The sequence below is a fragment of the Dromaius novaehollandiae genome, chromosome 3 (genome assembly GCF_036370855.1).
Source record: "Dromaius novaehollandiae isolate bDroNov1 chromosome 3, bDroNov1.hap1, whole genome shotgun sequence".
Lineage (NCBI taxonomy): Eukaryota > Metazoa > Chordata > Aves > Casuariiformes > Dromaiidae > Dromaius > Dromaius novaehollandiae.
This window is the reverse complement of record NC_088100.1, coordinates 82025846-82130308: the sequence shown is the minus strand read 5'-3', so window position 1 is coordinate 82130308 and position 104463 is coordinate 82025846. Positions and strand designations below refer to the sequence as shown.

At 42.0% G+C, this 104463-nt stretch overlaps 3 protein-coding genes across 10 annotated transcripts; 1 reads left to right on the top strand and 2 right to left on the bottom strand.

The window, feature by feature from the left end:
• Positions 1–565: 565 nt before the first annotated feature.
• On the bottom strand, positions 566–31003 carry CAPN9 (calpain 9). 2 transcript variants are annotated; one of them, XM_026117348.2, is made up of 20 exons: positions 30656–31003; positions 23864–23933; positions 23289–23407; positions 22512–22645; positions 21770–21938; positions 20113–20196; positions 19588–19673; positions 17667–17744; positions 13336–13496; positions 12432–12589; positions 11655–11713; positions 10842–10878; positions 9212–9292; positions 8644–8701; positions 7991–8055; positions 5764–5832; positions 4311–4389; positions 3248–3364; positions 1818–1876; positions 566–1031 (listed from the first exon to the last, which is right to left on the bottom strand). In XM_026117348.2, exons 1-20 carry the CDS (start codon positions 30866–30868, stop codon positions 1005–1007), a joined length of 1923 nt encoding a protein of 640 aa, XP_025973133.1. In that variant the 5' UTR covers positions 30869–31003; the 3' UTR covers positions 566–1004. The 2 variants fall into 2 exon arrangements, with proteins under 2 accessions (XP_025973133.1, XP_025973132.2); XM_026117347.2 differs by having other exon boundaries at positions 11655–11863; positions 30656–30994.
• A 10926-nt stretch (positions 31004–41929) lies between these two features.
• On the top strand, positions 41930–55375 carry AGT (angiotensinogen). 3 transcript variants are annotated; one of them, XM_026117231.2, is made up of 6 exons: positions 41931–42017; positions 44783–44946; positions 46811–47630; positions 51707–51971; positions 52675–52819; positions 53674–55375. In XM_026117231.2, the coding sequence occupies exons 3-6, from the start codon at positions 46835–46837 to the stop codon at positions 53863–53865; spliced, it is 1398 nt and encodes a 465-aa protein (XP_025973016.1). In that variant the 5' UTR covers positions 41931–42017; positions 44783–44946; positions 46811–46834; the 3' UTR covers positions 53866–55375. The 3 variants fall into 3 exon arrangements, with proteins under 3 accessions (XP_025973017.1, XP_025973016.1, XP_064365339.1); XM_026117232.2 differs by lacking the exon at positions 44783–44946 and having other exon boundaries at positions 41930–42017; XM_064509269.1 differs by lacking the exon at positions 41931–42017 and having other exon boundaries at positions 44143–44946.
• Positions 55376–59467: 4092 nt separating this feature from the next.
• Positions 59468–94669, bottom strand: COG2 (component of oligomeric golgi complex 2). Of its 5 annotated transcripts, none has more exons than XM_026117228.2 (18): positions 94464–94669; positions 91686–91847; positions 90830–90895; positions 89711–89791; positions 89025–89128; positions 87569–87677; positions 85574–85753; positions 81275–81399; positions 79856–79982; positions 74952–75091; positions 73001–73062; positions 71535–71686; positions 69639–69839; positions 68817–68889; positions 67784–67926; positions 65169–65308; positions 61528–61708; positions 59468–59902 (listed from the first exon to the last, which is right to left on the bottom strand). In XM_026117228.2, the coding sequence occupies exons 1-18, from the start codon at positions 94533–94535 to the stop codon at positions 59801–59803; spliced, it is 2220 nt and encodes a 739-aa protein (XP_025973013.2). In that variant the 5' UTR covers positions 94536–94669; the 3' UTR covers positions 59468–59800. The 5 variants fall into 5 exon arrangements, with proteins under 5 accessions (XP_025973013.2, XP_025973014.2, XP_064365337.1 ...); XM_026117229.2 differs by having other exon boundaries at positions 91686–91809; XM_064509267.1 differs by lacking the exon at positions 69639–69839.
• Between the last annotated feature and the right edge of the window lie 9794 nt (positions 94670–104463).

Here is a 104463-nt window from a genome sequence, read left to right as displayed (position 1 = left end):
GACATCCCATGAATAATACTGTGTAACTGGCAGATGGAAAATAGCAATAGCTGCATAGATCATGGTCTTCTGATCACTTACCAGGGGTTACATTTAATTCATCTGAAATGACATAAATTGCTGCTCTTCTGGAGGCATGGTTAGCAGGGGACACAAACTCTGGCTGCTTGTGGGGAGACGGCCCCACATAAGAGTTCACCAGCTCAGGGCGCCACATGTTTCTTTGAAGATGAAGGCAAGCTGTGTGCAACTGTCTGCAGCATTTGGCTTGTGCAACATGCTTTGGCCAGGTTCACACTAGAGGAAGGACTGAGGGGAGGTGAGAAGCAACAATTTTTCTCTAAATTAAGTCTGCAAAGACTTTTAGACCTTAACTTAAACATTCTTCTGAGGAAGCCTGGACCAGGGACCTCTGTTACAAATATTCAAAAATAAATTTTCATCTATACGTTCCTTAGTCTTCCTTAGTTCACAGTCTACCAGGCTGCAATTCATCTGGCTATGACAAGAGAAGTGTTATGCAGCTGTGCAGCACATCTGGAAATAAATTCTAAATTGAACAAAATTTTATGCAACATTATATTTTAAAAAGCACCTTACAGTAATCTGTAGCCAAGCAGCAATAAAGAATTTTAATCACTGTACTCTGTGCTGTACTGAGATTAAATGCAATCCCATTTCATAAAAGCCTGTGGTCGCTCAAGGACATCAATTTCAGTCTGCTTGAAATGCATGTCTGCCCCAACCAAATGCCCCTCACATTACAAATCCAGTATCGGACTTTATCAAAAAAAAAAAAAAAAAAGACAAAAGCAACCCCCCCCCCTCTGATTTTTGAACTCATGAACACAACAGGGCTGGAGACCTGAATGGGTGGGCAGCATGCATATTCCTCTTTACAAAAGCTCCTGGTAAAGTTGGCATGACAAAGGGACCACAGCTATTTGGACAGAAGTCTCAGCAGAAGTGTTGCAAGAAACTCCTGGCGTCCCAGTCAGACTTCTTCAGATATTCATTGCCAGGTTGATGAACTAGTATCAGAAGAGAGATCAAACTTAGAATAAATAATTTCAGCCACCTCCAACCAAATGAAAGAGAGGAGTTCACAAGCACTGCCTTGTTCCAAGCTGATCCACACAGGGAAGGGGAACTCTGAGTGTAACCTTTTATGTCATGTCAGGATGAGGAGCAGAAGGCAGAGACCTCTCCTAGCATGCACGTGGGGCTCGTTCAGCATTTAATTCTGTGCTTTGGGAGGAGACAGAGCTCTGCTAGCACCAGATGACAACAGTGGCAGTGATGGCATTTGCATCCCTGCAGTCCATATGGGCTCCCACATTTGTTGTGCCGGGGAATTCATTGTGCCTTGCCCCAGGGAACTTTCAGCTAGAGCATAAAGTGAGAGACAGCCCACATGCCACAAGGCGCCAAAGAGAGCACAAGAAAATAATAAGCCAGTGCTGAGCAGTGATTTGGGGAGAGCAAAAGACGTCCAGTCCCAGTCTGCTGCTTCCTTGTTCCCCTGTTGTGAGCTGGTACCCTGGGGAAGTAAAGAGCAGGGAGTCCAGAAAGGGGGGATGGGAATCTGTGACTATGCAATAGGGCTGGAGAGGAAGGAAACAGCATGGAGGAGATGTAATCAGAATGTGCACTGTAAAATCACAGCTCTGCTCAAATCTATGGCAAACTCCCCCTGCACTTTTATGGACATGGATTTCACCTGAAGTGTCAGGCAAAAATATCCCAGTTCCTATGAGAGGACAAAGCTCTAGACAAGCCCCTTAATTTTGTTGGTGTTTATGAAGCCATGCTCATACCTCACTTATGTTCAGGTTAATGAACTCCTTGTTTTTCACACTCAGTGCCTGGAATACTCCTGGAATGAAAAACAGGACGTCAGAGCTATAAATACACCTCATTCATATTCATGCATGAGCTTCCCATCCCACAGTGACAGGTGGCCATGCCAAAGAAAGGAAAGCCCTGGTGCAAGGACTGATCACTTCTGACTGATTGGTGGTGGTAGCTGCTCTGAGAAATGAAGTCCTTACAAGAGGAAATATCTCATTGACTTAGGTCTTTGTGTGAGTCTCACTTCAGAACTTGACTGGTAGTGGGTGTCCTGGCTGTGCTAAACATGCAGATCTGGATGATACCCTGAAAAGAAGCCAAGCAATTTGCATTTCTTTATATATCTAATTTAACTTCCATCTCTCAGTAATTTAATAATTCTACTCCAATGCAAATTGAACCAGGGAGTAAAGAGAACAAAACTAAAAGATATTGCTCAGGAAAGTTACTTTTGATCCTCACAGAGTGAGCCGAGTTTGATTTGAGTTTGGAGCCACACTGAAGATCACTTCACAGTTCATCCAGCCATTTTACCTATCTCTACTACTCCTACTCTAGAAAGAGAGAGACCCTGCATGTGAATGAACTGAGGCGTAGGGTGCCTTGATGTAGAGTAAATCATATCTTCAGCAGGACAAGTTATGTAAAAGGTGCAGGAGATCCCTGCACAAGTGCATGACTCATATCTTTTTGCACGGGGCACAAGCAATATTTGAACCTTGGACTTCAGTGATCCCAAACTAAGCTCTCACCACTTGCATGAAAGGAAGAGCTCCCTTGGCTGAGTGCCACGATGGGCTGTTGCCCTCGTGGGTGGAGTCCCGGGAAGCAGCGTGCCCCTCTCCTGAGTCGCACACGCTGTGGGAGGGCCTGGGCATGGAGCCTGGGAGGACGTGCTTGGCCAGCACCATGGGAGCAAAGGGGCAGCAGGAGCCTGGGGGTGGGAAGAAGAAACAGGAGCAGGAATTCCAGCGAGTGCCACCCACAGAGTGCTGTGGGTGGAGTGCTCAGGGAATTGGAGACTAGGCCGGTGAGACACACAGCCCATCCACTTTTTTGCAAGTGAGATTTGGCCACAAGCTGGTTGAGAGCTGCTAGTTGGATAGGTTAGCCATGAGAAAAGATATAACATGGGCTTGGCAAGCATTCTTCACATGCCTGCATGTGTTTGTGAAGCAGGCTCTATTCACAAGGGGAAATTTTCCATTTAGCAGAAGGACATTTTTTACTTCATGAGAGAAAAACTATCCTAAAAGCAAATCCTAAACACTGTTCCTTTTTGTTTGCTGTTCAATGTACACACTTGATCTCAAATATTATGCAATATGCTCCACAACAACCAAAAATGGAGAATTTTTTCGAATGGGAAGAAGTTCCAGAGGAAGAAGATACTCACGACTTGCATTCTCTAGGCGAATTAAGCAGTTCAGAAAATCATCAAATTCAATCTGGAACTGTTCATCAGAGTATCGGAGAACAATCAGCTGCAGCAGGTAGTTGTTGAGCTGGTATCCTTCCCAAACACACACACACAAAGGAAAAGTGAGCAACCTCGTAGGCCAGAAAGAAATCTGCAAATCTCTACTAGCTAATCTTGAAAACCAGTTGATGGGAGGATACTCTACAGCATGCATTCGTCCAGAAAGTGATCTGACTGCAAAGTCAATTAAACTGGCAATGAATATGGAACTCCAAACAAGAAATTTTGCAGTCACTGCAATTTTTTGATGTATGAGGGACCATTCTGCCTCCTTGAAATTTATAAAGATTTCTGCAAAACTAGGTGCTTAAATAAAAATAGTTTGTGATGCAATGCAAACCCACTGACTTCTTTGTCTTCGACAAATAGCTCATTCATGGCTCCTCTGACCCTAGAGTGGAGATGGGCTCTGAAGTGGTTTGTTCTAGGATCTAACCCTGCACGTGTGCAGCTCTGTTAAGTTTAACAGAGCTCAACAAAAATGTGGAGACTGCTCTGACTGACTGCCCTGGGAGGCTTGTGCTCTCTGGGGCAAAATAAGGGAACATCCTGTTGTAAATATTTTCACAGCAGACCCAAAGCAGCCAACCCCATTCTCCTTTTGCTGCAGTTTGCTCTTCACATAATCAGATGAAAGGGCCAGTGTCAACCCACACAGACAGGCTCCCCAAAGTACTTCCTAAAAACATCCAATTTCCTGAATGAGGCAGCCCAAGGACCAGATATCGGGATCATCCCTTCTCCTTGAAGGTGCCCTAGTCAAAGCCCACTGTCTCTGATGCTCTCCACCGGGGCCATGAGCTCGCTTGGGGCCATGGCCCAGCTCCAGACCTACAGTTTTCCACTCCAGGTGCCTTTCTGGGGTTTAGTCCTCCTCCCTGCCCAGAGGCACACAGCCAGCATAATTTCTTGCAGCTCTCTTCACCTACAGTGGATCTGCCTGACAGGCTTCCCAAATAAAATGTAGTGCTTAACTTACCTGCAGCTTTTAGAGCGCTGCGAAGCTCGTATGAGGACATGGAGCCAGATTTATCAAAGTCAAACCGAAGAAAGATATTCTGTTACGAAAGGAGCACATGGAAATTTCAGTATTTCCATATGAAAGGGAGCACCGATATGGCACACAAAGGAATGGTGTTTATCTTTAAATACATAGCACAAGCATTTAAGAAAGCTGACAAGACTCTGGTCGAGATCCAGTCTGATTTTGTAACTGAGGAGCAAATCTGGGCCCCAGTTCTCTTTGTCATTTGAATAGGCTGTTGTGAAACTCAAATAAGTACTGCCAAACCCAAGAGTTCAATAACAGTTGCTCTTCATAAAAAATTCCATGATTTTTTTAAAAGTAATTTTATCTGGGAAGGATGTATTTTTATTCATCTTCTAAATTCTCCCTGTTGAGGCATTCTCCTCACTTTTTTCCCAAGTTTATAGCTCTGAAGGCTATAAACAAATTGCTTAATGTGAAGCTGATATTGTCATTACTCCTTTGCATCTAGTTATAAAAAATCTAAACATTCATGGTACAACCAAGAGAACTGGTAGAACTGGTTTGAATTTTGACCTAAATATTAAGTAATTATTAAGCTGCAGTTAAATTCCATCTTTTTAATGGGTCAACAAACATGAACCTTCCCTGGACTATGAGTTAATTAGAGTTGTTGTCATATTCAGCTTAAAAATTTCTGTCAGATACACCTGCAAATCTTCCTGTAGGAAACAAGGATTTCTCAAGCCTCCTTGTTAAAAAACAACACATCTTTTGATAAGGGGGACATGAAATTAGTACCTGGAAAAGTATTTGTGATTTCTGATGAGCTAGACCAGAAGCAGAGAACTGCGTATTTCAAATGCTTGCGTGAAGCATGAATTCAGAATAACTATTAATCACCATAAGGAAACAATTATGATGTCCTTTTTTGAATATTAGGTCTGTGGCCTGATCCTGCAAGCTTGCATATTTTTACTGCCATATACAGTGGCAGGGAAATGTGTTCAAATTTGAACCAACACTTTCCCAGACTTCAGTGTTGTTGACTTTTGAGAGATCAATAGTGGAAATGCAGAGACTTATGAAATGAGTGTTTCCTACTAGCCATGAATCATCGCTTTCTTCTTCTTTAAAACAGCAGTAATGGAAAAGCCTTAAATTTAGTTTTGATTGGCTTCCATATTAGTGCCTATTGCATTCTTTATCCCAAAGAAAAATCTCTGTTATTTCCAGCAAACCATTGTAGTTCAGCATGACACAAAGCTAAGAATGTCTTTGACTATCCAAAAGAAGCCCCCCTACTTTTTGCACACTTGTTTTTAATTAAAATTTGTGGTTTGTAAACACTTCTGTCTCTATTTTTGTCTGCACATACATATTCAACTATGCAAGAAATAGCTAATAAAATGGAGAAGCAAATACAATGAATAATGTCACCTACAATCCATTTCTTCATTTTTTCCCAGAAAACTTTGAACTCATTAAATTCCAGTTTCCCATTGCCACTGGACTAGTAATCTGCATTAAGGAAAAGGACGTGTTACATGGAGGTCCGAATTCTGAACATATTCACCAGTGCTGTTTCTTTAAAGAGATAACATCTTGCCTCAAAAGCCTGTGGTGCTGCTGAAACCAATACTGGGATTTCTCATGCGGCGCAGCTCAAACGGTTACAGCGATGGCTGCTGCTGTGATACTTGTGAGACAGGATGCGGTACAATAACACAGCTGAGCAATGCAGGCTCCACTGGAGTAAGAAAGACAGATTGTTCTGAGGCAAGAACAGCTTTGAATGTAAATGGGCTATAAATGATTCAGAGAATTAAATTACCTGATTGATTAAAAAAATTGCTACTGTACTCAAAGGAATTAGTCAACCAATGTGCTATTCAGAATTGTTAGCTAGAGACCAGGCTCTACCATAGTGGCTCAGTCAAAAACTAATGAGACATACAGAGTGAGGTTGGTAAAATCTGGTCCTTATGATCTGAGAAAAAATGCCAATACAGCAATTGTGAGGAGTCTAGATCTGCCTGGACTTCCCTCTGCCTAAAGTGTGAAGATCTTAATATTTATTTTACTGAGTTACTGATGTCCCCCAAGCAGAGCTCACTTGCAGGATGGGGCACTTGCTCAGAAATGCTACATAACTAATGGGCCCAACTTGACCATTTTTCACTTTTCATCTTACTTTTCAGGACAAAGCCCTTGCTCAGAGCGGTACTAGCTCAGCAAGCATTCACACAGGCCAAAATGCTCCAGGTGGCGCCTAGCTAATGCCTGCCAGTATTTAAGCACCTACATTGGTGACACTACTGAGGGCCCCCGCAGATCCCAAGGACATTATCAGTCCTGCAAAACAGTCTGTTTAACCGGACAGGTTTGAAAACGTTGGCCAGAGAGCAGCATCAAAGTGCCTCTGCAACGTTTTTCTTTCTGCGTCATGTAAAACCTCGGCCCTCCTTCCTGCACAGTTTGATCACAGCCAGGGAATTTTGCGGTATATAGCACTGGGGAGACTCTGCCAGTTTTGCCCCGGGGTTGCATTCATGTCATTTTGCTCCTCTGCTGTGTTCAGCATGGGATGGTTGTGTCTGCGTTCCCCGTGCTTCCAAAGCAGATAAGAAATGTCTCCCGTATTTATTGAAAACTACACAGAGATTTGCTTGGAAGCACTGCAAACCATGGAAACTGTTTTTATCCTATAGAGTGAACCTAAGACTGCTGCCATGCGTCTGGGTCAAGTGCAGATCCTGGCTCTGTGCCAGCGCCGTGTAGGGATGAGATGTCAGCACGGACCAGTTCCCTCCTGACGCTTGATTCCTAGGGGAGGAAATTTAGGACTAGTCCCCTGTTTCTCATTATGTATATATGGTAACTGCCTTGCTCTACCTAAGGAGAAGCCATGCTGAGAGAATTCAATAGAAATCAGACCATGGCAAAGGAAAAATCTCATGGGGAAGTACCAGGGCTGTGATTCATCTCACCTAAAGTCTGAGCAGTCATTTAGCATTCCTCAAGGTCAGACACTTCCAGAACAGGCGCAATTACACCATCCTTTTCACTATCTACAGAGGGAGCCTAGAAAGCTAGCTTAGATGTAGACACCTACACCACAAATGTCTAACTTTGGGCAGACATATCTCACCCACATGTCTACTTCCTGGAGCTCCAGTATTTAGCTGGAAGACTAGATTTTCCAGCTTTTAGTCTGGTTGTCAAAATAGCCACAACTTTGATATCAGTAATTTTCAACATTCTTCTGATCCTTCATTTTCTGACCCATAATTTTTTTCCAGTGAGGTGCAGACCTCTGCCTGGTGAATTTAACCCTCCAGACAACAGACTTTTCTGAATTATCTCCTACAGACTCTTCTCAAGTATAGCTTGAAAATGCTGCACGAGATGAAAATAGTGCAACTTTTACAACTGCTCAGCATTAAAGCATCTCTTTCTGAAATCTGTGGCAGAAGATTGTCTGTGCTTAAGACTCCTAACCTTAAATTTCTAAAAAAAACCCAACAGGATACAACTTTGCCATAATTTTTGTCTTGTGGACAGTGTTCCTCCATGACATTACCACATCTCTATTACCTATGACAGATAATGCTATGGACAATTGTATTCAGTATACATTTACCCTTATAAGCACTTATTTGAAAGGATACATCCATAAGAGAAATGATGTTTCGGCATGAAATGAGACTTAAATTCTTGAATTTGATGTTCTTTGCTGAAAAAGGACAATAATAAGAAAGAAGTCATTGGGCAAATATGCTTTCTCTAAACTCATAGTACAAAACAGGGTTTCCTAAACAGAGATAGTGCCTAGCAGGTTTAGCTGGCTCTGAGACCTCATTGTTGGAGAACCTGTACCCTGGAAGAGGAAGACAGCTCATGCTACAGAGAAATTCCAGACAGGGGAGATATTTACTGAAGACATGAAAGGAAAAACAGCTTTTGTTTTGTAAATCAGGAGAGGAGGTTCAGAGAGACCTTCCAGTCATATAAAGGGCCCATGGCAGAGTCAGAAATCATGTCCATGTGTTACGTCCCAGCCCAGTGTCTGTCTCTCCAGACCAGAGCAACAGGGCAATGGAGAACTGGCCTCACTGAAGTGACATGGATCATGTTGGAGGTAGCGCAAACTAGTGGGTAGATCAAGACCCAGATCTGTTCCTGGTTCTGCCCTTGGCTGGCTGCAGGATACTAAGCAAAGCTGGTAACAGAACCTTTATTTTCCCATTTGTAAGTGAATTTAATTCTAGCTTTTAAAAGTTCCTTACAGCCCTTAGCTGCATGCCACTGAACAAGCGCTTACTTTTTTTTAATATGGCGTTCAGAATGTATTCAAGTTCTTCTGCAGTTATCTCCATATCCTAAAGTAAAAAAAATAGCACCACTGGTTACTTGAGTGTTTCTGGAATCAGACACACCAAAAACCTCAGGAACCACAAACATCATGCATCTGTACTTCGTTGCAATTCAGGAAAAGAGAATCACACAAAACCCCCAGGGCAATCTAAAAACCAAAAAGGTGGTAAAATAGAAGAGTGCTGCGCTGAGTAAGGGTGTCTGAAAGTGCTCTCAAGCAAGAACCATTGATTCTAAGAAAAAGAGACTGCGGGAGCACACTGAGCGAGGTAGGCTCCCTCAGAGTTTGACTTGGGTCAGCCTTTTTGCTAACCAGGGACTGCACCCCTTTCTGTCTAGACATATGGCATGGTGACATCTGGTGCCTAAACAATACACTGCAACTAAGCATACTGCCCAAAGAAACATGGCATTTTCACTCTGCCTGCCCCTGGGAGGGAGCACAAGTCTGTCCCCGCTTTTCACATGTTTCTATGACCCACAAGTCCTGAGGATATTCTGGGTTTTGCACTCACCTTTCCTGAAATCTGTTCAAACAACACCCGGAACTGCTTCTCTTCTTCTGTTTCTCGTGGGCTTGGGGTTGGATTTGGAGGCTATAAGATCAACCACAGGAAGACATTACCAGAATCACAAAAGATAACATTTCTCCTACACACATCCTCTCCTAATGTGGAGGGAGCATACTACCTCTTGAAATAAGAGTACACGCTCCTGAACTTTGCCGTACCTTGAGTGCAGATCTGAAGCTTCCCAACTATCTAAGCTGCCGTAGGGGAATCTCACCCTCACTCCTTTGCCTGAGCGATTATGCAGTGTGCCATTGCTTTAGCTGTCTCGAAACCGGAGCACGCACACCCTGAAAAACGCCTCCTCTCCTCTCATGCCCCCTGCACCACACTGTTCCAGGTCCTTCCAGCCACTGGAGGACAATCCCAGCTCTCCTGAGCTCTTTCCAGCTGCAACACCGAGGACCTCTTGCCCCTCTTGGTGGCCAGCAGCCAGCGGTGGCAGCAAGTCTGCACATTAGCCCTGGTTCAGTCAGCTGGGGCCGGGGCAGAGAGTGTGTGGGCCATCAGCAGCTGCCAGATGAGATCCTCAGCACTGTCACAGAGGTGTAAAGGCAAAGCATCAGCCAGCAGCCAGCGGTGGCAGCAAGTCTGCACATTAGCCCTGGTTCAGTCAGCTGGGGCCGGGGGAGAGAGTGTGTGGGCCATCAGCAGCTGCCAGATGAGATCCTCAGCACTGTCACAGAGGTGTAAAGGCAAAGCATCAGCCTGCATTGATGAGGAGAGAGATGCAATAGCATAGGGCTATTGCTTTAGCTAGGGTGGCCATGCAAACACTGCTTGCCCGCTTACGTTTATTTTTTGGTATATGTATGCTCCCCAATTCCTACTGCTCATATTTGGATGCAGCACCTTAGCGATACTGGGGTAGATGAATAGATGTACTTCGCTACTGAACATGGCCCTGAGGTCCTAGAAGCAGAGATGTGTATTTGCTAGCTGGTCCTTGGAGGAGAGTTTTAATAAAGAGGACATGTGAGATCTTGGCTTAGCTTATTTCCGTGGAAAATCACACCACAACCAATGGATTATTTGCAAGGATACAGTTAGACAGAAGCTGACTCACAGTCAGCTGTAGTTAGTGCTCAGCAGGCAGATCAGACCATTCAGAAGGGAAAATAATTGAATCATTTCGCTAGGTGCATGCATGCATCAAGCTTTCCCTCCCAAGCACTCTGTGGGTATGGGTAAGTTGGTCTGCTAAATAAATGTAGGTCTGTGGAAATTCTCTGCTTTTTATTTTCTTCATGGTAACCAGAATTTTAAAATATGCTAGTGGCCATATGCCTCACTAGTGCTAACAGATGTACCTTCAGCTGACCTGTGGCTGTTACCAGCTTTTGCCGCTGTCTGATTCTAACTGCATTGAAGCAGATGCAAAAGTATCTTATCGTTATGATTTTGATTGTTACAGTTCCTTTGCCATATTCCGCAGAACCGAATGTTTCAGTCACATACACAAAGCCAGCAATTGTGTAAGGTTCCTCTGAAATGGATGTGTTTTAGCCAAACACAGTGAAAGCAGTGTGTGCTGGCTTCTGCTGAGCTATCCTCTTGCTTAACTCTGTAGACTTACCTCAGGGAGATCAATGGCAACATTTTCATCTAGATCCCTGGAGAAAAGAAAACCTTATTCAGTATTTGAAGATGTTCAATATCTGCTCAGGGTGGAAAAGGGTGGGCTTACACATTACATTTTCTGGAGGTAAAAGATAATACTGCATTTTTTTCTAAACAGGTTAAGTTTAGGTAAAATTCACCCTTATGCAGCTAGTCAGATTTTTTTTGCATTATTTAAATCCTGGTATAAGCTCTTGAAACAGACTTTAAGCAGGACTCAGGAAGGGCACAGCTGCTGTGCATACTATATGCTAAATATTACATCTCATTCTTTATTCATTTTTTTTTTCCAATTTTTTCTCAATAGCCTGTTTTTTATATTAAATCGTCATTTGGACAAATTTTGAGAGGAAACAAAAGGAAACACCGCTGCATTTGCAGCTCACTGAACAATATCAGGCAGCTAGCAATTCATCCTTGTTAAGCTCCCAGTGGATTCACCATGGCAAGCCTTATTCCCCCTCCTCCTAAGCTCCACTCCAAAAAAAAAAAAAAAAGAAAGAAAAAGATTGGATTCAGCAAAAATAGGCAAATTGCATGTGCAGACAGATTTTTTCCAACCGCTTTGAAGGGAGCAGGGCAGGCAAGTCTTGACCCAGCTTGACCTAACACAGGAGGGCACGCTGCAGGCCAAAAGCATTTTTCACACGTTTCTCCCTAAGAGTAAACAAGCAAATAGAAATCCCGGAGAGACAACATACACACCAGGATCTTCCCACACCAGGGCTCTGGGTGAGCGCTGGAGGCCCGGGGCTCAGGGCTAACTTACTGGGTGATGGCCTTCTTCTCCGAGAAAATCCTCAGGCAGAAGTCAGCTTCCTGGTGCGGCTCGAAGGTGGTAGGAACAAGAACATAATCTCCAGGTGGCAGCTTGAAACGGTCAGATACTTCCCTCAAATTAATGTAGGTTTTGCTCCTTGCCTTGGAGGGGTGGTACCTGAAGAAGTCTTTGCTCAGGTGTCCCTCTCCGCTGGGGCTCTGGGGGGAATCGAAGGGAGCGTCGCGGCAGGCCACGGTGCTGGCGGGGGCCCATGGCCGCCTTCCCTGCCACTTCCCTGCCACCAAGCCAAGCTCTGTGCAGCACAAGCCCATCCCTAGGACCCTCGCCCACACGCTGGCAGCCACCTAGCTCTCACTGCCAGGCAAGGGCGTGGTGGTCCTCTCCCCTCACAGGGCTGCTCTGGATGGAGAAAGGGCCTCCAGGGGTTTGTCATCCCCGCTGAGTGCGGGGATGGACACCCCGTCTGTGAGGGGCCCAGGGAGGCTCATAAGAAGCAATTTCCTTTCAAAGAGCCAGACAGGGGTGGGCAGAGTAAGGGGCTCGGGGAGTTAGTCCTGAGAAACTATGCCCCCGTAGGGACAAATCCTTCTCTGACAAGCATCCATCCTAACCAAGTGACAATTCTCCCTGGGCCTGGATACAACGGAGAAGATTATTTTAAGAGCAAGGGCCCTAAAAATGCATTATGACTGGCTGGGATACGAATCCAGAGGGAAATGCTAATACCGATAGTGTGGCTACTGCACCATGAAAGCAAGGCAATACCTCATAAATAGAGTAGCCGATGGTTAGCATTTCAGCACCGAGCTTTTTGAGTTTACGGCGATCCTTTTGCATCAGAGCTGCTATGAATGTGCAGTCATCTTGCCCATCATCTTTCTCTGTCAAATGCAGCTTGATTTGTGGATTCGTCCAGAAAGTCTCTGCCAATGTAAAGAACACCAGATAGTTTTTGCCTCAGAATAATAACAATACCACCACCACCACCACCACCACCACCACCACCACTACTACTACTACTACTACTACTACTACTAGAAAAAAGAGGAAGACAAAAAGAACAATAGAGCTGAAGCTGAGGTTTCGTTCAAATTTATTTTTTCCATTAGCTGTCATGCTTTTTTCCACTCAGCACTGCAGAAAATAAGTCAAATCCCAAAGTCCTTCATGGAGCTAGGTATAGAAGAGATTTTCAGCTTGATATTTTATTAAGTTACCATGGTTTAAATAAGGTTGTCAGATGGGATTTTTTAAAAGTATATAGCTATAGTGATCCCACAGTGCCGGTGCCAGTCTGGAGTAACACAGTCCAGATCCATGATGCTACTTCAGAGCCACATAAGCATGCTGGCTGAGCTTGATTTTTGTCTCATTTTACACTGACTGCTGTAGTTTAAGTGACTTATTTGGAGTTATTCCTGCTCACGCAAATATAAGTGAGAGACAAACTGGTTTCAATAAACTCAAGGGCAAAGAAAGCAGTTCTTTGGCCCTAACATCTCAAGTAGGACTGTATAAACATTTGTCCCTTTGGCTGATTCCTACCAGGTGAGATTCAGCTGCTCTGTCCTTCGCCCATGCTTCTGGCTAAGGGGTAATGGAAGAGCAGGCTGCGGGTGGGTAAGGACTTCTGTGTCTGCTTTCCATTTTCAAAGCAATATCTATTTACCTAGAAAATTTCTGCATCCTCCAGCAGTGGATCCCCGGACCCAGCTCCCCTGGTGGATGGTCACCTCCCACTTGTGGGGAGTGTTGTCTTCCAGGGCATCCGGAGTGAGGTTGCAGATCTCAACTTTATCAAAATGCACTTTGAAGTCTTCAAATTTCATCCTGAGTGAAAGACAAGGGAAGGGACTGGCACTCCTTCACTTCAGCAAAGGCTCCCCAGCAGAAGTTACTTAGTCCCCAGGATCCCAGGGCCAGATCACTAGCACACGTAGATCTGAACAGCTGGAGTAAAGCCTGCTGTGGGAAGAGATGCTTCACCAACATCATCCTCCAGGCTCACAGATCCCAGCCTTAATGGCTGCATCTATATTGCCTGAGAGCAGACCAGAAAATGGCAGGCATCTGTGCAGGACCCACATCTGCCTGTAAATCAACTGTATGCTCAGAGCTGGACACATGACAACACTTTAAGGGACACATGGCGATGGATTAGCCAGGTCCTAATACAACTGGTCTGTCCGCACTGCAGGTAAAGTCAAATTTGGGCCTTTGCTAGGGTGCCTAGGCTGAAGCTGCTTACCCTGCTCTCCCTTGTGAGTACTTGGGACCTTGTCCTAGCAAAAACATGCATCAAACAGAGGGACAGCGGGTATGCCCAGACTTGAGTAGAGGCTCCAACTCGCCCTTGAAAGGTAAGATAGACACTTCTGTGTGCTACTGTGTCATATAGATTGCAGTATATGTATTTCATACCCAAGGTGGATACATGTACATGACCATGGCAAGGAGGAAGCAAATGCCCAAATGCAGCTGTTCTTGAGTTACTATGCTGGGCCAGTTGAACCTAGCCTGCAAGTTGATTGGTGTGCTGAGAAGCAGATAAGCCATGCGATCTTAGCTGGCAAGTAAAAGGGCAAAGAGACACCAACAGGCCAGCTGGCTGAGGGGCCTGGTATTCAGGAGGGGACTGCTGGAGGCAGGCACCCAGCTGGGCTGAGGAGTGCAGCCCTGGGGCAAAGAGAACAGAACAGGGGAGCTGTCTAAGAGAAAATAGCTTGCCTGGTGGGCACTGCAAGGACAGGAAGGCCCTATTCACTAAGACGAAGGGAGGCCAGACATCCAGGCTCCCTCTATAAGCCATTAGGTCTTTGAGAGGGCAATTTAGCATCCAGATGTGTCTTCTGCTCTGAATTGCTATCTAGAAGAGCCTCTGACTTTGTCCCCTGACTCTAGAAATAATGTAGAGATACTGATCTCCTCCCTAACATGAGCTTCTGCAACTGCCCCTGTGCCCCAGTGGCTGATGCATACCAACAGACTGGAGTAGTGGGACATCATGTATATATGGGGCAGTGGCAGACAGGAGCCAGCTCGCCCTCAGCGTAGCTCACCAAGCACAGCAAGTTCCATCTTCTGCTGTATATAGAACAGACGTCTGCTGTGGCTTTAATTTACATGTGCTAAGGGCCATTTTACAACTTGTTTTTAGTGTGGGAAGAAATGGCAGAATTTGGTTTCCTTGCCTCAGTCCTCTTTCTTGTTAGCTATTCCCATGTAGCAAGCTCTGCATGACACAGGCACTGCTAATTCTCACTTTGATGCTCAGTGCACTAGAGCAGGGGTAGCCTAACAAAATCTGTCTCTAACTGGCTCGATTTCCCAGCCACAGGAGGCAATTTGGGGCTCTTTGGCAACATGCTGCCAAGCAGATGAAGCAATTGCACTTCGTGGATCAGATTTGGCTCCTACTCACTGCTGATGGAGGTGTAAAACACCTGTTCTGACTTCCCTAGGGCTGCTCTAGATTTGCAGTGGTATAGGCAAGAGAAGACTCTGCTTTTGGCAGGGAAGGGACTTCAGTGAGTGAGAAACTTATTTCTTAGTCAACAGCAGGATGCCTCCTTCCCATCTGGAAGAAGCACAGTCTTGTCTGCCCTTGACAAGACTGACCTTAATTACTGCTAATATACAACCCAAATATCTTTGATGTAGTTAAGGAGGTCAGAGGCAGGACATGAGCATGTTACCATAAAGATTTTGTTCAGTCCTCAAAAACACAAAGAAAAAAAGGGACAAAAGTTCTTATCAGATCGTGTTTCACACCTTGGCTGCTTTATCCCTTGTGCTCTTCCATAGCTGTGCTGCCTTTTCTCATCAACTGAAGCCATACTGATGATAGGACACTTGTTTCACTTTAAATATCCCATAGCTTTTGATCAAATTTTCCTCTCTAAACTACCCTTCTTCCTAGCCATCCTGTTCTGCCCAGGATGAAGCCAAACACAATACACGAGAATAAACAGGAGTATTTCTTCTTCCTTTTCTTCTTTGTTATCTAAGGAAATGAGCCTGTATAGGAGAAACAACCATTGCTTAGCATACATTCAACAGAAGGAAAAAGCTGGAACCATAAACCTATAGAGCATTTGCAGGGTTGTTAACTGCACATAAGATAGTGCGTGATAGGTTTCCTGGGCTCCCTTTCAGCTTCCAGATACATTAAAAAATGACTTGCAAAGAGAATATTTGTTGAGATCTCTGACTGCAAAACTTATTTTCAGGTCTACTTCAGTAGGAACTAGTTATGGCCAACATGGAAGAAAGCCCTCTTGTACCTGATGTTCCTGTAAAGCCCAAAGCTAATGTCTGCCATGGAGAACATGTTCTGAACTCTTGAGGAGCTAATTACTTGTCTGATGCTCACTATTTTTAGCAGCAAGCTTCAAAACACCTCACAAAGATGACCCCAGTTTTTCAGGGAGGCAAGCCAAGCCACCACCAAGAGTGGTTAATGGACCAGCTGATGGTCCCTGCTGCAGAAGCAGGAGTATAGCTCATTCTTCATCCCCTCAGCTAAACTGCATCAATAAGCACCACAGTAGGAGCAAACAGAAAGCAGGAGAGAAGCGACTGGGTTGCTCTTTCCTCAACTGACCATTTTAATGTCTTTAGGGATACACAGCACTCATTATTCATACAAAACCTGATGGGGAAACTATCAAGGTGTAGCTTAGAAGAGGCAAAGGGGCAAACGCTCCTTAGAGAAATAAACACAAATCAAAAGGCATCAGGAGAAATAAGTCTGATGTATTGGGTGGAGGGTTTCACTGGTATCAAACTTGCCAGACTGGTTTTGAAAGCATTTCATATCTTCTGTATATTGTTCTTGTCTACTTAACCCCTTTGGGGAAAATGTCAGTCCGAATGGCTTTTGTTTCTCCTCTGAATGTTTGAGAACTGACAGATGCTATATGAAGGCCAATATTTGCCTGAGTGTGCTCAATCTCATTCATTTTTGTTGATGTTTTAAGGACTTATTTAACTATTGGCCTAGTTCTATTGGACAGATGACTCTGGATGAATTTCGTTGTTCATGTGATGCACACCTGTATCTCCACTATATGGTCATGCTTTAAGGATATCAATAGCAAAATAATTCAAAATATCCTATGTAGAAATACTTACAGTGGTAGATCTGTCACTAGACCTACTTCCTTCTGGAACTGTGAAAGTTTGGGATAATTTTTTTATGTGACCTAACGTGCTGCATCATCTCTCTCAGATCGCTTTTTAGGAAAGTATATCAGGACTAAAGGTGAACTTTGCTTTAACTTGCATTATAGCTCTGGAACAGCCCCACTAAACACTCTCTAAATTTACCTCTGTAAAAGAAATGAGTATTTGGCCCTAGAAAATGTGACCAGACACACTGTCTGTATTGCACAGCATGGTTGATATAAAGGGGGATTATGTGCAAGTCACCCATCTGCTGTCTGAGACCATGAATATGGCATGAAGAACACTCTGCACTTCTAGAGCAATTTCCACCATGTTGTTTTTTCATTTCATTTCATCTTTTCTGAAATCATTTCATACATATCCTGGTTTTCTCTTGCTTTCTGTAAGAAGTAGTGTTGCTTCTAAGCACTCCCTTCCCTACCAGCATATGACTAATATCAACCCTTTCAGCCCACTTTAGAGCAGAGTTGAAGGCATTTCATAGGCAATGTAGTACAGTACAATACTCCTTCCTGAGCTCTGGGGCCTGCCTGTGTTCATGATAAAGATTTAAAGGATGTTACACCCATGGGAGATGTGCAGTATTTGAAATACAGTAATGCCATTACCTAAGCTGACTTTTTAAACACTTTCTGTTGTTAAATAAGCAGGTACACAGATAAGATGCACAGAAAACCAAGGGATTTCTCTCTGCCCTCTCTTTGGATGAAACTGAGCATTTCCTCACTCACAGATTTCATCCCGATCTCCCCTTTGGCCCCTTATGGCTCAATTTCTGACTAGAGTCACACACTTTAAAATGCTGTGGCTTACCAGAACTCTCCGTCATCCAGTGCTGTCTGCGATAAGCGTTTCTGCTCAGATGGGCTGACTGAGCGCCACTCCGGAGAACTGCAGGAAAACAAAACCGAGCTTTGCTAAGGTATATGGCATTAATTTTCCTTGTCTGGCTGGCCACATCAGCAGCCTGTCCACCTTTTGGATGTGTTTGGTTTGAGCAGCAGACACAGACACAGGTGACTTTAGGAGGCTCTCAGGACCCTGCTCTCACTTCACTCGGTGGCAGAAACCCTATGGACGCAGCTGGAAGCAGGACTGGGCCACCAGTCCGGACGCTGTTCTAGGACCGCCCCAGCTGTGATGTTCCCTGCACTCAGAGCTGGGACTGCTGTCATGTGTAATAGCTGAAATACTGCTATCAGTAAACCTCAGGGTTTTGGTAAGTCTTGCTCCACCTTAAATCTGCTTTCCATCTGTAGCACCATCTCTGCTTTGAAGTTTGTCATTAATTTAGGGCCAGGAGTCTCTTCAAAATGAAGTCAATGGGGACCAGACAGGCTCCTTGCCCTGTAGCAGAGAGATCTGCTGGATAATGTGGCTTCCTGGTAGAGCCTTTCCCTCCTTTTCATTCATCCCTACAGCGCCAGCTGTAGCCGGGCTGACAACAAACAAAAACTCTGTGACGGCTTTTTGGAAAAATGGGAAATGCCACTACTGCATTTCCAAACTGATATGAAAAAACACGGAGTACCTGGCACCTTATATGAGATTTTTAATTCCAGCAACCATCACAAAATGTTAATACAGATTCCTGTATTTACCTGGAAGCCGACCTGCCTTGACAGAGCTTTGTGCTGGCACCTTGAGCCTCCCACATACAGAGTCAGAGCACTGCTTTGCAGATACAGCACTTTGGATAAACAGCCCAGTTTGCTGGATGACTGTCCTGATCTTAACCTCTCCATTTTCGGAGATAATCACTAATTATATATGCCAATTATCCTCATTTTTATTTTTTTAACATAACAAAGTATCAGAGCTGACGCAGAAATATTTATTTCTGAATCATGCTAAGGAAAGGGCCATTCAGAGGAGCACTATGGATGATCAGATGTCTCAGCAGTTTTAAAGAGGCAGTAAGGTTACAGCTGCTCTCTTCTGCATCTGTGTAAATCAAGAAAAACTCAGAAGAAGCAATGAAACAAAAAGAGGCTATGTATATATGGGAAAATATATGGGAAAAGTGTATATTTGAGGGGAAAATGCAGTATTGCTTTTAACCAAATACAAGTTTTGTTTTTTTGGGTTTTTTTGTATTGTTTGCATTTCATTTAGCTATGGTGGTTAGATTAGGCTTAGACTGGTTTTCAGACCAATCCGATTTTATTTTTGCATCTTTCCACAACTTTGGAGGGTGCCATGTAGAAATATGGGCTCATGTAATGGTCATCTACAACCTGCAAGGACTAAGTGATATATCTAGAAATCCAGAGCAGAGTAAATGCAAATAGAGGCTCATAAGCTACTCAGAAGGGCTAATACAGCATCAGCTTCCAGATTACCTGCAGTAGGATGATATAGGGATGTTGTGTTACAGGTACTATGGTGAAAGACTTGCAAAAGATAAACCAAAAAACTCTCCAAATGTATATTTCCCCAGTGAGGAGTGTCTTTAAAATATTTTTTCCCATTTATATTAATGCTTGATTTTTGCTAATTCTACATTTGAGGGGGTTAACCACGTTGACAGTGTCTCTATACCTGAGCTGCTTTGAAAATATTGAGGGTGACACGTTAGGATGGCAGTAACACTGTTAAGTATGTGCAAGCTCTTCATTTAATTTTCTGGAAAATAGCTGTGGCTGCAGGAAACTAGATGCAGGCCAGCAGCTTGGTTTTGCCTTTGCGATATGAGCTCACTGCCAGGCAAGTGTGTATGGTAGAAAGCACGCACTTGTCACTCCAGGGGCCGTTCCACTCCACCTGGCCCCAGGGATTCCTTATTCTCATGAGCTGCACTTTCCGGCCCCGATAGCTCACCTGGGGAAAGAGGAAATGAGGAAATAGTGAGTGTCACTAGTTAGGGAGCAAGTCTTCTCCAGTGTACACAGGCTGCGTAACGGCTGGGGAAAAGGCATGCTGCTATATAGAGGAGATGTGAGAGCGAAGGCAATTTGGAGCAGGACGACTCCTCCCAGGACAGAGAACCGCTCAGCAGAAGCTATGCTGGTGCCTTCTGCACAAGGGGAAGCAGAAAACATGCTCCATCACACTTGCTCCAGCTCCCAGCTCTGTCCGCAGGCTGGAGAAGCCGCTGTGCGTGCAGTCCCTTGGGGAGCTGAGGCCTGCGCTGTGGCCTGCTGAGACATGGTTCCCCGGGATGTCACCTTCCATCCCCTGAGGTCAGGGGGACACCCCCCTGTCTTTGCCCAGGCCTCTCCTTGCTGCATGCCAGTGACATGGGACAGTGGCGACGTACCTCATCAATGCCAGTCACGGAGTAAGCATGGCCCTTTATAAGCCCAAAGGGGGTTTTGGCTTCTGACTCGGCAGCACTGCTGGTCTGAAATATGAAAGAAAAATGTGAATATGTCTCCTCGGAAGGAGATTGCAAGTCATACTGCTTGGTCCCTCCCAAGTCCTAGGCAGCAGGCCAGTAGCTAACCAGTACTGTGAATGGAGAAACAGTCTTTCTGCTTGTTGCAGACATTGATGGTGCAATGGTGTCCTTCGACAAAAGGGAATTCCCTAGAGCTGGGTGGACTTTTTTGGAGCATCTTTTAGTCTTGGAGGAAATAAGGCTTTAGTTTATGCAAAACCTATGTGAATTTGACCTATAATGTGGAGGATCTGGGCTCAAATCCCATCTCTGCCTCTGAGGTTTTGCATCAATATCATCCACCTTTCTAGGATATCACTCTAAACTCTCATTCAAATGCAGCTTGTGTCAGGTAGGAGATGGGAAAAGGTGCTCTCAGATTGAGGTCAGAAGTTGATATGGTCTCATTTCATGCAAAGAGGCACTTGAGGGAGCAGTGATTGAACTGAAGTGTCCCATCAGCTAGCTGAGTATCACACTCCCTCTCTAGCTTGATGAATATTTAAATACCAAGCCAGAAAGCTCCATCAGGAGAGAAAGGGAAACTCAGTTCAGAAAACACTGAACCCCAGGGCTGAAAATACAGTCTTGAGCAAAGAGAGAGCTTGTTGAAAAGCTTTGCTCACAACAGGGCAGACAGCAGACCTGAGACAACAGGTCTCCCTCAGCTGAGGCAAATGTTGGAATGATTTGGCTACTGGACAGAGCAAATGAAAGCCTCCCTCTTTCTCCCCCAGTCTACACACTTCCTTTGCCTTTCCTACAAGTGCCCCAAAGGCATATGAAACATGTGCTCAATGCTTCCTTTGACCCGAAACTTTTTTCTCCGGTTGCTCATTCTGGTGAAGAAATCTGGCACATTTTTGTTTCCGAACATTTTTCCGAGCATTTTCCTCTGAGCACAGCAAACAAGGAAGCCATACGGGGAACAGCAATAGGACTTTCTCCCTCGGTGTTCAGCAGCTGATGACATCTTTCACAGAAAGTCAAGGGCACACGAGTGGCTCCTCTTACCCCGGGGTCAGACACACTGGTGGAGCAGCAGAAAGACACCTACATGGCTGCTGCTCACCGGGAACCTCTTCCATGGGAAAATGGGAGATACCAGTCTCTGGAGGGATAAAACTGATGCACCCTAAGCCCCGGTCCCTGTTTCCAAATGAGCACACTGATTCTGAAGAGTGTGTTGAGTCACCCAAGTCCCTATAGTTGTTGTTACAGAATTTAGGCCAGAAGAAGATCAATTTTGTTGTCTCTGGAGCCAGTAAATGCTCACAAGGCTATGGCCAACTTTAATGCTGACCTAGAGTAAGTAAGCCAGGAAATGAAGTTCACTCTTCCCAGGTGCTCACACTAATGTTATTATTGACTTAAAGAGTGTGGCCATCACATGCTGAAATGTGATTGTTTTATTTTCTTTTGAACAACTGTCATTAATACTTGTCATTAATTTAACCAGACTATAAAAAAATTTTTTTCTTTTACACAGAAACCACAAACCAGACTGAGAGTAAACCAGCTCCCATTTCTTACTTACATCAATAGAGCAGCCCACCATCGAGCATCTTTTCAGAGCTTTCTCTAGGATTTCATAGAAATTGTCAGGAGCCCTTTTAACCTCATACATTTCTCCTACTCCCCCAGTGAAATCTTCCATGGCTTCTATTGTACTGCCTCCTTTCAGGGCCTCGTAGCTGCCATTCAACCTGGAAAACATGTGCTCACCGTGAGACCTGCTTTTGAACTTTTCGAAGATAACTGTGCTTGAGTACTTTCTCACATGGATGTAAAATCACAGCAATGTCACTGAAGTCAACAAAAGTACTCCAGAATATACCCAGGATATATATGGGAAGTATTGGGATCATTCTGCTTTCTGTGTTAATTCCATTTTTAATTCATTCATTCCTCCATATCCCTAAAGCCTGGGGGGGTTCTTTCATTAATGACATTTATCAGGTTGGCAAAGATGGGACATCATTACTGTATCACTGGCTTGCTACCTGCCAAATCAGTTAAAAATAGAGTTAGCCAGAACCATCATTTGAGGTCTCAGTGGAGACACAAAGGCCAAGTTTCAGGCTTTGATCCAACTCCTATTACAGTCAACTAGTTGTGCCTAGTGATGTGCTGAAGTTGGACCAGCTCATAGGAGACAGACATAGCACCTTTAGATCAGGGTGGCAGCAAACACACATACACACACACAAAAGCACTGGATAGAAGCTGTTAACTTGAACTGTGAATAACGTACGTATGGTGTGGTACACCAAACTTACTTGGCATAGGCTTTCTCTAGTAAAGCACTCCAAAATTCATTGCGTTCAGCTGAGTGCAGGAAAACCAAGCGGCTTTTGAAGGTGGGTAATCGATCGTCAATCACAACATCCAGCCACTCATTGTGCTGCCAAAACTATTTAGAAAGGATGGAGCATGAGTTGGTTGACAGCATGTCATTTCCTGAAGCTAGCACACTGATATCTGAGTGCTTTTAATTATCGGTTCATTACAATCAGAGGCGTGCTTAGAAGGCATATGTCAGTCATCAGTTCCCCTTACACTGTGTGAGGCTGTTCTGAAGGAAGTGCAATCCGTAAAAGTCTTTTACTTTTAAGTAAAAGACTCAGATTACAAGTGTACAGATGTATTGTAGTTCCTGATTTAGATAACATCACTCATGTGGTTGGTGACAAGTGGTCACCTTATGATTCAAGCCATCTTTATGACACACATGCATATTACAGACCCCAGTCCAACTCCTGATTTATCTTTAAGGCCTGGCATCATAAATGGGGTTGAGGGGCCCCCCAAAAATGTGAAATGATTTCTAAAGTCATATTTTTCTTTACAAAGCAGACATGGCAATGTGTGTGCCTGTGGAAGGCTAAGGTAGTCTTCTAGGCTGCCGCTCAAAATGCAAACAATGAAGTTTAGTGATCCTGCCTTTTTCAGTGTCTCCTCTGGAATAACTAATAATCCCACCACAAAATGGACCATGACATGTAATGACCGAGTGCCCAGAAGTGTGTTCGTGCTGTCTTAGATGTTCATCTTACCTGGAAGTGAAATATTCCAGCGTAATCTGGCCCAAAATTTTGATCTGGTGGCACCACCCTTGCTAATGTTTTTTCATTCAGTGTAAGAGAAGCGATGGCTGCTAACAGCCAGCAGTCACCTGTGAATTGAGAAGAAGGAAGAAACTTCATTTTCTTCCCTTCAAGTGGAAAAAGAAGGTGGTTGAAGGGCCAGGAGATTTGTTATCCCAGTCAGCTGCCACCCTTGTTGAAATCCAAGCCTGTGCTCTTCAAATGCGTTATCCCTGCCCTGCACAGCCAGGACAGACTGACTGCAGTTTGGAGGTCCTGGTGGACATAGGGCTCCCTTGGTCTCACAGCACCCACATGTGAGGATCCTTCATCAACCTCAACTCCCAATGGCCTGATATGATCTCTGGCACAGGTGGGATGTGTCACCCACAGGGAAGCTATGGTTAAGGTGAGCTCGAGGGTACCTCTTGCTTCACTGCTACTACGAGCCCAAAAGAGACAACATCCCCTCCTCGCTTGTGAGAATATTCCTGCTGCTCAGCACCAGGGTAGGCACCAATGCCTCCGTCCGGGGATTCACTCACCGAGATCCCCTTGGCAGATGTCAGTTCTTGTGGCTCCTCCAACGATAAACTTGGGATCTTTGACAATGTCCTGGGAGAGCAGGAGAGAGAGATGGAGATGAGTTAAAACATGCCAGGGAACACATCACAGTCATTCTGAGCCCAGATGCGCAGCACTGTGTGTGCCACATGAAATACACTATCCTACAGCAGTGTAGCCACCATGAAAATGAGGTGGGCAATCCTTGCTAATTAATTATAGTGTAGGGCAATTAAAGAATCAGCTAACCTCATTTTTTTTTTTCTGAATTAGCTGGCTGCTAATGAAAGGCTGACATCCCTTATTCTCCTCCAGGCAATTGTTACAATATCCTAGCACATCCTGGTCTGGAATCTTGAAATTAGGATGTAACCCTGGCTAATTGGTTTTTGTTTTTCTCCACAGCCTGGAAAAGCTAAAACTGGCAATTTTCCTTTAAATACAGTCTTAAGGCTTTTTTATTCACCTGTGTATAATACATAGAACATACAGTGGCTGACAACCATGAGACTATTTCCTCCTCAAGCAAGCAAACAAAAAAGGTGGACTCCAGCCTTGTTTGTTTTACAGGGTTTTTAGTAGCTGGTTTTTAGTAGGCGGTGATGCTGCCCACCCTTGTGTGCTCAGAGATCAGAGGGACTGAGGTATATGATCATGGTGGCATTAAAACTATTTTGCAAGCATTCATTTGATTGCTTTAATTCAATTACAAGTACCACAGCTGGATAGGAAAATTACATTGGTAAACCACTAAATGTGGTTCTCTTCTCCCCTTTCCTATGGACTATAAATTGAATTGAATAGATTGAACTCAATAGAAAAAAGAGGAGAAGGTCATCCAGTATGTTGCTAGAGGAGTATGCCTTTATTTAATCAGTCAGCCCTGATACCCTATGGCAGATGCTACTGCACAAAGCTATTTTATGTAAACAGCAGAAACTTCTTAGGGGTGCATTTCCTGTGCTGATTCCTGAAGAATCTGCTACTGGCCACTGCTGTGACACTGTCCCAGATAAACCAGTACTGCTGTTCTTTAATCATGTTTTATCGCTGGGGACTTTGCTCCCCTCGTGATCTACCAATGCTCTTCAGGTGCTTCAAGTCTTGTGCTGGCTAGCAAAGCCCGGCCGTGCCCCACAGCAAATGAAGCAGCCTGAAATTTTGGTGTTTCAGGACATAAACTGCTTTGCCAAGGTTTTGCAGATGGCGATGGGCTAGTATTGGCAGCAAGGTGGGCAGTGTCTCTACTATACAAGCAGGGTGGCTGTTTGGAGATGCCATGCTTGAGGATTCAGCAAAGCTACAAAATCTGTACTACACACTATTTGCAACAGGTCCCCATGACTGTTTAAAAATCTTTAAACAAAAAGATTTTTTGGATGACCAGAGCTGCTTTAGAGCAGCAGCAGCATACAAGGATCATGCTCTGCCTGACTCTGGGAGGGATAAAGCACAAGGATTTTCTGGTGAGCCAGGAGAAGAAATGTCAGCTCTGCTTCTTGCTTTCCTTGTGTCTGTTCAGGACATTTTATAGTAGCCATGCACTTTCTGTGAAGTAGCCATACACCGGAAGAGATGACCAGCATTATAGCAAACCATGCCAAGCCAGTCACTCCCTGTTGACACAAGCACACTTGCCACACCTGATCCTGTTCACGAGTGAGCTTATCCCAGGGAGGTCACTCCTGTGTTGGGTAGGTTGGGCCAAATGGGGCAGTGTTCCTCCAAAAAGCTGAAAGTCTTCAGGAGAGCTGAGCAATTAAAGACCATCTTGTGGACTGGGCAGGCAGAAGGGGAGAGGGAAACATTTGCAGACCGCTGCTGAAGGTGTCTGAAGCGCCATTCCCTGTTTGACTCACAGAGGAGGCTTATGTTAATTTAAGCTCTCTGCTTTGGATGTCCCTCACTCAGTGCCCACAATGCTGCTCAAAAGGGAGCTCAGGCTGTCCTGAATGCTCTCCAAATTGTGCATTTGAGAGATTCAATAGATGACCTGGTATTCTAGAGGAAAATCTGCAGATCCTTGTCAACATTGTTGTTTAGGGGCTCTCCTATAAAACCCGGATCATGGCAGATCTAAATTTCTATTGCATCCTTGCTAGGGTGGTGTGACAAGAATGGAAACGACCTACGCAATATCACTTTGCACAGGAGTTTACCCAGGTAGGACATAGCTGGCAAATGTCTCTCTATTAACCCAACTCTAGAGTGCGTTCCATTGAGAAAAGGGACAAATTAGGTATCTCCTGTCATGAATCTCACCAACAGACAGCAGTTGCAAGGAACTCACTACCTGTTGCCCCCGCTACACACACACACATATCTTTCTCCATATCTATGTAGGTAGGGGTGTGTTTGTGTAAGGGGAAAGGAGCAGGAAAGGAAGTGGTGGTGAGGTTGTGCCCTGGCTGCGTTGCCCCAGGCGTGCCAGGGAGGAGGTACTGCAGTGCCCCGTGCCCCCATTATGCCCAGCAAAGGGAAACCACAGAGCACCTCCTCATTGCCCGGCCCGCCTGCTTGTTAAATACACTCAGTCATGTGTAGACTGCACATGAACAATAAAAACACAGCTCACTGCTCTCAGACATAAATCTAACAGCAGCTGATAAAGTAGCCGAGCTTTAATAACATGCCTTTTTTTAGCTCCTGGGGAACATAATTCTCATGGCAAGCACTGTATATAGCAGTTCCCAAGAAACTCCAAGGAAAGCTGACTAAGCCCACCAACCGTAAAATTTTTTGAAGCCAGTTCAGTAATATTCACTCAGGCTTTCTGTGCACCCTAAGGGCAGCCCAATTCGAGCATTTGCTAGCCCTCCCAATCTGGCACTATGGGACCAGTGCTCCCTCGTGCAAGTTATGTTCCCTTTTAAAAAAATGTAGCTCCATCAGACCAAACAGCTCTGTGTGTTAGCAAGGAACGAGACGAAAAGTCTTTCCACTAACACGGACTTGACCGTAGCTCACCCAGCACTGTGAGGGCTTGCTAGCTGGCTGCCAGCTTCACTGCTGCCCTGCAGCTGTCTCCTGGGGAGCTACATCCCCTGCAATTAGCTGCTTTGGCTACGCCAGCCCTGCGCGTGGCTGCTCTCCAAACCCGACCTGCTGCCCGTGCCGCCCATGCGTGTGCGCGCGCTGGCGTGCCCGCGTGTGCCCTGCCGAAGCTGAGGCCCCGGTGCCTGCAGGGTTGACGACTTAGCTGTGCTCGCCCTTCAGGCAGGGCTCACTGAGCCCGGGCCAGTCTTAGCCCTGCTCGCTGTTTCGGCAGAGCCCTCGCCCCCGGCCTGCCGTGCCGCACGAGCACTAACGCCCGCTGCTTTCGGCATTAGATACCCAAATGCCTTTATGGGTGGTTGAGCTTGTTTCTCTTTTTGCACATGGCAGAGTAATGTTCCTGACTGCCCATTAAATCAGCCTAAACCCAAAAGACAGCCTGGCCTCTGGGAAACATGGTAGCCCCTCCAGGGTGGATGAAGAAGGTCATGTTGCTGCTTTAAACATTTGCTGTATCAGATGGGAGCCTTTGGTTTCTTCCCTGCGCAGTGGCACGCTAAAAGCACCCTTCCTGCTGCCGAGAGCAGCCAGCTGCGAGCTGCAAGCGCGGGCAGGCAGCAGCAGTTCACAGCGGTGGCTCTCGCTCGCAGGGATGGAGGATTCAAGCACCAGAGAATGCCGAAATCATTCGTGGCTTTGCCTTCAGATGCTGCATCTGGAGCCTGATTTTGCATACAAATTAAAGCCTTAGCTCTGTTTTCCTCACTGAGAGAAAACAGAAACACAGGAGCGCCAGGACTTCTTCTGGGGATACGGCTTCAAGTCAACACAGCTCATTCCCCCTCCCTCTTGTTCCTCCAGAGATCTGGGAAACAGCTTATTACACAGCTCTACAACTGACATATGAAAAAAGTACTTTCAATCTCTTGTGTCTAAAGCAAACAATAATAAAATTTCAATAGAAAGGAATTCAAAGGATTTTGAATGGACCTGTTCAATGTTCTCTGATAAGCAAAAGAAGACCACGCTCTATGATTTTTTAATGTATGTTGCAAAAGTAATCTTAAAGAGATTTTCAGACTGGTGGTATAATAATGTGCATCAGTGTTTTCAGCATGTTAAAGGACAAAACCCAGAACTAAATCTTTCATTCGCATACAGGCTACAGTAATTCAGGGATTTGCCTTGCACAAGGAAATTGCCTAGAAGCAGGAAGGTGTAATTCTCATATTAGAGAGACGAAAGGAGGTGACCTATACCTCTCCTACTACTACACTGAGGCTATGTTTGTTTTGACTCATAGGAAAATATATTGCATCCCCTGGGTCTCTGACACACATTAGTAGAGGCGGTATGTGGACTTCTAAGAAAGGCTGAGGGGGAGGCTGTTCAAGTGGCCTTATTTAACTGGCCTTATGGTTTGAGTGGTCTTATGTTTGTGACTAGATTTCCCTACCTGGCTCTAGCATACAGATCCTATCAAACCAATTGCCAGGGGCTGCTTGGATCAGGAGAAATTCCTTCTCAGTTACTTCTTTACACCATGGATTCATTTGGCATTAGTCTTACATTTGTCTTTCTTTTTGCTTGTTTGTTTTTCTTTCTTTTCCATTTTTCATTGTTTTCATTTCATTCTTTTTCATTTTTCATTCTTCAACTGATATGTCTCTGACTTTCTTAGGCACTGTAACAAGGAAAGGAAAGGGAAGGGAAAGGGAAAGGGAAGGGGCAAAAATTTTATTTTAAGATATAGATTTAAGGGTTTCATTTATAATTAAAAGGGACAGTAAAACAAAATTACTAAATATCTTCCTGAATCTTAGAGCACGTAAGATTTATGCAGAGGGCTAGATATTCACCAGGTGCCAATCAGTGTAGCTCACTGATTGCAGTAGGAGATTTAGAGATTAGTGTTAGCTGAGCATCTTGTTCACGCTGTACACATGCAGATATACACATTTTAAACTAATGAGAAAGCCCTCTCTACCCTCATTATGAAGGTTAAATTCTTAGTGGGTGTTAATCTGTGGAGAAACATTATTTGGCCCTGTAATTACCCATATTAATTGTGCTATTCTTCATCCAAGCTACTGTAAAATACTGGTAGGAGAGGTGGCAAAAAATCAGTCACTGTGAAAAGCAGTTTGAACAAATGTGCACATACACAAAGGGAGGGCGCCTGTGATCACACTCGCAGTCTACCATGGTGTTGCCAGTTGAGCCACAGTACCCAGCCTGGCACATGCTCCAGGCCTATATCTGACTTGCAAAGTAAAACTCATCTATTCAAAAAGCTGTTACAGAGACTCTATTTTACTGCAGATCCTTATGGATATTAGGGATGAAGCTGATTTAACTTAAATGCTGAGGAGCCAGAGGAGAGTGTAACTCAAACCTTGTCCTTATACATCCTCCCAGGCTCCCCTGAGCTATATTTCTTGTTGTGCTGCTCACGAAAGTTCACCTTTTTGCATGGTAGAAATGGGAGCCTAAAGGCACATCCCATTTCAGGTAATTTGTTCATCCTGGAAATATTCCCAGCTCAGCTTACAAAGGTCCCAAAGGAGGAAGCAACAAGTACAACAGACAAACCGCTGCCCCGGGTACCACAGGCAGCAACACGGGAGCTCTCAGCTGCTAGTGGTCACATCTCAGAGCTAAGTTTAATGCTTGTGAATCCCTGGCTGGAAAAAATAACAAACTAGCACCTAACGTCTGGCTGAAGCAAAGCAATTCTCCCCAATCTAGCGGCGCAGGCTCTCGTACTTTGGATGCACCACCATGCTGCAGAATGGCTGCGCCTCCTCGCTTTGCCAAAAGCATCCCAGCCTGGGAGGCACAAGCAGCAGTGGCAGCACTGGCGGAGGGAGCCCATCGCTGCAGAGGGGAAGGGGAGAGGGGAAAGAGATGGAAAGCTGGGGCAGAGACCACAGGACTGGGCTTGCTGCCGCGGGCGCGTGCAGTGTGGGGGCGTCTCCTGTTTTCTCACCTGAAATCTGTCCAGCAGTAATAGCTTCAGCTCTGCTCTGCAGTGGCACTATGTTAATGATCAGACACTAAGGCCTAGTGTTGCAGGTTAAGCCAAATTTTACAGCCATTTTTAAGCCGATTTTTGTTCTTTTTCCTCTCCTTGTCGCTATTGGTAAAGGAGAGTTTTCTATTAAAGGAGAAGCTTTCAGACCATGAAGAAAAAGACAATAAATGTCTTAATCATTAACAAGAAAATGAAACGTAGCAGCAAATTTTTTGTGGCTCTTAGATACAGAGTTAAATGGAGAGAAGGAACCTAGAGTGATGTTGGTTTTGTGATCTAAGAGCATATGGCTAGTGAAACTTCAGGCTATCATGGTGCTGTTAATGATTGTTATGCAAGATGCATTAAAAGATACTCATCAAGCCCTTGGCTACCGCTGAATGGCTCGGTAACCACGGCATGTATTCATAATCTGTCAGTGCATTTCATGATGTAGGCAAGCAAGGAAGTATGAGAGTTTCATACTTTAAATATTTTGAAATTTTTTTACGTTTAGTTACAAATTTCCCACATTAATGGCACTTGGTTTTTAAATGTGTGTAACATCCTGATAATGCATTTTACCCTAAATTCCATGCATGTCCCCTTATTTCCATCTTAACTTTGCTTTTGTTTGGCAATAATGTCCGAGAGAGACCCAATTAGTTGTTGGTACATGTATACCCATGTACACACATAAAGTGTGCCTATATAATAGGAAAAGAAGAAGATCTACATCCGATACTTTGAAAAGCGGCGTACTCACCCCGGGCCTCTTCCAGACAAAGGAGATGGGTGGCTTTTCACTGAAGAAGAGCGATGCATCAGTGGCAGGGAAGTCGGGGTCCTCGAAGAGCACCCTGCGGCGCCGGCACTCCTGCCGCAGCTCCTCGTAGGCCTGCCCCGAGCTGTGGGTGGCCCGTGCGTCCCGCGGCAGCGCCGGCCGCTGTGGCTTCGCCTCTCGGTACAGGTAGGGCATGGCTCGGCTCGCCTGCAGAGAGAAAGAAATGGGCAATATCCCTCCTCCGTTGCACCTGCCTGAGTGGCAGCGCCAGCCCTCCCCAGCCACTCCGGATCACGGGAGAGGAAAAAAAAAACACCCTGAAAGCAAACAGGGAAGCAAAGCAGCCCGGCCCCCTGCGCCGGCCGCTCGGCGGGCGCCTCGCTGCGCTGCACGCCCCGCGGGCCAGGGCCGGGAGCGGCCGGGTGGCACCCTGTCCTCCCCCGGGCAAAGGTGCTGCGCCCGCAGCTGTCGGACATGTGGGAGCACTGCCCGGCTGGGAGTCACCGCTGGGAAACCCGAGCTGCACCACACCTTGGGCAAAAAGCGACAGCCTCTGCATGTTTGCCCTTTTTCCCACGCCTCGGAGAAGTGGGGCCAGCTCGGAGGTTGTCCCTGTTGCATCGCATATATGGGGGGGACACCAGGGCTGAAGATGGGCTGGAGAGCGGCTGGCAGCGGGGAGATGTGAAAGGGCAGGGGTGTTGCACTGAGGGCGGTCTGGCCGCCAGGATAAGGGTGGTGGTAGCTAGTGGCAGGGACAAGTTTCACAGCCAGGCTGGCACGGATATTCTTCTGTGTCTGGAAAGGCAAGACGTGCCATCGTCCTGGTACAAATTATGGCTCCTGCAATACAAAACACAGACCTGAGCACAAACACTGCTTAGCGCTCCTTTGCTTTAACCGGCCCTTTGATGGACCAGTCGAGTTTGCTGCCAAGAGATGATTTATGGAGAGCAATTAGGTGAAACACCATTAGTTCCTCTCTGTTTGGCTGTTTTTCATGGCAGTGCTGTGAGGAAAGTGTTCTTTTTCGGAGCGGAGAGTCCCGTGCTTATTCCCCATAATTGCGTCCATTGTCAAAGCCCGCAGGCTCCCAGCCCAGCCCGGGCTCCCACTGCCCAGATGTATGGATGCTGTCCAAATGCGTGGTGTGAGGCAGGCCTTGTGCTCCAAATGTGGGGCTCATCTGATCAAATATAGGTCTCCAGAAGGGATTGATCTGGTCTGAGACGCTCATCTAGGCTTTTTCTACAGTCAGTGCAGAAGACCAGCACTTCCAGACAGTGATCCCTCAGCCTGAAATCCCTCTGGAGATGCCTATGTCTGTCATTTGCCTGTAGGGGAAGGCTCATGGAGTAGCTTAAGCTAGATGTCCACTGATTAAATGTATAGTCAAGTGAGATGGATCCCAGCCAAGGGGCTAAAAGGGAAAAGTGCAAACAGAAGCCCAGGGAGGCCACGGTGCCCAGCACCACACATTCAGTCAGCGGCAAAATCAGGAACGTACTTTATCCATTACCTCTCTGTGTGGGCCAAGGGATGTTCCCACACACCAGACTAATGGGTTGACTGGGGAAGGAGGTGTTCAGCATGCTGGACCTGCAGCTTCCATATCTGCAACAGCCCAGAAAGGCTGATCACATATCACATGAGGGAATTTCCACTTTTCAGAGTTTAATTACATACAAAAATCTTTGGCATGAAAACACTACTATGGTGCAAAGTATAGAGCCAAAACTGGCAGATGCCTAGATTAAAGGCTGCCCATGCAATAATTAATATATTAGGTTACTCTTTGTTCAACAAGGGTAGAACAAATCATGCTGTAGCCTCTGGCTGAGTAAGCACTACCTGCTTGCAGGACAAGATAGCAATGACCTCCTACTTAATTGCAGTAAGACACTGTTAATACTCCAGTCTATGAGTATTGCAAATACTCCAATGCAATTAATTCCCAACAGGTCACCTCTGGAAACCATTAGGCTCCTGTGCACTGCAAACACCACTCTATGAGCTGCATGACCAAACAAGATTTCAAGGCTATAGAGCAGCATCATGAGCGATTCACAAGCTGTCAACATCCTTTAAAGCTGAACGCTGTTTTCTTCTCCAGACACCGTCATTAAATGCCTGTTCCTGAAACAACTGAATTTTATCTGTTAACTTGAGCTGTGGCTCTAAAACATACAGAGAGTGTGAACAACAGCTCAATAGCAGTTGCCCCCAGACATTTCCCTTCCACCTCGCTACAATGCTTATCTTGTGACTGCTTGGGCAGGGGCCACCGCGTGGGTATTGCACTGAAGAAGCGGTGGCTCTATCTGAGGTGTTTCAGGCGAGCAACCTTTGCTGAGAGCAGAGACCCGCAGACATGCTTAATGCTGACATTTTTCCCAGGTCTGTCTTCTTTGCTGAGGAACATATATCTCTGCCCATGATCAGCAGGGTTTATGGGGGCCTTATGGCTCCTACAGGCCTTGCTATCCCAGGTTAGGCTCATATGTAGCAAATGATGCAATTTACCGGCTACAGATGAGGAGTGCTCGCACCATGGGTGTAGGCAGATTGTGGAGCCCATGGACAGTGCTGTGTGAAATGTGCTGCTTGGGAACCACTGACCTGCAGCCAGGGAATGGAGTCTGGAGATTTTGCTTTCTCTTTTGCCCCAACAGTGGTATTTGTTCCTTTTCTCCAGAGTTTTTGGAGTCTTTTCTCTCCCTAATGCATCTTGCTACGTTCTTGTGACACGCAAGTGGTGCTTGAATGGAGTTATTTCTTTCAATTCTTTTTCTATCATCAACATCATCAGGTCAGACTTCTTTGGATCTTCTCCTTTTTGTAGAGAAAGCAAAAAAGGTCTGATTTGTTTTTCTGTGGGTTTAGCTGCTTTTCATCTGAGGGAGATTCTTATTCTCTCTCTCACCAGTTGTAATTCAAGGTCACATAAAGGGAACCCAAAAGGCCTGATCTGGGAAATTATTATTTCCACTTTTCCTTGGCCTCCTGCTTTAGATTCGTGCTACAGCTCTGACTTTCAGGCCCCACCTGCCAACATCTGGCATGTGCTTTTCTTAGTCACACTTATGTAATTCCTCTCCCATCAACATCAGGCAGACCCTGGTCATTCAGGATTTAAAGTTGGTTACTCAAATGACAGCAACCTGATTAAGTCTTTCATAACCCTGCTGTCATTAAGCCTCATGCCCTGTCATCATTTAACATTGGAGGGTTTATCCATAGCCTTTGACCTGACTGATCCCAGGTTCCCCATACTTGCCTTCCAGCTAATCCCTTCAGTGTGATCTGTCCTTCATTAACTGATTGTTTTGGCTAGCTGATTTTATTTTGTGCCCTTTCTCCAGGGGTTGGAGAGACATCAGTGGTTTTTGTCCTGGTCCCTTTATAGCTCTCCCTATATTTGCAAAGATTGATGGATAGGTGCTATTACATGGACTCAGGTTTCATATCCATCTGTGAAACTCGGCAGCTCTCTGTCCTTCATTCCTCCTCTAAACTGGTATGAAGTGGTATAAGACGTTTGTCCTGTCTCTAAGATTAGTCTCATTTCATGCTGGTTGGCACCTTCTGAACTTTGCATTGATTTGAATCCAAACACTGTAGTCACAGTCACATGAAGTTGTGCTGTTTCTTATAGTTTCCATTACTTTGGCTGAGTGCTGAGCATGGGACCTCACTCAGGGGCTTGCAGCCCTCTGCTCTGTTCCCAGCAGAGTTTGCACATGCTCCTGCATATGTCTTTGCAAACTGGGGATGTGTTATAACACTCTAACAACAACCAAGACCAGATGAAATGGAGCCCAGCTTGGAGTGCCTTTTTTTTGTTCGTTTTTTTAAGGACTGTTTTCTGGCTTCCAGTGATAGGGTAATACTTTGAACTTTCTCTGGTGTTTCTCTACAAAGGGATTGGAACATCCTTCTGTCTCTCATTTCTAGAGGCAGAGGTGAGGTGGAGGGAGGGGGAAGTGAGAAAGGCCATGCAGGGCTTTAAGGGATGTGCTGGGATTGAAAGCCAGGCCTGAGGACTAGACTGACCTACTAAATGTCATGGACAGCCTTGTGAAAAATGCTGGAGGACAATGAGAAAAAGGAAATCTGGAAATCAAGAGGAGAAGTTTCAAAAGTGGCCTTTGAAAATCCTGCCCTGAGCTGATTGAAGAAAAAGAAAAACATCTTGAAGAAACCGGAAGGTATCAAAATTTCTTCCAAAAGAGGAAGGCAAAATTACAGTGAATGCTGATTATCACATAGCATTTTGCATAGTGGTAATGACTGGAGGCTGCGGCCTGCCTGGCTGGTTTTGCTGCATTGCATGATAGCAAAAGGTCTTGCCCTAAAGAGGTGTCGGTCTCAAATGTACACTTAAAGTAATCCATGTTCACACCGCCTGCGGCTTTGCCGTCACTGCCTACAGCAGAGCCTTGAGCTATGGCATGCCAGCATGGGCCAGGTGCCCCCGGGGCAAGTCGACGTGGCTGCTGAGGTGTCACCCTGATTTGGGGTGCTGCAAACAATTGCTGCCTGGCCTGGTGTGTGTGTGTGTGTGCGTGCGCATGCGTGCGTGCGTCCCCTTTCCACCCAGCATCGCCTGACAGGCTGTTCTGCTCTTCTGTGCACCCAAAAAGAAATATGAAACATGTCTTCCTGTGTGCTTCAATAAGTAATTACAACACTATCTGTGCAGGCAGTGGAAATATCATTATTAGACAGTCAGCTAAATGCTTTACCAAGACAAACAGGAACAGTTTTCAGGGCTGTTATTGCAGGCTTTTGCCAGAGTAATGTATGCACTGCTGCATTAATTCATTTATGTGGAGGAGGGGTCATTTTACAAACATAAGGGTGCTCTTGAGATTATTTTCATTCTTTTTTTTTTCAGACTGTGAAACATTGAGCAGCAGTGTGGGGGAAGAGCCACTGCAGCATGCCTTCAAACCCCCAAATCAGAGGAAACCCCTGTGGGAACTCAGATTTTCCTGGGAGAATGGCAACAAGAGCACTCACTGAGCTCTTTTGGGAGCTTATGGCTTTCAGAGGCTTTCGTTAGTGTGTGTTTCAGCATCCTGACCAGGAGCAGGAGGAAATTTTTATTCTTTTCTCACTAAGAACATCCTGGGTTGAAATTATTATTCCCTAGCTTTATCTCTTAAGCAGTAAGCTAAAATGTTATTTCATGCCCTTATGCTTAATATTGAAAAGGCGGAAAAATAAAGTAAGATAAAATAAAATGGACCCTAAACTGCAGCAAACATTTATGCATTTTCTTAAAAATGATCAACTAAAAACAAAAGTACACAAAATTCTGATTTGTAAGAGGATGGGTTTTTTGCTACTTACCTTTGAAACCTCAAAAACTTACGAGGTCTTTCCTTATTTCCTGTAAAAAAAAAAAAACACTGGTGGGTAAAAATTTAAACTTTGCCTTCTCTTGCTCTCAGAATTACTGGTTCAATAATGTAAAGTGAAGCAATGACATTTCCAACTGTTATTGGCACTATAGCCACAAATACTGGTGTTTTAAACATGACTTCTATGGCATGCGTAGCTGAGATGCGGAGGCCCTCCACACGGAGGCACCTTTGCCTAAGAAGAGAGGAAACCACAGAAATCCATGCAGTTCTGCAATGTACTGGATCAGCTCTTTATTTTGTTTTCCTTCTTTTGCAGGCTTCAGATGTACAAATAGACCCACACAGGTATTCACGTGGGAATTTGGTTCCCACTTTTACACAGAGTTACTGGGGCTAGTCCTGGAAGAGCTGTGATGCAGCTACACGGCACATTAGAGCTCCAAGGAGGGAGACTAAACAAGCTTTAGCAACCTGGGCAGCCTTAACATAATGCTGCGTGGTTCACTCTATCTGTTTTCTATTATCTTTGCATCTTTCTATCAGAATCCAAAAGTGGGAGGGAGTCCAATGTAGCCAACGATTTTGCTGTTGGGAGTTATGCACCCTTCAAGTTAAAGTGGCTCTGAAAGCCACATCCTTGTCCCAGGTCTCTGAAACCTTCTGTCTTTCTTGTATCATAGACCATATTTGGAGCAGTGAAAAAGGTTTCTGCCAGCCCAAGAAAGTTGCAGCATTGCCCCTGTCTCTGGCTGTTCGCGTGGGAGCTGCCTTTCAGCGGCTAAGACGCCTCAGATGGGAAGAAGCTCTTCACCACCGCAACAGAGAAGGAGCCAGTCCGTTTCTCACTGATGAGCTGTACAAGCCATAGACACATAAAGCTGCTCCTCAAGTGAGGCAGGGTGAAAGCGGAAACCGCCACAGATACTCTTCTCAGAAGAACACCGAATAGCAGCCAAATTATGAGCCCTGCTTCTTGCCCACTGAGGGCAAGCAGCTGTGGGCAGAGGAGGAGGGATAGAGGCGGCTAGAGGCAGGCTGAGGAGAAGATGAAGGGGAACCTGTGCTTGCCAAGGGCATGGGGATACTGCAACTTCCAAAACGTCTTTCTGGAGGTCTGCTTTTAATTTCAGTAAATTGCAGCCTTTTCCAGGCTAGAAGACCACAACTACGTTGCATGGTGCCCTGGGAAAAATTTGGCTCAGGACCAAAAAGTGTAAGGAGGGTTTCAAAATCCCAGTAGAGCAAGCAAAATTTAGCCTCTCAAGGTCTCACTTAGATGATCCTCAGCGAATAATCTTCATTGAACATAATGCAGCAACCTTGCAGTGCTTGAAGGAGTGGGATGTTTGGTGGTGGAGCCTATTGGAGCTGAATATTGTGGCCTATCATGGACAGCGGTCGCCAGGCTGCTGTCGTCGCTTGCCTTGGGGGAACAGCTTGAAGACTTCAGTGGCTGACCAGCTGGGAAACGCTGAGAAAGTGCAAAATGCCTCCCTGGTGCAAAGGCATCCAGCAGGAGAATATCACAAGAAATGTATCAGCTCTCATAACAGAGCTTGCCCTGCCACTTTGATCCTGGGACCAGACTGTACAGGCACAGCTATCTCTGCTCCCCTGCCTTGCAGCTCTCAAAAAAGACTTGTTTGAGGTATTCACACTGGGCTGAGAGTCAAGAAACCTGTATTCTTGTCCTTGAGATGTTAACAATCTACTGAGCGTAAATCATTTCACCTCTTTGTGTTCGTTTTCTCTTTTTGAGCAGACTCACTCTGTCCTGGCGACTTGCCCTGTAAGTTCTTCGGGCAGGGATTGCCTCTTACTCTGCACAGGTACCACACCTGCCCCAATGAAGGACTCAAAATCTATTATAGAGTGCCATTATAACCGTTATACTCCCTAAAGTATTTTGAGATCCTTTGCCCACACAAAAAATGTGCAGTCATGCATGTATGTACATGTGCATGCTGTGCATGGATCATTCTTAAAATGCTATTAAAAATTGCATCTTCTTTTGGGAGAGGAAAAAAAGGCTTTTAAAAATTTAAAGAAATCTGTATACTCAGGGTGCGCAAACAGAAGCCTTATTAAACCAAATGTAATTACAAGCTGGAACAAAGTAAGATAGTGTTAATATAAGCTCATCTGCAGGTAATAAATCATTAGATGAGCTGCATAGATAGGCTATGACCAATACAAAGGCCTCCCTCAGAGGGAAATATTCACGGACAAGCTTTCCACACTCTGCATACTGGAAGCACTCCTGCTTGCCCCGTCGAGACCAGATCAACTATCGCTCAGCAAATGATTGCCCAGAGAGATATGGCCCAAATGTGCCTTTCTGTGCTTGAGTGCAGCTCTCCCTTGGTCTGCTGAATTAACTCCATCTTATGCAAAAGTCTTTAGTGCTTCTCACCGCTCCCCCCCTCCCCCCCCAGCAGCTCATTCTAGTCTGTCTGACATCCTCAAGGATGAGCCCTGCAGGATGGTGGCTGTGGTGGTACCAGGTCTTATGCGAGGGGGTTTATGTTGGCTAAGGCCTGTACCTGCTGCTGCAAATCAAAGGAAAAAGGAACAACAGCAGTAATAAGAAACAACAGAAATGGTTTTGCTCTTACCTTGTGTTCTCCCTGCTGCTCTCTTCCCTGCAGAAAAGGTTGGCGGCCAGGCTAGGACCAGCATGGTCCATTCACAGCAAAGCTGGGGCTGCTGCCTACAGGAGCAACTGTCATGGCCATGGCACCTCAGCTGCAGGCTCTGCCTGAAAGAGCTTTTCTGTGTACGAGGGAGGAATCACAGCACTGTAAGCATAGTTATTTGGGTGCCAGGCATGTTTCTACAAAATGAGTCCAGCCTCTGGCCTCCCTCAATCCTGCTGGCTGTGGGAGAGCCAGAAAGCCCCCACTGACTTTCCACAGGAAAGCGTGAGGCTGACTATACCGACTCCTGATGTTGCCTTGGTCTGCCCCTGTGAGAAGCAGCATATTTCCAGGTTTTCAGAGACAAGCTGAGAGTGGAGCCCAGGTGCACACCAGAGCCGGTCACCAGCCAGCACTCGGCTCGGCAAAGGCCGGGGCATCAGGAGGGCTGAGCCGAGCATGGGGCAGAGGGACCTTCAGCTTGGCAGCAGCAAGCAGTTACCCTAGCATGGCATGTGCCCTGTAACCTCACCCTGAGGGAAAAGCCAAGCAGGGCTTTGGTTCAGTTTCACTCTGCAAATTTGACCCTAGGGTTAGCCTGGGTGCATGTGCTCCTTGGGTTTTGTACCTGCTCCCTTTTTCCATCACTCCTCACCATGAGAACCTGCTGCAGAAGCGGAGACACCCAGTAATCTCTCTCTCTTTCATCATTTGTACTTTGAACGCTATTTAAAAGCTTTTTTGCAATCCTCTTTACACAAAAATTGGGCAAGAACTGATTACATCCCTCCTGTTTACCAGCTACTTTATGGAAAAGTCTTTCCAGACAACAAGGGCAGAAGTCAGGTCTACAGAGAAAACACGAGAAAAATAAAAACTACATACAAAGCTATTCCTTATCAAAGTTACATTAAAACAGTTTAAAAAATTGCTTCACCAGCCTTTCCCCACCGAAGATAGCACAAGTACACAAAAGAAAATCAGGCCCAGGGCAGCTTGCCACAGTTCTCACAGGGAGAGAGGAAAACTGGTTTAGTACTGTACAGGAACCTGCTTGACACAACACGAACTCTGCACCCCCTCTTCCCAACTTATTTGCTCTGCAAGAAGTCACTGAGTACTTTGTGTGCTGCAGAAGTGAGAACAGAGAGCAAAGGTCTAGCAAGAAATGAAGAGATAAATTTCAGACCTTAGTACCACCTGTTTAGTACATGTATCTTGGGTAAGAGAGAAAAGAAATTGAAAGTGGCTGATTACTATTAAAAGCCAACCCACATTTTTTTGGAAGTTTTTCTATTTTTCCATTGTTCCTAAATGCACTGTGCAAAGGAGCACAGTAGAGCAACACCACAGCTGAGGGTTGGTTTGCTAGCTGTGACGTTTCCCTGTGATAGCTCTATTGAAGCAAAGTTTCCAGTTTGTGCCATAGTATGAGTCAGCTTAACCTGGCCTTAGCTCAGACATCATGATTTCCATCACAGGTTTAAGCCAAGCCCTTGAGGAGGACCGTAAGAGCTATAGTATGGATCAAGCTCAGATTCAAGACCATCAGTTGCCTGGGGCTTTCCTGCAAGAGCAGTCACATTTGGACCATCATGTTCATGTTCTGTAACCATGATGCCTGTATCTTCTGTGATTTCATTGAATCTCTTTTTGTACTAATTAATACTTTTGGTATCTGCAGCGTCCTGTGGCAATGACTTCCATGGTTTATATATGAGAAAGTGCACTTATTATTTAAATGTACTGTCTGCTAATTTGCTGGGTACACACTGATCCTGGCATTGTTAAAAAACAGTGAGTAAGGACATCCTGTTTGCCTTCTTTGTGCTATTCATCATTTTATGGTTATACGCCCCATCTCGGTGGCCACTTTTCCAAAGTGAAGAGTCTGGGTCTGCTTAAGCTCTTGGCTGCTCTAGAAAGTTTTACTTGCGTGCCTCACAAGTGATCTGCCCTCCAGCTTCATGACTGCCCGCTGTAGCTGCAGCAGCCACTGCAACTGCTGATAAAGTGACATTCTCTGTCTCCTTTTTGTCAGATACTCCCACACAGGCTTCCTCTTTCTCCCTGTTTTCCAGTCCTTTTCCCAGTGCCTGTTTGTCCTCTCCTTTGGGTGCCGTGTCTGGATCTCACGTTGTCTTCCATTAGCATCTCTCCAAAAGAGAAGGGGAACAGTTACAAATATTGATGGGGAATAAAGGTTTACAATTACCAAATTAAATCCACAGGTTGTATAAATGGACTGTTAACGCCTACTTCTCCTTGAAGTATTTTTAGCCTTAGGGAAAAGAAATCTTCAAGCCTAGTAACTAATGAAGTATGACTACATACTGACTATTACGTCTGAACTGGCCATACCCAGGTTCATAATCTACATAGGTCAGAGGTGCCAGGTCAATCCACAAAGAGCCTGTGTTAAGGTTTTCAGCACTGTCTGTGAGCTGAATCAGTGAGTGAAGTCATGTGTTGTTCTCCATCCCCAGTAACTTCCTCCTGAGTAATCCCTGGCATAACTTCACAGGAGACGAGAGCATCATCACAGCACCATGTCTGGCCCCTTTGAATTCAGATCTCAGAGCAAAATTTGGGAAGACTGGAAAATGAACTGAACAAAACAGAATAAAATATTTACTACTGTCTCTACATAAAGTGCTGAATTTTATACTGCCTTTCCCAGAACTATCTGGATCAATGAAAACCCTTTTCGACAGAGTGGAGACATAGTGTTCAGCAGCAAGAGGAGAGCCTGCTTGCTGATCAGTCGATATTCAAGCTTGGACGAAATCATTTTTCTGTTCAAGATCTAATTATTCGCTGCTAGCTTTAAGATTAGTGTTCCTCTGCCAGGGTTAAAATTTATGAAGCATACTTGACGGTGTTTACCAAAGGTAACACTAACAGCAATAACACTGAGGAATTTTCCTTGGGTGCCAGTGATTCCCCATCTGTACTTCAGGAGGGTGAGCCTGTCTGACAACCGGATTTAATGTCGATAGTGCGAGGGAGATGCGAAGCGAGGACGTGAGGGAAACAATAACCGCAGTGCCGATGAGATCAGATGTTTTTTTCAGCCACTCTTTGCTCCCTTTCTGGAGGGGGGAGCCGCCACCATGAATAATAAACAGGAAAAACAGAGAAATGTTTTGAACAGAAATCAGGGCAGCGCCTGGGGGATGGGAGCTGGGCCACCACTTATGTAAGCGTGGGTATAAAAGGGAAACCCGAGTCCCCTCCCGAAATCAGAGAGTGGGGGAGAAGAAAAGCGTGAGCATCCTCCCTGAAAAGCAGCTTTGAGAGGTGTGCGTTTCCCTGTGCCGTTGCGGTGGCTACTGCAAGGTGAGAGTCATGCGTGTGCCCTGGGCAGTGCTGGGGCAGGTGATGCCTTTAGGAGCGGTCTTGCTTTTCCCTCCTGCAGCGGCTGCGAAGCTTTTCACCCCGGTTTTGCCTGGCACGGTGCCTCCGTCAGAGCTCTCTTTGGGGCGCCAAATCCTCAGCCATGGTAGCTGAAGGCAGGGTAGAGACTCTCGTCTTTCCGAAGTCGAAGCTCTATCTTTAAGCACATGCTCATTCCTAAAACCATGGCAATCCAACTCGACTGGGGGGGAAAAAAAGCCTGAAAAAAGAGTCCACATTTAGTAATTAGAATGATGCTTGTGCACTCTAGCTTAAAAACGGCTCAGAAGCAAAACAAAAAACTGACTGTAATTAAGCTGTACTAGTATGAAATATGTTCCCAGGCGTAGCAATGTGCTTGCAGCCAGAGGGCAAGTGTGAAAAGATAAAATACAAAGGGCTAAGAAGCGCGCTAGCGCCTGATGCATCTTCATGGGGAAAGTTAATTGAGTGAGCGTAAATGACCGGTGGATTTTGTGTCTGAGCTTTGTACAAAGACATAAACGTAAGCTGAAATCAGAGCTTCTAATTCATCACTGAGTTTAGCCAGATATCCTGCGACACAAAGCAGGAGCAGCATGGCAGTAAAAGCGGCTCCACTGCTGCTGCCTCGCTCAGCCACAGCGACGCAGTGCCCGCATCTCTTGGACGCTGCTGCCCACGGGGACTGTGAGGAGCGCCAAAGCAGAAAATTTTCTGGTGAAACTGTTTTCCGGAGAACATCGAGTGTTTTAATTCAATGATTTTATGGATTGAGTTTGGAAAAAAAGAAAACCAAATAATGAGAAACAATGATTCCTGCACACCCCAAAGGTCACGACAACTTTTTGTTGAAGAAAACAGAACTGAATCCGTACACACCGAAAAGAAGAAAAGATTGGCCCACCCCAAAAACCTGAGGACTTTCAACTAAAAACTGAGCTTTCTTTGTGCGACGGAGCTGCCAGAGTACCACCCGGAAGCTCTCCTGCCGCAACCCCGGCTCCCGGCGCGCCGTGGGGGCGGCAGCAGGGCTGCAGCGCAGCTACGAGCAGGCGATGCCCGAGTGACAGCTCCCGCAGCAGGCTATGGTGGCGTTTCTGAATCATGCCTAAAAGTGTCATGATTTAAGGAGGAAAACACAGTGGCTGCAGGTTACGTGATTTCCCCTTCCCACATTTGTCATCTGCAGCAAACGCACAAACCTGGCAGCTGTAGCGCATGTTATCAGCATCCCTCGTGGCTTATTAGCAAAAGTTAATAATTATTGTTAATGAGGATACTTTTCAGTGTTTTACAGAGCACAAAGTGCCCTTCCTTGGCACAGCCTAGGCTTGAAATTCTTCTATAGACACTGAAAACTTCCCCCAAAGTTTACTTTTTCTACTGTTTAAGTTTTGCACAGGAGGATGTAGTGGACCAGTGGTGGCTCACGGGCCTGGCACGCTCTGGCCCTGCGTGCACTACTGGTGCCCAGTGCCTAAGGCAGCCCGGCGTGAGTGGAGGAGCAGGAGACGCAGGTCTGATGGCTGCTGCCCCACATCCCGCATGTGCCTCCTTTGGGCGCGAGGACCTAGGTTCCCCAGCCGGCTGCACCTGGCCGCCTGCAAGGAGGGCTCTGCAGGGAAAGGGGGTTACAGCCAGAAACCCTGTTCTGCCTCATCTCAGTATTTAGCTCAACAAAATGTATTTTCAATGGAGGGACTATTTCTCGCTTTGCCTGGATCTGCGGTGGGGATGCATGCCTTTTATAGCCATCTGGAGGTTGTACAAGTGCTTGGGGATTGCTCTGTTGCCAGATGCTTCTTGGATTGGGATGCTCAGGCAGGAAGAGAAGAAAACACCTTAAATATTTCAAGCTGTTTATTTAGACCTCATGTGCATGATGGCACGTCCTATGGGCCCATACTCAGAACTGCTTTTAGACCTCATTACAGCTAAAATCAGAGTACAGTCATTAGTTCAGTCTTACTCCTGTCAGAGCCATGGGATTTTAACTGCCAGCTATATTGAGGGCAGTAAATGAGACTCACTGTAATCCAACTGCAGCAGCCCCAGCTTGGTTTGCTGTTTATCTGCTTAAAGAGGAAGAAGTAGCATGGCAAAATCAGAGGATCATATCAAAAGCAGCAAAAAGACCTCTGAATCCCACCCCTTGTGCATAATAATATTTGGGCATCCTAGGATCTGAGAAACTGAGATTGGGAGGGGTGAATTCCCTGTGGAGAACAGGATTGGGATCTGGCAACCTAATCCATCTAGCTTTAATCTTGTCCTTTTCAAGAGGAAAACAAACAAACTTTTGATCTTCTGTATAGGTCAAGAGGGAAAGAAAGGCTAGAAATTGAGAACTTGATCTTTTCACTCTGCGTGCAAGTACATATCCCATTTACTCATGGGTTCACAAGCTGCAAGTTGGACATTAAAGGCAATTTATCCAAAAGAGAAAAATCCGATCTGATGGTACAATAAAATGCAGGTGCAAGGAAATGTGCATTTTTTTGACTTTGACATAAAATGGGCTGAGTTATTTTCCAGTCCTAGAATAAGTTTATTCTGCATAATAAAGAGTCTGTGTCCATCTTAGTAAATGTGTAACTGCAGACCACCCAAACATACTGGGTCTGGTTAAAGGTTATATATTGATCTGTAGACTCTTCTATGAATCCAGTGTTAAGCCATACTCAAGTTTTATCGGGTCCTATCTGGCCTGGTCTAACTCCTTTCAGCCTCCCAGTTTGTGGTGCAAAGTGGCTTCGGGCAGTGTCACTGGAGACATTCAGAAAGGGCATAAATCCACCTGCAATCACAACACAGCCCTCCAGGAGCAAAAAGGTGCTGTGAGGAGCCTGCCTGTCGTCAGAGGGGGAGATTCAGACAAGGACAGAGCCTAGTAAGTATGCTTATTGGTTTTGCTTTGAATGTCAGTTTTTCAACTCAAGATTTCATGTCTTTGTGAAAGGCTCTGGGCTGACTCCTTTGGGGAATACAATGTGTTTGCTCTCCACAAATTTGGCTTAGTATAAGTGCCGGTAGTGAGAACTGTCCCTCTTGCTGCTTCTGTTCATGAGGAAGCAGTTAATGTCATGGCTCTGGCCACGGTAGAAAACCAAACTCCAGGCACCAGCTGTGCCTAGTGAGACAGCCATAGCTTTGCTGCTAGAGCAGGTGGCACAGAGTCTTTCCCACTGCTGCTACAGGAAGGATAAGGAGGGCTTCAAAGACACGGAATGATGATAGAGAAGACCAGGGAGGGAAGAACAGTGCCTCCAATTCCTGACTTTTTTGTTTCTTTTCCTCAGCCTGGTTCGGTCTGGAAAATGCAGAGGACAGTAGAGTGGAAATGCACTAGCACAGTGGCCGGGTTAAGTATGAAGAGAAAGTTGGAAGGACACTTCCTAAGATAATTTTTTAACTGGTCGCAAGCAGCATGGAAGCCCTGCAGTGTTGCACATCCCCAGCTGCAGGACCTGGGCTGGGAGTGTGCTACGCGCACTAGTTGCTGTGAGGCAAAGAGAGATAGAGGAAGGGAGCAGAGGGGACAGCAGCAGCGACTGCCACTGCTGACATGCTAATTCCATCCTAAAGAGGATGGGATGGGATTTAATGGGGAAGAGCAAACTTTGGGTGAAGACATGGGACTGGAACTTGAGTTCTGCAGCAGGTCTTATCCCCGGGTCTGTGTGGAGCAAATCATTGAGGGTCCAGCCTGCAGGCACTAGCTAGGAAGATGTCCAAACATCCTGAGGGGCCGCTGCAACAGCAAACAATCCTGTTTTGCAAACAATCCTGTTAGATATGAGCGTACAATCTGGGAATGTAGATGTGCACATTGACATGCATATGTGCTTGGCAAGGTATATATCTAATTACCAAACATCTGTGCATCTCAGTTTCATATTTGCAAGAGAGTGGTGATACCACGAACTGGAGTATTATTAGTCATAGAACACTTGGAGATCCTTCAGTGAAATTAATATGGTTGTACGTCAAAAATCAGGCTGGGAAGGTGTCGGGCTTTGAACGCTGGATTTGAACCTGGACACTTCCACCCTATGTAAACGGAAGTGTTGGTGAGACAGACATGGCATTGAGTGGTTTAGAGCCCTTCTCAAGATTTTAGTGTTGGTATATTTGTATAAAGAAGCCTTGCATGTGTTTGCCTAAGAGCATCCATTTCAGCGATGCAGTAAGAATGAATGCTTCCACTGGGCTCTGAAAACACGAAATGCTTTGTTAGTGCCAAGCATTATGCTGCCTAAACATACAAAGCAGGATGGCTCAGTGGCTGGACCTTAAGACACCTGGTTTCCCAGCCCACTTCCCGCAGAACAACAGGCAGGCCCTTCAGCCCGTCTGTGCGTCACCAAGACTTGGTGCAGCAATGCACAGAGGTAGCTCTCACTAGGTCCTGGGAGCAATACAGCTGCATTATTATAGTGTTTTGCCAGAACTAGCACACTCTGGTTAGCAAGCCTAACTGGTCCAAGTGCATGACTATAATGTTTCCAGGGCCCAAATCTTTAGGGTACACCAAGTAGGTTATGCAGTCTACTCTGTTCCCAGCATTTTTCCATGTGCTGCCACTGAAGCTGGTGGCCATTTCACCCTGGACTTCTCACAGAGCAGTCAGACCAGCACTAAATACAGCAATTCTCACCTCTGTAACTCCAGCGCAACACTAATACCACCCCATATGAGTAAAATAAACAATATTTAAAACAAGCTAATCAATCTTCCTTCCTTTTCTTTATCAGACGCTGCGGAGGCAGTTTTTCGACATGAAGCTGGCAGCAAATCTTGTCTGTTTGTTCACGTGCCTCACAGCAGTGGCTTGTGACCGCGTCTATGTCCATCCCTTCAATTTGTTTTCTTTTAAGGAGAGTACCTGCAAGGAGCTGGAGAACTTGGTCCAGGAGCAGAAGAAGACATTTGTCCCCGTATCGATTGAGTCCCAAACCACACCTGCCTATGAACATGACCTGAACGACAAAGTCAAGCTGGAAACCATAAGCTTGAGCATCAACGAGAGGCAGAAACTGAGCTACCTGAAGGACTTTGTGTATGTCCTCGGGACGCGGTTTTACAGTGAGCTAAGGGAAGCACAGAGGGGCCAAAACCTCCTCCTGCCTCCAACCAGTATCTATGGCTCCTTGGTGTCCTTCTACCTAGGTGCATCAAACCAGACAGCAACTGATTTGCAGGGTTTGCTGGGATTTGTTGCTCCTTCCGGAGATTCCAACTGCACCTCCAGAGTGGATGGACACAACATCCTTTCAACCCTGAGGACTATCGAAAGCCTCCTGGTCAAGAACAGGGACGAGGAGTTGCTCTATTCCAAGACACTCTACCTGTTCTTTGCCCCCGGGGTGCCTTTGTTCGAATCATTTCTGCGCGACCTGATCCCCTCCGCTGAGGCGCTCTACGTCCGAGCCGTCGATTTTACAAATCCAGGTGAGGCAGCAAAACAGATAAACGCCTTTGTGGAGGCCAAAAGCGAGGGCCGAAGCAAGCAGTTACTGACAGACCTCGATCCAGCCACCAGCCTGCTGTTTGCAGCGGACATTCACTTGGCAGGTAAGAAACAGCAAGGGCTCGTTTCAGTAGTAAACTGCGCAGAGGGCAGGTAACACACGGGTCTCCCCTGTTCATCCCATTTAACAACCCTGTGCTGCTGCGCTGGGCCAGGCTCTGTTCCTGGGGAGGAGGCAAGGTCGAGCCTGGCCTGCAGTGAGAGGAAAAGGTGCAGTGCCAGAGGTGTAGCACCACATACCCAGAGAAACCAGACATGGTTGCTCTAGTGACTACTAAACACAGAAGTCCAGAGGCAACTTTGGGCTCAGGAAGCAACTGAGCAAGCTGCCAGTTGGGACAATACCCCATAAGCGAAGACTTAAGGCAATTCCTTAATTGCCTAGGACTGTTGCCATAGCTGCTAGCCCAGCTATTCCCCCATACTACCACTGAGCCTGCTCTTCTGAGCACAGTTGCTTTTCAACATCTTACCACTGAACACAATACCAGAGGTTGCAGCTTTATGGCAGCCTGCATACAAATGACTAAACTTCAGAAAACCTCCAGTGAGATGTAAGTGTCTAAGTGGGCATCTACTATGAAAGGTGGAGCTCACGAAATGCTTTAGGCCTTCATTTCTCCACTTCTAAAGCGGAGATCAGATTTTGTTTGCCTTTGATGGGTGCTGTCTGTTGAAGATCCATCATGCTTATAAACTGATCCGAGGGCCTTGTGTGAAAGGTGAGAGTACTCTCACCTCAGCTTTCTCTTCATCAGTGTACAGTCAAGCATATAGATGGCACTGTAAAAGTATTTCTTGTATTTTAACCTTGTACAGAGCTGCACATCGCCATGAGAGCAGACTTTTCCTTTAGCAGAGCAATTTCTTCCTCTTGTTCTGTATTGGAAACTTGTTATTTTATTAGTTTAGAAGCACATACTTGAGGGTCTGAGTCACTGGGTCAGTGCTATTTCCTTTGCTCTCTCCAGAGGATGCCTGCTGAGATTCAGTCGCCATGTGCAGGCTGGAAAAAATTGGCTCAAGGATGAATGAATTAGATAAACAACTATTCTTCTAATGAACACTGGAGATGGACTTCAGCATTTGCTTTGCTTTTTCGTTACGGAGGGGCAACCATGACAGCTAGTGCTTGCAAGTTCTACATTTTGCTCCTTTAACTTCAGGAAGGAAAAAATTCATTACTTTGCTGTGGAACACATTACATATGCACATAAGATATTATCAGTAGTCATAGGATTGTTTAAAAAAAACAGCAAAAACAAAGATTAACTATTGCAATGGTCTCACTGTTCTCTTGCACACACTTGTCACATTTGCAAACTGGATGCTAAGCAGGGACTACATTTAGAAATCTAATGCTTATCAAATATTATTACTACTAAAGAAGCAGACTTTTTTAAAGTTGCAAAATAATTACAAATGAGCGAATGGAAATGGATGATACAGCATAGTTGAGACTGCACGATCTTAATTCCCTCCCCTGCCTTTAGGCTGCTTTTCAAACAAATATAACCTTGAAAAACTTCAGTTTTAACTGGAAACGTGGTGGGGTGCTTTTTGCCTTTTTTTATTATTATTGTTAACCAAAAAGTCATAGCTTTCCACTAAAAGTGGAGATCTCATTAAGGTTGTCAGGCTGGCATAAAATCTGTATTACAGAACACGGAGAACGTTATCTGAAGCAGAGCGGTCCCATGTTTCTTTCCTGTCCTCCAAAGGCAGTACTCTGAAGTACTCCTGTACTCTCCCAGGCTCTCAGCCTACCTCTTCACCCTGTGACTGACGTCTTCCACGATTTTTATTTCCTTTCCGTTATCTTTCTTTTGTTTTTAGATACAAGCCTTTTTCCCTGCTCTGATGCGGTTGACAAAACGTTCCTCAACCCCATAGTGACCGTGTACTACTCCAAGAGAATTCAGTGCAATAACACATTTCCTCCAGTGACAGCTAGCACTTTTTATAGAAGAGGTGTTCATCGTCTTTGAATTTGTTTTGCATTCCAGATGTCTGAAGGAAAAGCAGGGCTTCTCTAACAAATAGGTCTCCTCTTTGTTTGAAAAACAGTAAGGAACAGAGACAAGTCATCTTATTAAGACTACTGACTGCTTTTGCAGCGCTTTCAGGAGAGCGCATGCTTACCTCCCAGTCACTCCCTTCACATCATATTATGTGGAGCGCCTGGCAGAGAAAAACATGGTTGAGGGCAGAGGCATCCAGATCCTCACCTGGCAAAAGGCCGATGGGAGCCATTTCTCTAAACACAGCAATACTGATTTATGGTGGTTCACGACTGGCCCAATATTAATGAACTCAGTCCCACAGTCAATAGCAGAGCTTTGAAATTCTGCATAATCAGATCCAAGTGCACTACCACCAATAAATAATTAAAACAGTACTACTGAAGAAACAGTTTTATCTGCTTGGCTCATTTATTTGCCAAACCAGTGATTTTTTTTCCCACTGGCAGCATTTAACAAAACAACATACAACTAAATTGTGACCTTCCCAAGCACCATTCTTGCTTCAGATAGCAGCCTTTCTGCATCCAAACGTTTGCATTTAACGTTCCAGAGACAATTAGCTTCCTGGTCCTTTGAATCAACTCTTTCTGGAGAGCTCCTTTTACTTAATAACAACGTAAGGACAGCCTGGAGCAAATCCAAGGGCCATGTCCTCAAGCATCCATGGCTGACAGAGGGCAGTGCCACTTCACAGAAAAAGGGGAAGGAAATACCAGTAAGCAGCCTATTAGCTAACCTGCTGCCTTCTGAGTAATTAGATGTTGGTTTATTTCTCATTAAGATTCTTCATATCCTTTCCAAGACTATAAAAAACAGTTATTTTCACAACCTTATACATTTAGCTATCTGAATGTCCGATTCTTATTTCCTTTTATTTACCTTTGTTACAGTCTCAACTTCTGCTCTCCTGTGCCAATAAGTTCTGCAGGTTATACAGGTGCTGTGAAAATGGGTCCTTTGTGCTTTCAGCTTATATTTTTTGTTTTGCTTACACCTTTCACATTCCTACCTGCTGCTTCTTTCTGGTGAAGTTAGTGCACTAAGCAAAAGCGTCTAAATGTTCCTTTACTGAAGGTCACCTAAGGGGAGAGTTTATTTACGCAATAGTTTATTACATATTAAATGTTTTAGGGCCCAGGATTTATTTGGATTTATTACAGAATAGATTGGTTAACAGTACACCTAGGCCAAGTCCTATTTTACACCAATACTACTTTAATGAGAGGAGTTCCTTTCTTTACTACAACACGTAAATCTGTTTTCCTAATTCCTAATTCCTTTCCATCAAAGAACAGTTTCAAGATTTCTGATCTCTGCCCTTCTCACTGATGGCAGTAGTTTCTTTAATGTCAACAGGATTATCTGCCTAGCTGGGCAGCAGCACTGATCTGTGGCAACGGTCAGATAACTTGCTGAAATGCAAAGCTGCGCAGAAGCAGCAGGAGGTGAGAGCGAGGCTTCCTATGTTTGTGAACTGGGTAAGAAACTTACATTAAGGTTTAGAAAGTGTTCAGACATGGCCTTTCAACCTCCTTGGCCCAATCAACACCTCAGTATTATGCTTACAGCTCATCTCTTTGCTTTGGTTCTTAAGATCACCCAAGGCGAGGCTTGGAGGAGAGCTCACCACAGCTGTCCTTGCACAAGCCCCCCTAGCTGCCTCTGCGGCTGGCTCCCCCTGCACAAGGGCATTCCTGCGGCAAGGGCTGTTCCTGTGGCACTGGCCATGGAAACCCAAACAGACCCTCCGCACAGACCTAGAAACAAACCAGGAACCATTTGGTAGCCTCAGAGGAGGTAGGCAACTGTGCAAGCAGAAATACCATGTCCAGGAAAGGCCACAAGGCTGGTGGAAATACAGCAGCTCTGGTAGCACTCTGATGTATGTTTGGGTCTTGTGCCAACCTCTACCTCATGCCTTAAGAGGGTACTTAAAAGGCAGGATATATATGTTTAAGGTAGCTGAACATGTTTTTAAACACGTAAACCTTGTCTAATGCACAGTGCGTTGAACAAACATATGTTGTTGTTAAGGGCAGGGAAAGGAAAAGGAAGAAAGAGGAGAATCAATCATTACTTCTCGATCTGCTTTTCAGTCAGTGTTAAGAAAGCCTCACGGCTGAAAAAGCCTCATGAATTCTGGGTTGATTCGAACACAAAGGTCTTGGTGCCTGGGATGTCAGTGACGGGGACATTCAAGTACAAAACTGACACCAGCAAGACCTTCGCTGTGACTGAAGCTCCCATCAGCAAGAACGCTCTGCTAGTGCTGGTGCAGCCCATTGATGGCAACAGCCTGGACAAGATAGAAGCTGAGCTTCCTTTGCAATCCTCTGCCTGGCTTCAGGATCTGTCACCAAGGTACGGTTCAGACACACAAATGCTCTCCCATAGGAATGAATAAAATGGGCTGGAATCCCAGTGCAGGCCTGCCTGGTTCTTGCTCTTTGGCTATAGACAGATCCTGCCCCAAGGAAGGCATAACATCTAGCACAAACACAAATCCATGGAGAATCCAGGGATGCCATAACACTAGCAGAAGAAATTTCTAGAAGCTTTCCCTCCCTCAGCCCAGCTCATGTTCAGATGCACAATGAAAGCTCTTAAAGCTGTATTCAATCTACCCTGGGTAACTGCACAAGTTGTCAAGTCACAATCTTGGATCCTCGTTTGATCCTTTCCTTAGTGTATGGCAACCTCTGGTTCTGATTTTGACAGAGTTTCACCCCAACAGAGCTTGACTTCGGTAGGACCAGCATTTAACTCTTGGTATTTCAAGGTAATAAGCAAGTACTTCTCTACAGCTGACAACTGAGGATCCTTAAGTAGGATGATCTGGGGCTTAATGGTGTATCCACAGGCAGACTTAGGGTGATTTCCCACTTTGAAAGAGTAACACAAAGTCCACACACACCTGGTGGCTGTCTCGGTTCTCACATACAGAGCACCTCTTCCTGCAACTTTTCAAATAGTCACTCAGCAGGATTGCCCAACCACCCCACTTGATACTAGTGAATACTCACTCATTTGTCTCTCTCTCTCTCTCTCTCTCTCTTTTCTTTAGACAAATTAAATTAACTTTGCCAGAGTTAACAATAGAAGGCAGCTCTGATCTTCAGGAACTTCTTACAGATATGAAACTGCCTGCATTGCTGGGGAAGGAAGCAAATCTCAGTAAAATAAGCAATGCCAATCTAACTGTTAGAAAGGTACAGTACCTATCACTAACATTTAAAAAAATGCATGCCTCCTGCTCAATGTTAGCCTATTTAGCTGTATAAATTTACCTAAATTGAAACAGTAAGCCATGTGGAACACATGATCAGTATAAGACTTTCAAAATGAATGAATAGTGGCGATTAATATTTAGATTAACCTGTCAGCAGAAACAGGTTTGCCTTAAACTCTCCAAATTTCATCACTCCAGGAAACGTAACTTGCAACACAATTGTGAAGTTTGAGGTCTATGCATGCTAGTTTCTGTACAAACACATTAGATGGCCTTCGTTACCAAACAGCTCAAACAATTCAAAGCACCACATTTGGAGAAGGTGGTGGAAGCTGCAGTTATTGGGCTGTTCAGTATAATCTACAATCACTTTGGGACTATTCCCAGAAATTGCAAATACAGAAATAAGTGCAGCACACTACCTCACCTGAAGAAAAGCTCAAGCATTCAGTCACAAGAGGAAGAAGGGAAAATTTAAAGGAGGGGACTATCTTTCATAAAAAGAAGGAAAATTATATTCTAAAAGAGTAATTTCAGTGCCTTTACTTGTTAAGTTTTTAGAGGGTATCCTACCTTGGAAGCTCTGTCAGGGGCATCAAGGATATCAAGATTTCATGCAGCCCAAGTGCATGAGCAGTTGTAGAGCTTTTTCATATGTTCTGGAATAAGTACCTCAAGGTCTTATAAACACCCACCAATTGTATCTTGTGTGTGGTTACAGCTGATCTATGTTACTGATTACTTCATGTATTTTTTCATTTACTTATACTTTCATTCATGACTTCACTATTGTGCCCTGATGACTCCAGACTCACTCACACATTTGCTTTACAGATAATAAATAAAGCCCTTTTCAAACTCAACAGTGATGGAGCAGATCAACCAGAAGACCCTGCAATGCACAAGGAAGATTCGGTGTTTCTGGAAGTAACGCTGAACAAGCCATTCCTTTTAGCCATTTTTAAAGAGAAGTCTAAGGCAATGCTTTTCCTAGGCAGAGTAACAAACCCACTGAGCAGGGTTTAAAGGCAAGCACTGAAAAGGGTGGGTGAGGGGGAAATAAATGATGCATACGCTGTTTCCCATCACCTCGTTTGTATTCATCAACTATTTTTATGATTTTGTTGAGTACTTAGCTTTGAGATAAGGCAGACAGTATTTGAAATATAGCTCCTTAAAAGCTACAAAATTGTCTACAACGTTACATCTTTTTTCACCTATTTAAAGTGAGATGACTCAAACTTTCTCCATCTTCTCTTCTTTCCCATCTTCCCACTTTCTCTCCTTTCTCTTACTAGTTCCTTTTTTAAGGTAGCGAGTACAAAACAGTAGTCAGCAAGACACTGACTTTAAAAAATAAAATTCTATGAAGGGCAAGCAGCATTTACTACAGAAAGGTACGAAAAAGGACCTATTTATTCTATAAGAGGTCACTTTTAACTTTTAGTTTGGTCAGTTTTGCAGGAGAGACCCCATTTTAAGTTACAGGGAAATTTTTACAGTTATCAACAAAGATTTCTAGCTTGCTCAGCAACATTTTCCTTTAAAATGCTGCCAACAACATGAGCAGGCTTTACTTGTCCCACTAACAAAAGATTTTGCCTTAGAAGTAAAAACACATTTGTAGAAAGTTTTTTCTTTCTGTAGCCTAAATAGATATGCCTATTTAACTCTATGGAAAAGCTAAAAATAGGGCTCAGCAACACTAATGAACTGCAATGGAGAAATTCTCATACCCTGATAGAATTACTGGGTTTTTTTTTGAAAAAAATAAGGCCTACTATTTCAACACTATTTCATTACTTTGTAAGCATTTATTACAGCCTCATAATGAAAGAGAACATTGCTGGTTAGAGCCCGGATCTGAAATCCTTAACACATCCAAATCATGTGTTCTTAAAAAATAGTATTATTGGAGTTATCTGTACTAATAATCTGTAATAATGTACTAATCTGTACTACACAAGTAAAAAAGGTTTCCAAGGTCCAATCCTATTCTTAGTCATAAATGTTTAGAATTTTAAACTGAAACAACAGACTATCAGACTTGGATTTTGAATCAGGAAGAGAACTGGGAATGAAATCTTGGTACTAGGAAAGCCTACGGGAGCTTTGCCTTTGGTTTCAATGGAGCAAGGATTTCTACCCACCTTTATAGACTTGTCTTTAGCGATGATGGCATTCAGACAGTAACTGTAAACCTCTTTGGTGTGGTAGCTCATTGTCATCCATAGTAGCCCAAATTTCTAACCAACTCAAAATCACTAATGGTGGTAGCATCCTATCAGTGGTGTAGATCCATGACAGATCCTCCCACCTCAATGGAAAAGGATGAATAGCACAACCCACTCCTGGGCATACTAGGATTTCAAAGGCTATGATGTAGCACCCATATGTTTATCTGATTATACTGTATGTATTCTAGATGCTCTAACATCTAAATATGGTGCTTGTGTTGTACACAGAAGCAGTTTAACTGTAAATGTGCAGAACAGGAAAAATGCAAATAAAAATACTCACAAATTGCTTTAACACAGTTGAGTTTATGTGTAACTAGTTTCCTTGTTCCAGCTTTTGAAATTTGCTTTAAGTCAGATCCTTGTTTTATACAACAATATAAGTTGCAAATCATGCAAGACAGCTAACAATATAGCTTTAAGTGTGAAAGAGGCAGCTTCCAAGTGTTCATACATATCATATTAACTTAAAAATTATCCTATTTACGAATAAGAGTCAGAAGGCAGCATCAGTGGCATTAGTCACAAATAAAATTTTAGACCATAAAAAGCTCCATTTTTACAATGAAGACAGATAATAATGAAACACAGCTTCTGGCTGTGCTGCTGGTAAGTTCTGGGGCAAAATGGCATTATTTATAGGTGGGTACTGCATGCTGCTAGAGGACTTCATGCCCTGCTCAGTGATTACAGGAGGAGGGGGAAAAAAAAAACCAACCAACCCACAACCCACCAACCAACCAACCGCCAAGCCACTTTGCAGAAAAGAAAGTTTGTGGTGGAGAGCACCTGCCCACTGGCACTCTGGAGAGAGGGATATACTGGCCAGAGCAAGAACTGTGAAGAAAGAAGTACTCGAGTATGTACTGTAGTATCAAAAGGATAAGCAATATATACCCAATGTTCAAATATTCAAAAACACTGAGTCTCCTCCTTTCCCAACAATATATATTCTCTTAAGATTTGTTCCTGACACAATTTTATGTCTAAATTTTTTTACTGAGTTTTACTCTTCAATCTGTAATCAAGGAAGTTGTAATAGAAACATTTTTTTCTTCCTTAGGTACCAATTTTCTTGATCCCCAAGTTCTAGTTGCAGAATCCTTAGTACAGGTGACATTGAAGAAGCCAAGAGCTCAGACTGACTTTCAAACCCATGAATGGACTTGCTAGGCTGACAGTTTGAACAAAAGCTCTCGTTCTCTTTATGTAAAAGAGAAATGCGTTAGTATAGATGCTCCCTTGGCAATTTCCACACTATTACTTTATAGTATGTAACTGAATATTGAACATCACAGAAGCACAATTAACATCAACTCATAGGTCTGCCACTTCTCAGTAACTTTTCTGTTATTGCCATATACATTCTTTCCAGCTTTCTATTTGCCCATGAGAATTTGGATGCAAAAAGATTGTTACTCACATGTAAGGAATTTTTATGGTCTCCCTCAGTGCCACCAAATTCCTCAGCTGGGCACACAGTAATGCCCTGCCCCATGCGCATTCCAAGTACCCTAAGCTTAGCGAGCAGGGTGAGCTCACAGCTGCAGTCTAGGACTCATCAAGGGTCTCCTGAATGAAGCATCTGAAATCATTCTCTAACAGATGGGAAACTTGGAGAAGGAAAACAAAAATATGAAGGGCAAGCTTAAGTTTCAGCAAAACAAAGCAGTTACTCACTGAACACAGGTGAAGAGTAATACTGATATAAGCTTATAAAAATCTAATCAGTTTGCTTCCTTATCCCTCCCAGTTAAAGCACAAAAATACGTTAACTGTTGATCGAAGATTAAAACGAGTATTCCCCTACACTGAATTGTCCAGCTAAATATGCATTTAGTTAGTTATATTTAGGTAGTTATATTTAGGTAATAAGCTTAAATCAAGCGGTCTGGTCTACTTTTAGTGGAGCCTGTAACCTTGAGAACCCAATCATCATTTTAGAGAAACAATCATCCCACCACTCTTCGCTACTCAATGTTATAAAATTTCTAAATAAAATAAATTCCTTCCAAATTTAGAAAGGTAAATTTTCTAAGAGTCTCAGAAGGAAAGAAGAGAAGGCATAAGATCTGTATCACTCATTAAGTGATTTCTGCTTCTGAAAAAAGTTCTGATGCATAGAAGAAAAAGGATGAGAACCAGAAGACACCTCTATTAGAGCCCACTTAAATGCTGGATCCTCTCTTCCCAATTAATCCATACTATTCAAAAATGCTAAAATCCATTTTACCACAGACAAGGTGAATTCACATCTGTGCTCTCCTTCAACAGAGGTATTGTACGTTTTTCTTTGTTAACATCTTATTCCACTGAAAGAGAATGAAATGCTATTCTTTAAGTGAACAATGACAAAGTCTAGGAGAGCTGAGATGAAAACAGTCATATAAACATTTACAGCCCTCATATGGCCGCTCAAGTAATTTTTCCATTTGCTATACAACGTAATTTCCTACCCTGAAATTAAAGCTAGTCTTCAGTGGAAGAAGAATGGAACTGAACCTTTATACTTAGCAAGCTAATGAGGACAAGTAGGAAGTTTTGTTCTTGCAAGGAGACCTGGGAAACCACATGCAACAAATCAAAAGGCAAGTAGCCTCTTCATGCTTTTTTTGGTTTGGTACACAGATTGCACGCTTTTCCCTGATTTTGAAGGACACAAACAAAGCTATTCTCTCTTCAATCACTAGTATGGACAGACCTCTTGATACGCAACTCTCGTAACAGTTGTTACGGAAGTTTAAACTTATAGATACACACCTTGCAAAGTAAGTTAAACAACGCATTTGCAATCTTGATCTCGGACTACAAGGTACACATTCACTTGCGTAAGTAAGAAAACGTTGCTGAAAACAACAGTAGCTAGTACTGGGACAAGGGCTTTCTTCTTGAGTCCTAATAAAAGCAAATGATACAACACGTGCAGACACCAAGCTTTCTAGGTTCACTGATTAGAAGCTTAGAGAAATATAATACAGACAGGAGAACAAACTTCTTGTGCGTAAGTAGTAAGAGTTACTCAGTACTGTGCAGCTGAGCCCTTGCCTGGCCATGGCTCTCCACACCACTGCATGAGACAAACAGAATACATCTGACATCCCACAGTTGGTTCACTTAGCTGTTTGTTTCTTCAGCAATACATTTGGATGCTCTCTCAATTATGTATCATGCCATGAATGGAGAGATGCTAAGCAAATCATAAAAGCCAAATTCTGCTCTCCATTACTCAAATTGAATCCAAGACAAGCTAACATAATTGTAATGATAAAACTTTCCCCTCACCTCCCCCCTTTTATAAAATTGAATTTAGAAAAAGTCTGCAATAATCACCTATCCTACTTGCTTCAAGTACAGTGATCACATAGTTGCACCTTTTTAACTAAAATAGGGTAAATCTTCAACAGTGAGGAACAAAAACTTTAATGCTGTGAAAGATTTGCTGACTACAACTGCAATGCTACATAACAGCCATGTGCTACCCACTCATTATCTAAGTGCTGAGAAGATACGGATCATCTCCAACTTTCACCTTTAAGGCCCAAGCTCTCTAAACATTTTGGAAGGAAGCATGTCTTGCTAATTAACAAACATGAACTAGAACTTGAATTCAAGTGCCAGAAACTTTTTAGGGGCCGGGGGATATATATATATATATATATATATATATATATTTTATTTATATATATATATTCCTTTACTCACACAGGACACATTCTCTCAGTTAAAATCCTCAAATTCATTTATTATTCTCCCTAGACTTATCTGTCCCTTACATACATGAGTGTCAAACCTTGCAAGTTGCTCTAAGATAAAGGCAGCCCTTTGTTAACACATCTACCACTTAAAAGCCTAATAACACTTTTCGATTTCCTGGCTACATAAAGATGCACCTTGTATGGAAGCAGCTAGCAATGCTGCATTAGAATTTTAAAAGTCACAAGAATCCTACATGTATTTAGGAAAAATATTCTCCTGAATTATAACAGATAATATAATACAAATCAGAATCATGCCAGCTCTGTTTAAATTCTAGTTTAGTAAATTAAGTTCTAGTTTGATGGGAAACAGACAGTCTGAAAATAACAGCCAGTATATTATATAAACGATACTAGAAATTATTTTTGAAACAAAGTACTTCAGGAACCTTCTTTAGCATTTCTTACCGACAGGATCCAAGAAAAATCAGTAAGATAAAAGCACTGAAAACCTTAATGAGAGCTAGCTAGGTCTCAAAGAGGGAGAGCTGGCCACTGCAAAGCAGTAACAAGAAACAGGAGTTTCCTATTACAGTGAATGGTTTCTTTATTCCAGAAGAGCTGTCCCTTTGAAAGCTTTAGAGAGCCAACAATCAACGTCCTATTTAGATATTTGATTCAAAAACATATGGCATATCAGAATTAGGAAGACAATTTATTACATATTATTTTAATCATATAAGTTCATTCTTTTACATAAGATTTACAGCAAAAATAAAAAACATTTTTTCCACTTCTATTTTATAGTAAAAACCTCAGAATTTTTGACTGCTTTCCATATAATGGAAAACAAATTTTCAGTCTTTTGGTGAAACCAGTCTATCTTGACATAAGATGCACCAATTTGTTGATTGAGATACATTAGGAAGCACTTCATTGCTACTAATTTGGTAATACAAAGACAAGTTAAATACTCTCTCTTTCTTTTAGGGACACTGTTTATCTTCAGTCACATGCTTTCAAAAATATTTAGGATTGTTCCACTGTAGTCTGATCCTTGGCAGTTAGAACAAGCTCTGAAAGGGCTGAAAAACTTTTTATGTTGCTTGTTTGCAGTCCCATCATTTGTATCTGAAAGACACAGAAAAAGCGTTACTTTCCTTAAACACCACAAGCTCATGAATTGTTCTACTTAAAACATTCAGCAAAGCACATGTTTTGTCTTGCAACGTGCAGCAAAAGATGGCCACTGCATATAGGGCACACTACAAATAAAATTTCTATCCAACTTCGCTCAGTAAAGTCTTTCCAGTTAACACAGTGTCTCACAGGAAAATATTTAACCACCCTCCAGGCAACTTGTAACTAAAGCCAGTTGGAAGTCTTTCAACAAAGCAGTCAGAAAAGAAAAACTTGGCTGTAACTTTATTTTTTTAATGCATCAATTTTAACTGAAATTTTCTCAAATCCCAAATGAGGTTTCTGGGCAAAGCTTTTAAGATAAACAAGTATCCATCCAGGAACAGCCAACAGCATGATCATGAAAGCATTTCAACAGGCCGCAAGAGCCTATGGTTCTAGTCTAGAACTTCCTGGGGGATAGAAACAACTCCACAAATAAAGAGGCTGCTAAGAGCCATTTCTTACCTACGAAATCTACTGCTTGACAATTAGAAAAAATATGACCTTGAAAAAACTAAGTGTGCACTGAAGAAGTAAAACCTATATCTAAATAAAACAAACATGAGATGACTCTAAAAATGTGTTCTACTAGAACTCTGGATAATGTTCACATATATCAAAACAACTTCCAAGTGGTTATTCATAATCTATCCCGGTACAGCTTAAACTCACCCTGCAGTAGTGTTAGTGCACCAAACACGAGTAAAAGAACAACCCCCCCCACCCCCCAAACCAAATTACCAAAAGCTTTTTGTTAATAAGATTCCTCTACCTTCACACAAATCTGTTTCCTTTGTGATAAGTCTTTGATATGAAAAAAGCATCTGCTTATACACAGGTAGAGTGTATCTAGCTGCTATAACGCATCAGCAACATCTGCTCAGAAGTAAGACCGATGACAACAGCTTAGCAACTGATGATATGGATTTGCTCTTAAAAGTTTACTTTATTTCTGAAAGCTATGCACAGAAGTGATGACTACAAAAACCTGTATGTTTATGCAATTTGATGTGAGCTACTGCACACTTTTCCTAGAATATTTTGTTCTTTTATTTGTTTTGATTGTGTTATTTGAGATTTCATATTTGGCACTGAAAGGAACTTAGAGTTATTTAGCGCAACGAATTAGGCTGACACCTTCAAAGCCCTTCAGAACAGACACTTGACTGTGCAATAAGTCAAGGCTGGTAATATCCAGAGAGAAGGCAAACAAAAACAGGGCCAGAAAGGTGTTTGCATCAGGGCTAAGGAAAGTCCCTGCCCTCTGGTCTGTCCACATGATGCTTTCTTTTAGTGCTTATAAGCACTAAGCAGCACTTGAATTTTGTGTAGTGAGAAGCACAAACTTTTCATGCATGTAAGACAGCCTATGAAAGCATGCTTTGCTCAAGCTGTACGTACAGTCACCAAGGTTTCAAGTCACCTGCATTATACAGGTGTAATAAATAAATAAATAAACCCCCAAAGCTTTCAAGACCAGACAACTAAGTCTAGCTCCTCTTACTTCCTCCATCTCACTCCCTTTCAAAAAACCACTGACGATAGTAAGTAAACTTGTTTCTCCTTCAACTTACTTGGTCTCCAAAGTACTCAACATCTAGGGCCAACTGCAGTCGGATTTTGTCGTCATCGCTCATGCCTCCATTTGTACCAACAGGGCTTGGGGTTGCGGTTTTTCTGGCCTGCTTCAACCTTTTCAGGCTTTCTTCCATTTTCTTAACAGAACTTAGCACATCAGATATGGTTTCACAATACCTGAAAAATTAAGGGAGATTAATGACAAAAAAAAATTCTATGCTTTTACAGAAGAGCATACTTCACACATCAGTACCTCACTGGCCTGAGAAAGTGTTGAAGAATGCTGAGAGGAATGCTCTTCCTTGAGAGGAAGCTACTGATATTTTGATCATTACTGATTAATCAATATTTCCATCCTTAGTCATAGGGACGAACCTGAAGATTATAATTCAGTCTTGAAGCCTCTTTCTCATCGCATTTTTTTTGACATGTTCATACAAAAAGATTTTAAACTCAGATAGAGACTAAGTAATGCAGTTTCTGCAGGGTAGCAACAACAGCCTGTCAAACTAAAAATATGTGCTTTTAGATGAGTTCTAGAAATGTATGTGTGTATGAGAGTGTGCAAGCGCATACCAAACCTGTTGTTAAATGAAGAAAACAGGACCCTCGGGAAGTTGGCAGGAAGTCAGAACACTAATGTCAAATTAAAAGTGGTACAGAAAAAACAAAACACTGCTATCCACAAACTGCGACGCCCATTAAAGAAAGTTTAGCATCAAACAAAAATCAAAATCAAAACAGAAAGTCAAAAAAATTTCAAAACGCTCCATGGACTGAAATCCCAGGCCTAAACAGGAAGGACATAATACCATACAAACACATATGCTGTCCTGGGCATCTGTTCGTTATTAAGAGGAGCTAAAAGCAGAAAATGGGGCAACAATGGGAATTCCATTTATCCTCAACAGTATGACTCTGGACAGCATACACTATATAATGAACTTCTTGAGACAAACGGTCAGAGGATCCACAAGAGAAGTCACTAGATTTAGCAGATTACAGAATGTAGCTCAGTCTGAAACCGTCAAAGAGTGTCTCTGTGACAGTGATCAAAATATTACTGTAAGAATGAAGGAAGTTGGAAAAAAATTCTTAGAGATGTTTACTTTTAAACAGAGAAGGCACAGAAAGCAAGGGATCTTTTTACAAGATTAGAAAGGAACTGCTAAGAAATAAAATGCTTGCCAACACCATGAAAACTGTTTTGAGACACCATTTTAGAAAAAATAAAAATACACAAATAAAAGTCAACCATGCTCTCTTCTCATATCTTGATCATCTTCCAGTCCCATTCTCTTGTGAAGACTTCCTAATTCTGCTATGTCTGGAAGTTCACCTGTCATTACGCAAGTTTATTCTTCATGTTTTTTGGCCAGAGTTTATACTCTTTTCTATCTTTCTCATTTGGATACAAGAAGATATGGCCATAGCAGTATATCCAAATGAATTACTTGCATCTGCATTTTCAGTGAAGGAAATCTACAAGATTCCCCCACTGAAGTAATCCAGTTTGACTCTTCTCTCATTCAGAAAAAACAAGATATTTTAGAAAAAAAGTGATGAAAATAAGAATGACAAACCATCAGAAGTGAAAACAGAATTCAAACAAGAGTTCTAAGGAACTAACAAACAAATGAACCTGCCAAAATACCTCTGTGTTTAACCTAGTGCTTAGGTCAGTTTTGGTAACACTGACATGTAAGGTGACAACTTTTTGAAAAGAGCAGCTCAGTCTGGATCCAGGAAACTACAGAACAACTACTTTGTGTACTGTCACCAGATTTACTGAAGCTTTAAAACAAGGCTCAGATAGATATAAATATCATATACATATGTATTTTTATATATATAAAAAATGAAATCATGTATATACATACACATGTATATATGTGTATGTGTGTATTTATGTATATACACACAGACAAGCAAAAAGCATGCAACATGCATTTTCAGAAATTTCTGGAGTCTTTCAGCAATGTTTCTTAAATAAACAAAGCTGTTGCAGTTTAAGAGTAAAGATCATTTTTATGAACTAGTAACCGCTTAAAAGAAGAGACATCAAGTTTGAATAAGCAGTTTTTGTGAAAAAGGGAAGTTATCAGTGGAATCCATACCCATCTATGCTCAGTCACATTCCATTCAAAATACTCAAGAATAATTTTAAAAACAGTAAGTGAAAAATAGACTGAAAAAAATGTCTTATGATTTTAAGTTTATCCAGGAAGACCAAAAACATGATCGCAAAGCACTGTAGATGTATTGTGCCTTAGTAAGCACCTGAGAGATGGCGTAAGTGGAGAGCAGCAAGGAGGGATAAGCAGGCGAAGGGGAGGAAAGACTGACTGCATTGACTACATTCTGACTACAATGTAAAGCCACAGTATTATCCAGCTAATTCTCTGAAAATACCAATCGATCAATATCAACCAATCTGAAAATATCAATAGCAGCAGTCAAAAGACAAGACAAAATGCTATGAATTATTAGGAAAAGAATGTAAGCACAGACAGAAGTCATCAGCATCTCACTTGAAGCTCCATGGTATCTTCTGGTCACAGCACCTATGACCAGAAAGGACACAGAAATGGTCCCATCTTTTTAATTGTTGTTTGCCATTTTTCTCTAAGAAGAAACATCAAAATAGGCTAAAAGGACTCTTTAGTCTGAAATGAGACTGCAGAGGTACATAAAATTACAACTGGTACAAAGAATAAATTTTCACAGTGTGAGAAGTAGGGTGAATCCAAAAAAATTAGCAGGCAGAACTTCCAAACAAAACAAAAAGTAGTACTTTCTCATTGTACATAGTTAAATGGTTAAACTTACAGAGCACAATATCCTAGAGCAGTGTAAATTTAAAACATGGCTAGCAAAAAGACAGAAACCAAGCCCATTAAGGAACTTGATGCAGATGGATATTCATGTTCAAGAGGTCCTCAAGATGCTGACTGGGAAACCAGAAGATAAAATAGAGGAAGCATTGCTTTATGACTGCCTTACTAAACCGTTTCGGTATTTTCTACAAAACACTGTTGTATACTGAACTTCAGTTATGCCTTATTACAACTATTACATTAAATGTTTCTCTATTTTCAACTATAAACAGTTAGCTCTTCAACATTTAAAAAAAATCCAAAGCTTTTTTTAAAAAGAAAAAAACCAAAAAACACTAACAGGTAGAACAATCATTACACATGCTAAAAAGAGTGAGAGAAAAGCAGAGCTCAAATTTTTTGAAAATTTGACTGTTATTCACTGAAAATAACATGAGGTTAAGGACGTCCGTCACTTCTGAAACAAAATGCAAGTTTTTAGTTCACTGTTTGCAACACAATGCTAAACCATTTTCAAATGTCCTATCTGCAATCCTCTTGGTTTGCACAGATCTGAGTAAGAGTCAGATTCTGGAAGGACCTAGGAGTCTGGATCCTGGAATCTCTGGATTCCCAGATCTGATTTTCATCTGCCAAATACACTACACCAGAGTAACTGAAGGACTGTACCATGCTAAAAGAGCATTATGTTCTTGTTTCTCTTTACAACTGCATCACTTCATAGGGTTTCTTTCTATGACTATTCAATGGATAGTGGGGTTTTTAATTCACACAAAGAGTATTCTGTACGGATCTCTTACTTCTGTGTGCTTTCAGAGAGAGCACCTTCCAACCAGTGATGAATCATACGCTGCTTCAATATATCTTTGTATTCATTCTGCAGTCGGTAGAAGGGCTTAAGAGCACTGTCAACATATGGCGAAGCTTTCGTCGGCATGTCCTGACAAATGAAAGGGAAACAAAGTAGGAAAAGAACAAGTAAATAACTTACCAAAAACATCAACGCTAACTGTAGCACATATCTAAAATGGTAAGCCTGTACCTAAGCCAAGAAATACAAACTCTGTTCACAACAAATCATCGAAGAGGTCTTCATACATAGGAAAGACACTATGATGAAGTCAGTCAATAGTGATATACTATGGGATATACTATAAAACAAAATTCAAAATGACCAAAACTTTTGAAGAGATGCATGTGCCAGCCAGCTAACTCCTATTATTAGGGCATGACCCTGAATGCACTTTGCACTTTCTGCTCATATTGACTTCAGGGTGAGCTGAGACACTCAACAGTTTAAGAACAGGCTGTGGGTCCTCAGCCTATTATATCTTTGTTAAAATACCTACTATTTCATATTATACTTCATTAAACTGCAGATATTGTCCCCTTTACTCTTAATACCATCCTACTCCCTCAGCATAGTTTCCAGAATGCTGTTGGGATAACTCTAATATCCTTTCACTATCACTATCTTCTGAGCTAGCCCTGGGATGCAGAATGCTTGCTCTCTCCAGGGATGAGCAATATGTAGCTTGCATGAACTTCATCCATTGCAAAGGAACAGAACATACCCAGGGTACATGGAATCCTTAACAGCTGAAATAACTCATTAACTTCTCAGAGTTTCAAACCTCAGAACTCAGCCAAGTGCAAGTGTCTTTGCTCAGCTGATTCATGATACAGAGACTATTATGACAAATATTGGGCAACCCAAACACTTGGTGCTTCCAAACTCAGGTCAAATGTGTGTTTTTGACACAACCTATTTCAAAACATTATATTACAAACTTATCTGAGATCATCTACTTGGACAGAATATTCTGCCTTCTGGCCTCTACTCTGCATTAGTCTTCGAAAATTTTAATGAAGTTTCTCCCATTAATTTAGGTGATCACACAGCAGATCTTAAAAAATGAAAACAAACAAGTAACACTCATCCGAAACACGTAATTCGTAATTAAGGCCAACATGTAGCCTAATAAATACAAATAGGCAGAGGACAGAGCTGTACTTTTCAGAATACACAGCTTGCTTTTCAAATGCTGGCCAGACTAACATGAATGGCAGATGTTCAGCTTCATTTAAGAACACTGCGCAACAAAACACAGCCTATTGCCCCTTATCTATAGATAATATAAAATATAGGCATATAAAGTTATAGGGCTGGGAAATCCCAGCCAATACAGATCCTAGATGGAGCAGTAACATGCCACCAGCTCATATACCCTCTTTATTCCCTGCAGATCCACTGGAGAGCCTGCACTATGACTGGGGTCAGGGGACGATGCACTTGCTTAGGTACATCAGATCTAAGGGATGAATTAGTGCTACATTGGACCAAAGGGAAAGCCTTCCCTGAGTTATAGAGAGGAGCTTCCTCCTATAGAGGAATAGGATGCAGAGGTATGCAAGTAGTTTTCCAAGGGTTCAGGACGGCAATAATAGTTGCTAACTTCATTTAAAATACCAGCTCTGCTGGATCCAGAGTCTGCCGTGCAGATCCATTTGGTTGCCTTTACACCATGATCCCCAGCACTCCGCGTACTGGAAAGGCTTACTCTCAGACCTTGCAAAGTGGAGGTTCATGGGAATTAGCCCTCCAAGTATAGGAGCATGTTGTTGAGAAATCTGAGTTGGCTCTGTACTGTTTATTTGTTCAGGCTTCACGCTGCAAAGTCAGTTAGACTGATGGTCAAGATGCAGTCACATTCATAGAGCTCAGAGCCCAAGTTAATAACTGTACTGAACCGAAGGCAGCTAGCTCCTATACCATCATAGCCGGGCAGACTGACATAGGCAAGCCACAGTAGTTACTAGAACAAGCTAAGCTTTCATACAATGGTCATTGGTACCTTATTCCATCATTACATTTTATTGGTTTCTTCACAAAATATTTCTCATCTTGTTTCTTTTGTGCAACACATTTCATGAATCAAAGCAAATGTGCTAGCTGGGAGGAAGTGTCTTCATATAGCAGGCAGAAGTGTGCCACTGCCGCCCTCTCCCTCCCCAAATTAAGAAGTGGTAAGAAAGTAAGATCTGGAAAAAAAGGCCTGCCACTCAGCAGCTGTGCATCTTTCTTATGGTATATGAATATGACATGAAAGAAAAGTTATCTTGAACACATTTGCTCTCAATAACCTGTGTTCTCTTCCAAAATGACAGTTCTACTCCTTGCCCTGCCTTCAACCCCAAGCCTATGCCCGCATCACTGTTACTCCAGCTAAGATTTTGAAAATATAATTTTCTTTTCAAAGAGGCAAACAGTAATTATCTCAAGTCATTTAATAGACCTCTTGACTGGTAAGCAGATACAGACAAGCCTGGAAGAAATCATAAATGTACTGCCTGGTTAACGTTCTTAGCATAGGCCTTTCTGAGATTTACCTTTTCACCTGCAACTAGCACTGACCTTATTGGTTCTCCTATACAGTCTTGGAACTTCCAGGGCACTCTTCAGGTAAGCGAAGGAGGACTCACTGAGATCCTGGATAATCCTGTTATTCAAAGTAGGCATGCAGGCTGATAAAGATGTCTTTGAGTCTTCCAAGGCTCCTATTGAAATAAAAATGCTGAAGTTTAACTGAAGTTAAACTGCCCAATCACAACATAAACAAATTTTGTGAGACCCCACAACTATCCTGACCTCACTCACTATTCTAGATGGTTGGTAGTGTCAAATACAGGATTGCTTAATAAATATGCACATGCCAGTTACAAAATAAGTCCTCTTATCAACCATTCCTCAGCCAAAAAAAAAAAGGGATAGAGGGAAGGGGGGGGGGGGAGAGAGAGAGAGAGAGAGAGAGAGAGAGAGAGAGAGAGAGAGAGAGAGAGAGAGAGAGAGAGAGAGAGAGAGAGAGAGAGAGAGAGAAGAGAGACAACATTCAGGCAAGGCGTTTGAATCACAAAGGCTCAGACCTACCAAGGAAACAGCTGTAAAATCCTTTCTCAAAGTATCTAAATTCCCTATGGAGTGACCAGAGCAAACCATATGCTGAGCAGGGTATGTGTGCAAGCTCCTACCTCTCTTACAGACTCAGGCATCTACCCATAATCCTGCTTTAGCAATTTAAGTGGAACTCATAGCACAGAGCTTCTGCCTGTACGTGGAGACAGGGACTAGTTCACTCACCCAGCTACATGCTTGGCTCAATTAAGCCAGACTCTGGGTTTCACATTAAGCATGATCAGATAAAAAAAAGTAAATATATATCTATATACACACACACACCCCACACATATATACATATACACACAAATTATATATGTATATATACACCTCCTCTCTCTCTCATATACATATTTAATAAATATAAAAATGATTAGTATTTCAATTTTTATTGTAAATAAAACTGTGTAAAAGCTCTCTCTGATTTCATTCGGTTGGCAGTGGGGACTTGGGATAAAGGAGGAAGAGACTGAAGTCAACTTCTCGGCTTTACCTGCAATACAAGATACATTCTTGAAGCCAATCATTTCGAGTTTTGGTTTAATCACTTCTAAGATGTCCGGAATCTGGGGGAAAAAAAATACAAAACAGATACAAACATTTTATGAATGCATTTGAAATATTTCTACTTTCTGCAAATTTCCAGTGCATCAAAAGACAAGACTATTGTGTTTAATCTTTTCTAAATTTTTACTGCCTTTATATGAGAACCTAGTACTAGTAGAATGCAATATCGGTGGTAATAAAGGTCTATATGTTCTATTTCCTACCTTACCATACCCCTCAGAGGAAATAATTTAGAATTAACAGCATATTATCATCTCATATGCAACTTTTAACTTCAGAAGTTACAGAAATTTCAGCCTTATTCATCAAAAAAGAAAATATATGTAATAGAGCTTTGTGAGAGTCTAGATCATTAGTAAAAATCATGATGATAAACCCTTCTGAAGCTCAAACATTAAAAATGGTAAACGTACAAAGAATAAAACTCTAATATTAAACCTGAATATTGCACCATGCTCTGAGATACATGAGAGATTTCACCAGCAAATGGGGCTAAGTCCAGCAGCTAAAGAGTTTAAATATCTGAACTGATTTTTCTGTAATCTGCCACTCTTAGTTTTATACAGAAAACATCACATGAAATAAAGGGTCTGTTCTGTGCTTACATTATCTCCATTTCAGCATTTAAGACAAAAAATAAATTTAAGATACATTATCTTAAATAATCTAATGCCCTGAACAAGATACCAAATAGTATAGGCTTATAGATCAATGAAGACCTTCTGTGAGTAAAGTGACAAACACAAACCTGGTCCTGGAGTTTGTCCAGATCTGCGGCAACATATACCAGCTGAGTACTGGTTATAGAAGGCAAGGGTTGAGCTTCTGGAGAGGACCCACTCCCTTGGTCCTCACTAGGACTGAGATTTATAGAAGATTCCTTTCTACCAGCTGTCATAGGTTTTTTGCTTTCCTTCATATTCTCACTGGAAATGGGCCTTACACAAACCTGAAACATCAAACTGAGGTGTGAATATTAACAATAGTGAAGGCTGATAAAGCCGGATGCATAGAGACAGCATAAAAAGGATTCCTAAGTCTTCTTCATTAGAATGCAACACTTGCAAGGGATACTGACACTCCTAGTTTACATAAAAAGGAAAAATATTTATAAAATGGTTTGGAGTGCACTAAGGAGTCGGAAGATTTAGAGCTTTTATCGCTATACTATAAGGTAGTCTTTTTCACCTGTGTTGTGTTCAAACAAACTATTATACTGGAGGAATATGTAAGACCAAGAATTTGACTATTACCCACTTTGCGGAAATGCAGTTTACTTTCATACTCCAGAACACAAAAAGGCCTGTGGGTTGTGTCAACAAATTTCCCAAAGAGACAATCAACGCTGCTGCCAGAGTGTTTCAGTTAGAACAAAGAATCAAAGCACACCCATCACTTCCACTATAACACCTCTGAGAGAAACTCAGAGAGTTGTCTCAGGCAACAGTTTCGAGCACTTTCTAGGCCAACGGTCACCAAATGGAGCAGTTCCAGGCTCCCCCAGCCATTCATTTTCCCTTCCTCTCATGCTGGTACAAGGCTGCATGGCCACTGGAGGTACTGTTTGGTCTCAAATAACTGTAACCGCTCACCACAGTCAAATGATGAAGTCCCACCCCTTTCTCCCATCTCCTCAAGTCCTCTTTGCTGTCAGGCACACACTCCACTCAACTACTTTATTTTGGCTCTGGTACTTATCAATACTTTCCATGAGCTGATTTAGCTGTGAGAGCTCATTTTTTCAGTCTTGAGAGAGGGCTAAGGGGAAATCTTACTGCTGTCTTCAACTATCTAAGGGGAACATACAGGGAAGGTGGTGTCAGACTTTTCTTTGAGGTGCAGAGACAGGATGAGAGGCAATGGACATGAACTACAACAAGAGGAATTCTGATGAGGTTTAAGTAAAAGCATATGTCATTGTGAGAGTGGTCAAATGCTAGAACAGGTTTCCCAGAGAGGCCAGAAAATCTCCATCTTTGGACACACCTGGAACTCAAATGGAAAAGGCTCTGTATAACCTTATCTCAGCTGACCCTGTTTTGAGCAAGAGTTTGGATCAGATGACCTCCAGAAGTCCCTTTCAACCCAAATTATTCTATCATTTTGTGATTCTGTGACAAAGGGAAGCGTGCAAGACTGTATGACTTGGAGCAGGGAACAGAAGCGCAAAGCAGAACCTCTTCTGCTTAGAAACAGGGAGTTATGATTTTGAGTCAGTTGCCTACGAAATTTCCAGTTTTACAGTCTGAACACAGAGCAACAGATCTGGATTAACTCCCCCCCCCCTTTTTTTTTCAAGGTTAGTTTTAACTTAGCTTAGCTTCACAACCTTGTTTGCTTTAGAAACACGGAAAACACAGGATAGTGGCTACTTTGCTGTGGCAGAGCCACCCTTGAATACACATGGAAGTTCTGCCTTGGAAAACATCATATATTAATACCATAACAGCATTGGTAGTCTTTGTTAACAACATGTTTTGCAGTGATAGTTTTTATAAAAACATCATGGACTGGTTAGAAGTGTTCTTGTCAAGCACTTTTAAGTTTGGAAAAAAGAGGTGTTTTTTTTCCCCTTTTTCTTCAAAAGGTCTCCTACCGATAGGCATAACCAATCATCAAAAGCATAAGCACGTTGTTCTCATACCTCACTAATAAATACAGAGTAGCGTGCCAAAATTTGCAGACTAAGTTTCCACAGACGGTGTGCTAACAACGGCAAAAACATTTGATCTGACCAGCACTTCTGAAGGCTCATCCAGACCATGTGAGTGGCCAAAAGACAATATGAGCTCCCAGCTAAAAATAAACAGGAAACAAAGGTCAAGTTCTGAATCATATTTTTAAAAGATGTAACACAATGTATTTGCATTATCTTAAAATATATCTTTCAAAAAGACACTATTGCAAAAATAGCAAAGAGAATTTATTAATCATTGTTTGAAACAAAGCTCTTAAAATACTAGCTCCATATTGCTTTGGATTTCAAACTCTGCTAAGTCACACCATAGCTGTGCAAGGAAAAACAAATGAGAACCTGCCTACAGAAAACACACAAATAACGTAGCGAAACACTCCACTTCATGAGTTAACATTTCCAGGATAATTTCTGGCTGTCTTGTAACCAGGTTTTTATGAAGACATGCTAGCTAAATACCATTTTAGTATGCTGACTAACTGCATGCATTTCTTAACCAGAACAGTAATTCTCCCTAGCACTAAACTGTTGTTTCTGTCACAGTTACATCCGATAGAGATATTAGATATCAATAAATAGAGATATTTATCGAAAACACAGTAGAAATATTCGTATTTAAAACAAATACTTTTAAGCAGTCCAGGCACTAATATTTTACAGCATACAGTTTGAGAGCTAAGCAATGCATCTGCAAGTTCTGGACAATACCTTGAAGTTTTAGGGTTTATGCATTTCTTCTCCGTCAGGATTTTTTTCTCATTAAAAAGTCCAATGCACTTCTCATATACATACATATATATACACACACATATATATTTTATATAAATATCACTCATATATATTTTGTTCTTAGTTGCCTTCACCTTCAAAGGCATTCACTCCACTAAATGAAGTAACAGCTTTTGTGATTGCTATATATTTTTAAGGAATACACTAGGTATCCCACTCTACTCTAATCCTTTTCCTCCACTCCTTCTTGTGCTTGCTTCCTCATTTGCTCATAAACCAATTTACATTTTTAGAGCAGACACTGACAGTACAAAGGATAGTAAGTCTAAATGCTGCCAACGGATAGTCACTTCCTGCACTGCATAGCTCTATATCAGTTAAGAGAAATTTGTCCTGATAACACAGCATAGTCTTTCGGCTGCCACTCACAGGAGGCCAATTTAGCTCCTCCTTGTTCTGAGGGGACAGTTCCACAAACATGTCAATGGCTGCTGCAGAATAGGTCGATTTTAGTAAAAAAAAATCAAGTGATCATGGAACAGCATTTAATCAGTTTACCAGAAAACTTGCATTATTCCTCAGGATTCACGCTACTAAATACTCAATAGGCAGAAAATAACCACTGATAATTAAGCTATTTATTTCTTCACAGTACAGAAATTATTAATTTTGTAATAAAAATTTACCTGGTGCTTCTTCCAGTGTATCTGAAAGTGCTGCTTCTAAGGCCCCTGCTATCTCTCTAAATCTGAGAGAGAGAAAAGCACTGAATATTACAAATTGAGAATTGCTTAAATTGATGCCTAAACATTTTTCAATATTCAGCTGTTATGCTATGTCAATGCACATACACAAACAGCTTTAAGCGTGTTTTTCACTCCATGTGAACTACGATTGAAAAACACGTGAAAGAGAACCTTTGACATCATACAGACAGAAAACTTGCACATTGGGAAACTATTAAATCCTAAGCCTTATCAGAATAAAAGCCCACAGACACTGTAAAGTCCTCAGCTTTTTCTGGAGGTGGAAGGAAGCTTTTTTTTTTTGGCAAGCATTATTATTTTTACACTGAAAGTCAACACATTGTCTCGTATTTGCTTTAGCTGTCCTTCAGGTATATCACATGACACTGGAGCCTTTAGCTTTCTGCATGTTCTGTAGTGAATAGGGGCACAAGGTTCTGCAAACAATTCTGTGCCGACTTAAAAAAAAAAAAAAAAAAAGCAATAGCTCCTCATAGGATGCCTTACCTTTTTTTCTTTTTTTAAATCCCTCTTAAACAAAGATTTTTGAAGTATAAAAGCGAAAGTTAATACTAAGCTCTCCAACTATCTTCCATATTTCCAGATGTATTAGATAAATAACACAGTATTTTACTTATCTAAAAATTATTAAGAGCTGTATGAAACTCAGAATTCTAAGTTCTCCCCCAGTACTGAAATAAAGTTACCATTTTCAGCTTCCGTATGTCATTTTGTTTCCCCCCTTTTTCACTTTCATCGGCACTACAGCAACACTGTAAGCCTCTCTATCAAACTTACTAATTATGAACCTGCACAGCTCTTCTTAGAGCCTCTTAACTCTCAATTCCCGACCAAAGCTGGGGCCCATCTGGTTCTTCTTGTTCAAAGTTTTTCTTTTTTTGCCCAGGGTTATCAGTTCCTCAAATTGGTTCACTATGCAGCCACAAGAACAGCTGTGCCAGCAAAAAATACAGGGAGGTCGGTGGAGGTTGCGGGTACTGCTCTACAAGATGCGGTGAGCCACTGAACCAGTGACACTGCTCCCAGCCTCATGCTCCTGTCACTGATCTTGCACTAGCTCCAGCACTCATGACATTCCTGGATGGGACTTTTCAGCAGCAGCATACTGTATAGATGTGGCTGTGGTTGTACCATTGTAACCATCTACTGAATCATGCAATAAACCAGGTCACGAAAGTGCTCTAGGTTAAAAAACATACAAACCCACCCCCTTAATTTCTTCGCTTCCCCTTTTTTGGAGCTCTCCCCCTTTCTTTTTCTTTTTTTAATCCCAGACAACTTGAGTAATCCAGTATCTAGTTCAACCCCATAAACAGCTGCAGTGGAAGAAATAAATGGGTCGGACACTGTGAAGCAAGGGCAAGAAAATCATGTAATTGGTTTTGCTAGCAGAGAAAAGGTATCAATTGATCACAGTGCAAGACTGAAGGGTATATATATACACTCAAGGTACAACACAGCACAGACGCTCAATACAGTACTTGGGTTGGCATGCTCAAAACTAAAAGCAGCATATTAAAAGTTAATTTAATATATGGGACTGTAAACCACAGTAATTCATAAACCAAGGAATCTTTGCTGTAATGTGGATAGAAACTAAAAGAGGTGTGGAACAGAAAGCTGGGGAAGGAAACTTCTGGCTGCCTGTGCTTATGATCACACTCCCAACTAATGCTGCTGGGTTACTCTCAGAGCAGAGCAATCTGCTCACATGCACGATGCTGTCTAGGCACTCTCAAAAGCCTTTGGACCAAACTTCTACTATGCTCTCTTGACAAGTGGAACTTGAAACAATGAGGAGATCTGGCTTAGGGTCTAGCTGTGACTGAAGTCTACTCCTAAAAGAGGAAACAAAAAAACAAATACTAACCTTATTTGAAAATAAACAGGCAAATTCCATTTGTTGTTAAAGCTGTGGTAGGAAGGATGAGATCTTAACCTTTTCACACTGGCCTGTGAGCCACACTGTCGTTCAAATTTCCGTACAAAATCCATACTAGTAGTGTACTTCTGTATAAAGAGAATGAGCACTCCGATCACTAGTAGCATCCCATTAAACAACGAAGACCACAATCCATTCAACGAAACTGCTGTATCGGACTACAGTTACGCTGAAGATTTAGAGTGTGGTGACAGTTCCCCATCAACTAATCATAAGAGCTAAAATCCTGGACTGTAGTGAAACCAAAACTAATTGTCCAGTAGGTACTTATTCTATGATAAGGAAAATTGGTTTACAGACTAAGTTATGTTAACTCACTGTTACAATTTTTAGAAATGTTCTGCACAAAATTGTCTGCATTAGCAGCTTTGCCAGCTCAGAGGTGCATCGATATCTCTGAACTGAAACAATGGCCTGGGGAAAGAGAGAAGGGGGAAAGAAGGCGGCAAAACAGTGCTGCACAGTACTAGGAACAAGTCAGAAAAATTGAAGTAAAGGAATACAACAAATGGAAATAAAACAGGGACAGAATACAACAAAAATACACATAACCAACACACAAGAGAATGAAAGCATTATTTTTTTCCCTATTATATAGGATCTATATTATGGGAAGTTGTACAACTGGTTCTCTAAATATACCCGCTTTTGTAAACCCTAAATATTTGCAACAGAATTTAGAACAACTCCAGATAAGCTAACCCCTTCAACTGCACACTTTTAACTAGATGTTTAGAAATAGTATTAGTATACTGGAAAGCAAAGAGAAGTTATATTACTGCCCAAATGCACTTTTGGCTTATTCTCAACACTAAGTTATTAATACCTAAACAGCAACAAAACAAATCAAATCACTGGTAGTGTTTTGTGAAGCAGAAAGCCACAAAACACTTGAGTTAAAAACAGAGGCCAAATAGTATATAAAAATTCTATTTCACACAACAGACTTAACACAACATGAAGGTTGTTCAAATCAAGGAGTCAAAAATATAGATTATATGCAAGTTTCAAGAAAAAAATACACACTTAAAACAAATTGTACATGTCTCACTGAAATTATAGTGTGCTTATTAAGCCATTGATAACTTTATGAAATAAGCTCAAGTGAATCACAGTGTTTCTGACTGCTGCAGTAAAAGCAGCAGCAGGACTGTAGGCTTTCACCACAGTCCACAGCACTATGTGAAGGATGTACTGAGGTTCTCTTATGAGGCAGTAAAACATTGACAGGAACAGGCCCAGAGTGGCTGCTTACAGTTTCTGCTCACAGTTTTGGCACCACTGGACCTGTACTGACACAGGCAAGAAGCTTTGGTGCTGCATACCTCAGTACCCCTGTAAGCTTCTGTTAAGGGTATAATTACAGCACCTATTTCTTTTGACATGGCAGTTTCAGCATGTGAAAAAGATGCTTTGGAAATTGCACAGAAGCTTTTAAATAACTACTTCTCTTCCAAAGTGGCTTTATTTGCAACACAATGGAGTTGTAAAAGGTACAGTAGTTAAACACAGAATGAATGACAGCTTAGTGCTTTTTCAGGCCTCTTTTCTTAGATAATAAACCCAGCACTCCAGAAAGGCAAACAAGGCATTATTCCTCTGCTGCCTTAAGTATTAGAGATATAAACCAAATACTCTGAAAAGACCTACCACTTTCAAAAATAGCAGACAACTCAGAGATATTTATCTAGTTATTAATAACATTATGTCCAAGAGTAGGGAACTGCAAGACTTGTTCCTACTTCAGCTTCCAGGATTTTCTTGTTGATTCCACAAAGTTATTTAAGAGAAGCTAAAGTTGTTACAAGACAACCCTGGGAAGCTCAGAAAGAATGTCTGAACTACGTAGATTAGGATAACTTCTATCTAAGAAGAATCAAGGGTATCCCAGAACTGCTAAAGCCCTAAAAGAAACATTAAATCAAAATGTTTTATTTCTAGGTATGTAATGCCTATCTGGCAAAAGAATTGCAGGTCCATGTATCCTTAACTGAAGACCTTGGGACTTGAACTGTAAATTATTGAACTGAAGCTGTCTAGAGGTAGTCACTTAGATAAAACTTGCTTAGCATAAGCAGCTAAATTTGCTGAAGCCTTAGGCCGCACTCCTAGTTCAGTAAGAAAGGGCCCCAGAGCTGGAAAGATAAGGGAGTTACAAGCAGTCTGCATTCCTGTGCCCCACACTCCGAAAGGGAGGATATCAAGGCTTTGAAATAAGGCCTGCTTGGGCGCCAGGACCTTGGGAAACAAAGCCTCCTCTCACTGCTGAAACAATGCTAATTAAGGGGTCTGGACTATCTCCCCTTCGTCAGGACTTTGGGAGATAACACCTACTGTCCCTGCTGGGGCAGTGTTAATTGCTGGAATTACTATCTCCCCCTCGTCAGGACCTTCAGAGACAGGGGTGGGACCCGGGGAACGAAGAAATCACTAACCAATCAGTGTAAAAGGGAAAATTGCAAACCTGGCAATTTGTTTGTATAAATGCTACTTGAAAAGTTGGAGGGGTGTGCTTGATCTGTGGGAAGCCACCGAGCACCCAGGCTTGTGCAACTCTGAAATAAATAAGCAAATGTCTCTCCTGAGTGTGTAATTATTGGCTTATTGCACACCAGGCAACGAATCCGCTTTTCAGAAAACAAAGTGGGAAACAAAATGCAGCAATTTTCAAACACAGGAATCTAAACTTACAGCTTCAAACCAATGTTTAGGCATAAAAGCACTGTTAGTTTCAAAGGCCTATAGAGGTATGAATCTGACTCAGAAACAAGGGCACAATAACCTGAAGTAGTTTACAAAACTAAAAAAATAAAAAAAAACTCTACCCAAGTAAAGAGCTATTTTAACTTACATACTTGTGATTGCCAGTCTGTGCTTTACTGGATGATTTAAAAATATATATACACACACATACATTTTTTTTCCAACCCCTCCCTCTACCTGTAAAAACCCCTTAACAGGTAAAACTGCATCCTCCAACTTGTCAGCATTAAACCTATACAACATAACCAAACTAACCTGCAGAAGATGACTTTTCTGCATTTTTATCAACTTAGAAAGCAGAACTACAAGATCACTTTCTAAAATCTGCACTGCATTACTTGGTTTACCAGCAATGCAGGAAACCATTTTAAACTTCTGTTGTTGTTGTTTTTCTTAATTCCCAGCTACTCCTACTAGCCTTTACATGGACATAATAGGATTTTGACACTTGACATTTCAGCTTACAGATTTTTTGAGATAAAATATTTTAATGATTTGGACTCTGAATCACTTAAGTAGCCAAAAGTAGTCTGGAAGGTACTTTAGACTGACTACGTGATGTAACAAAGTCAAGTGGTGTATCGGGGAGGGGTTGGTTTTTAAAAACACAGTGGCACCATTGGTCAATATCAGCTTAATATAAGATGACAGCCGTTTTAAAAATAGTTCATATAAAACAGTACGTTCAGCTCTTGTGAAGATAAGAGACATTTTTCTTATGTAAACCAAGCAGCACAGAGGACAAAAGCACAGTGCAGCTCACAACTTGTGGTACACAGTGCATTAGGTGAAAGCTTCAGGAGTGACTGAGGCTTTATGGGAAACTGAGAAGTATTCTCTTTGAGAAAACCTACAGTGTCATTGCCATAACATTACCGGAAATTTCTTTAACTTTTTTTCTGTTTGCTCCTTATTTAGACCCAATCCTGCAAACATTCACTGTCATGCTTGCCTGCCTTCAATTATTCACTGTATCTGCATAGAAGAGATCTTAGAAGTCAAAGGCGAAAGTTATGTATTTAGTAGTGACAGTTTCGCATGAACACAGGATAAGGAATTTACCCTGTGAACCTCCACTAGCAATCCATTTAACATTTCCCTAAACTATTTGTCCTGATCTGCCTACTATGTCTTCCTTCAGACAATTTATCACTGCCTGACATCTCCATTTGGAAAGAAAACATTTCACAATAATCACAAATCAAGCTGCAAGGAAAAAAAAAAGAAAAAAAATCCAAGTATTTCAGTAATCATGGTTAAATACAGACAAAGAGCACACGAGAAAAAGCAGAAAGCTCGTTTTCTACTTTGTGACATTTTAATAAAGTACTGCCAGAGCCAATCTTCATACTAGACCAAGCAATCTGTTTCAACATTAGTAAGAGACCATCTTTTACAGGCAGAACAGCTTTGTTCCCAAAGATGAAAATACAAGACTGACAAGTACTTAAAATTCAATTCATAATACAAGCTTGTCTCATACAGTTTGTGATACTAAAGAAAATAGTTCTTTTATGTTCTAAACCTTATCACACGTTGCCTCCGAGCATTTTCGTTCTTTTAGTTGCCTTCTGCTGCACTTCTAGTCACAACATCACCCACAGTACTGAAAGAGTGCAAAGGCTAAAACAAGCAGATGAGACAAAGAATATTTCTTAATTTTTCCACAGTACAGCACAAGCTGTAACCCAGATATTTAATTAACACAACAGCCCTTCCTATACAGAAGTCCCAGTCCTGAACAAACATTGGAGTCATCCATCCCTGCCTTCATTTATGTAGCAATTCTACAACTAAAAAAGAATATCTACTGCCAAAGCAAATATTAAGGCCAAATTCACATGACTAAATGACTTCCGATAACTTCTGTATGAGGTTTGAGGACACATTTGATGGAAGAATCAACTCCTATGGAAATTAAATCAAGTGATATGAGATAATTTCCTCTGAGATATGCAACAAAATGAATTCACACATAAGCAGCAGGGAAAAAAAGCTAGAGAACATGATTTATTCAGTTGTTCTGTGTGTTGAAGGAATGACAAATGAAACAAATTAAAATTAATTACCTCATGAAACACATCTGGGTTTCCAGGATTAAACAGTGATGGTAATTTCTCTTCTAAACCACGTACTATTTCTGGCCACACTGAATTGACTAAGAAATCATATCCGGGAACAATATTTGCTTTTTCACTGAAATAAAATTGCAATTATTCCAAGGTTATATTTCACCACTAGGCTTCTATTTGGAGGTAGTGATAACTAAAAGACAAGGGCTGAATTAGAGATAATGTAATTAAGCTTTTTTTTTTTTTTTTTTTTTTTTTTTTTTTTTTTTTTACGTAGGTATGATGTTGATTTGCTTAAACCGTTCTTCCTTCGAGGTTTCCTATCTGATCTCGTCTCATCAAATACAAGGTATTTTTACAATTCTTAAAGTGTTTTCAAATTTTATCAGGTATTATGTATTCTACAAGCATGTTTTGGAAAGTAAGTACTTTTCAGCTGTTAAAACTTGAAAATACGGAAGTAAAAGTAGGAGTTAATGGCTCCAAACTTCAGAGATACCAAGTAGGAGTAACACAATGGAAAGAAATGAAACTCTTTTGTTCTTCTAAGCTGTATTTATGTATAATTTCGTGCTTCCAAGCAAAAGATTAAGAGTTACCTTGACTGTGGAAATTTATAAATTGAGAGCAGAAGAGACACAAGCACCTACTCCAGTTCAGTGCACTACAGCACAAACTAGAATCATTCTATTATTAGAAAGAAAGATTAAAATTTGCTGATGGATTAAAATTGAAACGTTAGTAAAATTTAGAGTCACTAAAAACTCAGCAATGGATGACTAATTAGCGAAGCAGTTCTGCAGTCCCTAGGGGCTACACTCATAGTTCTGCTAATTACAGCAGTCTCCTAAATTAACTAGCCTGTGGACAGATGAATAACTGGATACAATTGAGTAGACCTGAATTATGTAAACTTCAAAACAGGCAATTTAATTGCAAAAGGAATTAGCACTTTGAACAGATAGTGGAAGTACTATACAAATCAATTAAACCTGAAGTTGCAGTACATGCACTAAACTAGTCAGACCTCTGGGGACCATCTCTACTTTTTTTTTTTTTTTGTCATTTAATGTATGCTGACAACCCAGTAACTTTTGAACTTATTTTCCAATAGCTTTATTGTGCCCTTCTCCTTGGATGAAGTGCACAGCCACATCTCCTTGATTCAGTTTTACTACTAAAATACAGGATTCTTCCTTTCACTCCTCTCAAGTTGTGGGCCTCAGCACCAAAAAAACCTGTTCACTGTTTTGTTTTTAAAATTATGGACATGAGAAATCAGCCTTAACTATGAATCTTCAGGAAAGGCCAGATAAGTCATCTGTGCATGGGAGGTAATTTTGCAAGTCATTTCCTAAGTATATGATATTTACCATAACTTTTAACTGCAACTCAAAGAAGCCCCAGGATATTTACCTTGAAATAGCTCCCCCTGTTACTTCACGCAAGAGACGGCAATGATGCGGAACAAACTCCAATAGCTTATTGTACATAGCCTGAAGGCCATTGGGATGCGATTGAACATACTGTTCCACAATCACCTGCCAGGAAGAGCTGAATGTTAATTGAGGAAAAGTGAATATGAAATACAGTAATGTAAGATTCACAGTCTACTCACTCAAAACTCCTAATACGATAACCCCCAATACTGCAATACTCAGTATATTACTTTTCTGTATCATAGTTTCCAAACTATAATACAGAATTCAAGCTTGCCAGCTTGAATTATTTTCCTTCATGCAGCACTAACTGGCATGACTGGCCACCAGAATGGGAATGAGCTTCTTCCTTTTAAATGTTAGCTACTGCACCTGGCTCCCTACCCACAGCACACATCACTATCACCTGAAACAGCCCATAAAGGTAAATGGGTGACTGGTATTAGCCAGTTCAATCCAACCTGAGAACAAAGTCAAAAACTTCCTTAAATTTGGAGTTAGTTGATCCAATCCAAAATGCACATAAGCCAGTAGCCAAGAATCTTGTGTGGTGATGCTAAGACTTTCATGCAGCTAGCAATGCATTTTGACAGGACAGTACTTCAAGCCCTGTGAAAGAGAGCCTCTGCCACAAAGAGAAGTCAGACAGTAGGTGGACAATTTCTTGGTATTTTTTCATCTGTCTGAACATTTTTGCCTTTAGCTACATAAACAAGCAGAATGGTGCAGAGGTGGGGGACAAATAGGTACTGGAGAAATCAAGATGAGAGGAAGACCTGTCCCCCATTCTAACAGCTGCTACAGTTTTAGCAAGCACTCAAAGAAGTCTGCTCTTAACGGGGTAGGTGGCAGTTCTACTCCCCCTCCCATCCAAAACGCAGAAGCTGCCTTTGCTTTGTAAATGTGTGCACATACAAAGCAAAAACTGAAAACTCTGACATGCAGAAAAGCAGCAGCCTATTGACAATGGCATACAGCTCAGGCTTTAACAGACTATTTATTCACTGAGAAAGGAAAGAAAGGGAAGAGAAAGGCAAGAATTCAAACTCTCAGCTACTAAGTCAAAAAAAAAAAAAAAAAAAAAGAAATCCTGACTGGGGGGTAGGGGAGAAATAGTAATTTCTTTTCCCTGTCTTGATTTAGAAAGCAAATCCTTCAACAAGATTTATACAGATTAACTCTATACTTTCCTTGGTTGGGAACATTACATGGCAAACAGCCACTAAATGAAAAACACACAAACACACACAAACACAAAACCAAAAAACCAAAAAAACCCAAAAAACCCCAAAAAACAAAAAACCAAAAAACCAAAAAAACCCCCAAAAAACAAAAAAACAAAAAAAACCAAAAAAACCCCCAAAAAACCAAAAAAACAAAAAAACCAAAAAAAAACCAAAAACCCCCCAAAAAACCCCCAAAAAACCCCAAAAAACCAAAAAAACAAAAAACAAAAACCAAAAAAACAAAAACCAAAAAAACAAAACCCAAAAAACAAAAACCAAAAAACCAAAAACCAAAAACCAAAAACCAAAAAACAAAAAACACACAAAAAAAAACAAAAAAAAACAAAAAAAAAACAAAAAAAACAAAAACACACAAAAAAACCCAAAAAACCCCAAAAAACAAAAAAAACAAAAAACAAAAAAAAAACAAAAAACAAAAAAACAAACAAAAAAAACCAAAAAACCAAAAAACCAAAAAAACCAAAAAAAAACCAAAAACCCCCAAAAAAAACCCAAAAAAAACCCCAAAAAAAACCCAAAAAAACCCCAAAAAAAACCCAAAAAAAACCCCAAAAAAACCCCCCAAAAAACCCCAAAAAAAACCCCAAAAAAACCCCCAAAAAAACCCCCAAAAAAACCCCCAAAAAAACCCCCAAAAAAACCCCCAAAAAAACCCCCAAAAAACCCCCAAAAAACCCCCAAAAAAAACCCAAAAAAAACCCCAAAAAACCAAAAAAACCCCAAAAAACCCCAAAAAACCCCAAAAAAACCCAAAAAACCCCAAAAAACCCCAAAAAACCCCAAAAAACCCCAAAAAACCCCAAAAAACCCCAAAAAACCCCAAAAAACCCAAAAAAACCCAAAAAACCCCAAAAAAACCCAAAAAAACCCAAAAAAACCCCCAAAAAAACCAAAAAAAACCAAAAAAAACCCCAAAAAACCCCAAAACAAAGCAAATACCTTAACATAACTTATGCATTTATGCTCAAAAAGGCACATCAGTCTAAGAAAAATGAACTGCAGTACTGCCTAAAGGTACATATTCAGTACTTTCAGAAACAACATTCACATTACTTTTATGGGTCTTAATAAAAGTGTTAGCTCTATACTTTGAGCCGTCTCATCTTTTGTAAGATATCAGTAGAGAACAAACTGTTTTAAACATCCTGAAAGCAGAGAAAGAAAAAAATACCTCACATCGTACTGCTTCTCATTACAGGTTTACTGAGCAAAGAGAATGTTAAATATCTCCATTTAAAGAGTGATAGTAGTTTAAAAAAAAAGTAAAGGTACATGAATAGAGTAACTCAGCACTCAAAGACACTAAGAAGTGCTTTGGATTACAGAGGCAATGACAAGAGGGAGTAGATCTATCCTGCTTTCTATTAACACGCACAGATAGAAACAAGTGTGTATGTTCAATCACCAAGACAATGCTTGTACGTTAATGTTTTCCTCCCTGCAGATACAATAGTGAAAGCTTTGGACCATTTGTCACAATTAGTATTACTGAAAGGTCTGTAATGCTAGTTTTAGCGCAACAACTTCACTGTTCAGGTGCTGGCCTAATACAACTTATTCTATAAGGACAGTGAATTTAACACACTTATGAAATACTCTTATAATCCAGTGACAGCCAAGGAAACTGCTTGCATTAGGACAATCAGCACTAGAAATTATGTTGTAAAAGGGCAGTGATTCAGATCCCATTAGGGAAAAGATATCTCTGAAATGGTACGCAGTCATCACCTGAACTGAACAGAATTTCCAACATACTGCAATGATGAATATGTCAACATTTAGTGCCAACCCCCTCTTAAAGGGTTAAAAAAAAGTGTTGGTATTATGGAAACATCACTTCAGGACATTCATTAAAACCATAATAAACTTTTTTTATGTGGTTATTTCAAACAGAGCAGAGTATCAAATTTCTTAAAAATGCATCTTTATTTTTTTCATTAGAAGCTTGAAACTCAGTTTACCATGACAAAATTGTAGGTTCATAAAAATACTTTATGGCAACTGCAGCCAATGCAGACCAGGAAAACTGAGCTGCACTGACTTACTGACTGCTATGCTATTGTGGCAGGTTAATTAATGAATCTTTTTTCTTTTTTGGAGGGAAGAGGGTATGGGATAGAAAAACAGGGCTGAGAAAAGGTAGTCTTATACCTAGTGTAGAGAAAAATTCAGACAAAATATTACACGCTGAACTACAGAACCTTCATCGGTAGTTAAAAGTTTTTCCTCTACACTGGCAATTCTAGGGCATCTCCCAGGATTACATTATCATCAGCTACAACAAAAAGAAAAGTAGCTTACCAATGGTTCAGGCCAGAAGTAGCAAGAACAAACAAGGCTACAAGAAGGCTAGGAACCATTTTATAGGTAGCAGCATAGCAAAATTTGCACAGTCAAGAGAATTAGCAGAAAGTCCCCTAGTTTCAGAAAATTCAATCAATACTTTGGGACTGGCCCAGCTTAAAACTAGTGGCCTACTAGAATGAGTTTCCTCATGAATTGACTCTGGCCATCTGACACATTTTTCCCTCCCAGAGTGCAGCAAATGCTCCCCAAACACACACTCGTTCCTTCTCCTGCAAATGTCCTGGTATAGCTTGGAACAGCAGAAACTCCTTTCCTCATACGATGGGAAGAACTGGGCATTGCACTAAGAACTATTATCTCTGCATTTGGCTAGTACAGAGTCAGACAGAAAGGCACATCCCAGATCTGATCCAATTTCCATAGACATCCACCAATCCAGAGTAAATTGTATTTTATTTTAGTCACATCTGGCATCACTTAAGTTTTTTTCCCTCCTGCCGAAGAAATATATGATGTAGGTAACAAGAATCCTAACTGGATATAACCAAAATTGGTGGCAGACAGATACAGAATTTCTCCACTCTCTTTCCTTAAGCAGGAACAACAAATACATTGAAATCACGTGAGGGTTCAAAATAGTACAAAGCCATTTTGAAGCTGCTAATAGAAGAAATAAATGTGCTTCCAAGTCAATTTTCCCAGGATTTTTGATTTTATCTTACCTCATCTACGTAAGGTTTTACAAGCACTTGACCAACTAACGCCTCTGCATCTCGTGTTTTGTCAATAGTTGCATAAGTGCGAAGACAGTGACGTATTATGTCAACATTTGAAGTCTGCAGGCCTTCCAAGAGCAGCCCTTCCAGAGACTGCTGCAACATTGCTGTTATTCCAGCAATACGCTATGAAGAAAAACCAAATGTAGTTTTAAAAACAAAACAAAACAACCAACCTCCTCTACACACACACATACACACATGCACACCATTGCCATCACCAGTGAGGTAAAATTCTTTTGGAAATAACTAATTTCAGGTTTCAATTTTCAATTAAAAGGTACACAAGTTGTGACAACTGTCACTACTAAGTGAACATTACAACAAGCTAAAAGGGTTGCAGGTGCCATTTAACATAGTATTTATTATAATAAGTTAAATAAAAAATGCAGTTTCCACTATATGTTGAAAGTTATCTGCTAATTTAAGGTCATATTTATACTGAAGAAATAGGTCAATAATTGTTCCCTGTTCACCACTCTGTAGGTTGATACACAAAAGCTTTTCAGTAAGTTACCAGAAATAACAACTGTAGGGTTTATCCCTCAGGGTCAAAGGCTAAAGTAACAGTGTGTTCCCAGCACTACTTGTCACATTACTGCAAAACAAGGACACTGAATTACACTGGCAAAAAATGACATGCCATTAGATTGCTTCTGGTTTCTGCCAAACAGCTGCTTCTGTCAACAAATATTCTGGTTTGCTAACCGTTTTTCCTGATCTCCTGCAACATCTCCTCCACTAAATCCAACTCATTGCTACACTACCTACAGACACACTCCTGGCCTGTCACACTCAGCTAGAATTCTGTATTTGAAGCAAGTTCAGCATCATACGTTAGTCTAGTTACAGTTGAGCTACCAGTTTAATCAGTCAAATCTTCCCTTGTCTTTTCGTATACGGTATTGTGTTCATTCATCCTAAAGTGATTTATTTTTTATTTATTTATTCTTAAATGATCACAGACTCCATTCTGAACATCTGAAGCCAGTAACTCAATTACTTACTAGTCACGAAAAATATGATCTGGTGATCCTTAGCAGCAACAAGTACAGGACAGAAGTTCTGGTCAGTATCATTAAGGAAGTAACACAGCGGGGAAACATCAAGGGTCCTCCCACCGTAAGTACTACTCTATTGCTCACATTTAGTCCTGTTACCATCCATGCTTGATAAATCAGCGGCCAGGACAGTCTTGTGAACTGTCCATAAATCAAAATGGTACTGAAAGTCTTCAACTGAAAGAAGTTTAGACTGTCGGTCTCATGCACATAAGGAAAAACCGGAATAATGGAGTATCTCATTAGCTCGGAAAGCCATCAAGGATGACAGCGTCCATGCTAATCAGCTTAAAGTATTACCCATCTCTATTTCGCAATATTGACACTGCCTACCTTTAAGTACTAGTCTTCCCTAGTTCCCGCTCTCCAATGAATGGATAGGGAAGGGGCGGGGGGAGGAAAGCACTGATTCATCTTTCACAGTAGACAGTTATTAAAAAGAGATAAGCCTCCTGGCTTGGATACCCAGAGTTGGGCGGCAAATATCACCAAAAGACAAACTTGAATAAATTCAAGTCAGTCACTCAGTATGCTCACTCCATTTATTTTCTGGTCTGTACAGGGCAGCTACAAAAACGCAACATAAACCTCTAGAACCAGGCCTCACCAGCAATAATGCAAGATATATCAGGCTGACAAAAATACATCTGTTCTATCTCCTACTCTTATCCTAAGTTATTTACCCTAATAAAGTTAGAAAACAAAGCATAAATACTCAGAGGAAATAAGGCTTCCAGTCAAATGACAAAAAACCTTCTTGAAACTCATTTTCCCCATAAACTAATTAAATAAAACTCTACAGAAATAGACATTTGTCTGCTAATTATATTGTTTTTACTTGATCCCATGAGCATTAAGGTGATTATTATGCAATACTTACTGGTCTCACTTTGTCCAAAAGGGGCATTCCTTTGCTTTGTACTGCATGAAATTGTAGTTGGTTAAATTCTGTGGCAATTCTCTCTAAAACCTGTCCAGTTAAAAGTGGGCTGGAACAGAGACAATACATGCAAAATGAGAATACACAGTAAGATCCTTTCAAATCAACTCCCTTTTATTTGAAGCAGACAGATAATGCTCTCCCCAAATTTTTGTGGTTTAGGCTAAATATTTGGTATTCTAATGATAAAGGTACTACTACAGTCATACAATAATAATCTGTTTCTTCCAGATTACATGACTAGAACTGCTTTGTATCTAGGTAGATATGAAATATGAAATGCATGAGGCAGAAGCTGTGAGGTCTGGCCTCTGCAGCATAGAGCACCGTTTTCTAAGTGATACCATTGCTTATTGTCATATGAAAAGTCAGTTTTAGAAAGCTGAGCAACTGTGGTAAGAGCTTTTCACCATCCAGATTTGTTTCTTATTTCCCTTCCCTGTCATGTGGGAAAAATTAATGACAGGCATCTCTAGAGAAACAGTCCTACCCTCACTTCTCCACAGTGCCAATAACTACCCTAAATTTTGAGCCACTCAAGTACAATCTTGCTTCCAAACTTGATTCTGTAAAGTGCCTTACCTTGCCTGAGAAGGTTTGCATATGCTTTGTCCCTCTAGATATTAATGTATTCTTTTGCCCATCTCCCCCATTCATCACTACACGGTCCAGTGTAGAGAACTAAAGAGCACCAGAGACAGTTTCAAATTCAAATGAGAACATGAAATTGTCTTTCTCCCCCATCGTAAGTTGCACTTTATTTGTATTCAGGTGAACACTTTCAAGCACATAGCTAATGCATCAGTTCCCAAACTGGCAGAAACAAATCTTCCATTCCTCCCCAAAGGTAGAGGGAGAGGATACTTTCCATGAAGCTGTTAAACAGAACTTGGAGCCTGGCTGGCATCTGTCATAGAAGTTTTCTTCTGCCAGAAGTACTGCCTGGGTGGCTTGCCTGCCTTGGACTATTCTTGTATCAGTCCTTTCATTTATGTATAAGCAGAGAAAACAAGAAGAGCTATTTCACATTTTACTTCCAAACAATATTGCAATAAACTGTGGATCTGCAGGACTGTAGAAAGTACATCAGACTTGACAAAACTAGTGACTTACAGAGGCGGGGCGGGGGGAAATCACTGTAAGCTAACTTCAAAAAGTGCACATTATCACTGAGCGCACCTCAAATAATTCAGAACTTTGGAGGTTATGTGTTCTGTGAATAACCAGCATGCAGAAGATTAAACCTGAGAAAAGTATTAAACTGATAGTCACTTATTCTATCATACAGTTACCATCCAAAGCTGAAACCCAATGTTTGTACATTCCACTACAGCAATACTACAAAGTTAAGTTAATCTCATCAGTTACCAACAAAACTGATGTTTTTTTTAATTACCTGTTTCCCTCTAACGATGAGAATTCTTTAGTGCTTTGGGAATGTAGAATTTTCTCAATTTTCTCAACTGACTGAATAACGTGAATAAGTCTCAGGACACACATCTGTAATTAAAGAAAGATTTTTTTAATGTCCCAGTTTATATTACCTGATAACTCTGAAGGTTTTTTGGTTGACTTCCATTTGGCTGGTGTAAGCTCTGTCCCTCCAACTTGAATCGTGTCTCAGTTAAAAGTGTTGCTCATATAGGTCCATAAAAGCCCACAAACAGTGTTTGTCACGGTTGGACAACATCCATTTTTATACCCGAGTTATTCCAAGCTGGGCAGAGAGACCAATGTTAGGTCCCCTTCGCCCCCAATTTAAACTTCTATTTCAATTACATTCACAATGTGCAAGTTTATACACCACCACAAGTAGGAAGAAAAGAGCAATTAAAAAGCCAACCAAACCATACCTACATGTTTTTGGTCAATAAAAGAAAATATGGATTTACAATCAGTTAGACACCATAAATAAGTATGCCACCCAAAACTTCAACAACTATTTTTACAAGTGCAAAATCCCTGCACAGTATGCATCTAGACAACCTAGAGCTTTTTAAAATTTCTTTTTCATTGGTTTAATGGCAAAAACAAAGGTCACTCTAATAGGACCTTTTCAAGAGAATCATTTGCCTGCTGTACCTTTTTTCTTCTAATATCTTCTTGTTTAGACATCTGATCATCTACTGCTTGAATTCCTTCACTGACACATGACTTAAGACTCTGTAAGAGAGAAATTCAGTATGAAAAGCTGGCTTCCGATTATGGAGGAGAGTTTTAAAAACCTTAACTCAAAATCTAAGCTCTAACTTTAAAGACATTAAACATTTGCCAGTCCTCACATACTGCCATTTTTTTACTTAATTATTCTCCCCTCCAAAACACACTCAAAGACAGAAGAAACAAGAGACACTACATCAACTTCCTTCAAACTGAACAGATCAGAAATAAGATAAAATAACTGAAAGTATAACTTGTTCTCAAAATACTGCCACCACAAGTATCATTATTTCAGCCAAAATTGTTATTTTAGTTACTTACAGAGAACAAACCATACATTTACCTTTCACATAAGACTAGGCGATAAAACAAGCATGATTTTAGGCCTTGAAACTAAAGTTTTAAATCGGATTTAGAATAGCATTTCTCGTACAGTAAGATAGGTGTGTAGAATGTAGAAATATTTCTGTTTTAAACATCAAGGCTGAGCTATTTTGAAGGAACATTTATGCAACAAACTTCCCTTTGAACCAGCTGCAAAGAGAAAGATCATCAAGAATTGCCCTTCACTAATTTCAAGCCACTGTGGAAGAATAAGAAAGAAGTAGAAAGAAAAGGTCTTTAAGAGGATGATCTTTAAAGGTTAAACCACATGACTGAGCAAGAAGTGTGTGTTGTATCTAGCTTATTTAGTACCATCTTTAAGTTACTCAAGTAGTAAAATAGTGTTAATATTTCACTATAGACTCATCTTGTAAAATAGTGTTAATATTTCACTATAGACTCATCTTGCAAGGGTCCACTCATGTACATGCTTAAGGAATCCTTTAACTCTTGACCGGAAGGGACTATAGAGAATGAAAGTTTATTGCTACTACACCTGCTTGAAAGCACAGTACCTCTCATTACCTTCACTAACAAGTTAATTTTCAAAGAAGAGTTTCTTAAAATAATTATTAACATGAATAAAGAATGCATCTATATCATATAAAAGTGATCTGAAGTTTACCAAACTGTGTACGATGATCGTTTTGAACATACCATAACTTCTTCTCTTAACTGTCCCAAGGGTACTGAAAGCTGATTAAGAGCCTTGTCCATGCCAACCTAAAGAAATTACCATAAAAAAAATTTAAGTTCACATGTGAATTACTGACAGAGCCTATCATTTTATAGATACTGAAAAAGAACTGAGATAAGACACCCCCCTTTATACTGTCTTCAGTTTTAAGTACAATGCAAAAATATGTTTCTTTATGCCTCCATTAAAAGAACCAGACTGTTTGTCACACAAAGACAAAAACGAAAGAAAACCTAGACCTATGAAACTTATCTTCCAATAAAAATGATAAACCTCAATCTTGGACCCTGTATAACCTGATAAATTGGAGTGAAAGAGTAGCAGATACAGTGGACAAGTCACTTTCATCTGAAAATAAATTACAATTCTCAATGGAGAGAGTCAGATTTCTTTTCTTTTTTTTTTTTTTTTTTAAACTTACTACAGTCCACATACTTTTAAGATTCCTAAGAATCCCTTGGAATGGGCATATTTGTATCTTTGCCATTCAATTTTAAAGATTTATTCAAGTTTTATAACTATCACCAGTTGAAAAAAAAAGTGTTTGCCTTAAGTCTACCTTCATAATGAATTTAATCTTTTTAAGATGAAAAGCATTCATCTAAAAGTTATTATGGGACAACAGCAGTTTTGCACAAAAGCTAAGCTCTTCAGGTATGGTCTTTCAGTTTCTCTTACTGCAAGGGGCTGCAGTTTAAAACATTTTAAAATCTAACAATGCCAAAATAAATGCCATGTACTTTCTAATACGGAAAATAAAAATCACACCAAAACACACGAAATTTGAACTACACAGTACAACTTAAGAACACTTACTAGGTTTGTTGAGAGATTAACAAAGTCAGCATAATCCTTATTTATGAGTTCTACCATGGCAGTTTTAAGGAGTCTGTAATAGAGCTCCAGATCCTCTCTGAGCTCTTCCAACTGCACACGCTTCCTGCAGTCAGATACAAAGTGGTCAACATCGAAATCCGGCTGAAAATGAAACAGGAAATAGAGAAGGATGCAAATAAAAAAAGTTCAAACCAAGAACACACATGATCCCTCTCCCTCAGAATAAAGTGTTCCATATGCAAGTAAACTGATCAGTTGACTTGAAGTCCAAGAACAATAAAATATGTAAGTCCTAATAGCTTCCTAGTCCAGCAAGGATACTGTTTTCCAGTTTATACTGTATTACATTATTAGAAACAAGAGCCAGTTTTCCTGCAAGGTGCAAAATGCCTACTATGAGACCTCAGTGAGATTTCAGAGTATTACACATTTTCCCAGATCTAACCTATCTTGCAGCACTACAGATTTACTTTTGATAACATGAATGCTACTTTTCAGTGAGTATTGAGGCTGAATGTAGGTTTTTAAATGCTCTGTACAGTGTAAGTTAGAGGAAGATCCTAGGGTGCTCTTTCCCAAAAGGAAGCATTTTACCACCTATAACAGAAAATACAGGTCCCTCACAGTTCTAAGGTAGAAATGAAAGCTTTCTTTTTTCTTAAGCAATACTATCAAATCTTCCTAAAGTCTAGCCTGTTATACACAAAAAGTATCACTGCAACTGTAAAGAATTCATGTTTAACAGGACTACAAATACAACTATTTGACTTGTAAGGAAACACTTGGCAGAGAGGTCCCTCAAGCTGAATAAACTTAATATAGTCAATATTTGATATCAGAGTGCAGAATTGGTATCACTGAGGATTCTGGTTTGGTGTTTCATTGAAAAGACTTCAGAAAACAAATCTATGTGTACCACAGAAGGTGCTGAATGACTGTTAAAATCTGTGTTGCATATAAAGATCTCCAAACCTTTAAATCCATTTTGACCCATGGTCCCAATTTAAATTGGAAGTTATACTGGTGCAACTGATAATAAAGTTGTACTTCTTGGACACTTTTTGCCAGGAAAATAATGCTACTTTACTCTTCCAGTAAAACAGAAACTGCAGAAATCGAAACAAACAAACAATCTACTGCTTTTGTGCCCTTGGCAGGTGATGCCATAGTGAGGACATACTTAAAGCTTTGTTTCCCTTTCAAATTAAATGGAAACTATGCCTCACCTTTGTTCAAATACTATCAATGTGGACATAGGAAACCACAGTGAGAGCATAAAAAAAACAATGTCACTACCTTTTTGGCCTACCATTCACATAAACTGTTGACAGTCACTACTACAAACTTCTGGTTCCTTTGCTCACAGACTTCCAAGTAACTATAATTTACTCCAAAATTCTCTATCTTCTCCACTTGCAAAAAAATTTGGTGAGTCCACATTTTTGCAGTATAGTCTGCTGGGATTAAGAGCTAAGTACATTTTTCTTTATCTGAACCAGTTTTCCATGAAAACTAGTGATTTGTCAAAGAAGTCATGTTTTAGAGAACCCTATCACTTTCAGTACATCTTCTGCTAGAAAGAAAAACAAAACAAAACAACAAACGAAAAACACCCTCCAGCAAACAGCCTGCCAGGTCACCTACCAGCCAAGCCTGCAGCTTTGCAGCAGCTTCACTGCACAAACTACCTCCAAATATCCAAATATGCAATACTCTGGGCCCAAGAGCTTCCAGGCTGTCACATTCCTACAACTCAGGAAGCAGCTGGTTCAGGAGTCTACAAGTCCGCAGTGCTTTAAAGGTTCCTGCTAGAGGCATGAGCTTCCAGATTTTGCTTTCACAGAGCATGAGACAGGTTTTCAGGACAGCCTATCACGAATGCTGCCAGGGCTTTCAGGCTAAAACATCAGTGGGACCATGTGCCTCCAGCCACTGATGCGTGCCTCTGGGCAGTCTGCATAGCTTCTGACTGCAGCAGCAAGCACACAGCCCTGACTGAGCAAAGGCACCACACGCCCCAGGAACCTGACATTCAACATTTTGGTCGTCTCTGTGGGCAGTTACAGTGAAACTACACAATTTTTCACCTGAAACATTGAAAAAGGTATACAAAAAGCCTCACTTCTCCCACTCAAAATATAGAGATCAGTCCTAATGATTTGGAGTTCTTATAAGTTGTAAAGATTCAGTCTTTTATGCTTATTTAAACAAAAATTAAAGTTTCAAACACCAAAGCCTCCTTCTGCTGCAATAAAAGTCTCAGAACAGGACACAGGGCTACAGCATCTCAAATTTACTCATAGGAATTCAGTGGTGGTCAAGGACTTGTAGTTTCCCAAGAAAACTACAAGCAAAGACTCTTTAAAGATGTCAGATTAAAAATCGCTAGCTCTTATTTCACGATTCTAACAGGGGATTCTGCCATCAATTTTCAGAAATAACGTCTTACACAACCCGTTACTTGAAGACTACAGGAAAAAAATCAAGCGTTACAAGCACCCTGGCAAAGGCATCGCAGAGCAGCGATCCAAAGCACAGGCGAACCCCTCAGCATCTTTTCTGTATTTCAGGCACAGACTTATTAAAAATAAATAAATAAATAAAATAAAATAAAATAAAATAAAATAAAATAAAATCACTCGGAGTACTGGCTGCAGGCGGGAGGCCGAGCGCCTGGCCCCGGCCCCACTGTACCCCCCTCCCCCGGCAAGGCCCCGGGCCCCGCGGCGCCCCGCGGCACGGCCGCCCCCCGCCCACCTTCATGAACTCGTCCTTGTCAAAGCAGAGGTTGTCGGGGCCCCGCGGCAGGTTCATCTTCTTCCCCTCCATGACGGCCCCCCGCCGGCCGGGCACGGAGCGGCTCCCCGGCCCCGACACGGCGGCAGGAACCGCCGCCGCCACAGCAACGCCCCCTCCGCCAACATGGCACCCGCCGGCGCCGACGAGGCGCGGGCGGGGCGGGCGCCTAGCGCGGCGCGGCAGCCGCGCGTCCCCACGGCAGCGCCCCCTGGGGGCTCCGAGCGGCACCGGCGCGGGGCGGGGCGCCGAGCCCTCAAAATGGCGGGGGCGCGGAGGAGAGGCCTAGGGGGAGCCTCCCCCAGGGCGGCGCTTCCCGCTGCGCTGCCAGGAAAGCGTCTGCCGCCCGCGGCCCGGTGTCGGCGGGGTAGCTGGGCCGTGCCGCGGGCGTGGGTGCCAGGTACCTGCACGTGGAAATGCCCCGGTCAGATAAAGCCCGTTTCCCGCACGCCTGCTCCAGGCCCTTCTCCACCGCCGTGGCCCTTCGCTGGGCTGGCTCCAGCGAGCCCCTGTCTCCCTTGCGCTGGGGAGCCCGAAACTGGACCCCGTGCTCCGGGTGTGACATAACCGCACCCCCCCGCGCGCGACGAAGTTCCTTCCCCTGTTTCTCACCGGTGTTTCCCTAGAGGGGGCTCCCGCTCGCCGTCTCCCTCCCGCTGTGCGGAGCAAGGCCGTCTGAGCCCTCAGTGCCTCCCTCCAGTGGTGCGATTGCTTTGCAGGACTGTACAGATTTACAGCAAACTGCAGCAGCAAAACTGGGAATCAAGTCAGAGCATAATCCACCTCCTCCATCCTTCTGCTTTTCAACAGACTCTTCTTTCCATCAGGTCTTCTTTCCATGAAAATCTTCTGTTTGAGGTCACTTATGTACTAGCAAACATGAATTTTGCTCTAAAAAGACATCCTGTTGCTGTTCATGCACCTGTTTGCCACCTCAGAATGGAAGGCAGCAAATGATCTCGCACCCCTCACACATACATCTTGCAGATTTAATTTTGTCTCAGTGAGTTGAAACAAGGACCAAGTTCAGACTCCTATGGGAAACAGCATGTCTGTTGCAGCCCTCCCTATAACTCTATGGACAAGGATGGAAAAGACTCACTGGACATTAGGGGCATGTATTTCTGTGATACTGCTGCAGCATGCACCCTGAACGGTGGGCTGAAGCCCTGCTGATCCACTGGAGAGCTTAGGTTTAAGTGGGATCACAAATGTTCATCCCACCCTAACTCAGCAAGTGCTTCCATTGGAGTCCAGCTAAGCTATGAGCACCAGCAACTCACCCCAATGATTCCCAGTCAGCGTGTGAGTTAATTAGATCTTCCATGAGTTATTAGAGGCATGATAGAAGAACTGCGCAGCTCAGCAATGACCGTGATCACATACACGCACTGGCTAGTCCTTTACACCATGATGTACATGCTAATTGTCCCCACTTGCAAGGAAGACTGTTTGTTTTCAGTGAAATAATTGCTTTCACACTGTCCTTTGGAAAATTCTTTGCGGCTGACCTATTTCAAGGTCCAGCCCTCCTAGAGATCTCAAATGTTGGCAAGCATGGTTTGTAGCTGTCACATGTTGTCAGCTGAAGAGAGAAAAAGATATACCCACAGCATAAATCCACACTGGTATTTTTTTTGCAGTAACTATGACTATATGTATCAGATCAAAAAGTTTTTCTTACTTTGTGATATTTAAATGCCTACATTTTGTAACAGGAACAGAGCCACATTACTATTCATCTACCTTTTTAATTTAATGAACTGGATGCTGAAAATTAAAATTCTAAACAGTTTTTTTATTTTTATGTTTTACAGAGGAGTTACACCTACTTTTTTAAAGGTCTTTTGTGTTAGTGAAGACAAATGCTCTAAAACGCCCCTCCGTTGCCATTTATGTTTCTATTTGCAAAGCTCCTATTACAAGGCTTTCATTAAAAAGTTCTTTGGGGAAAAAAGCATATGCTTCCACTTGAATTTGTTTATTGATGAGGTCATGACACTCTGCATATTTATGGCTGTCATTGTAAAATAAATATCAAGTTTGCAGAATTTAATAATTTACCAATGGAAACTGCAGTTGAACAATTTCAGTAAGTTAACCATAAAACCAGAGTTAGGACTCATGGGTTATTTCTACATGCTGTCCTTGCATAGCTGTCTTCATCTGGGGTAGTGGCAGCACAAAGATGTAGACTATCTCCAAGACAGAAGAGACTTACCAAAGAAGAGAGTGAATTAGCCATTGCAGAGAGTCACCTGAAGCTTTCTTTCCATTATTTTTGTGCTAGGATTATTTAGTTCATTTCTGTTGTAAACCCCTTCATCTCTTTCCCTTCCTGACTGTCATCACTATCTTTCCACAGTTTGCAGGCTTAGCCACACAGTTTTTAACTTTTTTTTCCCCATCATCCTCCCCAAATACAAAGACGTGAAACTTTTAATAACTTCTTATGAAAACTTAAATCACTGTTTAATCTTTAGGTCTTGGATAACATACAATTAATGGACACCTCTCTTTCTTAGAACCTACTGGATGAATGAAGAGGGCATCTGAAAGTATGTCTCAGCATTATTACTATTACTCAAGTAGGAATGATGTAGGGGCCAGAGAGCAGAAGAGTTACTTTTAGCTTGTGTGTGGGCTCTGAATTTTATAGATTCCGACATCACTTCTCATTCTCAAATAAATGACATTTCAAGGCATGCATAATGATATGACAGATCATGTTTAGTATAATTGTGTTTAGCATAATTGTATCATCATTTTCCTGAAGGCTGCCAATGACTAATCCACTATCTTAGAAATACTTTCATTCCAACATACATTACTTAAATTGGGAAGGAAGAAATCTACTTTTACCTCCTGACCCATTTTTAAGATTTCTCTCTGTTATTTTTATTTTAAAAAGCTGAAGGCATTGCATACAATTTATGATAAAGAAGGAAAGTATGACAGTGTGCAACATGCAGGGACAGAGATACTACAATTAATTTGCGCTAGATGCCCTAGGTACCAAAAACCTTCAGGAAATGTTGATAACCTTAGACAAAATAACATGCCAGCGCTGATGCATTATTTTGAACACTTTGCCTTCCTAAAATGACATTTCCCTCACTGTATCACTTGGCTCTCTGCCAAAACTGTGAAAGAAATTTCTGTGCTGGTTACTTCCAATAGACATTAAAAACAATGAACTCCGTTTACAAAATATAAGTTCAAGACAGAAAAACATTTTCTTCTCACTAACTGCCTTTATTTTGTTTTCTTTCGGGGGCTGTAAGACACATAGGACTGGAAATGCTTACATGAGTAAAAGGAGACAAGTGCGTGTCCCTGCTTCCAATCCTGAGCACTGAAGCCAATGAGAATATGCCGCTGATTTCTGTGAGAACTGTCAGCCAGGCAGTGAGGCTGCAATCGTGCTTAATATCAGAATGTAACTTAAAAAGCCTTGGTCCTAAATGGTCAAGATAAAGAATAATTTTGCTATTCCCTCAAGTGACATGCATCTTGAAAGCCAATAAAATTACAGTATTGCTATTGTTTTGCTGTTATCTTAAAAATATATATATATTTAGTATGATACGGGATGTAAGGCCTATAGTAAATGTATATAAAATGTAGAACTGGAGTATGAAAATGGAACCAGCTTAAAACATGTTTTGAACATACATCATGTTAAAACATTTGAGAATTGTCCTCATTCCCTGATGTGTAAAGTATGGACTAATACTTTACGTGTGAGATATGTCCAGTACCAGAGATATGCAGCGGGAGGAAGGGAGGAAGGGAGGAGGCTTCAACTCTTCCATTCCTGAGTTGCTTTGCCCAAACAGATTATCACAGCGTAAAGGAGCTGCTTAATTTATGACATCCCGCTGTAGGCCTCAGTGCCCCAAATAATGACTGAAAAAGGCTGTGAATTCCTGCCTTCTCCTCCTTATGACATACTCACTATGATAGTGAGGGAAGCTCTCAAAATGGGACTTAATAACTTGAGTTTATCTGAAAATTTCTCTGGCTTGTTGACTTGTCAGCTGGCCACTTGGAGTTTAATGATGTCCTAGGCAGCACAAAAGTGTCAAAACTGGAACTGAGATACTTGCTATGTCTGATTCAAACTCTTATAAAATCAGGGATTACCAGATTATTTCCATCAGGAGATGAACCAGATGGTAGAGCTGTTTATTCCTTTGATAGTGTGCTTATTTACAATGAAGTAAAAAAGCCCATTTTCTTCAAAACAAGAGAATTCAAATAACAGCACAATGTATTTGTTTGCAGATTAAAACCTCCTTCGGCCAGAACTCTGCCCAAAAATGCCTGTTGAGCTCCTCATCAGAATCACGTTATTCATGATGCTGTCCAGAAGGGCACGGCCGGGGCCTTTGTTCCATTCTGTGTTTTTTCTTCAGCTTCTCTCACTTGGCCATGCACATAATGTCCGTAGAAGACTGCCTAGTGAAACCCATGTGTATCTACTGTTTACATTTCTCAGTGGTCCTGTGGGTTTTTTTTTTGTTTTGTTTTGTTTTCATTGTGATTTGTATCTATCTGTGTTTTGGTTTGACATCATGGATTCATCCATTTCTTAAAGGAATTCCATAGTTTCTTACAGATATCACAAATGAAAGACCAGAACTGTATGTTGCAGGTTCAGTGAGACTGAGTCAAAACTGCAGAGACAGTGTTTTATGGAAGAGCCAGGAAACCCATTTTTTTCCACCTTTCTCATTTTTCTAGTAGCTACTGTTAGAAAAAGAGAAGAAGGAAGTTTAGGTATGTCTTTGCAGTAGGGGTTATGCATTTTTAGCATTTGCATCAGTAGCCACTGGATGTCACTAATGCTTCACAGAAACCTAGAAATTGGTGCACATTTTCCAGGTTGTAAAAAAAGTGACTTCAAGAGCAGCAGATCTGAAAGACAAGTATTTCTTCGTGGAATGGGAGCAGACTGTATCAGTGTGCTGTAAGCATATATCCAGTTGGAACCATCAAGTTACTCTGAACTTGATGTCTTGAGAAGTAACAAATAGATCGTCCATTATTTGACTCTGGGAAACTAGAAAGCCTGCAAAGGTTTCTTGCACAACTCAGTTAAGAGGCATGAGCATAACCAAGCTGGAAGAGAAACTCCACACGGGAATGTCTAAGTGTGAGTTGCGGTGTATGTATAATGCATATTGCACATAAGTATACACACACACAGGGTCCGTCTAATATCACCACAAGAGAGGAAATAAGGGAAACGGTTCAGATGTGCCATTACTGTATAAACCAGTTAAGAGAAGTGCACATGTGAGGAATTTAATAAATGCGCTTTAAGAAGGCAAAGCGTCTTCTGCCCAACATCAATATATAGGTGTAACGACAGCTGTGTTTTTGGGATGGCTTGTATTGTAAGTTTCAAGAAGACAACATACCAGATGACTTACACATCCACTAGAATTACCTGCTGCTTCTCTTCAAGAAATCCTAGAGAGTGATTTCTGTTTGTGCAGCACATATGCCAGATATCAGACGTACCGCAGCTGCTGCAGATTTGCTGTCGATGTAGGCATTGACTGTGCAGCCGCCAAGGAAGGGAAGCCTGTCTGCAGGCAGGCGATTTGGTCAGGCCCCCTGGCCTCAGCTGGCCATGCCTGTTGCCTGCAACGTCATGGATTTCCTGATGTACCCAGTCAAGCTGCTCATGCACCACCAGCCACCTGCTAGGGGCTGCCTGATTTCTAGAAATTCCAGAAAAATAGCCAGATTCTGCTTTTTCTTCCAGGACATGAACTGCAGGAAGGAAAAGAGGACATGCTAGGCCAAAACTGAAAATAGGTAGTGCTAAGCATACAGAAACAGTAATGCCTTCAAGCAAAGATTATCTATAAGCAAACATATGTAAAGGTACACTGTACAGTAAAGCCACTGCAGTCTGGTGACTGGCCAGCATGTTAAGGCAAGTTGTCTTTGTACATGTACACATATTTGATCAAACTATCAATTCATTTTCATTCTTTTTCTATTACTGTTTTGAATATTGTTTTCTTGGTTTGCTTTCTGATAATTGCCCACTGTTGGTTCCTTTCCATTTTCATTTTAATCTTTCCTCGCTATTTCTAACTCGTAGTCATTTTAATGTTTGCCTATTCATTAAAGCACAGGCCCAGCTGAAAGTGAGAGTGGCACTGATATATGCAAGCTCTGAGTTTTATGCTGTTAATTTTGTGGGATGCAGAACTCCACCAGACAAACTGGGGACTCAGTATACTAGCTATCTTTGTATAACTCTTATGATTTCATATGGATTATACCAGTAGAACAAAATTTTGCTTTCTTCATTTGACCATGCTGAGCAATGGGACACCATCAGTAAATGGGAGCCAAATGTAAGAGACACATCTGAGATTTAAAGGGACGGCTCATTCATAGACAGTATACCATAGCTCTGTTTTATCAGTGCTTGGGCCAAAGAGAGGTGCTCAAAAGATATCCTATCCATTCCTTAGTGGGACTGCATCCTAGTCCCCCTTGGACCTCGGAGATCTGAAACTTTAGTCTCAGCTCTGGCATTAAGTTCCTTTTGGTTGGAGACAGTGTGCTTAATGTTTACTTGACTTCATTTCTCCACTTTTTAAAAAGACTTTCCACAGCCAGAAATTTAGCGTGATCTTCTTAAAAAAACCCAAATGCTAAACTCTATTTAAGTTAAGCTTACCCAAAGGTTTGGAAAAACCTGTCTTTTATGAGAAAAGCTGTATTTGATTGGAATTAATTTTGCCCCTTCCAACTAGCATGCTGTAGAGCTGCATCGTTTCCTTCTGCAAAGAATTCGTAATCCTCATGCAGATGGAAGTCACAATAAACACCATCTGCTGTAATTAGGTTACTCTCTTAGCAACCAGTTAGATCAGGCTCCATCTCAGCCTCCCAGTTTCCATGCTGAAGTACACCCTGACACTTCAGCCTGTAATAGAGTGGATCAGAAACAAAGTGGAAATGAGAAATGGAACATCTTTCTTACTTGCCACCTGGCGATATCGCTTCTGTCCCCGCCAGCCTTGCAGTTTTGTTGCTGGGTGCAAGTGAGGCCAAGCTCGGCTCCTCACCCTCCCCTTCCTCAGGGTCCCCACTCCTTCCTGAGGGGTGGGAGCAGCATCCCCAAACACTGGTAGCCTCGCAGGGCTGTTAGGTGCTGGGAGCCAGCCCAAAAAGTAAATAGGATCAGCAGGGGAGGGCTACTTACCAGTCAAGAGATGAATTAAAGCTGTCTGCAGCTGGCAGAAGTCATGGGGAAGGGGGCCAGCGAGGCATTCGGCTCGCTACCTGACCTCCCCCGGCAAGGCTTGTTGCCCCACACGCAGTTTCCCTTCCCAGCCAGCCGCCAGCCTTTTCTTCCCAGGCTCCGCTGGGGGGTTGCTCAATGATTACAGCATGTCAAGTTGTTCAGGACAGCAGGTGTCTGAGCAGACACTTGTTATTAACCTGGCATGGCATCTATCCACGCAAAGGTCTCTCTGCTGTGCTGAAACAAGACGATTTTAAAAGAGAATGGTCTATTTTTTCCATTATTTGGTATGGCGCCTGATCAGCACTCTGTTGATAATGTCCACAAGGTCTCGACCAGATTCAGGCAGCTGTTAATTCAAGTGTGGTACAGATCGCAGACTCATGCACTCAAGGAAAACAGAAGTTCACAGTCTTGAGAAGTCATTTATGCATCTTTCCAATGCAAATATATAAAGAGATGTTATCCCTGCCCTGAAATCACCAAAAATATATTTTTAGATAAAGGCCTTGAATGTGACTCTCTGCTGGGGGAAAGGTATCTCTACACTTTATATAAATATTTGTGAAAAAAATCACACATCTTAATTTCAAGAACTCCTCATAGAAATACCGTATGTGTCATTCTGTTTTCTCATTTGCCATGCTACAGCTTCCAGTTAATGTACTGGTGGGTGAGCCTTGGGCATGATTAGTCACTGAGAACCAACCTTTTTAATCTGCTTAGAAAATTTTAGTGGCTCCATAGTGGATTTGTTAAAATTAACTCACATTACACTCCACAAGCTGTGACACTCATCTGATTGCAATAAGCAGTGCTGACTGTCCAATGCTTCTAGGACATGTCACACTCTAGTGAGTGTATACACATCAGTCGGATGTGCTAATCAGCTGATGCTCCCAAGAAGTGCAGATGTTGTGGGCACATGTGCTAAACCATCCATGTGTTGGTCCTGCAGGTCAAGCACAGTACATCTGACCTACTGATGCTCTGAAGAAATATTCCAATTTTGCAGACATACAATAGCTTGGTTGGAGCTACTGAGAAGAAATGCCAGCTGCCCAGAAATCCTAGGCAAATGTGAAAAATCCTCTCATTCTGCCCAGGCAAAATTTCTAAGTGGAAAGAGACCATATCTGAGACATATGGTAACCCTAGCTACACATAAGACACGGGCTGTGAGTCACTGTTGTTGTCTAATACTGTACAGTTGAAGCTGGAAAAAAAGCAGGTTATGATTTGCAGTCCTCCTTCTGTCCTGAAGCCAGCTTTGTCAGGTCCTCACTTAGGCTACCAATTAATCTACACATGGCAGTAAATGATCAGACATGAGCTCATATTTTCCGTTGATTCCACTGTTTTCTGCTTGTCCTCTGCAGTCTGAACTTAATGAATGGCTCTTGTCAGGACACTTGTGCAGCCAAGTGCCTTTGTTAAAAAAAGTTCCCCCTGACCTCATCCACAGTATATTAATCTGTAATTGCAGATTAAATTTTCAAGTGACTAGTATTGTGGTGCTTTTGTTTCAGATAGTTTATGGCACTTTGAGGGGACCCCTTTTTCAAAAGCCATACCTGAGGCTTCTTAAAAATCACATGTCCTCGAGATGGATCACATTCGGCATCTGAAGAGCAAGGCAGGCAAAATCATGAGTCATTTATAAAATGACTCATGTAGAATGTAGAACATTTCTGTGCTTTACCAGTTGTAATTAATGTGCACTAGGATAAGAAAGCTCTTTTTTATTAAAAAGAATTTTTAGCATGCAGCCTCCTGAGATGTAAGCAAAGAAATTAGCAATAGAAATTACCTATTTAGTCATTACGTCCATCCCTTCACAGCAGGATTATTGCTGTGCAATACAGAGCACAAATAACTCAAGCTTAAATTTCTCATGGAGAAGCTGAAGGCAGGACATGATTATTTATATGGGTTAAAAGGACTTGCCTTAATGAAGTGGTCAACATTTGTTACGAAAATAACATTTTGCCAAGAAGGCAATGCCCAGCCTGACACAGTTTCTGAAAAGCAAAAAATGTAGTTTCCTTTTTTCTGCTATCTTTGAGTGTATGGTTCCTGTGAGATATGGGAAAGATACCCTGTGGAGACAGATTAGAAATGGGAGTGCTAAAAATTCATTTGCTGTGAAGAATTTTTCCCATTCCTCCCTTAACTGATCTGAGTAATTGGCCACTCTCCACTTCTTGAGCAAATATGCGTTGTTCTATTCTGTGAATCTGGGGCTCCCCACATACACTGGAAGCATGAAGGGGGAGGGCAGGGTGCCGAGGTGCAGAAATGTTACCTGTGGTCCTATCTGTTAAGCTAATGGAGCCTGCTGCACCTGAGTCACCTCACTGAGGGGAAACAGCCAGTGTGAGGGAGGCATTTTTGCAGCTTCCCTCAGTGCTCTCACTCATGCTGCTTGCTGGAAATTTTTATAATAAATCTCACAATATACTCATCATTTCCTTGACACTTCAGTTCTAGAAACTGCAGATTATAACAAATCCCACTTCACTTTTTTTTCAGCACAGCCAAATGGCAGAATGGACAATAGCTATTTCTCAGTAGTAAATCAGTCCTTGAGGGGTAGGTTTAGGGGACCAGGCGCAGCCATTTGATGGACAGTTAGAGAAGTTAGGATCACTTCTCATGCTGAGACCAGAGCCTCACACCTCC

Coding starts and splice junctions, on each gene's coding strand:
- CAPN9 (XM_026117347.2), bottom strand. CDS start 30,868: ATGCCCTACCTGTACCGAGAGGCGAAGCCACAGCGGCCGGCGCTGCCG. Junction 8,702..9,211: donor TTGAACAGATTTCAGGAAAG/GTGAGTGCAAAA, acceptor TTTTTACTTTAG/GATATGGAGATAACTGCAGA. Junction 3,365..4,310: donor CAGCGCTCTAAAAGCTGCAG/GTAAGTTAAGCA, acceptor GTGTTTGGGAAG/GATACCAGCTCAACAACTAC.
- AGT (XM_026117232.2), top strand. CDS start 46,835: ATGAAGCTGGCAGCAAATCTTGTCTGTTTGTTCACGTGCCTCACAGCA. Junction 47,631..51,706: donor AGCGGACATTCACTTGGCAG/GTAAGAAACAGC, acceptor TCTGCTTTTCAG/TCAGTGTTAAGAAAGCCTCA. Junction 51,972..52,674: donor CTTCAGGATCTGTCACCAAG/GTACGGTTCAGA, acceptor TCTTTTCTTTAG/ACAAATTAAATTAACTTTGC.
- COG2 (XM_026117228.2), bottom strand. CDS start 94,535: ATGGAGGGGAAGAAGATGAACCTGCCGCGGGGCCCCGACAACCTCTGC. Junction 79,983..81,274: donor ACAGGGGGAGCTATTTCAAG/GTAAATATCCTG, acceptor ATTTTATTTCAG/TGAAAAAGCAAATATTGTTC. Junction 65,309..67,783: donor TGTATAGGAGAACCAATAAG/GTCAGTGCTAGT, acceptor TTCATTTGTCAG/GACATGCCGACGAAAGCTTC.